This window comes from Oryctolagus cuniculus, chromosome 6 (genome assembly GCF_051225735.1).
Source record: "Oryctolagus cuniculus isolate XC-2025 breed Fujian yellow rabbit chromosome 6, ASM5122573v1, whole genome shotgun sequence".
NCBI lineage: Eukaryota > Metazoa > Chordata > Mammalia > Lagomorpha > Leporidae > Oryctolagus > Oryctolagus cuniculus.
In genome coordinates, this window is record NC_142872.1 from 29,980,880 (window position 1) to 30,123,645 (window position 142,766).

A 142,766-nucleotide genomic window follows, 5' to 3' on the forward strand; every position below is an offset into this window, starting at 1 on the left:
TGTGATTTCTACCGTAGTTTTGGCTTTTCTATATTTTTGAAGTTTCTTTTTTTTTAAATGTTGTCCATGATTGTTTGTTTTCTACAGGAAGGTCATGTGGATTGTCTATTCCATCATTTTCCAAAATAGATTCTCTGTCTAGTGCCTTCTCAGTTTGAAGATTCAGTTTTTCCATCATTTCAGTTATGTTTCTTCTTCATTGAATCCAGTTTTCCTTTCATTGTTGGGTAGTCTGCTCAGAAAAATCAATGATCTCTCTTCTTTACTACACAATAATGTCCTCATGGAGAAGAATTTTTATCTTAAAGACTTTGAAAAATATATATTGAAATGAATATAGGTGACTGAGCATTGAATTAATTTCCATTTTTGTCATCCCACTAAATAACTTCAAAACTATAACAAAATGTTTTATTCTTTATTTTCATAAAAAACTCACTTGTTGTTTATCCTATTTGCCTTATTCACTTAACATTATGCTATCTGGAATACGTGAGACAGTTTTCATCTTTTTTAAAATTTTTATTTATTTATTTATTTTTTGACAGAGTGGACAGTGAGAGAGAGAGAGAGAGAGAGACAGAGAGAAAGGTCTTCCTTTTCCGTTGGTTCACCCTCCAATGGCCGCCACTGCTGGCGTGCTGCGGCCGGTGCACCGCGCTGATCCGATGGCAGGAGCCAGGTGCTTCTTCTGGTCTCCCATGGGGTGCAGGGCCCAAGCACTTGGGCCATCCTCCACTGCACTGCCTGGCCACAGCAGAGAGCTGGCCTGGAAGAGGGGCAACCAGTACAGAATCTGGCGCCCCGACCGGGACTAGAACCCAGTGTGCCGGTGCCACAGGCGGAGGATTAACCTATTGAGCCACAGCGCTGGCCCAGTTTTCATCTTTTAAAATGTAGGATGTAGGGATGGGTGTTTTGGTACACAGAATGAAGCCACTGCTTGGGTCACTTGCATCTCATATCAGAGTGCTAGTTCAAGTCTTAGCTGCTCTGCTTCCAATCTAGCTTCCTGATAATGATTCCTGGCAAACAGCAGATGATGGCTTATGTGCTTGGCCCCTTTCCATCCATGTAGGATACCCAGATGGAGTTCTGGGCTCCTGGTTTGGGGCTGGCCCAGCCCTGAGTATTGCAGGCATTTGAGGTCTACTAAGGTCTCTGTTTTTCTATATGTCACTCTGCATTTTAAGTAGATGAAAATAAACATTTTTAAAAACTAAATGTAGGAGGTGATATTGAGCCCTTTCAATTTGTGTTTACAAAATGGAAATTTGACTTACTGTGTTACATGTTAAGGGAGAAAGAAAGAGACTATGATTCAGCTTCTGGCTATATTCTGATTTTTTTTAATACATACATGAAGAGCAGATAATACCCTAACAGTTAAGATGCCTGCACCCCACATCAGAGCATCTGAGTTTGATTTCTGGCTCTGATTATGACTGCAGCTTCACACCAATGTAGATTCTGGGAGAAGCCGTGATTGCTCAAACAATTGAGTTCCCACCATTCACATAGGAGACCTACAATGTGCCCCAGATCCTGGCTTTGGCCTGACCCAGTCCCAGCCATTGCCAATATTTGGAGAGTAAATCAGTAGATGAGAGTGCTCCCTGTCTCTCTCTCCCTCTGCCTCTAAATTAAATAATATCTATCATCTCTATCATCTATCTGTCTGTCTATTAATCTATCTATCATTGCTGGATTGGACGTGCACCTTTAATTTGTCTCCTCTATAACTTCACTACCAAAAAGCCTACATATTTTAAAAAAATAAATCTACAAAGATGAATTGAATAATATGGAAGACAACAGACAAGAACTTTAGAAGCTGGAAATCAGATAGATAATTTAGTAGACCTGAGAAACCAATTACCATTTTATTTTTTTTATTTTTATTTATTTATTTTTTTGACAGGCAGAGTGGACAGTGAGAGAGAGAGACAGAGAGAAAGGTCTTCCTTTTCCATTGGTTCACCCTCCAATGGCCACTGCGGCCGGTGCGCTGCAGCCGGCGCACCGCGCTGATCTGATGGCAGGAGCCAGGTACTTATCCTGGTCTCCCATGGTGTGCAGGGCCCAAGCACTTGGGCCATCCTCCACTGCATTCCCTGGCCACAGCAGAGAGCTGGCCTGGAAGAGGGGCAACCAGGACAGAATCTGGCACCCCGACCGGGACTAGAACCCGGTGTGCCGGCACCGCAGGCGGAGGATTAGCCTAGTGAGCCACGGCGCCGGCCCCAATTACCATTACTAACATTGGAAAATCTGAGAACCAATCCTGTTTAGAGTAAAGAACTTTTAGAGGCATCAGACATTCTAGAAGTGATGATAGATTTTCAGGTAAGAAGCATTCTGTTAAAACTGCCTGAGAAGCAGATAAATTTCTAGCATTTAGATCATGTTTCTCTCATACCAGTCACTGCATAACCTACCACTCTGACCTTATCAGAAATATTGAGAATTTTTCTTTTTAAAAAAGTGATTAGTTAATTAATTAATTTGAAAGGCAGAGTGACACAAGGAGAGTGAAACAGGGAGAGATCTTCCATCCACTAGTTTACTCCCCAAATGGCCACAATGGCAGGTCATGGGCCAGGCTGAATGTGGGAACGAGGAACCCAGTTCAGATCTCCTGTGTGGATGATAGAGGCCCAAGTACCTGGGCCATAAACTACTATTTTCCCAAGCACATTAGCATGGAACTAGATCATAAACAGAAATATCTAGGACTCCAATCCTAATATGAGGTGTAGGTACTGCAAGAACCACTATACCACAACAGCAGCCCCTTCATTTTCTTACAAGTACAAAAGGAGGGGTCATTATATTCCAGGTTCTATTGGTAAAATTGAGGACAAGGGTAATATGAGTAGGGTAAAGTAAAAACCATTAACTACTGATGGTTGATTGTTGAAATGGATTGTCATTAGAACAAGTTACAAATATTTCAGTTCTTAGAAACATTGTAACATTTCATTCTAATTCTTTTTTCATTGTGTTTAACCATGCAATATCCTTTGGCCAATAAAATGTGAAAAGTGTTTGGGCTGAAGTTTTTGGAGGCTGTCAGTGTACGATTTAACACATTTACTCTTCTCTTCCCACTTTGTACTGTAAGAAATAAATCATTCACTGTGTCAAGTCTTTGAGATTTGGGAGAATTGTTTGGTATTAAAGCATAATCTACTCTCTCCTGATGCAAATCTCCACTCCTTTTCCTACTCTTCAACCTTTTACTTGTCTACAATCCATACCTTTTCCTTCTGCATAGGACATTTTAAAATCAGGTAAGACCAGTTCAAGTATAAAGACCTAATCACATGGAACCATCAGTGCTCCCAGTTCACTGATAATGGAGATGAAAATGGATAGGCACTACCAACCTGCTGAGACCTATCACTCAGCGCTTTGATCTACCAGACTGAATGAGAGTAACTTGGAGAAAACTGAATATTTGCAGAGAGAAGGATATTTGCAAAAAACCTGTTATTAATATCAGATGAAAAATAAGTTATTATATCTAAGAAATAAGTATAAAAAGAGAGCTTTTGGAATGGGCATTGTGGAGCTGTGGGTTAAGTCATCACTTGGGACACCCACAGTATCTGAAAATGAGAAAGAATCCAAGAGTGAAGCACAGAATGAACAGAAACAAAAAGCTCCAAAACAGAGCAGAAATGTGATGAGGCTCCAGATGGGGATTCCAGCAGGACAACTATGGGTCAAACATAGCCAACAGCCAATAGTTCACTTTGGATCTGAGTGACTCAAGACACAGGTATTTTGAAGGGTGTTATGAGCAAACCTGTGACACTGTATCACCTTTTCAGTCAGATGGATCTATTGGTGGATGTACTATACAAAAGAAACAGAGCAAATGGAAAGTGAAGATGGCATAAAATTCCATAAGTAGGAAATTCAATCAGAACAATAGGCAAAAAGAATTCCACGAATGGAAGCAAAGGAAAATTCCCGGGTGATTGCTGAACAGTAGATACAGAAATCAACCATCAAATTTAAAGAAAACTTGATGTCTCCAGAGGGATTGCAATGACAATGTGCATAATTGTACTAATAGGGTATTGGAATTGTGGAAAGAACATGTGATGGGATAAAGAAAACCAAGAAAATGAAAGGTCAAAGCAGTTATTAACTTTGAGGGGGAAAAGTGGGAAAATACAGTTGGTACACAATGGTGTTCCAAATAAACTACAATAAAAAGAAGATATGAAAGGGATGGAGCTTAATCCAACACATTAAGGAACCATTTCATATTGCCTCAGATGATTAATAAATATCAGAATACAGATTAGTGGTGTGGGAGACAAGAAGTTTGCAGAGGCTGTCTCTTGAGAGGGGGATTAGAAAAGGTGAGGATGGAAAGGACAAAAACCTTTGTATTTTCTTATAGGCTCCTTAGTGCCATTTTATTTTTAACCAAGCTCGTAAACTATTTTTAAAAAATGCATTTAAAAATACCAGTAATTGCTGCTGGTGTTGTGTAGCAGGTTAAGCTGCCACCTGTGACACTGGCATCTCTTATGGGCACCTGTTGGAGTCCCAGTGGTTCCACCTCCAATCCAGTTCCCTGACAATGAGTCTAGAAAAGTAACAGGAGATGGCCCAGATGCTTGTGCTCTAGTATCCACTTGGGAGACCTGGATGAAGCTCCTGGTTCCTGGCTTCTGGCTTTGGCTTGGCTCAGCCCTGACCATTGCAGCCATTTGGAGAAAGAACCAATGGATGGAAGACCTCTCTCTCTTCCTCTCTCCTTCCCTCTCCCTCTCCCTCTTTTCTGTAACTCTTTCAAATAAATTATCGTATTTTTAAAATGCCAGTAAAGTTTTTACAAATCTCACTAAAGTTAAAAGGAGATAAAATTTCTACACATTACTAATAAAGATATAAGTAAATGCAAAAAATATAATTAAAACATAACACCAAGAAATTCATAAGGGGAGGCATTTATCCCAGCAGCTAAGGTACTGCTTAAGCTGCTCACATTCCACATCAAATGCTCAATTCTTGGCTCCTGACTCCAGCTTCCTGCTAATGCAGACCCTGGGAGACCGGGTGATGCTTCAAGTGATTGCATTTCTGCCGCCCACATGGGAGACCTGGATTGAGTTTCTGGCTCAGAGCTTTCAGCTTTTTCTGGGTTGCAGGCATTTGGTAAAGAACCAGTGTACGCGGGGCCGGCACTGTGGTGTAGTGGGTAAAGCTGCCACCTGCAGTGCCTGCATCCCATATGGATGCCGATTTGAGTCCCAGCTGCTCCACTTCCCATCCAACTCTCTGCTATGGCCTGGGAAAGCAGTAGAAGATGGCCCAAGTCCTTGGGCCCCTGCACCCAAATGGGAGACCTGGAAGAATCTCCTGGCTCCTGGCTTTGGATTGGTGCAGCTCTGACCATTGTGGCCAATTGGGGAGTGAACCAGCGGATGGAAGACCCCCTGCCCCCCACCATCTCTACTTCTTTCTCTGTGTGAGTCTGCCTTTCAAATAAATAAAGAAATCTTTAAAAAAAAAGTGTACAGAGGGGCCAGCACTGTAGCATAGCTGGTAAAGACACCACCTGCAGCATCAGCATCCCATATGGATGCCAGTTCTAGTCCCAGTTGCTCCTCTTTTGAACCAGCTCTCTGCTGTGGCCTGGGAAAACTGTAGAAGATGGCCCAAGTGCTTGGGCCCCTACACCCACATGGGAGACTTGGAAGAAGCTCCTGGCTCCTGGCTTCAGATCAGTGCAGCTCTGGCCATTGCAGCCATTTGGGGATAGAACCATTGGATATAAGACATATCTCTCTCTCTCTCTCTCTCTCTCTCTCTCTCCCTCTCTCCCTCCCTCCCTCCCTCCCTCCCTCCCTCTCTCCCTCTCTCCTCTTTCCTTCCCTCCCTCCCTCTCTCTCTCTAACTCTGCCTTTCAAATAAATAAAAAATCCTTAAAAAATTACCAATGTACATGTTGTATGTATTTATACTTATAAACTTTCTCAAAAAGAAAATTTGTAAACTAGGTAAAAGACTTTTTAAATAGAATACAAATTACTTAAAAAGTAAACAGAACCTGAACAGATGAATAACCAAAGGGAAAATGGAAAAGTACCAGTGAAGACAACAAACCCAACCAGTTTAAAAAGCAAGTAGTAGTTAACATGTAGAAACAGACAATAATATGCCTATTAAAAAAACCTCTTATGTTGTATAAAGTAGATGGAAAGCTTATTAACACATTCTAGGAGGCCAGAATGATGGTTTAATACCAAAATCATAGGAGTTACACAAAAACCCACCCACACACAGAACATAACACAGGCCAGAAACGGAATAAAGACATTACTTTACCAACAGGAACATAATTATTTTTAAGTGGCTTGCAAGTAAAAGACTCTCAGCTAATACTGGTTAACCTTTTGATAGAAGTTTGGTTTTCTTTCACATTCTTCCCATCAATTTTTAAAATAGAAGGGTTTCCTCTTCGGCTTTTGGTGGGAAGGGTTTAATTTCATATCCCTGGATTGAAGAAAGCAGATTTGTTTTTCTATGATCTCGGATCATCAGAGTGGGTAGGGACATAAACTACTACTTACTAGCATTTCTGCGACCCTTGAGAGGAAAAATGGAACAAAATGCCAAAACCAGAAAACAGTCAGTCCTGCCGCAAATTCCATTAATCCGCCATCTTTTTCTTCTATTTTTGAGAACGGGAATAACACGCACAAAACGCAAGGTGGCGCTGCTGACTAAAAAGACAAAATACCGCACCACGGAGGTGACAGACTGCGGGGGTAAAGAGGCAGTCTGACCAAGGAGGAGGAACGGAAACCGCGGTAACAGGAGTGAGGGGAAGTCGGGGACTCTCTCCCCACAATCATAGCTACTATCCGGCTCCTTTCTAAGGATTCGGTGGCTGCCTTTTCCGAGAGCTGCCTGAGGCCAAGAGGGAGTGATTTTGAGACTGATGCAGCGAAGAATGGAGGCCAGAGGGGAGCGGGCCGTGCAGAAAAGGCAAGTCCTATTCCTTTGTGTGTTTCTGGGGGTGTCTCGCGCTGGCGCGGAACCGCTTCGGTATTCTGTGGCAGAGGAAACTGAGAGAGGCACCTCCCTGGCCAACCTGGCCACCGACCTGGGATTGGGGGTGGGGGAACTGTCAGCCCGGGGAGCTAGAATTGTTACAGACCAGCACCTGCGATTTTTACTGCTCAATCTGCTTACTGGGGATTTACTTCTAAATGAGAAATTGGACCGAGAGGAACTGTGCGGCCCCACGGAGCCCTGTGTGCTGCCTTTCCAGTTGTTACTGGAAAAGCCTTTTCAGATTTTCCGTGCTGAACTGCGGGTCACAGACATCAACGATCATTCTCCAGCATTTCTAAATAGAGAGATTCCCCTGAAAATATCAGAGATTACCACGCCAGGGGCGGCATTTCTGCTCGAAAGTGCCCAGGATCCAGACGTGGGAACCAACAGCCTGAGCAACTACACCATCAGCCCCAATGCCTATTTCCATCTCCGTGTCCTTGGTGATGGGGAGGGGAGTGTGCTTCCCGAACTGATACTGGAGCAGGTGCTGGACCGAGAGGAGATGCCTGAGCTCAGTTTAACCCTCACGGCCTTGGACGGCGGCTCTCCGCAGCGATCCGGAACCGCCCTGGTGTGCATCCGGGTCGTAGACATCAATGACAACGCTCCCGAATTTGTGCAGTCCCTATACAAGGTGCAAGTGCCCGAAGACAGCCCCACTGGTTCCCTGGTTGTCGCCGTGTCAGCTAGAGATCTAGACGCCGGGAGCTATGGGGAAATAACCTACGCATTCTTCTATGCCACGGAAAGAATTCTCAAAACGTTTCAGCTCAATTCAACCTCTGGCAATCTTCTTCTTAAAGGCCAATTGGACTATGAAGCAATTCAAACTTACACACTCACCATTCAGGCCCAAGACGGTGGAGGGCTCTCCGGAAAATGCACCGTAGTGGTTGAGGTAATAGATATAAATGACAATGAACCAGAACTGATCATGTCATCGCTAAGTAGTCCCGTTGCAGAAAATTCACCCGAGACCGTCGTCGCCGTTTTTAGGATCAGAGACAGAGATTCAGGCAACAATGGGAAAATGGTGTGTTCGGTTCAGGAAGATCTCCCCTTCCTCCTAAAGCCATCTGTAGAGAATTTCTACACCCTGGTAACCGATGGAGCGCTGGACAGGGAGGCCAGGGCCGAGTACAACATCACCATCACCGTGTCCGACCTGGGCACGCCCAGGCTGACCACCCGGCACCACGTCGCGGTGCAGGTGTCCGACGTGAACGACAACGCCCCGGCCTTCAGCCAGGCCGCCTACACCCTGCTGGTGCGCGAGAACAACAGCCCCGGGCTGCTCATCGGCTCCGTGAGCGCCAGCGACAGGGACGCGGGCGCCAACGCGCAGGTGACCTACTCCCTGCTGCCGCCCGCCGCGCCGCAGTCGCCGTCGCCGTCACAGCTGCAGCAGCAGCAGCCCGACGTGGCGGCGCTCGTGTCGGTGCACGCGGACAGCGGGCAGCTGTACGCGCTGCGCGCGCTCGACTACGAGGCCCTGCGCGCCTTCGAGTTCGGCGTGCGCGCCGCCGACCGCGGCTCCCCGGCGCTGAGCAGCGAGGCGCGCGTGCGCGTGCAGCTGCTGGACGCCAACGACCACGCGCCGGCCGTGCTGTACCCGCCGGCCAACGGCTCGGCCGCCTGCCCCGAGCTGGTGCCGCGCGCGGCCGACGCGGGCTACCTGGTGACCAAGGTGGTGGCGGTGGACGGCGACGCGGGCCAGAACGCCTGGCTGTCGTTCGAGCTGCTCAAGGCCACGGAGCCCGGGCTGTTCGGCGTGTGGGCGCACAGCGGCGAGGTGCGCACGGCGCGGCCGCTGAGCGAGCGCGACGCGCCCAGGCAGCGGCTGCTGGTGCTGGTGCGCGACCACGGCGAGCCGCCGCTGTCGGCCAGCGTCACGCTGCACGTGCTGCTGGTGGACGGCTTCTCGCAGCCCTACCTGGCGCTGCCCGAGGCGGCGGCGGCGGCCGAGGCGGCGCGGCCCGACTCGCTCACGGTGCAGCTGGTGGTGGCGCTGGCGGCGGTGTCGTCGCTCTTGGTGCTGAGTGTGCTGGCGCTGGTGGCGGCGCGGCTGTGCGGCGCGGGCGCGGGCGCGGGCGGGGGCGGGGGCGGTGTGGGGGCGGGGTGTGCGGTTGGCGGCGGCGGCGGCGGCGCGGGTGCGGAGGGCCGCTTCCCGGGGCCGCTGCTGGACGTGAGCGGCGGCGGGACGCTGTCGCACAGCTACCAGTACGAGGTGCGCCTGACGGGCGACGCTGGGACCGGGGAGTTCAAGTTCATGAAGCCGGTTATCCCTAGTTTCTTATCCCAGAGTACAGGGAGAGAAATTGAAGAAAACCCCTCCATTCAAAACAATTTGGGTTTCTGATAAGGAATTAATAATAAATACCGTGTCTTGGACTTTTTCTAATTAGAATCTTACCCTGAGATGTCTGTGAAGTTGTGTTCTCACATTATTTCAAGTTTCCAGTTGTCAATTTATCTTTTCGAAATTTATTTCATTTGAAAGAGTGTCGCCGGCGCCGCGGCTCACTAGGCTAATCCTCCGCCTTGCGGCACCGGCACACTGGGTTCTAGTCCCGGTCGGGGCGCCAGATTCTGTCCCGGTTGCCTCTCTTCCAGGCCAGCTCTCTGCTGTGGCCAGGGAGTGCAGTGGAGGATTGCCCAACTACTTGGGCCCTGCACCCCACGGGAGACCAGGATAAGTACCTGGCTCCTGCCATCGGATCAGCGCGGTGCGCTGGCCGCCATTGGAGGGTGAACCAACGGCAAAGGGAAGACCTTTCTCTCTGTCTCTCTCTCACTGTCCACTCTGCCTGTCAAAAAAAAAAAAAAAAAAGAGTGTCAGTGTTGTGCCCAGATCGTTAGATCCCCGCAGAGACGCCCCAGAGAGTCAATAACACAGAACTGCAAAAGCAAGGTTTATTTGGAAGTACAAGCCGCGACAGGAACCCCATCCAACCAACCATCCCAGTGCAGGAAGGAGTGAGGCCCTGGTCTTTGCTTGGGAGAGTTTTTAAAGGAAAAAAGGGCTACATCAGCAGGAAAAAAGAGTTACATACAGCACAGGAGCTTTGGGTACAGGGAGTTATTTTGTTTAGCAGTCTCTACTGTGCTGTCCTTGGTCTACCGAGCTAGCTGTCCCTGGTAAGCTTTGATATCTCCGGAATGCCTGAATGCCTGCTTTTACAAGGACTCGGGTCTGCTATGGGAAAAGGAGGCTGCTTTTTTTTTTATTGTTTTAAAATGGAGTCATTTTTGCTCTTCATCAGAAAGAGGGAAAGAGGGTGTGGTGAAAAGGGAAAGAGACAAGACACTTGTATTTGATGGTCCCAAAGAGTAGCAGCAGGCAGGGCAGAGCCAGGAGTCAGGAACTCCATTCGGGTGTCCTATCTATGCGCTAGGAACCCAAGTACTTGAGCCATTATCTGTTGCCTCCCAAGCACTATAGCAGGAAACTGGATTAGAAGTGGAGGTGGGACTGGATCCCAGGCTTTTGGATATGGGATGCAGGTGTTCCAAATGGCAGCTTAATCTGCTGGGCCACAATTGCTTTACACAGAAAATAACCCAGCTTTAGCCCTAAGAAACCTGCACAAAGCAAGGAATGTGTGCGCCATGTTTTATCTGTTCTTAATGTACAGTCCATTTAATGACAAGTGGTGAGATATTTTCAGTTGTTTTCCTTTGTCTTCATAGTTTATTGCTTTGATTTTCTGACTGACTAGAATGCTGCACGGGTAGACCTACAAAAAGTTTAGGAAGCATAGGTTGCAAAGTATCTTTAAAAATTTTTTGAGTGGCACAGTCTGAGCTCCCATTTGCTGGTTCACTCCTGCAAATTGTGTGCAGGAAGGGGTGGGGCTGAGTGGAGGCTGCAGCCAGGAGCCTGTCTAGGTTTCCCACAGGAGTGGCAGGAGCATTCGTCTGGACAAACCAGGTCTCCCACGTGGGTGGAAGGGGCCCAGTCACTTTAGCCATCACCTGTGGCCTGCCAACACCAGCAGGAAGCTGGGTCAGAATTTTTGCATGGAGGCCTTCTGAGTATATTATAAATTAGAGATGGTAACACAAAAATAGAGGTATTGCTATACCCACCAGTGGCATATAGGATAAAGGCAAAAAACTCATTAAATTGTTTTCATAGTCTCATGATAAAATTATCTAGTTTGGGCCGGCGCTGCGGCTCACTAGGCTAATCCTCCACCTGCGGTGCTGGCACCCCGGGTGCTAGTCCCAGTCAGGGCGCTGGTTCTGTCCTGGTTTCTCCTCTTCCAGTCCAGCTCTCTGCTGTGGCCTGGGAAGGCAGTGGAGGATGGCCCAAGTGCTTGGGCCCTGCATCCGCATGGGAGACCAGGAGAAGCACCTGGCTCCTGCCTTTGGATCATGCTGGCCACAGCGGCCATTGGGGGGTGAACCAATGGAAAAAGGAAGACCTCTCTCTCTCTCTCTCTCTCTCTCACTGTCCACTCTGCCTGTCAAAAAATACATAAAAAAATCTAGTTTTTCCAACTAATACATTACATGGAGATAGGGAAAAGATATTTACATAATTAAAGAACTTAGGAAGCTAGTCCCAAAGGGACAAATATCATATGTTCTCCCTGATCTGTGACAACTAACTGAGCACCTAAATGGAAACCTGTAGAAGTGAAATGGACACTATGAGAAACAATGATCTGATCAGCCCTTGTCCTGACTGACAATGAACAACTTACTATTTTATTCCTTTTAGTATTTTTTTTGTTCTACTTAATACCATTGGTTGAACTCTTTAATTAAAACACAATTATTCTTAGGTGTTTAAATGTAACTGAAAAGTGATCCCTGATAAATATAAGAGTGGGAATAAAAGAGGGAGATGTACAGTTGGGCACATGCTCACTCGGACTTACTCCTAATGGTAGAACTAGAAAGGTGCCAGGGGAGTCCAAATCAATCAAAGTGATCAGTTTAAGTTCATAATTGATCATGATGATAGAATTAAGTGTCAAAGGGATCACATAAACAAGACTAGTGTCCGCTAATAATAACTGATAGAATTCAAAAGGAGAGAATGATCCAACATGGGAAGCAGGATACACAGCAGACTCATAGAATGGCAGATGCCCTAGCCAGCACTCAGGCCTCAGAATCAGCCCTTGAGATATTCGGATCTGGCTAAGAAGCACAAGAGGCTTTCTCTGGTGTGGAAAGCCAAGACACTATGGCAAAAAAAAAAAAAAAAAAAAAAACTAAACGAAAGATCTCTGTGAGACAGATCCCAGCAGAAAGAACGGGCCATTAAAGAAGGAGGTACCTTTCTCTGAAGGGAGAAGAGAACTTCCACTTTGATTAATGGCTTTGTCTAAATAAGGTCGAAGTTTGTGAACTCAAGAGGCTTCCATAGTCTTGGCAGCTTATGACAAGAGCTTTGGGTGATTACTGACGTCATAAATAAAAGTGTCAATTTTAAATCAACAACGGGAATGTGCACTTACTCCCCATGTAGGATCTCTGTCCTTAATGTGTTGTACTATGCAAATTAATGGTAAATCTAGTGCTCAAACAGTACTTTATACTTTGTGTATCTGTGTGGGTGCAAACTGTTGAAATCTTTACTTAGTATATACTAAGTTGATCTTCTGTATATAAAGATAATTGAAAATGAATCTTGATGAAGAATGGGATGGGAGAGGGAGTGGGAGAAGGGATGGTTGTGGGTGGGAGGGAGGTCATGGGGAAAAAAGCCACTATAATCCAAAAATTGTACTTTCAAAATTTATATATATTAAATAAAATTTTTTAAAAAAAGAAATGGCCAGCTCCGCGGTTCACTAGGCTAATCCTCCACCTGCAGTGCCGGCACCCCAGGTTCCAGTCCCGGTTGAGGTGCCGGATTCTGTCCCAGTTGCTCCTCTTCCAGTCCAGCTCTCTGCTGTGGCCTGTGAGGGCAGTAGAGGATGGTCCAAGTGCTTGGGCCCTGCACCCACATGGGAGACCAGGAGGAAGCATCTGGCTCCTGGCTTCAGATTGGTGCAGCGCGCTGGCCATAGTGGCCATTTGGGGAGTGAACCAACAGAAGGAAGACCTTTCTGTCTGTCTCTCGCATGTCTAACTCTGCATGTCAAAAAAAAAAAAAAGAGAGAGAGAGAGAGAGAACTTAGGAGACCTGTTAACCAAATGGAGTGTGTGGTGGACATTGTATCTTGATTCAAAAGACAACAATAATAAGAGAGAAATCTGAACATGGATGGATATTAATATCAATTTAATTAATGTTTAAAGTTATTAAATTAGTAATGGAATATGAACTGTGGGTGAAAGTTTAAGTTTTCTGGAATGTGGAGATGCTAGACGAATACAGTTGAGAATTTATGGCGGAGTGATCATTTTTGCACCTGCTAATGAGAACATGGAGCTTATTCTCTATGGGATCTGAAATTTTCAAAACAGAATTTAAATTGATACTGTGAGAAGTGGAGGTAACAAAAAGGGACAGCTTTCTGAGACACAGAATCGTCACTGCTGTCATAGACTGTGCCTCTATATAGACAACCTCTCCAGCCTTTCCCTGTTCAGTCGCCATCACCTGACATAACTGCGTTCTGGAATAGTCTTCATCATGCATTCTTCTACAGTGTGAATTTGGAGGTGTTTTTCTAGTCATCCCCGTGGATTCATGCAGACTTAGCTACATGGTGGCAATGGCATTGCCATATATGATCTATAAGGTTAATTTCTTAATGTGCCAACTTCCCATCAGTAAAGTGGAGAATTCATAACAGCCCTTTGTGGTAGGTAAAATTACTATCTTCACCTTATGCATGAGAAAACTAAGGAGGAGGGAGGTTAAATAATTTGTGACTAATTTTTCCATGGTTTGTGGCAGTAAAAGGATTTAATTCTGAAACTTTGTTATTGTTATTCCAATTATATATTTTTTAAAATTTTCCTGTACATATAATTTACTTACAGTCAGACTATTACCTAAATGTTTTCCCTTTGCCCTAAATTCGATAGATATCATTGAAAGAGTCCCTACCAATATCATTTTTCTTGAGTGGCCAATAAGATCTGCCACGGCAAAGGTGGCGTTGTGATCTTATATCATAGCCCCGGGGTAACCACAGAGTTAAAAACTGCATCCGTTTTTCATCCCCTAAAATGCAAGATCCTATGAGGACGCGTGGTGGCGCTGCAGGATAAGCCGGTACAACCCGGAATGCCGCTGAGGCTCCCTTCCCAGACAAAACAGCCCGCAGAAGCTGGAAGCTCGCGGGTAGCCGGGATGCGGGAGAGAGAGAAAGGCCGGCTCCTCTAAAAAGGCCTGCTCCCCGAAGTCTTTCTGCCGCCTCGTGCAAGAGCCGCAGTAGCAGATACTGGAGGGCTCCACAGCTCAGCGGACCCGCCTTCGCAGGAGGCTCAACCATGGCGGCCAGGCGCAGGCTCCCTGGCAAACAAAGGCAAGTGCTTTTCTTCCTTGTCTTCTCGGGCTTATCTCTGGCGGGCGCGGCAAAACCGAGGCTCTATTCCGTGGTGGAGGAGACTGAGGGCAGCTCCACTGTAACCAATCTAGCAAAGGACCTGAGTCTGGGGCAGGGGGAGCTCTCCAGGCGGGCGGTTAGGGTTGTCTCCAAAGGGAACAGGCTCCGTTTGCAACTCGATCCGGAGACGGGGGATTTGCTGCTAACTGAGAAGCTGGACCGCGAGGAAATCTGCGGGCCTGCGGAGCCCTGCGTGCTGCGTTTCCAGGTGTTGCTGGAGAATCCCTTGGAATTTTTCCAAGCTGAGATACAAGTAATAGACATCAATGACCATTCTCCCGTGTTCCCGGACAAAGAAATGTTGCTGAAAATATCAGAGAGCAGTCCTCCCGGGACCACGTTTCCTCTGCAAAACGCGCAGGACGTGGACGTAGGCCCCAACGACGTCGACAGCTATATCATCAGTCCCAACTCCTACTTTCGGGTCCTCACACGCAAACGCAGCGATGGCAAGAAGTACCCCGAGCTGGTGCTGGACCAAGCGCTGGACCGCGAGGAGGAGCCCGAGCTCAGGCTGACGCTCACAGCCCAGGACGGCGGCTCTCCGCCCCGCTCTGGCTCCGCGCAGGTCCGCATAGAGGTGGTGGACGTCAACGATAACGCCCCTGAATTTGGGCAGCCTCTCTACCGGGTGCAGGTCCCCGAGGACAGTCCCACAGGCTTCTTGCTCCTCAGGGTCTCCGCTACGGATGCAGACACCGGGCTCCACGCCCAGACTTCCTACTCGCTCTTCCAGGCTTCAGACGAGATCAGCAAAACCTTCGAGCTCAATGCCCGGACAGGAGAAATTCGACTGAAAAAGCAACTTGATTTCGAGAATATCCAGTCGTATGAAGTCACCATCGAGGCGAGAGACGCCGGCAGCCTTTCTGGGAAATGCACCGTATTGATCCAAGTCTTGGATGTGAACGACCATGTTCCAGAAGTTACCATCTCTGCACTTACCAACCCCATTCCCGAGAACGCGCCTGAGACGGTGGTGGCAGTTTTCAGCGTATCAGATCTTGACTCAGAGGAAAATGGGAAGATAAGCTGCTCCATTCCGGACGATCTACCCTTCGCGCTAAAATCTTCTGTGGAGAACTTCTACACCCTGGTAACCGATGGAGCGCTGGACAGGGAGGCCAGGGCCGAGTACAACATCACCATCACCATGTCCGACCTGGGCACGCCCAGGCTGACCACCCGGCACCACGTCGCGGTGCAGGTGTCCGACGTGAACGACAACGCCCCGGCCTTCAGCCAGGCCGCCTACACCCTGCTGGTGCGCGAGAACAACAGCCCCGGGCTGCTCATCGGCTCCGTGAGCGCCAGCGACAGGGACGCGGGCGCCAACGCGCAGGTGACCTACTCGCTGCTGCCGCCGCCACAGCAGCCCGACGTGGCGGCGCTCGTGTCGGTGCACGCGGACAGCGGGCAGCTGTACGCGCTGCGCGCGCTCGACTACGAGGCCCTGCGCGCCTTCGAGTTCGGCGTGCGCGCCGCCGACCGCGGCTCCCCGGCGCTGAGCAGCGAGGCGCGCGTGCGCGTGCAGCTGCTGGACGCCAACGACCACGCGCCGGCCGTGCTGTACCCGCCGGCCAACGGCTCGGCCGCCTGCCCCGAGCTGGTGCCGCGCGCGGCCGACGCGGGCTACCTGGTGACCAAGGTGGTGGCGGTGGACGGCGACGCGGGCCAGAACGCCTGGCTGTCGTTCGAGCTGCTCAAGGCCACGGAGCCCGGGCTGTTCGGCGTGTGGGCGCACAGCGGCGAGGTGCGCACGGCGCGGCCGCTGAGCGAGCGCGACGCGCCCAGGCAGCGGCTGCTGGTGCTGGTGCGCGACCACGGCGAGCCGCCGCTGTCGGCCAGCGTCACGCTGCACGTGCTGCTGGTGGACGGCTTCTCGCAGCCCTACCTGGCGCTGCCCGAGGCGGCGGCGGCGGCCGAGGCGGCGCGGCCCGACTCGCTCACGGTGCAGCTGGTGGTGGCGCTGGCGGCGGTGTCGTCGCTCTTGGTGCTGAGTGTGCTGGCGCTGGTGGCGGCGCGGCTGTGCGGCGCGGGCGCGGGCGGGGGCGGGGGCGGTGTCGGTGTGGGGGCGGGGTGTGCGGTTGGCGGCGGCGGCGGCGGCGGCGCGGGTGCGGAGGGCCGCTTCCCGGGGCCGCTGCTGGACGTGAGCGGCGGCGGGACGCTGTCGCACAGCTACCAGTACGAGGTGCGCCTGACGGGCGACGCTGGGGCCGGGGAGTTCAAGTTCATGAAGCCCATTTTACCTAATTTCCAAGGCCACTCTCCTGAATCAGCAATGGAACCAAACTCAAACTTTAGGAATGACTTTGATTTCAGCATGCAGTTGAATTAATGGTTTTTCATATTCCATATTATAAATTTTTTGTGATAGTTCGCAAAGAATTGCCTACAGGGGTTCTTTCGTTGTGTAGTCGCTTTAACCTGTATCTCATCTTTTTTTCATGACAATGTCAGGATGAATGCTTCTAAAGATTCCATTTCAAACACTGATGAGGTCACTAGTTGTGCAAACTCTTGTTGTAGGTTACCTTAGAGAATGGTTAAGAAGGAAAACTGAATCTAAGGTCAGTTGTAGGTCCTTGTAAGTTTTCTTAGTGGTTGTTAAGCCGGGGCAGTTAATGCACTATCCCACTGAGTTCTATCCAGGAAGGGGAGGAAACTTGTGCAACTGGAATCTCTGGCTCTTGCTTTATTTTGCCCTTTATGCAGATGATGTTTTCTGTTAAAATGCTACAAAGCTGTGATTCCTTTCATTAACTATCAGTGGTTGCTTCAATGTAATTTCAAATCGTTTTCCAGATAGTTTCCTTGGTGTTCCAAGTGGGAAAATGCTGCTCCATATTTATCTAGTGAGACGAAGTAGAATGGTAATGAAACTGGCTTTTCGCCTTTGGGAGATACTGACCCTTGGTGATAGAAACTGCAGGGGCGATATCCATTTATTTTTTCCATCTTGAGTCTAAATTTCACTTGGGGCATTAATGTACTGAATCAAAAGATTCCATTTCTCCTCACCTCCTTAGCGGTTAAAATTGGACTTAAGACAGGTTGTAGTCAATGAGATGTATGTGGAAGTGCTGTAAAGGACTCCCAAGAAGACTTCGTAAATGGTTAGGATGCATCCAGGAAGAGGTCTCCCTTTTTCCTTCTTTAACTGCTCCTTGCTGCCTGGTATGCATGTGTTATGGCTAATGTACAGACAGCTATGTTGTACGTTAATTATGGAAACCATGAACTAAGACATTCTGTACATAAACTTAAGGATGAGGGTTCCTGGTAGCCTTGGGGTCAGTGTCATCCCTAGATGACCCGCTTTTGAATTTGTTTTTTACTTCAGAAAGAAATTGTTTTATTAAAGCCATCTTATTTACTTTAGCTACTTCCAGTGGAATCTAATCATAATTATTCAACAGTAAAAATTTTCTTAACATGATAAATATAGTGAAATGCCTAGATCATAAGCGTACAGTTTGACCTAATCTTTTTAAAGTTTTTATTTCTTGTTTAAAAGATTTACTTATTTATTGAAATGGCAGAGTTACAGAGAGAGGGAGAGAGCTATTGATTTTCCATCTGCTAGTTCATGCTCCAAAAAGCTGCAACAGTCAGGTCTGGGCCAGGCCATAGCCGGGAGCCAGGAGTTTCATTGGGGTCTCCCAGATGGGTGCATGAGCCTAAGTATTTGGGCCATCTTCTGCTGCCTTTCAAGGTGCATTAACAGGGAGCTGGATCAGAACTAGAGCAGCCAAGAGTTGAATTGGTGCCCTGTGGGATGTTGGCATCGCAGGCAAAACTCTGAGAAGACTGGTTTATTATCCCCTTTTTGTATATGAGAAAACTGAAGCTTAGAAATATTAAGTAACTTGGTCAAATTCTGCATAATAAAAGGAAACATTTTAAATATAAGTGTAACTGAATCAAATGCTCCAGATATTGATCAGTATGCTGTATCATTAACTGGTAGCATTGTTCCCATAACTAAGGAAGTGAAATCCATCTACTATTCCTACTCCTGTTCTATAACTTTTAGCCTCTAGTTCGCATTTGTTTCTTTTTTTTTTTTTTTTTTTTTTTTTGACAGGCAGAGTGGACAGTGAGAGAGAGAGACAGAGAGAGAAAGGTCTTCCTTTTTGCCGCTGGTTCACCCTCCAATGGCCGCCGCTGCAGCCGGCGCACCGCGCTGATCCTGGCAGGAGCCAGGAGCCAGGTGCTTTTCCTGGTCTCCCATGGGGTGCAGGGCCCAAGCACCTGGGCCATCCTCCACTGCACTCCCTGGCCATAGCAGAGAGCTGGCCTGGAAGAGGGGCAACCGGGACAGAATCCGGCGCCCCAACCGGGACTAGAACCCGGTGTGCCGGCGCCGCAAGGTGGAGGACGCATTTGTTTCTATACCAAGGGCCACACTGCTGTAGACCAGTAAGCCCAAAGTTCTTATAAAAGCAGTGGGTCAAACACTGCAACCAGTCTTCATGATGAGGAAATCAGTCTGATTATATTATATTCTTGTATGTTCTCAGCATAATACATTCATTATTGCCAAAATGGGTGCCCTGAGTACAGACCAGAGCCACCCTGTGGCTGCATTTGTTGAATTTCCTATGCTCTTTCTACACACACAGACACACACGCACACGCACACCTTCTCTTTGGGAAATTTTATAAATTAATTGATTTACTTGAAAGGGAGAGTTACAGAGCCAAGGAGAGACAGAAAGAGAGAGAAAGAGGGGGAGAGAGAGAGAGAGAGAGAGAAAGAGAGACTACCCTGCTATGCCCCAGCACCGGCCTCTCTTCTCAATTACATTTTCAGAAGTCCTTTATTCAATTAAACATACCAGATTACTTTTCATGTTTCTTATGGTTGAAAGCAGTTGCTATTGTAGTACTAGTTTTAAATGAAGTAACTAATTTCAGAAAAGTACAATGTTGTGGGGGAATTTTTATGACAACTTAGAGATTCTGGAAATTTGATAGGTTTCAGTTGTTTTCTATTAAAATTTAACTATATGACTATATGACTTTGGCAACTTATCTCAAAAATTATGCTGAAAAAAATGTGTAGGGATCATGTAGTTGCCTGAAACAATAAAAAGGTATTTACACTTCTGTAGATTAGCAGTCTCCCTGGGCTACACTCAAGGTGTCAGCAGGGAGGCATTCCATTCTGATGGCTCTAGAGAAGAATCTGGTTCATTGTCTTCCAACTTGCAAACATTACCCACTTTACTTGACCCATTGCCCCTTTATCCATCTCTAAAACCAGCAGTTTGGTTTCTCTAACCTTGGTTCAGTAGTCATCTCTCCCAACAATAGCCAGGAAAGGTTCAGTTCCACAGCACCAAATAATACAGGATAACCTGCTCTTCACAAGGTCTTTACTTTTAGTCACATTTTCAAATTTTTTTCCCACAAAAGGTAACATATTTACAGATATTGTTACATATGTTAGTAGTCATTATTCTATCACAGGTTTGGTGCTTAGAAAATTACCCAGTCTAGCAGTACCACCTGTGGTCAAAGAAGGACCTATAAAGCTTTTAAAGAAGTTTAGACATCATTGATTTGATGCTTGAACCTAAGTCTAGCTAGTTAACAAACTTCTAAAACTTCTTAACAGAAACACTGCATTGATAAAATGTGCCCTCGTATCAGCGTGGTGCGCCGGCCGCAGCGCGCGGGCCGTGGCGGCCATTGGAGGGTGAACCAACAGCAAAAGGAAGACCTTTCTCTCTGTGTGTCTCTCTCTCTCTCACTGTCCACTCTGCCTGTAAAAAAAAAAAAAAAAAAAAAAAAAAAAAAAAAAAAAAAAACAAAAAACAACTTGAATCCAAGTATGATGAAGTACTTACATGTAGAGTACATGAAGGACTCTTAGAAGTCAGTTATAAAAGGACAGATAATGCAGTTAAAATGGACAGGAGGGACAGGTGTTTGGTTCAGCAGTTAAGATGTCACTGGGGATGACCACATCCCGTGGGTTTGCATTCACTCCCGCTTCTGCCTCAACATCCTCTTGCGGCACAACCTGGGAGGCAGCAGGTGACTGCTCACTGACACGCACAGTAGATCCAACATTGAATTTTGAACTCCTGGCTTTAGTCTCACCCAGCACAGGCAGTTTTGGGTATTGGGGAATAAATCTGTGAATGTGAGACCTCTCCATCTCTTTCTGCCTTTCAAATAAATATAAAGAAATATTTTAAATGGGCAAAGGCCTGAACAGACATTGCTGTAAGGAAGATATACGAATGATGAGCAAACACATGATCAACATGATTAGTTATCAGAGAAATAGAAATCGAAATCACATGAGCTATGTCTTCATACCAGTTAGGATGATTAGAAGCAAAAATGATAATAATGAGTGTTGGGAAGATGTGGGAAAATTGGAACTCTGGTACATTGTTGCTGGGAATGTAAAATGCTGTGACCACTCTGGAAAAGTCTGGCAGCTCCTCAAACAACTGAACCTGAAGATACCACTTGGCCCAGCAGTTCTGCTGGTGCAATGAAAAGATATCCATACAAACGTATGCACATGAATATTCATGGAAGCATTACTGATAACAGCCAAAAGGTAGAAACAGCCCAGTATCTACAGAGGGAGTGATGGATAATCAAAATGTTTTACATCTACACAACAGAATGTTATTCAGCCATAAAAAGGAATGGAGTACTGATACATGTCACAACTTGAATGAACCTTGAAAGAGCATTATGCTAAGTGCAAGAAGTCAATCACAAAAGTCCACGTCCTATTATTGCATTCATATGGAAGTCCAGAACAGATATTTCTCCAGAAACAGAATGTAGGTTAGTGCTTTCTTGTAGTTCAGGGTAGGACTGGTAAGAGAGCAGGGTTCACATAGGATATGGGGTTTCTTTTGGATGTGATGATGGATGTATACCTCTGTAAATACATGAAAAGCCACGGAATTCTGTATTTTAAATGGAGAAACTATATGTTACTTGAACTGTCTCAATAAATATTTTTCCCCTAAAAGAGTAGAATGAATTTTTCTTGCCATTATTAAAAATAGGAAGACGGGCACTGTGGCATAGCAGGTTAAGCCACCACCTGTAGTGCCGGCATCCCATGTGGGCATCAGTTGGAGTCCCAGCTGCTCTACCTCCAATCCAGTCCCCTGTTAATGCACCTAGTAAAGCAGCAGAATATGGCCCAAGTACTTGGGCCTCTGTGCCCATGTGTGGGACCAGAAGCAGCTCCTGGTTCCTGGTTTGTTGTGGACAGGCTCTGGCCATTGTGGCCATTTGGGGAGTAAACCAGTGGTTGAAAGACCTCTCTCTGTCTTCCCCCTCCCTATCTGTAACTCTGTCTTTAAAATAAATAAAATAAATTTTTAAAAAAGAGGAAAACAAACCCAAAAGCATGGCATACCCAAACTTGAGACCTGCTTATTTTGGAAATAATTTTCAACAATTGGAAAGATGCAAAAGTTCTGATTTATTAGACTTAGCTGTAGAAAGGAAGAGGAAGTAACCAATTCTTTAATAAAGCATTGGTTAAATTAATTTTTTAGAACAGCCTGTGATTGCAATTTTCCAGTGTACACTATTTTATAAATTCTGTAACAGGTACTATAAAAAAGACCCACTTGTGAAAGCTATTCCCATGCTACTGTGGAAACATTTTCCTCTTCAGAGTATGTTCTTGGCATAAATGTTAATTAAATTATTTTATTTAATCATCAACAGTTTGACAGCATTCAATGGCAGGTAACATAAGGCATAGGTTTCTCTTCGTACTCCCGTGCAACACCACAGAACTCTGTGCACACACACTCCACAAGAAAATAAGACTTTTATATTACGGTACTTTGGAATTTTGTATCCAATGAAAGCCAGAAAACATGACTCAGTAAGAACGCATGGTGGCGCTGCAGGCTAAGAGGATGGAAAAACCAGCAATACCTCCCGGCTCCAGTATCTAGCCAGTTAAGGCACCGCCTGAAAGCAGAACAGCTTTCTCGGCCGGAGCAGAAGCCAGTGTGAAACCTCGTTAAAACTCGAGTGGCGGAGCTTGGTTCCTGAGTTCTGGACTGCAAGGCAGCGCTGTCAGAATCCTGAGCATATGGGAAACTCCTGAACAGAATTTTTGAGAAACAGCAATGGAGACTGGATGGATGCGCCATGGGAGATCAAGGCAAGCTGTGCTTTTCTTTGTTTTGCTGAGCATGCTTGGGGCGGGCGCGGATCTGGGGCCCTACGCAGTGGTGGAAGAAACGGAGAGAGGCTTCTTTGTGGCAAATCTAGGAAAAGATCTAGGACTGGGGCCGAAGGAGCTGTCCTCCCGTGGGGCCCGGATCATTTCCCAAGGAAACACAGAGCATTTGCAGCTCCGGGTTCAAACTGGGGATTTACTCATTAATGAGAGACTGGATCGAGAGGACCTATGCGGTCCCCTTGAGCCTTGCATACTGTATTTCCAAGTGCTGATGGAAAAACCCTTAGAGATAATTCAGGCTGAACTGAGGGTGGCAGACATAAACGACCATGCCCCTGTGTTCTCCGAAAGAGAAATGATTCTAAAAATACCAGAAAACAGCCCTCTAGGAAGCGCGTACCCCCTGAATAATGCTCTGGATTTGGACGTAGGAAGCAACAACGTTCAAAACTATAAAATCAGCTCCAATTCCCATTTTTGCGTTCTAACCCGCGAACGCAGCGATGGCAGGAAATACCCTGAGCTGGTGTTGGATAAAGAGCTGGACCGGGAGGAGGAGCCTGAACTGAGATTAACTCTGACGGCGCTGGATGGCGGCTCTCCGCCCCGCTCTGGCTCCGCAGAGGTGCTCATTGAAGTTGTGGACACGAATGATAACGCCCCCGAGTTTGCGCAACCGCTCTACAGGGTTCAGGTTCCGGAGGACAGCCCCGAGGGCTCCTTGGCTGTCACGGTATTCGCCACTGATTTAGACAGTGGGGACTATGGGAAAATATCGTACACGCTCGTTCAGCCTTCAGAAGGTATCAGCGACACTTTGGAGGTAAATCCTGTGACAGGAGCAGTTCGACTGAGAAAACAAATAGACTTTGAAAGAGTCCAGTCTTATGAAGTGGACATCAAGGCCACGGACGGGGGAGGTCTTTCAGGAAAATGCACTCTGCTCCTGCAGGTGGTGGACGTGAACGACAATCCGCCAGAGGTGACGATGTCTGCACTCAACAGCCCCATCCCGGAGAACGCGCCCGAGACTGTAGTTGCTGTTTTCAGCGTCTCGGATCCTGATTCCGGGGACAACGGGAGGACCATTTCCTCCATCCAGGAAGACCTCCCATTCATTCTGAAACCGTCAGTTAAGAACTTCTACACCCTGGTAACTGAGAGCCCGCTGGACAGGGAGACCAGGGCCGAGTACAACATCACCATCACCGTGTCCGACCTGGGCACGCCCAGGCTGACCACCCGGCACCACGTCGCGGTGCAGGTGTCTGACGTGAACGACAACGCCCCGGCCTTCAGCCAGGCCGCCTACACCCTGCTGGTGCGCGAGAACAACAGCCCCGGGCTGCTCATCGGCTCCGTGAGCGCCAGCGACAGGGACGCGGGCGCCAACGCTCAGGTGACCTACTCGCTGCTGCCGCCGCCACAGCAGCCCGACGTGGCGGCGCTCGTGTCGGTGCACGCGGACAGCGGGCAGCTGTACGCGCTGCGCGCGCTGGACTACGAGGCCCTGCGCGCCTTCGAGTTCGGCGTGCGCGCCGCCGACCGCGGCTCCCCGGCGCTGAGCAGCGAGGCGCGCGTGCGCGTGCAGCTGCTGGACGCCAACGACCACGCGCCGGCCGTGCTGTACCCGCCGGCCAACGGCTCGGCCGCCTGCCCCGAGCTGGTGCCGCGCGCGGCCGACGCGGGCTACCTGGTGACCAAGGTGGTGGCGGTGGACGGCGACGCGGGCCAGAACGCCTGGCTGTCGTTCGAGCTGCTCAAGGCCACGGAGCCCGGGCTGTTCGGCGTGTGGGCGCACAGCGGCGAGGTGCGCACGGCGCGGCCGCTGAGCGAGCGCGACGCGCCCAGGCAGCGGCTGCTGGTGCTGGTGCGCGACCACGGCGAGCCGCCGCTGTCGGCCAGCGTCACGCTGCACGTGCTGCTGGTGGACGGCTTCTCGCAGCCCTACCTGGCGCTGCCCGAGGCGGCGGCGGCGGCCGAGGCGGCGCGGCCCGACTCGCTCACGGTGCAGCTGGTGGTGGCGCTGGCGGCGGTGTCGTCGCTCTTGGTGCTGAGTGTGCTGGCGCTGGTGGCGGCGCGGCTGTGCGGCGCGAGCGCGGGCGGGGGCGGGGGCGGTGTCGGTGTTGGGGCGGGGTGTGCGGTTGGCGGCGGCGGCGGCGGCGGCGGCGGCGCGGGTGCGGAGGGCCGCTTCCCGGGGCCGCTGCTGGACGTGAGCGGCGGCGGGACGCTGTCGCACAGCTACCAGTACGAGGTGCGCCTGATGGGCGACGCTGGGACCGGGGAGTTCAAGTTCATGAAGCCCATTAGCCCCAACCTTCCTTCCCAGGGCACTGGGAAAGAAATAGAGGAAAACTGTACCTTTCAGAGTAGTTTTGGGTTTAATTACTGATAGGAACCCATTTAATAGACATTTCCTTCTTGACACTGCCTTTTTTTTTTTTTTTTTTTTTTGACAGGCAGAGTGGACAGTGAGAGAGAGAGAGGGAAAGGTCTTCCTTTTGCCGTTGGTTCACCCTCCAATGGCCACCACGGCTGGCACGCTGCAGCCGGCGCACCGCGCTGATCCAAAGGCAGGAGCCACATGCTTCTTCTGGTCTCCCTTGGGGTGCAGGGCCCAAGCACTTGGGCCATCCTCCACTGCCTTCCCGGGCCACAGCAGAGAGCTGGGCTGGAAGAGGGGCAACCGGGAAAGAATCTGGCGTCCCGACCAGGACTAGAACTCGGTGTGCTGGTGCCGCTAGGTGGAGGATTAGCCTAGTGAGCCGAGGCGTCGGCCGACACTGCCTTTTTATTCCATCACTTCCAGTTGGGTGCTACTTAATTTTGTTAGATGCGTCATCAGTTTCCTATTTTGCCTAACTGTGCAAGTTTTCATTTTCTCATGAGACATTTTCCTAGAATATCAGTGATTGAAATGGTGATTATATTCAAAATTCATATTATTTCCAAGACTTTCTTCTGCTTTATATATTTATTGATTATATATTCACTCTATCATTAACTAATGTTAGTTTCCCTTTTGTAGGACTTTTTCAATTATTAAAATATTCTGTTCCATGTATATTTACTATTTAATATTTCTTTTATTTTCATTCTAGGCTGACATTCTTGTTTGCTTTTCCACAAACTGTTACTCATTTTTAGAAATTCTGTCTTCCCTGAATTTATCTCTTTTTTAAGAAAAATTTATTAATTTGAAAGGCAGAGTTAACAGAGGCAGAAGCAGAGAGAGGGAGAGAGAAAGAGTTAGTTCTTCCATCTGCTAGTTCACTCTTCAAATGCTGCAACAGCCAGAGCTTTAAAAAAGCTGAGGTGCTTGTTAATATTTTAATGGCTAACAACCCAATTCCTTCAAATCTCATCAAGTAGGTTTATGTGGGGTGACTTTTACATTCAGCAGTGTTTGGGGCAGTGTCTAGCCCTTTGTCTATTCCACATCATTAGGTTTAATCTGAAACCTTGCTGTATATGGGGAAAATGGAGCTTCTTTCTGGATACCAGGCTTTTGAATAAAATTATGCATGAAGCAAGATGTTATCATGTTCTTCTTAGTTTCAATAATGTTAGGATAGGTGTTAAGTTTGGTTTATTCTTTACCTCCCTTTATTTAGTGCAGAGAAACTATTATATTTTAATTAAGAGAGACCATAAAATAATGGTCATTCTTTAATTCTGCACATTATTTTGAAGCTAATAAAAGGAAAAAAGACAAGTGGAAGTGAACAGAAATTGCGAAGTATGACTAAATGAAGAATACAAGTTTCAAACGTTAGGGACTGGGGAGCACTGACTATGGTTCCTTGTCTATTTGCTATCATTTATGTATGTCTTAATACAACAGGCATTTAGTGAGTGACTGATTTGCCAAATAAAGATGGCAAAGACACCATTCCTGTCCTCAAGAAACTCACAGATTAAAAAGTCAGACTGCACAAAACAAGAAAGAATATTTTCGGGCTAGTCATAGTCATATGTGCGTTTATGAGGGGCACTGAAGAGGAACAGCCTACGTATTTAGTTCTGATTACAAAGTAATGATTCTCTTCAGGCAATGTCTTTCAAAGGAGTTTGTTGACATTTGAAGTTGTGAGACAAACTGCTTTGGCCAATCTTTGTTATTCCCACACCCAGTGTTTCTGGAAAGGTAAAAATGTATTATTTTGGTGGTCACAAAAGGTGCTCCCACTTTTCGCTTTGGTCACATGGAGTTGTGTCACAGGTGAAAGGCCCAATACATGGATCAATCTAGAACAGTGAGGTGAAGAGCTACTGCTAAAATCCTGGTTTTTGTCAACTGTTGAATGTTAAACTTTGCCCATGAAGTAGTGAAGAATCCCAACAACATCCATGGTTGTGTATCTCAACACTTTTTCTTGAGAAATGAATGAAAGGAAAGGAAAATGAAAAAATTAAATAAGCCACTAAATGAAAACTTATAAATATATACACAAACACAAAAATTGGTTGCAACCTTTTGAGTTTGCTGAAAGCCACGCGGTGGCGCTGCAGGCTAAAGAGTTGAGGAAAAACTTGATCTGAGGTTGCTACCGAAGTCACTGACAACAAAGGCAGATGACGACAGACGGGCTGAGGAGAAAAGCTGCGGCAGCCTAGAGTAGGGGAAGAGGGAAAACATCCTGGATCCTTGCCACTACACGGCATAGGTCTGGGGCTCGAGACTGCTGTTTCTGCTGAGTGCTGTGATTGTGACCAACATCGACAAAAGAAGCAGTTATGGAGGCCAGAGAGTTGCACTTCCGGAGACAAAGGCAAGTCCTATTTTTCTTTCTGTTTTGGGAAGGAGCCTTGGCAGGTTCTGGGGTCCGGCGTTATTCAGTGACAGAGGAAACAGAAAGAGGATCGTTTGTGATCAATCTGGCAAAGGATCTGGGACTACGGGAGGGGGAAGTGGCTGAAAGGAGAACCAGGGTGATTTCGGATGATAGCAAACAACACTTGCTCCTGGATTCGCGCACTGGGGACTTGATCACAAATGAGAAGCTGGACCGGGAGGAACTGTGCGGCCCCACGGAGCCCTGTGTGCTGTATTTCCAAATCTTAATGGATGACCCCTTTCAGATTTACCGGGCTGAACTGAAAGTCAAGGACATAAACGATCATTCACCAGTGTTTCGAGACAAAGAAATGGTCTTAAAAGTACTAGAGAATACAGTTGAAGGGACAGCGTTTCGACTGGAAAGAGGACAGGATTCAGACGGAGGACGTAATGGCATCCAAAACTATACGATAAACTCCAACTCTTTTTTCCATATTAAAATTAGCGACGGTGAAGAAGGCATGATATATCCAGAGCTAGTGTTGGACAAAGCGCTGGACTGGGAGGAGCAGCAGGAGCTCAGTTTAACACTCACAGCTCTGGATGGTGGGTCTCCACCCAGGTCTGGAACCACCTCCATACGAATAGTGGTCCTGGATGTCAACGACAACCCCCCACGGTTTCCCTACGAGCTCTATGAGACCCAAGCTCCAGAAGACAGCCCGATAGGGTCACTGATTACTAAAGTATCTGCAGGAGATGCAGACTCAGGAGTTAATGGAGAGGTTTCCTATTCATTCTTTGATGTTTCCGAAGATATTCGAACAACCTTTCAAATCAATCCTTTTTCTGGGGAAATCATTCTTGGAGCATTGCTTGATTATGAGATAGTCAAGTCTTACAGAATAAATGTACAGGCAATGGATGGTGGAGGGCTTTCAGCAAGGTGCACGGTTTTGGTGGAGGTGTCAGACACCAATGACAACGCCCCTGAGCTGAGTATATCGTCACTTTCCAACCACATTGCTGAGAACTCTCCTGAGACAGTGCTGGCTGTTTTTAAAATTAAAGACAGGGACTCTGGAGAAAACGGGAAGATGGTATGTTATATTCAGGAAAACCTACCTTTCGTTCTGAAACCCACTGTAGACAACTTTTACATTCTAATGACAGAAGGACCGCTGGACAGAGAAAGTCGAGACGAGTACAACATCACCATCACCGTGTCCGACCTGGGCACGCCCAGGCTGACCACCCGGCACCACGTCGCAGTGCAGGTGTCTGACGTGAACGACAACGCCCCGGCCTTCAGCCAGGCCGCCTACACCCTGCTGGTGCGCGAGAACAACAGCCCCGGGCTGCTCATCGGCTCCGTGAGCGCCAGCGACAGGGACGCGGGCGCCAACGCGCAGGTGACCTACTCGCTGCTGCCGCTGCCACAGCAGCCCGACGTGGCGGCGCTCGTGTCGGTGCACGCGGACAGCGGGCAGCTGTACGCGCTGCGCGCGCTCGACTACGAGGCCCTGCGCGCCTTCGAGTTCGGCGTGCGCGCCGCCGACCGCGGCTCCCCGGCGCTGAGCAGCGAGGCGCGCGTGCGCGTGCAGCTGCTGGACGCCAACGACCACGCGCCGGCCGTGCTGTACCCGCCGGCCAACGGCTCGGCCGCCTGCCCCGAGCTGGTGCCGCGCGCGGCCGACGCGGGCTACCTGGTGACCAAGGTGGTGGCGGTGGACGGCGACGCGGGCCAGAACGCCTGGCTGTCGTTCGAGCTGCTCAAGGCCACGGAGCCCGGGCTGTTCGGCGTGTGGGCGCACAGCGGCGAGGTGCGCACGGCGCGGCCGCTGAGCGAGCGCGACGCGCCCAGGCAGCGGCTGCTGGTGCTGGTGCGCGACCACGGCGAGCCGCCGCTGTCGGCCAGCGTCACGCTGCACGTGCTGCTGGTGGACGGCTTCTCGCAGCCCTACCTGGCGCTGCCCGAGGCGGCGGCGGCGGCCGAGGCGGCGCGGCCCGACTCGCTCACGGTGCAGCTGGTGGTGGCGCTGGCGGCGGTGTCGTCGCTCTTGGTGCTGAGTGTGCTGGCGCTGGTGGCGGCGCGGCTGTGCGGCGCGGGCGCGGGCGCGGGCGGGGGCGGGGGCGGTGTGGGGGCGGGGTGTGCGGTTGGCGGCGGCGGCGGCGGCGCGGGTGCGGAGGGCCGCTTCCCGGGGCCGCTGCTGGACGTGAGCGGCGGCGGGACGCTGTCGCACAGCTACCAGTACGAGGTGCGCCTGACGGGCGACGCTGGGACCGGGGAGTTCAAGTTTCTGCAGCCTATCTTGCCTAAGGAACAGGGCCTTGGGAAGAATAGTGAAGAACATCCCACCTTTTAAAACAATTTTGCATGTAATTTTAAGTGAAATTTTCTTTGTTTTCTTGTTCTTTTGAAATGTTAAGTACTAATATTTAATTTTTTTACATTCAGTTAAAGTCTTATGGCATCCCACTAATTTTAAGTATTCACAATAACTCTGGTCTACATTTTACAATGGTTTTTCATAATTTTGCATTGTCTTAATTGATTTAGAATACATTTTATAAATTGTAGCTTTAAAGGCTGACCCCCTTCCAGCGTGCCAGGGCTTGTTTACTATTATTTTTCCTTCTAGAAAGCCGGGTTTTTTGCTTTTCTCCTAGTGAGGTTCAGAGCCTGCATCTCCTGATCCTAACACCCTGTCTGTTGTACTGCTTTTATGTAAGAAAATATATCTGTGCTTCCAACTTTATTCTTTCTCTTTATTCATGTTTTTAAAGCATGTCAGAAGTTCTAAATCATAGCATGTAAAATGAATGAAATATTACTCTATTACCGTGCCCATGGCAAATGAAGCAGGCCATTTGAAAATTCTGTGTTGGACTTCAATAATCTTTGTAAAATTGCTATTATTTTATTTCCTTTAAATACATTCTTGGCTCATATTTTCTTGCTGGTGTAGGAAATATATTAAGATTTATAATGGAAATACAGTGTAGTAACCTGCATGACACTACACATTTTTAAAACAATTTAAAAATTTGTGTGTGAGACTATTGTTGGCCTGTTGGAAAGATATTCACTTTACAATTTGTTTTTAAATTTAATTGTTAAATGTTAAAATGAAGATTAGCTAAAGCTTATAAAGAAAATGAATAGTTTCAAGTGTCTCTAGTGTCCTTCTACAGAGTGGGCATTTCTAGAATTAATATCAATATCTGTAAATAATATGTTTATTATTATATCTTGGTGATCAGTTTTATATTTTAATTGGTTCTTGCTAGGACAAGAAAAGTAACTCATTTTCCAACTAACAAATATACTACACACACTACAATTCCCACTTCCTATTCATCCTTTGGAATTGTCAATTTTTGAAAGTTAAATTATTAGTTAATGTCTGTATTTCTTAAATTTCATCAAATATACATTCGTATGATTATAATTCCTTTCTTTTTCTTTTTCATTTTTATGACAGGCAGAGTGGACAGTGAGAGAGAGACAGACAGAAAGGTCTTCCTTTTGCCATTGGTTCACCCTCCAATGGCTGCCGTGGCTGGCGCACCGCGCTGATCCAATGGCAGGAGCCAGGTACTTCTCCTGGTCTCCCATGGGGTGCAAGGCCCAAGCACGTGGGCCATCCTCCACTGCACTCCCTGGCCACAGCAGAGAGCTGGCCAGGAAGAGGGACAACCGGGAAAGAATCCGGTGCCCCGACCAGGACTAGAACCCGGTGTGCCGGTGTGCCGGCGCTGCAAGGCAGAGGATTAGCCTAGTGAGCCGTAGCACCGGCTATAATTCCTTTCTTGAAAAGCTTCTTTATTGGAGTTGGTAAATTTTTTTGCACTTACTAAGTTTTCTATTTATTGCTATTGGTTTTTCACATTCCCTTTCTTGAATATCAATCTTTCTCCTCAAAATACTCAAATATATCAGATATTGCTTAATCATGTTTATCTCCTGGAGATTTTTCACCCAAATATCTGCTTCATTTATCTGGTTGCTAAATAGGCTGTCATCATGGAACTTTTTTCTTTTGAAAAGTTCCCGTTTTGATCCTCTTTTACAAGATGCACTATGTTCTTCCTTATTCAGCTAACATACATCTCTCATTAACTTCATAAAAATGGATGCAGAGAAGGTAAAAAAAATTGAGACCTGGGATTATGAAGTTATCTTTCTTTTTCATTTGAATGATACTTTGTGCATAAAATTCTATACTGAAACTTTTCAGAAGAGTTCTAAAGCATGATTCCTTTTCCTGACTCATGTGGAGTTTATTAAGAGGAGGGACTCCAATTTCTTTTCGTGTGTTTTTTTTTTTTTTCATTCTGGCAACATTGAAAACCTTTAGTACTGGCTGCCCATTTATTCACTGTTATGGTCACCTGGATGCATGACATGTTTAGAGTGTCACTCTCTGTTCTGAAAAATGTTCTAGTCTTGTTCCTAACTTCTGCCTTGACTTTTCTATGGTCTTACTTTAATCAGAATCACACTTAAATGTTGGACCTCTAGGATTGATTGTGTAAGACTTCCATTTCTTTCAACATTTACCCTACTTGTTTGGACAGTGTATTAGATCATTCAGTCTTTTTTTGAGTTTTTTTTTTTTTTTGACAGGCAGAGTGGACAGTGAGAGAGAGACAGAGAGAAAGGTCTTGCTTTGCTGTTGGTTCACCCTCCAATGGCCGCCAGGGCTGGCGCACTGCGGTCGGTGCACCGCCCTGATCTGATGCCAGGAGCCAGGCGCTTATCCTGGTCTCCCATGGGGTGCAGGGCCCAAGTACTTGGGCCATCCTCCATTGCACTCCCTGGCCACAGCAGAGAGCTGGCCTGGAAGAGGGGCAACCAGGACAGAATCCGGCGCCCCGACCGGGACTAGAACCCGGTGTGCCAGCGCCGCTAGGTGGAGGATTAGCCTAGTGAGCCGTGGCGCCGGCCTTGAGCTTTTCTTTTGTAAGGACTCTTTTGGATTCTGGTTTTTATAGTATCCTGTTACAGATTTATAAATGTGATATCAGCTCACACTATAATTTATTATTTTAACTTTATTATGCAAAAATGCATCACATAGTGTTGTTATATTCATTTTTTATGTCTTTTTTTTTTTTTTTGACAGGCACAGTGGACAGTGAGAGAGAGAGACAGAAAGAAAGGTCTTCCTTTGCCGTTGGTTCACCCTCCAATGACCGCCGCGGCCAGTGCGCTGCGGCCGGCGCACCATGCTGATCCGATGGCAGGAGCCAGGTACTTATCCTGGTCTCCCATGGGGTGCAGGCCCAAGTACTTGGGCCATCCTCCACTGCACTTCCCTGGCCATAGCAGAGAGCTGGCCTGGAACAGGGGCAACCGGAACAGAATCCAGCGCCCCAACCAGGACTAGAACCTGGTGTGCCGGCGCTGCAAGGCGGAGGATTAGCCTAGTGAGCCATGGTGCCGGCTGTTATATTCATTTTTAAAATGAGAATGAGTCAAGGGAAGTTAAGAATTTGTCCAAAGTTATGTTGCTAGTAAGGGGTACTTAAGTTTTTTTTTTTTTTGATTTATTTATATTTGAAAGAGTTACAGAGAAGGGGAGAGGGCAGACAAATTTTCAATCCACTGGTTCATTCCCCACATGGCCAAAACAGCTGGAGCTGGGCCCATGCAAATCCAGGAGCTTCTTCCAAGTCCCTCTTGTTCGTGGCAGGGGTCTAAGCAGCTAGGCCATCTTCCACTGCTTTCCCAGGTGCATTAGGAGGGAGCTGGATCTGAAGTGGAGCAGCCAGGTCTCAAACCAGCACTCATTTTGGATACTGGCACTGCAGGCAGAGGCTTTACCCACTATGCCAACAGTGCTGGCTCCTTGGGGCATTACGTCTTAATCTATTCTTAATTTTAACAATAAGAACACATATTCATGTACTTACTATTAAAATTAGATGGATAAGGGCCAGCTCTGTGGTTTAAGTGGGTAAAGCTGCCACGTGCAGTGCTGGCATCCCATATGGGCACCAGTTCAAGTCCTGGCTGCTTCACTTCCAAAACAGCTCTCTGCTGTGGCCTGGGACAGCAGTGGAAGATGGCCCAAGTCCTTGGGTCCCTGCACCTGCATGGGAGACCTGGAAGAAGCTCCTGGCTCCTGGCTTTGGATTGGCACAGCTCCTGCTGTTGCAGCCATCTGAGGAGTAAACCAGTGGATGGAAGACCTCTCTCTCTGCCTCTCTTTCTCTCTCTGTGTAACTCTGCCTTTCAAATAAATAAATAAACTTTAAAAAATTAAATGGGTAAATGCATATAAAGCACTTAGAATAATGGGTGGCACAGAGTGAGTACTAAATAATTATTAATAGAGTTAATTTCTCAATTAAATTTTATTTATCTGAAGATATTAATCACACATCTTGAAAGGCTTTCTTCTACTCTCTATATTATATCTGGTTTCTCTTCTTCCTTTTTCCCTATGGTGGTATTGGTGGTTTTGGCGTTTGTTTCGTGGCATCTGCATTTCCCCAATGTCTTGTCATCCTTGCTTGTCTTCTGCTTTTTAAGAAGTATGATATGACAGCCAGTGCCATGGCTCACTAGGCTAATCCTCCGCCTAGCGGCGCCGGCACACCAGGTTCTAGTCCCGGTCGGGGCGCCGGATTCTGTCCTGGTTGCCCCTCTTCCAGGCCAGCTCTCTGCTGTAGCCTGGGAGTGCAGTGGAGGATGGCCCAAGTTCTTGGGCTCTGCACCCCATGGGAGACCAGGATAAGTGCCTGGCTCCTGCTTTCGGATCGGCACAGTGCGGCCATTGGAGGGTGAACTAACGGCAAAGGAAGACCTTTCTTTCTGTCTCTCTCTCTCACTGTCCACTCTGCCTGTAAAAAAAAAAAAATGATATGTCACAGTGCTGACATTTTACTCTCTGAGTGAATGGGGTGTGACGGTGGCAGGGATTCACTCTATTGTAACTCTGCTGCATGGGGCTCTTACTTTGGAAGACCCTGAAATATCTGTATATGTACATCTTTATTAGGTCCTTTTATCTTCTCTAGGGTAGGATTCTATGATACGCACCGTTTGGGGGTCAGGAAGGCTCAGATGAACACCTTGCATCCAATAATGACAGTATTGCATGGCAAAAGACTGCATGAAAAGATTTTGCTTAATTTACCTTCCTTATTTTTAGTTTCACACCTCACATTTGCACTCCATCTTACCAGGGTCTCCGAGACTAGGGAAAGTTCTGTTTAATTTCTTGAGAGAATCAGTTTTCTATTGCCTATCTTAGAATTACCTTCCTATTTTGGTATGATGGTGAGAGTAATAGAGAATTAAATTCTGCCATATACCTACTTTTTAAAAAATAGCTTTTTGTCAGTCCTTAACTAACTTCAGTCTTCTTATTATCTGGTCCCTCCAAATATATACCTATATGGGATTACTTGAGACAAACCCACTTGTTTCTCCAGTGCAGGAACATTAAACATTTCTTGGAACTGCTACATTGATTTGCTTTCTGTCATGAAAAAAATGTGTTTACTTGTGCATTCTTAGTCTTTGTTAGTTTGCCTTATTCCTTGTCATTTTAGTGGGTGTTTTAAAAGGAGGCGAAATGACTGTCTAGTCAGTTCATGTAATTTCCAATTTCTACCTATTTGTACTGATTGATTTTTCAATCATGTATCTAGTTTATATTTTTTGAACTGTAATATGAACCTAAAACTTTTACATTTTCAATATTTTATATCTGGCCATCACTGATGAGCTCCTTAGCATCTGTTCCAAACATCTTCTCTCCGTATGTAGTAATCAGGCACTTCGGCTAGGACTGAAACCACTTCAAGCTTAGAAGGTGGCCCCAGACACCATTAAATGAACTAGCGTTTCTTTATGAGAAGCTGGAACGACAGTATGGATTTATGTAGTGTGTTCCGCCACAACATTTCACTTCATTTTCTACCAATGCACATGATTCATTGCGATTAAGGAACTCTCTAGAGATGCTTTCTCGTGATATAGCAGTTCTCTGGTGTGTGCCATCTCATGGTTCACCCAGTTTCACCCTCTCTGAAAGAACTTCCTCAGTGAGGCAGGTGTACTCTTTCCTTCCCATGTGAGTCAGGGAGGTGGAGCCGAGACGGGATTTCACTCAGCTTGACAAACAGTTCCTAGTTTAGTCTTCTCAGAGAGATTACAAACTGCTGGAGACACTAGGCACAACTTGTATTTCTGTTTTCTTAACTAAGCACATTTGGTTGTGTGAAGAGCGGGGAGGAATACTTCATAAATGTTTTAAAATAAATACTAAGTTTATCACAAAACATAAAGAATATAGTATAGTTATTATGAAAGGTAATGTATCAAACAAAGTAACAGCATTTGTTTCCGGAGAACATTTATGTGAATAGAATTCAGGTAGCTTTCATCAAACTGTGAAAATCTGTGGCGTCGCATGGTGGCGCTGCAGGATAAGATCAGGGGAAAAAACTGCGCCGGATGACGCTGTGGATGCGCCTAAGGCACACAAAAAGACTGACGAGCCAGCCATCCAGGGGCGACCTGGAAGCCATTCAGTAAGGCTCAAGTGCTCAGGCGTCTGAGGATTTGGTGGACAAATTAGAGGTCCGCTGAAGCCATTCAGCAGAGAGCGTTCGTGACGGGAGCCATGGAGGACCGAGGGGCAGGCGCTCAGCGGACCAGGCAAGTCGTGCTTCTCTTTGTTGTGCTGGGAATGGCTCAAGCTGCCTCTGAGCCTGGGCGCTTTTCGGTGGCCGAGGAAGTGCACAGTGGGAGTTGTGTGGGCAATTTGGCAAAGGACCTGGGCCTGGAGGTGGGTGAGCTCTCCTTCCGGGAAGCTCGGGTGGTCTCTAACGATAACAAGCAGCCTTTGCGGCTGGACACAGACACCGGGGATTTGATCCTCCGCGAAACTCTCGACCGGGAGGAGCTCTGCGGCTCCACGGAGCCCTGTGTGCTGCACTTCCAGGTGATAATGAAAAATCCTTTGCAGTTTTTACGGATTGAGCTTCAGGTCATGGATATAAATGACCACTCTCCCGTCTTCTTAGAAGAAGAAATGCTCCTGGAAATCCCAGAAACTAGCCCTGTTGGTGCCGTGTTCTTACTAGAGAGGGCACAGGATTTAGATGTTGGAATCAACGCTGTGAACAGCTACACGATAAGCTCCAACTCTCATTTCCACCTTAAAATGAGAGTTCATCCAGACAGTGGGAAATACCCAGAGTTAGTCCTGGACAAGGCGCTGGATTACGAAGAGCAGCCCGAGCTCAGCTTCACCCTCACGGCTCTGGATGGCGGGTCTCCGCCCAGGTCCGGGACTGCCCTCGTTCGCGTGGTGGTCGTGGATACTAACGACAACTCCCCCGAGTTTGAGCAGCTATTCTACGAGGTGAAGATTCCGGAGAACAGCGTCCTTGGCTCCCCGGTTGTCACTGCCTCGGCTTGGGATTCCGACTCGGGAACAAATGGAGAAATATCCTATACCTTCTCCCATGCCTCAGAAGATATTCGCAAGACGTTTGCCATTAATCGAAAATCTGGAGAAGTTACTCTAACAGGACCATTAGATTATGAAACAACTCAATCATACTCAATCATCATTCAAGCCACAGATGGGGGTGGACTCTTTGGGAAATCCACAGTCAGAATTCAGGTAATGGATGTGAATGACAATGCTCCTGAGATCACCGTGTCCTCAATTAGCGGCCCAGTTCCAGAAAATGCGCCTGAGACTGTGGTTATGGTCTTTAGTATCCGAGACAGAGACGCTGGGGACAATGGGAAGATGGTTAGTTCCATCCCAGAGGACCTGCCATTCGTGTTAAAGTCTTCATTTGCGAATTACTACACCTTGGAGACGGATGCAGCCCTAGACAGGGAGGCCAGGGCCGAGTACAACATCACCATCACCGTGTCCGACCTGGGCACGCCCAGGCTGACCACCCGGCACCACGTGGCGGTGCAGGTGTCCGACGTGAACGACAACGCCCCGGCCTTCAGCCAGGCCGCCTACACCCTGCTGGTGCGCGAGAACAACAGCCCCGGGCTGCTCATCGGCTCCGTGAGCGCCAGCGACAGGGACGCGGGCGCCAACGCGCAGGTGACCTACTCGCTGCTGCCGCCGCCACAGCAGCCCGACGTGGCGGCGCTCGTGTCGGTGCACGCGGACAGCGGGCAGCTGTACGCGCTGCGCGCGCTCGACTACGAGGCCCTGCGCGCCTTCGAGTTCGGCGTGCGCGCCGCCGACCGCGGCTCCCCGGCGCTGAGCAGCGAGGCGCGCGTGCGCGTGCAGCTGCTGGACGCCAACGACCACGCGCCGGCCGTGCTGTACCCGCCGGCCAACGGCTCGGCCGCCTGCCCCGAGCTGGTGCCGCGCGCGGCCGACGCGGGCTACCTGGTGACCAAGGTGGTGGCGGTGGACGGCGACGCGGGCCAGAACGCCTGGCTGTCGTTCGAGCTGCTCAAGGCCACGGAGCCCGGGCTGTTCGGCGTGTGGGCGCACAGCGGCGAGGTGCGCACGGCGCGGCCGCTGAGCGAGCGCGACGCGCCCAGGCAGCGGCTGCTGGTGCTGGTGCGCGACCACGGCGAGCCGCCGCTGTCGGCCAGCGTCACGCTGCACGTGCTGCTGGTGGACGGCTTCTCGCAGCCCTACCTGGCGCTGCCCGAGGCGGCGGCGGCGGCCGAGGCGGCGCGGCCCGACTCGCTCACGGTGCAGCTGGTGGTGGCGCTGGCGGCGGTGTCGTCGCTCTTGGTGCTGAGTGTGCTGGCGCTGGTGGCGGCGCGGCTGTGCGGCGCGGGCGCGGGCGGGGGCGCGGGCGGTGTCGGTGTGGGGGCGGGGTGTGCGGTTGGCGGCGGCGGCGGCGGCGGCGGCGCGGGTGCGGAGGGCCGCTTCCCGGGGCCGCTGCTGGACGTGAGCGGCGGCGGGACGCTGTCGCACAGCTACCAGTACGAGGTGCGCCTGACGGGCGACGCTGGGACCGGGGAGTTCAAGTTCATGAAGCCCATTAGCCCCATCCTTACAACCCAATACCCCGGGAAAGAAATAGAGGAAGCTCCCACTTTCCACAATGCGTTTGGATTCGATATTCAGTGACAATCACTGATTTTATATTGCCTATGTGTGCTATTTTTGGTACTGTGTGTGCTTTAAATTGCCTTGATGTTGCGTTTATATTTTATTGGTATTGTGTTCTCAACTTTGTTTTTCAATAGGCATTTGTAGTTGTAATGAAGTGGTCAGTACCTTGGAGGTCTTAATTTATAATTATTTTGCCTTCTTTATTAACATCCATCAAATCATTCTCGTTAAATTTCACTCACAATTATGCTTATGGGAAAATAAAACTGCACTTTAAAAATATTTATATTCAAGCATTTGTTCATTTGAATCTTCTTTTTGCAGTTTTTTTTTCTTGTGGTTTAGTAATAGCAGCGATTCAGAAATATCTTTCTGAAATTCACTGAATTTTTAGATAACATTAAAAATATTTACCACTGTTAAAAATAAATTTGAAAAAAATATTCCATGGTCCAACCATTAACTGTGAAAACCTGGTTAGAAAAGGCCAAAAGGCAAGCGACTCTTTGGCTTTTCCTTATTCATTCTGGGGAGTGGAAAGACAGGTTCAGGCTATGGCCGCTCACAGACTCTTCCAACGTGAAGTTGTAATTTTCCATATGTATCACTAATGTTACAAAGCAAAAATGTGATTCAGTTGAATTCAGACATCTGAATTATAATTTTACAACAAAATTACAAAGAAATATTTTATAGACTTGGTCAACCTTTTTTGATACAATCTGAAATTGCAATATTATTCCTTATTTAATTTTCAGATGTGATTATGATCCATTAAATGACATCTTGTCCTAATGCGTAGTAACCCAAAGTTTGATAATTACTTTTTGGAGGTATAAAAGTGTGATATGTATGGAGCACTGAGAAATACCAAAAGGTAGTTCTTTGTGTTCTAATCCTTAATAAAAAGTTCAAACCATTGTATAAGGAAATTTGGCCTTCTGCTACATAGCCATCAACAACCATTCTGCCCATAGTACTCTGACAGTATGACCCAAAAGCCCTTCATGGTTTCCCATAAATTTCATCATAAAGTCTAAAGTCAGTGTATACCATGGAAGGCACATGTGGATGAACAAAATGAGTAAAGATAGTGAGGGAAGGCCGGTGGGGGGTGGGGACGGGCATGCAGGTTAGAGAGAAGGTAGGGATAGAGGAAATGAACAGGGAGAAATTAAATATTTGCTTCTAGTGCCAGAAACTTTCTCTTGAAGATACTTCAAAACTTTATCTTAAAATTATAGAGTGGTTAAATATTAGTGCATTGATAATGCCAGGAGGTACAAGCTCTTGCTCTACTATATCCAAGATAACCTGATGTTTACACTTCTTAAAGGCTAAGCCTTCCTTAACGGTTTGTTGAACTGTGCAGATACCTTGGAGTCTGCATCCAAGAGGAATGAGAACAGAGGTCAACCATGTTGTGTGCCCTGAACTGTAATGCTGAGGTGGAAAGAGGAGTTCACACAGCTCAGGCAGGAAGGTGAAACCAAAGCAATGGCAGAGCTGAGGACCAGGTGCAGTTTCAGGTCTGCCCAGCGATCTGGGCAGCAGGACTTCTCTTTTGCTGGAAAGAACCATATGTTTCCTCACTCTAATGGAGGTTAGCCGAGTCTGCAGGAGCTCATATGCCCAGATTCAAGTCACCAACTAAGTCTCCTAAAATGTATTAGAAAAACCAAAATTTTCTCTTATGCTTCACACATCTTATTTATAGCTAAATTTAAGCCCTCGCATACAATTCAAGCTGCACTGGTCAATTTTACCCTAAACAGCTGTAAATGGTAAGATATTAAGGAAGTGGTTATTACCTCCAGTGCAGGAAAGTCTACATGGAAAATGAGGACACAAGAACTGATGGGGCTTCCCAGAATGCATTTTCTTGAAAACCCTTACCAGTGAAAGCCACGTAACAGTTTAATTTGGAATTACTCAAGAGTATTGGGGGAAAAGGACCTGCGGACAGTCTGGCATACACACACTCTTCTCATCTTCCTGTCAACCAAAGTCCTGGATCCACTGATAATCTTAGAACATGACCTCTCAGTCCTTAGGACTTGACCTATATCACGATTACTGTCCTGGCCATCTCCTGTACTTTTCTATCACCACAGATGTTATTTCTATGATAGTCTCAGGAACCTCCCTCTGAGAGCACTCCTCTCTGCCTTAACCCTCTCCTCTCATCCTGCTCTCTTGTCTCTTGTCTCATCTTGTCTTTCTTTGATCCTATCAATACCTGCATTCCATGATGTGGCTACCAGTTATCAATCCCTCCTGCTTCCCTGGGTTAACACTCCCAGTCACTCTCACACTCATGTTCCGTTCCTGTGTTCAATCTTTCTTCATCAAATTCCTGATGAAACTCCACTCTAGATGAATCCTCTCTAGTGCCTGGGCTGCTGAACTCTATAAAACTTAGAAAAGTGTAAATCCATTGCAACTATGAATTTGTTATATCAAATTCAGTTGGGGTTTTGAGACCAAGAAATCCTTTTATAGGTTTCTTAATCAGATTTCTGTTCTCCACAACTATTTTAAAACCAACTTACCGGCCTGCGCTGTGGCTCACTAGGCTAATCCTCCACCTGCAGCACCGGTAACCCGGTTTCTAGTCCCAGCTGGGGCACTGGATTCTGTCCCGGTTGCTCCTCTTCAAGTCCAGCTCTCTGCTGTGGCTCGGGAAGGCAGTGGAGGATGGCCCAAGGGCTTGGCCCCTGCACCCCATGGGAGACCAGGATAAGCACCTGGCTCCTGGTTCGGATTGGCGCAGCATGCTGGCCGGCCATAGTGGCCATTTCAGGGGTGAACCAACGGAAGGAAGACCTTTCTCTCTGTCTCTCTCTCACTGTCTAACTCTGCCTGCCAAAAAGAAAAAAAAACTTACCTTAGTTTAAACTCCTTATCCTACCACTTACTCACATACCTCCTCCCCTTTATCAGGTGAATGTGTGATCAATACATAGAAAAGAGAATCAGTCATTCAGAAATTATTTCAATTTCCTGTCCTGCAGGAATCCACAACTTTGACAGCACCTGTACCTATGTATTCCTCCTGTTGAGATCCCTTCTGCCCACCTAAGTCTAATCCCTTCATGTACTGTCTCCATCCCATCCTTAACCACTTTTTGGTCCCTCACATTGATTACCTCGTCTGCATCTTACTTTTTTAAAAAGAATTCTTTTATTTCTTTGAAAGACAGAGTTACAGAGAGAGGTAGAGCCAGAAAGAGAAGTCTTCCATTCTGCTGGTTCACTCCCCAACTCGCCACAATGCCCGAAGCTGCGCTGATCCGAAGCCAGGAGCCAGGAGCTTCTTCCAGGTTTCCCATGTGGGTGTAGGGGTCCAAAGACTTGGGCCACCTTCCACTGATTTCCCAGGCCATAGCAGAGAGCTGGATCGGAAAAGGAGCTGAACCGGCGTCCATATGGGATGACGGCGCTGCAGGCTGGGGCCTTAACCTGCTGTGCCATAGGGCCGGCCCCTGTGCATTTTACTTTTCTCCCTTGCTACCGAGTATTACATGTTAGTACATTAAATGTGTTCAAGTTTCTCTAGTCTTCCCCCCGCCCCCAGTCCTAAAATAACCCCTTAAGTCTGAATTATCCTCAGATACCAATCTATTTCTTCTCTTTACAGCTTTTTCTTCTTTTATAAATTCCTTAAGTGTTGTCTATGTTCTTGTTCCCTCACCCTTCCCATTTGTCAACCAAGTACAATCTAACGTTCATCTCTACTAAAATTACCACTGTAAAGGTCATCAAACACTTAAAATATAAATTATGTAAAGGTTGCTGAAGCAAAGAAATGCAATTACACAATAGCTTGTCAAAATGTGTGTTTCCTACACGTGTCAGTTCAAGTGTAAATGATAAAATATTGTGTTTCTGGAATCGAATTTGGTTGTAACTGAACATTCCATTGGGTGATGTCATATCTGCATGGCTGTAGTGGTGTCACTACCACCTTTGTGTTCCTGTGGCTTCATGGGAAAAGGCATATTGAGATGTCTTCTCTTTTGCCTGGAAGTGGCAAACAAAATTTCTCACAATCCATCTATGAGAACTTAAGTCACTTGGCCACACCTAACCACAAGGCAGGCTGGGACAGGCCATGTTTCTGGGTGTAGTTCCATTACTGCAGAGGAAAAGAACAGTTTTTAGCAGACACCATGAGTCCCCTGTAATGGCCATCATCTTAAATCCAAGAGATAATTTTAATGCATATTTTTTCCTGACTGTTTGGAAGCATTTACTGCAGTTGCTCTTCCTCATCTCCTTGAAATATTATTTACTTTTAGTTTCATGATTTTGAACTCTGGGGCTTCCCTTCTTCAGCCAAGCCAAAGTACAGATGTGATCATTTTAATCAAATGTTTAAAATCCTACATTATATTTGTACTGCACTTATGATAAAATCCAAGAATATATAATACCTATGCAATCATCTTTGTTCTTAACCTACTTTTTTCTTTAATCTCTTTTAAAAATATTGCCTATCCATGGTTTAAAGTTTGAGGCATACTTACATTTCTATATTTTTCAAAATCCTTGTATGAAACATTTCTCCTTCTCTTAACTAGCTTCTTCAGATCACAAAGTATAGTTTTCTATCTTAGGAAAGCTTTAACTTGTGTCCCAAAATCTGGGTTATATTTTAATCATTTTTAACAGATACTTAATGAGCAGTTACTAACCAGTTTGTAAACAATATAACTCACTAGCTTCCTATGGTAATAATCTGGGAGGTAAATGCTATGTATCTGAGGAAAGAGGCACATGACTTGCTCAAACCTGTAGATAGAAAGTGGCAGCACCAGGATTCTAACGTTGACATTTTGGTCCCTGACCACATTTTCCTAACTACTATACTATACAGGTGAAATATGTCCCTTCAGCTATTCCATATTATTATTTAGCTATGCATGAATTGTGACCCACTTTAATTACTCATCTGCCAATTTTTCTAGTTCATGACATCCATAAAGACAAGAATTATCTCTAACTTCTTGTGCCACATCCTCACATATGTATTTTTTAAATATGAAAGTAATTATATTACTAAATGTACTCAACAAATATTTACAAAAGTGGAGGAGATAATATATTTGTTATTGTTCATGAAATAGCCTGAAAAATACTGTTTTTCAATACAGAATATTTTGATGGGTCTTTTTGTATCAAGAATTCAAAATAATAATATTAAATTCAATGTGTGGGTCTTATTTGGATTCCAATTCAAGCAAAACAATGGTAAAAGACATTTTGGAGACAACTGAGAAAAAGATAAATATAGGCTGAGTAAAAATTATATAACGGAATTATTACCACATTTTCTTTTTAAAAGATTTATTTATTTATTTGAGAGGCAGGGTTACAGAGAAAAGGAGAGACAGAGATAAAAGTCTTCCATTTGCTGGTTCACTCCCCAAATGGCCACAATGGCTGAGGCTGGGCAGACCTGAAGTCAGGAGTTTCTTCCAGGTCTCTCACGTGGATGTAGGGGCCCAAGCACTTGGGCCATCTTCTGCCTTCCCAGGCCACAGCAGAGAGCTGGGTCAGAAGTGGAGCAGCCCGGACTTGAACTGGTGCCATATGGGATGCCGGTGCCACAGGCGAAAGCTTACTCTACTATGCCACAGCACCGGCCCCACTAAATTTCCTTATTCTGACATTGGTATTACAGTTTGAGCCTTTATCCATTAGAGATATTAGTGGTGTATTTACGGGTAAAAATTATGATATCTGGGACTTGCTTTTGCACACTCCAGATGCATTCATGAATTTCCGAGTCAAAGGAAAAATTTTTTAATGAAAAAATCCATAGAGACACATGGTGGCGCTACAGGATAAGATTAAAAACAGTCTGCAGGCTTCATTATTATTCAGAGCAGAGAAGAGCCAACCCCCTGAAGAGGGAGGTATTAAGGATTGTCACCTGCAGAGCCGCTGGAGGGCTGCACCCTCTCCAGCAGTTTCCTATCAAGAAATCAGGCCTTAATTTACCAAAGTTAGAGCTGAGCCTGAAATTCTCCACAAAAGAAGCTGTCAGGAGGAACCATGGAGAGCAGAGGGGCGCTCCCTCCGCGAGGAAGGCAAGTCCTGATTTTCTTTGTTTGGCTGGGATTGTGTCAGGCGGGTTCTGAATCTGTGCGGTATTCCATGGCAGAGGAAACAGAAATTGGTTCTTTTGTGGCTAATCTGGCAAGGGACTTGGGGGTAGGGGTGGACGAGCTGTCCTCGCGGGAGGCCCGGGTAGTGTCTGATGATAATGAGAACCACTTGCGACTGGATCCGCTGACCGGCGATTTGCTCCTTAATGAGAAACTAGACCGGGAAGAGCTGTGCGGCACCTCTGAGCCCTGTGTGCTGCCTTTTCAGGTGTTATTAAAAAACCCTTTACAGTTTTTTCGGGCTGAGCTACACATCAAAGACATAAATGATCACTCTCCCACATTCCTGGACAAGGAAATACTTGTGAAAATATCAGAAAATACTGCTATTGGAACCACATTTCTAATGGAGAGTGCTCAAGATCTGGACATAGGAACCAATTGTCTGCAAAACTATACAATTAGTCCCAACTCTCATTTCTACATTAACATTCGAGACAGTGGTGATGGAAAGATATACCCAGAGCTGGTCCTACATAGAGCATTGGATCATGAGGAGGAACCCGAGCTAAAACTGACACTGACAGCAGTAGATGGTGGGGCCCCGCCCTTGTCTGGGACAACCTTGGTTCTCATTAAGGTCTTGGACATCAACGATAACTCCCCTGAGTTTGCTGAGAACCTCTATGAGGTACAGGTGCCTGAGGACACAGACGTTGGCTCCCGGATTATCACTCTCTCTGCTAAGGATATAGATGCAGGAAGTTTTGGGAAAATTTCTTACACACTTTTCCATGCATCAGAAGATGTTCGTAAAACCTTTGAAATCAACCCAGTAACTGGGGAAGTTGGTCTGAAATCACACCTGGATTTTGAAGTAATACAATCGTACACTATAACTACTCAGGCAACAGACGGTGGGGGTCTCTCAGGAAAATGCACTCTTGTGATTAAGGTACTGGATGTAAACGACAACCCACCAGAAGTGACCATTTCATCAATCACAAACAGCATTCCAGAAAACACGCCAGAGACTCTTGTCGCCATCTTCAGTGTCCGAGATCCAGACTCTGGAGACAACGGAAGGATGGTTTGCTCTATTCAGGATGACCTCCCCTTCCTTTTGAAGCCCACTTTCAAGAACTTCTACACCCTGGTAACCGATGGAGCGCTGGACAGGGAGGCCAGGGCCGAGTACAACATCACCATCACCGTGTCCGACCTGGGCACGCCCAGGCTGACCACCCGGCACCACGTCGCGGTGCAGGTGTCCGACGTGAACGACAACGCCCCGGCCTTCAGCCAGGCCGCCTACACCCTGCTGGTGCGCGAGAACAACAGCCCCGGGCTGCTCATCGGCTCCGTGAGCGCCAGCGACAGGGACGCGGGCGCCAACGCGCAGGTGACCTACTCGCTGCTGCCGCCGCCACAGCAGCCCGACGTGGCGGCGCTCGTGTCGGTGCACGCGGACAGCGGGCAGCTGTACGCGCTGCGCGCGCTGGACTACGAGGCCCTGCGCGCCTTCGAGTTCGGCGTGCGCGCCGCCGACCGCGGCTCCCCGGCGCTGAGCAGCGAGGCGCGCGTGCGCGTGCAGCTGCTGGACGCCAACGACCACGCGCCGGCCGTGCTGTACCCGCCGGCCAACGGCTCGGCCGCCTGCCCCGAGCTGGTGCCGCGCGCGGCCGACGCGGGCTACCTGGTGACCAAGGTGGTGGCGGTGGACGGCGACGCGGGCCAGAACGCCTGGCTGTCGTTCGAGCTGCTCAAGGCCACGGAGCCCGGGCTGTTCGGCGTGTGGGCGCACAGCGGCGAGGTGCGCACGGCGCGGCCGCTGAGCGAGCGCGACGCGCCCAGGCAGCGGCTGCTGGTGCTGGTGCGCGACCACGGCGAGCCGCCGCTGTCGGCCAGCGTCACGCTGCACGTGCTGCTGGTGGACGGCTTCTCGCAGCCCTACCTGGCGCTGCCCGAGGCGGCGGCGGCGGCCGAGGCGGCGCGGCCCGACTCGCTCACGGTGCAGCTGGTGGTGGCGCTGGCGGCGGTGTCGTCGCTCTTGGTGCTGAGTGTGCTGGCGCTGGTGGCGGCGCGGCTGTGCGGCGCGGGCGCGGGCGGGGGCGCGGGCGGTGTCGGTGTGGGGGCGGGGTGTGCGGTTGGCGGCGGCGGCGGCGGCGGCGGCGCGGGTGCGGAGGGCCGCTTCCCGGGGCCGCTGCTGGACGTGAGCGGCGGCGGGACGCTGTCGCACAGCTACCAGTACGAGGTGCGCCTGACGGGCGACGCTGGGACCGGGGAGTTCAAGTTCATGAAGCCCATTAGCCCCATCCTTACAACCCAATACCCCGGGAAAGAAATAGAGGAAGCTCCCACTTTCCACAATGCGTTTGGATTCGATATTCAGTGACAATCACTGATTTTATATTGCCTATGTGTGCTATTTTTGGTACTGTGTGTGCTTTAAATTGCCTTGATGTTGCGTTTATATTTTATTGGTATTGTGTTCTCAACTTTGTTTTTCAATAGGCATTTGTAGTTGTAATGAAGTGGTCAGTACCTTGGAGGTCTTAATTTATAATTATTTTGCCTTCTTTATTAACATCCATCAAATCATTCTCGTTAAATTTCACTCACAATTATGCTTATGGGAAAATAAAACTGCACTTTAAAAATATTTATATTCAAGCATTTGTTCATTTGAATCTTCTTTTTGCAGTTTTTTTTTCTTGTGGTTTAGTAATAGCAGCGATTCAGAAATATCTTTCTGAAATTCACTGAATTTTTAGATAACATTAAAAATATTTACCACTGTTAAAAATAAATTTGAAAAAAATATTCCATGGTCCAACCATTAACTGTGAAAACCTGGTTAGAAAAGGCCAAAAGGCAAGCGACTCTTTGGCTTTTCCTTATTCATTCTGGGGAGTGGAAAGACAGGTTCAGGCTATGGCCGCTCACAGACTCTTCCAACGTGAAGTTGTAATTTTCCATATGTATCACTAATGTTACAAAGCAAAAATGTGATTCAGTTGAATTCAGACATCTGAATTATAATTTTACAACAAAATTACAAAGAAATATTTTATAGACTTGGTCAACCTTTTTTGATACAATCTGAAATTGCAATATTATTCCTTATTTAATTTTCAGATGTGATTATGATCCATTAAATGACATCTTGTCCTAATGCGTAGTAACCCAAAGTTTGATAATTACTTTTTGGAGGTATAAAAGTGTGATATGTATGGAGCACTGAGAAATACCAAAAGGTAGTTCTTTGTGTTCTAATCCTTAATAAAAAGTTCAAACCATTGTATAAGGAAATTTGGCCTTCTGCTACATAGCCATCAACAACCATTCTGCCCATAGTACTCTGACAGTATGACCCAAAAGCCCTTCATGGTTTCCCATAAATTTCATCATAAAGTCTAAAGTCAGTGTATACCATGGAAGGCACATGTGGATGAACAAAATGAGTAAAGATAGTGAGGGAAGGCCGGTGGGGGGTGGGGACGGGCATGCAGGTTAGAGAGAAGGTAGGGATAGAGGAAATGAACAGGGAGAAATTAAATATTTGCTTCTAGTGCCAGAAACTTTCTCTTGAAGATACTTCAAAACTTTATCTTAAAATTATAGAGTGGTTAAATATTAGTGCATTGATAATGCCAGGAGGTACAAGCTCTTGCTCTACTATATCCAAGATAACCTGATGTTTACACTTCTTAAAGGCTAAGCCTTCCTTAACGGTTTGTTGAACTGTGCAGATACCTTGGAGTCTGCATCCAAGAGGAATGAGAACAGAGGTCAACCATGTTGTGTGCCCTGAACTGTAATGCTGAGGTGGAAAGAGGAGTTCACACAGCTCAGGCAGGAAGGTGAAACCAAAGCAATGGCAGAGCTGAGGACCAGGTGCAGTTTCAGGTCTGCCCAGCGATCTGGGCAGCAGGACTTCTCTTTTGCTGGAAAGAACCATATGTTTCCTCACTCTAATGGAGGTTAGCCGAGTCTGCAGGAGCTCATATGCCCAGATTCAAGTCACCAACTAAGTCTCCTAAAATGTATTAGAAAAACCAAAATTTTCTCTTATGCTTCACACATCTTATTTATAGCTAAATTTAAGCCCTCGCATACAATTCAAGCTGCACTGGTCAATTTTACCCTAAACAGCTGTAAATGGTAAGATATTAAGGAAGTGGTTATTACCTCCAGTGCAGGAAAGTCTACATGGAAAATGAGGACACAAGAACTGATGGGGCTTCCCAGAATGCATTTTCTTGAAAACCCTTACCAGTGAAAGCCACGTAACAGTTTAATTTGGAATTACTCAAGAGTATTGGGGGAAAAGGACCTGCGGACAGTCTGGCATACACACACTCTTCTCATCTTCCTGTCAACCAAAGTCCTGGATCCACTGATAATCTTAGAACATGACCTCTCAGTCCTTAGGACTTGACCTATATCACGATTACTGTCCTGGCCATCTCCTGTACTTTTCTATCACCACAGATGTTATTTCTATGATAGTCTCAGGAACCTCCCTCTGAGAGCACTCCTCTCTGCCTTAACCCTCTCCTCTCATCCTGCTCTCTTGTCTCTTGTCTCATCTTGTCTTTCTTTGATCCTATCAATACCTGCATTCCATGATGTGGCTACCAGTTATCAATCCCTCCTGCTTCCCTGGGTTAACACTCCCAGTCACTCTCACACTCATGTTCCGTTCCTGTGTTCAATCTTTCTTCATCAAATTCCTGATGAAACTCCACTCTAGATGAATCCTCTCTAGTGCCTGGGCTGCTGAACTCTATAAAACTTAGAAAAGTGTAAATCCATTGCAACTATGAATTTGTTATATCAAATTCAGTTGGGGTTTTGAGACCAAGAAATCCTTTTATAGGTTTCTTAATCAGATTTCTGTTCTCCACAACTATTTTAAAACCAACTTACCGGCCTGCGCTGTGGCTCACTAGGCTAATCCTCCACCTGCAGCACCGGTAACCCGGTTTCTAGTCCCAGCTGGGGCACTGGATTCTGTCCCGGTTGCTCCTCTTCAAGTCCAGCTCTCTGCTGTGGCTCGGGAAGGCAGTGGAGGATGGCCCAAGGGCTTGGCCCCTGCACCCCATGGGAGACCAGGATAAGCACCTGGCTCCTGGTTCGGATTGGCGCAGCATGCTGGCCGGCCATAGTGGCCATTTCAGGGGTGAACCAACGGAAGGAAGACCTTTCTCTCTGTCTCTCTCTCACTGTCTAACTCTGCCTGCCAAAAAGAAAAAAAAACTTACCTTAGTTTAAACTCCTTATCCTACCACTTACTCACATACCTCCTCCCCTTTATCAGGTGAATGTGTGATCAATACATAGAAAAGAGAATCAGTCATTCAGAAATTATTTCAATTTCCTGTCCTGCAGGAATCCACAACTTTGACAGCACCTGTACCTATGTATTCCTCCTGTTGAGATCCCTTCTGCCCACCTAAGTCTAATCCCTTCATGTACTGTCTCCATCCCATCCTTAACCACTTTTTGGTCCCTCACATTGATTACCTCGTCTGCATCTTACTTTTTTAAAAAGAATTCTTTTATTTCTTTGAAAGACAGAGTTACAGAGAGAGGTAGAGCCAGAAAGAGAAGTCTTCCATTCTGCTGGTTCACTCCCCAACTCGCCACAATGCCCGAAGCTGCGCTGATCCGAAGCCAGGAGCCAGGAGCTTCTTCCAGGTTTCCCATGTGGGTGTAGGGGTCCAAAGACTTGGGCCACCTTCCACTGATTTCCCAGGCCATAGCAGAGAGCTGGATCGGAAAAGGAGCTGAACCGGCGTCCATATGGGATGACGGCGCTGCAGGCTGGGGCCTTAACCTGCTGTGCCATAGGGCCGGCCCCTGTGCATTTTACTTTTCTCCCTTGCTACCGAGTATTACATGTTAGTACATTAAATGTGTTCAAGTTTCTCTAGTCTTCCCCCCGCCCCCAGTCCTAAAATAACCCCTTAAGTCTGAATTATCCTCAGATACCAATCTATTTCTTCTCTTTACAGCTTTTTCTTCTTTTATAAATTCCTTAAGTGTTGTCTATGTTCTTGTTCCCTCACCCTTCCCATTTGTCAACCAAGTACAATCTAACGTTCATCTCTACTAAAATTACCACTGTAAAGGTCATCAAACACTTAAAATATAAATTATGTAAAGGTTGCTGAAGCAAAGAAATGCAATTACACAATAGCTTGTCAAAATGTGTGTTTCCTACACGTGTCAGTTCAAGTGTAAATGATAAAATATTGTGTTTCTGGAATCGAATTTGGTTGTAACTGAACATTCCATTGGGTGATGTCATATCTGCATGGCTGTAGTGGTGTCACTACCACCTTTGTGTTCCTGTGGCTTCATGGGAAAAGGCATATTGAGATGTCTTCTCTTTTGCCTGGAAGTGGCAAACAAAATTTCTCACAATCCATCTATGAGAACTTAAGTCACTTGGCCACACCTAACCACAAGGCAGGCTGGGACAGGCCATGTTTCTGGGTGTAGTTCCATTACTGCAGAGGAAAAGAACAGTTTTTAGCAGACACCATGAGTCCCCTGTAATGGCCATCATCTTAAATCCAAGAGATAATTTTAATGCATATTTTTTCCTGACTGTTTGGAAGCATTTACTGCAGTTGCTCTTCCTCATCTCCTTGAAATATTATTTACTTTTAGTTTCATGATTTTGAACTCTGGGGCTTCCCTTCTTCAGCCAAGCCAAAGTACAGATGTGATCATTTTAATCAAATGTTTAAAATCCTACATTATATTTGTACTGCACTTATGATAAAATCCAAGAATATATAATACCTATGCAATCATCTTTGTTCTTAACCTACTTTTTTCTTTAATCTCTTTTAAAAATATTGCCTATCCATGGTTTAAAGTTTGAGGCATACTTACATTTCTATATTTTTCAAAATCCTTGTATGAAACATTTCTCCTTCTCTTAACTAGCTTCTTCAGATCACAAAGTATAGTTTTCTATCTTAGGAAAGCTTTAACTTGTGTCCCAAAATCTGGGTTATATTTTAATCATTTTTAACAGATACTTAATGAGCAGTTACTAACCAGTTTGTAAACAATATAACTCACTAGCTTCCTATGGTAATAATCTGGGAGGTAAATGCTATGTATCTGAGGAAAGAGGCACATGACTTGCTCAAACCTGTAGATAGAAAGTGGCAGCACCAGGATTCTAACGTTGACATTTTGGTCCCTGACCACATTTTCCTAACTACTATACTATACAGGTGAAATATGTCCCTTCAGCTATTCCATATTATTATTTAGCTATGCATGAATTGTGACCCACTTTAATTACTCATCTGCCAATTTTTCTAGTTCATGACATCCATAAAGACAAGAATTATCTCTAACTTCTTGTGCCACATCCTCACATATGTATTTTTTAAATATGAAAGTAATTATATTACTAAATGTACTCAACAAATATTTACAAAAGTGGAGGAGATAATATATTTGTTATTGTTCATGAAATAGCCTGAAAAATACTGTTTTTCAATACAGAATATTTTGATGGGTCTTTTTGTATCAAGAATTCAAAATAATAATATTAAATTCAATGTGTGGGTCTTATTTGGATTCCAATTCAAGCAAAACAATGGTAAAAGACATTTTGGAGACAACTGAGAAAAAGATAAATATAGGCTGAGTAAAAATTATATAACGGAATTATTACCACATTTTCTTTTTAAAAGATTTATTTATTTATTTGAGAGGCAGGGTTACAGAGAAAAGGAGAGACAGAGATAAAAGTCTTCCATTTGCTGGTTCACTCCCCAAATGGCCACAATGGCTGAGGCTGGGCAGACCTGAAGTCAGGAGTTTCTTCCAGGTCTCTCACGTGGATGTAGGGGCCCAAGCACTTGGGCCATCTTCTGCCTTCCCAGGCCACAGCAGAGAGCTGGGTCAGAAGTGGAGCAGCCCGGACTTGAACTGGTGCCATATGGGATGCCGGTGCCACAGGCGAAAGCTTACTCTACTATGCCACAGCACCGGCCCCACTAAATTTCCTTATTCTGACATTGGTATTACAGTTTGAGCCTTTATCCATTAGAGATATTAGTGGTGTATTTACGGGTAAAAATTATGATATCTGGGACTTGCTTTTGCACACTCCAGATGCATTCATGAATTTCCGAGTCAAAGGAAAAATTTTTTAATGAAAAAATCCATAGAGACACATGGTGGCGCTACAGGATAAGATTAAAAACAGTCTGCAGGCTTCATTATTATTCAGAGCAGAGAAGAGCCAACCCCCTGAAGAGGGAGGTATTAAGGATTGTCACCTGCAGAGCCGCTGGAGGGCTGCACCCTCTCCAGCAGTTTCCTATCAAGAAATCAGGCCTTAATTTACCAAAGTTAGAGCTGAGCCTGAAATTCTCCACAAAAGAAGCTGTCAGGAGGAACCATGGAGAGCAGAGGGGCGCTCCCTCCGCGAGGAAGGCAAGTCCTGATTTTCTTTGTTTGGCTGGGATTGTGTCAGGCGGGTTCTGAATCTGTGCGGTATTCCATGGCAGAGGAAACAGAAATTGGTTCTTTTGTGGCTAATCTGGCAAGGGACTTGGGGGTAGGGGTGGACGAGCTGTCCTCGCGGGAGGCCCGGGTAGTGTCTGATGATAATGAGAACCACTTGCGACTGGATCCGCTGACCGGCGATTTGCTCCTTAATGAGAAACTAGACCGGGAAGAGCTGTGCGGCACCTCTGAGCCCTGTGTGCTGCCTTTTCAGGTGTTATTAAAAAACCCTTTACAGTTTTTTCGGGCTGAGCTACACATCAAAGACATAAATGATCACTCTCCCACATTCCTGGACAAGGAAATACTTGTGAAAATATCAGAAAATACTGCTATTGGAACCACATTTCTAATGGAGAGTGCTCAAGATCTGGACATAGGAACCAATTGTCTGCAAAACTATACAATTAGTCCCAACTCTCATTTCTACATTAACATTCGAGACAGTGGTGATGGAAAGATATACCCAGAGCTGGTCCTACATAGAGCATTGGATCATGAGGAGGAACCCGAGCTAAAACTGACACTGACAGCAGTAGATGGTGGGGCCCCGCCCTTGTCTGGGACAACCTTGGTTCTCATTAAGGTCTTGGACATCAACGATAACTCCCCTGAGTTTGCTGAGAACCTCTATGAGGTACAGGTGCCTGAGGACACAGACGTTGGCTCCCGGATTATCACTCTCTCTGCTAAGGATATAGATGCAGGAAGTTTTGGGAAAATTTCTTACACACTTTTCCATGCATCAGAAGATGTTCGTAAAACCTTTGAAATCAACCCAGTAACTGGGGAAGTTGGTCTGAAATCACACCTGGATTTTGAAGTAATACAATCGTACACTATAACTACTCAGGCAACAGACGGTGGGGGTCTCTCAGGAAAATGCACTCTTGTGATTAAGGTACTGGATGTAAACGACAACCCACCAGAAGTGACCATTTCATCAATCACAAACAGCATTCCAGAAAACACGCCAGAGACTCTTGTCGCCATCTTCAGTGTCCGAGATCCAGACTCTGGAGACAACGGAAGGATGGTTTGCTCTATTCAGGATGACCTCCCCTTCCTTTTGAAGCCCACTTTCAAGAACTTCTACACCCTGGTAACCGATGGAGCGCTGGACAGGGAGGCCAGGGCCGAGTACAACATCACCATCACCGTGTCCGACCTGGGCACGCCCAGGCTGACCACCCGGCACCACGTCGCGGTGCAGGTGTCCGACGTGAACGACAACGCCCCGGCCTTCAGCCAGGCCGCCTACACCCTGCTGGTGCGCGAGAACAACAGCCCCGGGCTGCTCATCGGCTCCGTGAGCGCCAGCGACAGGGACGCGGGCGCCAACGCGCAGGTGACCTACTCGCTGCTGCCGCCGCCACAGCAGCCCGACGTGGCGGCGCTCGTGTCGGTGCACGCGGACAGCGGGCAGCTGTACGCGCTGCGCGCGCTGGACTACGAGGCCCTGCGCGCCTTCGAGTTCGGCGTGCGCGCCGCCGACCGCGGCTCCCCGGCGCTGAGCAGCGAGGCGCGCGTGCGCGTGCAGCTGCTGGACGCCAACGACCACGCGCCGGCCGTGCTGTACCCGCCGGCCAACGGCTCGGCCGCCTGCCCCGAGCTGGTGCCGCGCGCGGCCGACGCGGGCTACCTGGTGACCAAGGTGGTGGCGGTGGACGGCGACGCGGGCCAGAACGCCTGGCTGTCGTTCGAGCTGCTCAAGGCCACGGAGCCCGGGCTGTTCGGCGTGTGGGCGCACAGCGGCGAGGTGCGCACGGCGCGGCCGCTGAGCGAGCGCGACGCGCCCAGGCAGCGGCTGCTGGTGCTGGTGCGCGACCACGGCGAGCCGCCGCTGTCGGCCAGCGTCACGCTGCACGTGCTGCTGGTGGACGGCTTCTCGCAGCCCTACCTGGCGCTGCCCGAGGCGGCGGCGGCGGCCGAGGCGGCGCGGCCCGACTCGCTCACGGTGCAGCTGGTGGTGGCGCTGGCGGCGGTGTCGTCGCTCTTGGTGCTGAGTGTGCTGGCGCTGGTGGCGGCGCGGCTGTGCGGCGCGGGCGGGGGCGGGGGCGGGGTGGGGGCGGGGTGTGCGGTTGGCGGCGGCGGCGGCGGCGCGGGTGCGGAGGGCCGCTTCCCGGGGCCGCTGCTGGACGTGAGCGGCGGCGGGACGCTGTCGCACAGCTACCAGTACGAGGTGCGCCTGACGGGCGACGCTGGGACCGGGGAGTTCAAGTTCATGAAGCCCATTAGCCCCAATCTTCAAGTCTCTGACGTTGGTAGGAATATAGAAGAAAGTGAAAACTTCCGTAATAGCTTCGGATTCAACATTCAATAAGATAATATTTTTAAACTTCTAATCTTTTATTCTCGTAAAACTGCTGATTTTTTTTGTCTAAACTTTAATGCATTTTATATCATCTGGTAGTTGCATGCAGTATTTCTTATGCTGTCTTCAGAGTTTCTTTAGAACTCATTTAATAACTGTGCATCCGTGCTTTCTGGGTTTTTATTTAGTCAAAAGTGTATTAATCAAATTACTACTGCTTCTTGCTATGATAGTGATATTGTTGTGCAAGACAATATTTTTAATTATTTGGATATGGAACCTAAAGTATTAAGACTAAATGTCATTATTAATTTACTTATACACACCATCAAAACAGACAAATCAGAAATAAAAATGTTGAATGAGTACAAAGAATATTGGTTTTATTGCACTGTTTTCTAAAATTTTTCATCATAAATGTAACATACTATCGCCTCTTTTTGAGTTCTGGAGAAAGTTATTTTTCAAGAATTCATGTTGTAGGAAAATTAAAGTGATTACATTGTAAGTGATCGATTTCTTAAGTGGTTTTTTCTTTAAGTATTTTTGTTGTTTTTAATGCTTGTGAGGAGTATTACAATATTCTGTGCTTTGGTATTGCTATATTGTTTTCTTTAAATATTTCAGATTTACTCATTTTTAATAGATTTATGTTTTCACTTGAGAGGCAGTTACAGAGAGAGGGAGAGAAAGAATATTCACCACCAGCAAGGGCTGGGCCAGGCCCAAGCCAGGAACCTGGAACTCCATCCAGATCTGTGTGAGTGTAGGGGCCCAAGCACTTGGGCCATCTTCTGCTGCTTTCCCAGGAACATTCACAGGGAACTGGATCAGAAGTGGAGCAACCTGGACTTGAACCTGTAGCCATATGGGAGGCTGGCGCTGCAGGCAATGGCTTAACTATGCCAGAATGCCAGCCACCAGCCGTGTTTACTCATTTAAATTTGTATTTAGATTTTTCTTTACTAAAACAGATAATAGTTCATGGTCTCATCCTGAATAACTTCATGAAAGAATAAAGGGCAAAAGCTTCTTAAGAAATTAAAATGGGGGGGGGGGGCTGATGCTGTGGTGTAGTGGTCTAAGCCTCCACCTGCGGCGCCAGCATCCCATATAGGCACCAGTTCAAGTCCTGGCTGCTCCTCCTCCTATCTAGCTCTCTGCTGTGGACTGGGAAAGCAGAAGATGGGCCAAATGCTTGGGCCCCTGCACCTGTGTGGGAGACACAGAGGAAGCTGCTGGTTTCTGGCTCCAGATTGGCCTAACTCTAGCCATTGTGGCCATTTGAAGAGAGAATCAGGAGATGGTTCTGTCTCTTCATCTATATCTATAACTCTACCTCTCAAATAAATAAATAAAAAATCTTTAAAAATATGCTCAAATTAACATTTAAAAAAGAAATTAAAATGAAGGGGTCAGCACCGTGGCATAGTGGGCCAAGCCTCTGCCAGAGGTGACAGTATCCCGGCTGCTCTACTTCCCATCCAGCTCTCTGTCGTGGCCTGGGAAAGCAGTAGAAGATGGCCCAAGTGCTTGGGCCCCTGCACCTGCATGGGAGACCCAGAGGAAGCTCCCAGCTTCTGGTTTTGGATTGGCTCAGCTCCAGCCATTCTGGGCATTTGGGGAGTGAAGCAGCAGATGGAAGACTTTTCTCTCTGGCTCTTACCCTCTCTATCTGTAACTCTACCTCTCAAACAAATTTTTAAAAAGAAATTAAAATGAATATTTAAACTGTTAAAAAGAGTTAAGTTTACGTCATCATTAAGAGTAAATGTGAAACATCATTTATGATTTCAAAAACCTCTGAAGAATTGGTCCTCATTTATGATTTATAGGTACCTCACTAACAAATAATGTCTTAAATCTATAAGTGGTCAGTTAGATGGAGGGAAAGTAGAGATTTTCATAACTAGAATACAGTGCAGATATGGGGGCAAGTGTGCATATATATTTCTCTTTTCAAAAGTATTTATTTGAAAGAGTGACAGAGAAAGAGTGAGAGATAGAGAGGGAGAATCTTCTGTCTACTTGTTCCCTCCCCAAATGCCTGCAACAGCCAGGTCTAGGCCAGACTGAAGCCAGAAGCCAGGCACTCCATCCAGGTTTCCAACTTGGGTGGCAGGGACTCAAATACTTGAGTCATCATCTGCTGCCTTCCCAGGTCCATTAGCAGGAAGCTGGATTGGAAAAGGAGTAGCCAGAATTTGAAGCAGACCATCTGATAATGAATTGCGGGCATCCCAAGTAGCGACTTAACCTGCTGTGTCACTCTACCAGCCCCAGAATATAGATTTCTGTAATTGCTTTCATAAAATTAAATGCTATAGTATAGATGCTATAATAGAATTTGTTTTATTTTATTTTAAAGATTCATAAATTGTAAGGCAGAATGACAGGAGAGACAAATCTTCCATTGATTGGTTCACTCTCCAAATGTCCTCAATAACTGGGGCTGGACCATCCCAAAGCCAAGAGCTAGGAACTCCATCCAGGTCTCCCATGTGGGTGGCAAGAACCCAAGTACTAGGGCCATCATCCACTCCTCGCAGGTGCATTAGCATAAAACTGGTTTGGAAGCACACAAGAATAGCTCAGATTGAAATTGGCACCCCAGTATGGAATGGCTTAACCCCCTGTGCTGCAACATGTGCTTGGTAAAATGGACTTTTACTTGGCATTGTGAAATAGATAAAACAAATTCCAGTTTCCTTTTTCCTTAGGAATCTTTTCTCATTCTGCCTCTTACAATCTTTTGAAAGATTAATCTGTTTTTTTATGATTTATTTATTTATTTTGAAAGTTACAGAGAGAGAGGGATCTTCCATCCACTGGTTCCCCCCCCCCAGGTTGCCAAAACAGCCAGGGCCAGGAGCCAGGAGCCAGGAGCATCATCTGGGTCTCCCAAATGGGTGTCATGGCCCCAAACATTTGGACCACCTTCTACTGCTTTTCCCAGGCCATTAGCAGGAAGCTGGACTAGAAGTGGAGCAGCCTAGACTCAAACTGATGTCATCTCAGGCAATGGCTTTACCCCCTACACCACAATGCTGGCCCCACTTCATGTGATTTTAACTGGTACTGTTTTTTGTTTCAACAAATATTTATTAGTTATATGACTTAAATTGATATTTAAATCATAAAATCATGGAAAGAAGTTAAGCACTCATTATCCATCAGATTCCTAAGAAGTCAAAACAACCCATAAAAGCCACTGGTAGGTCCAGTAAGTAAACACTGAAGAAAGAAATATTGAAAAAATATAATTAAGAGATGGAAAAGATGTGAAATGGAAAGAATAAGAGAATATATATTTACTCACACATTTACCCAATTAGAAATGAAAAGTTAAAATAGTAATTGAAACTATTGTTTCTAGGAAATAACCTAACGACAAACGCAGAAAATCTTTGTGGAAAATGAATGATATCAATAAAGCAATATAATGAAATGTCCCAATAAATTAAAAAGATACTGGTCCCTTAACAGAACAAGTCAACATGATAAAGATGTCTATTCTTCCCAGAATAATCTATAAATTCAATGCATCTCCAAGGAAGTCTATGACAAGTAGGTGAGGATTTAGAAATGCTTCTTAATACTGACATGGAAGGAAAATTTGATGAAGAACTACGGTAGTCTTTTTTTATTAAAAATATTTTTTCTGTATGGATAATAGAACATATTTAAAAATCTGAAGTAAGGGGCCAGCGCTGGCACAGTGGGTTAACACCCTGGTCTGAAGCTCTGGCATCCCATATGGGCACTGGTTCTAGTCCCAGCTGCTCCTCTTCCAATCCAGCTCTCTGCTATGGCCTGGGATAGCAGTAGAAGATGGCCCAAGTCCTTGGGCCCCTGCACCCATGTAGGAGACCTGGAAGAAGCTCCTGGCTCCTGGCTTCAGATCGGCGCAGCTCCAGCTGTTGCAGCCATCTGGGGAGTGCACCATTGGATGGAGGACCTCTCTCTCTGCCTCTCCTCTCTCTGTGTGTAACTCTGACTTTCAAATAAATGAATACATCTTTTTAAAAATCTAAAGTAAAAAAATCAATTTGAGTGATATAGCAACAGACTCATCAGTTACCAGATAGAAGCAGATCTGTTTACTGTAGCATAAGAGTTGGTCTTGATAGAGGAGTGTCAGAATTACCGGGCAGGGTTTGGGTGAGGGCAAGAGAAGAGAGATTGATTACCTAGCCAATGTTTTTTGGAAAATTCGCTCAACATGGAAACAAAGTTCTTGTAATAAAATCCATATGTATTTAAACGGTGAATTTAAGTATTAAAATTGGAAAAATGAAGTAATCTTTGATAAAAATATGACTTTAGTATTGATTTGAATTTCTTAACAAGTCTTTAAAGTATGAACAATAAAAATACAAATGAGTACATATTACTTCCTCAAAACTGAAGGCTAGCACAAACTAGCAGATGATGGGGAAAAGTCACAATATTTTAACTAAGAATTAATATTTAAATTATTCAAATAACCTTTGAAAATCAGCAAAACGCCAAAAAGGAGAGGCAGTAAGATTTTTTTAAGGAAGAAAGAAGGGATTTTAAAAGGCAAACAGCAAGTCCAAAAAAGAGCTTGAAATTATATTCAGCCCCATGGTTGGTGAAATACACTAAAATCAACACCAATTTATAACCACAACATTAGCAAAGATGAAAAATTTAAATAATATCAAATGGATTAATAGGAAATCACAGTGCAACCTATTTAGAGAGTGATCTAGTAGTATTTAGTGAAATTTAATTTGTATATAACCTGTGGTACATCAATTTTACTTTGATTTAACAAGCCAGAAAACTCTTTTACAGCTTTACAAAATGGGGTATATGACTACATTCAACTTGGAAAAATAGGAATGAGAATCCACTTTCATATACAATAAAGATCCCCAAAATAAAATATAGAACGTGCTTGTGAAAGATTATTATGCAGTCATCAAAAGAAATAAGCTAGATATACACCCAGTTACATGGATAAATCCTAAATGTTTTATTTATGTATTTTAAAAATAAGCTTATCTTTTAATTTCATTTTTCCTCAAACTTATAAGAATGTTTTTTGAAAGAGTAACAGAGAAAGAGAGGGAGATCAAGAGAGGCAGAGAGATCTTTAATCCACTGGTTCACTCACCACATAACTACAAAGGCTGGGACTGGGCCAGGCAGAAGCCAAGAGCCCAGAACTCCCTCAGGGTCTTCCATGTGGGTGACAGGGGCCCAGGCACCTGGCCGTCATCTACTACTTTACCAGGCAGGAAGCTGGATCAAAAGCAGAGAAGGAGCTGGTGCTGTGACTTAGTGGGTAAAACTGTCTACAGTGCCGGAATCCCATATGGTTGCCGGTTCAAGTCCTGGCTGCTCTACTTCTGATCCAGCTCTCTGCTGTGGCCTGGGAAAACAGTAGACAATGGCCCAAGTCCTTTGGCTTCTGCACCCACATGGGAGACCTGGAAGGAGCTCCTGGCTTCAGATCGGCACAGCTCCGGCTATTGAAGCTATCTGGGGAGTAAACCAGGAGAGGGAAGCTCGCTCGCTCGCTCGCTCTCTCTCTGCCTCTCTGCCTCTCCTTCTCTCTGTGTAACCAATTTTCAAATAAATAAATAAATCTTTAAAAAAATACAGAGCAGCCAGATTTCAAACTGGCATGCCCATATAGGATGCCAGTGTCACAAGCAGTGGCTTAACCTACTGTGCTGCAACTCCAGCTCCCTAAAATATTAAAAACAAACAAACAAACAAACAAAAAAAACACAGGCCGGCGCTGCAGCTCACTTGGCTAATCCTCCACCTGCGGTGCCGGCACCCCGGGTTCTAGTCCCAGTTGCTCCTCTTCCAGTGCAGCTCTCTGCAGTGGCCCGGGAATGCAGTGGAGGATGGCCCAAGTGCTTGGGCCCTGCACCCCATGGGAGAGCATGAGGAAGCACCTGGCTCCTGGCTTCGGATTGGCGTGGCGCGCCAGCCACAGTGCGCCAGCCGTAGTGGCCTTTTGGGGGGTGAACCAATGGAAAAAGGAAGACCTTTCTGTCTCTCTTTCTCACTGTCTAACTCTGCCTGTCAAAAAAATAAATTCATAAAAATAAATAAAAAATAAAACCCCACAAACATATTTACAGACCATATCCTATTTTTGAGACCCATAATATATTTAAATATAAATATGGGAAAGAAGATAAAGATGTAGAAAAGAAGTTGCAGAAGACTTATAGGATAAGATATGCATGTGAGTATATAGGGCAGAAATGTTATAAATAGGAACCGGCACTGTGGTGTAGTGGGCTAAGATTTTGCCTGCGGCTCCAGAATCCCATATGGGAACTAGTTCAAGTCTCGGCCTCTCCTCTTCCGATCCAGCTCTCTGCTGTTGCTTGGGAAAGCAGTAGAAGGTGGTCCAAGTCCTTGGGCCCTGGAAGAAGCTCCTGGCTCCTGGCTTTGGATTGGCTCAGCTTTGGTTGTTGCGGCCTTCTGGAGAGTGAACCAGTGGATGGAAGACCTCTCTCTCTGTGTCTTCATATCTCTCTGTAACTCTACCTCTCAAATAAATAAATAAAATCTTTTTAAAAAGAAAATTTATAAAGAAAAATGGGTACAAATATCAATGTCAACAACAGAAGCTGTCTCTTGCAACAGATTGTGTAATTAATTGCATCATGGGGCAGGCACTGTGGCTTAGTAGGTTAAGCTACCACCTGCAGTGCCGGCATCCCATGTGGGCGCCAGTTCATGTCCCAGCTGCTCCACTTCGATCCAGCTCTCTGCTATGGCCTGGGAAAGCAGTAGAAGATGACCCAAGTCCTTGGGCCCCTGTACCCTCGAGGGAGACCCAGAAGAATCTCCTGGCTCCTGGCTTCAGATCGGTGCATCTCTGGCCATTGCAGCCAACTGGGGAGTGAACCAGTGTATGGAAAACCTCTCTCTCTCTTCTGCCTCTCCTTCTCTCTGTGTGTAACTCTGACTTCCAAATAAATAAATCTTAAAAATAAATTAATTGCATCATTATAGGGATGATTTAAGATTGATCAGTTGAAGGTTAAATAAACATTTCTCTAGCCTTTTTAAAGATTTATTTATTTACTTGAAAGTCAAAGTTACACAGAGAGAGAAGGAGAGACAGAGAGAGAGAGAGAGAGACAGAGAGAGGTCTTCCATCCACTGGTTCACTTCCCAGTTGGCTGCAAAGGCTGGAGCTCTGACAATCCGAAGCCAGGACCTAGGAGCTTCTTCCAGGTCACCCACGCAGGTGCAGGGGCCCAAGGACTTGGGCCATCTTCTACTGCTTTCCCAGGCCACAGCAGATAGCTGAATTGGAATTGGAGCAGCCAGGACTTGAACTGGCGCCCATATGGGATGCCAGCACTGCATCCGGCAGCGGCTTGATGTGCTACTCCACAGTGCCAGCCCCTCTCTAACCTTTCAAGATCAGTTGCCTGCACACCATGAAAGCTAAGTATTCATGTGTGATTTTGAGGTGTAACAATATATCTGAGACTTTATATCTTTAATAAGAATGGCATAATTCATGTATACCTATGCTTTCTCTGAAAATAATTAGCTGTTAGGACACTAATATATTGTTGGGTCAAAGTTAACATTAAAAGGAAACTCAAGAAGTAAGTGGGCAGAAAATCTACATTTCCCTTGAGAACATTTGGAGCTTGAGAATCGGAACCTCCATGTAGAGGAGAGAATCAAAGCCCAGCAACCTGAGCTTGCAGAAAGCCCTCCCATTAACAAGCATGGATCACCACACTCTCACAGTGAGCATGAACTAGAAGTTGGTGATTCCTTGGAATTTCAGCCTTGAACTTGATTTTTAACTTTAAACTTGTTTTAAGGTGATCATTCTCAGGTAGTGCTTCCAGGTCCTGTCAAAGTTAAATGAAGATCTTCTATGAAAGAAGTTTTATTCACTCTAAACCTCAAATTATTCACGTAACTAATTTTAATGTTATTAACTTCAATAAAGTAAAAGATAACTGCATATACACAAGAAAACATGACACTATGAATGACAGCCAGCAGAAGAAAAAGACCCACAAAAATAAACTTGGAAGCGCTTCAGATAGTGTTGTTATCACAGTCTCTTTATGCTAATCCTTTTAACGGAACTAAAACCAAACAATGTATAGAGAATAAAAAATTATGATCGATTAGAAAAGAACAAGATACAACTCCTAGAAATGGATGCAGAAGAGATGGTTAGGAACATAGAGTAAAAGGTTCTGGCACATACTTAACCAGAACTCCAGAAACAGAGATAAAAAAGATTGATCAGAAGCAAACCTTGAAGAAATAATTACTAGGAGTTTTCCAGAATTCATGAAAAAACATCAATGAACAGATTCATTGACAACCTAAATAAGCCTAACATGATAGATTCAAAAGATATGTGGGATTGGTACTGTTTCACAGCAGGTTAAGCCCACCCCACCCCCCCCCCCCCATGGTGCCAGCATCCCATATGGGTGCTGGTTCTAGTCCTGGTTGCTCCTCTTCCAATCCAGCTCTATGCTGTGGCCTGAGATAGCAGTGGAAGAAGGCCCAAGGTCTTGGGCCCTTGCACCCATGTGGGAGACCTGGAGGAGGCTCCTGGCTCCTGGCTTCGGATTGGTGCAGCTCCGGCCATTGCGGTCATCTGGAGAGTGAACTAGCAGATGGAAGACCTCTCTATCTCTGCCTCTCTCTGTAACTCTTTCTTTCAAATAAATAAATAAATAAATCTTTTTTTTTTATCTGTTTTTTTTTTTAAACAAACCCAAGCTTCTTTTAGTCTATAATTTATTATCTTTCTTAAAGGACTTCCATCACCAATTGTTCCAATGAATTCCCCAATTTATCTCTGCAACCAAATCATTTCCTTCATTTTTGTAATAGAAGATCATCTATGTGCTATTTATGTGTATGTCCTATGCACACCTCAAACTTAACATATTTTCAGTTAAAATTTTCCCTTTCAAAACTAAATATATCTTCTCCAGCTCCATATCTATTTCTCTCCCTTCTCTTCCTGTATTTACTCTATCAGCTAATAGCACCAACACTCAGTTCCCTAAGCCTGAAAATGAAGTACATTTACTTCATTTCCTTCCTACCTTACTCTCTCTATGTCTAATCTGCCACCACACTTCATGTTACTTTGTCATTCCAATAAAACCCCATGGCTGCAGTTCTAGTTGAAGCCACTCTCTTTAGCAGTTTTACTACAATAACTTCTAATCAGTCTCCACTCTTGACCTAAACTCTTCTTTAATGTTAACTTTGAAACAAGATGATCTTTTTTAAAAACAACAAAAAAAGCATGAACTTGTCACTTTACTCTTTAAAACCTTATGGGCCGGTGCCGAGACTCACTAGGTTAATCCTCCGCCTTATGGCGCCAACACAGCAGGTTCTAGTCCTGGTCGGGGTGCTGGATTCTGTCCCAGTTGCCCCTCTTCCAGGCCAGCTCTCTGCTGTGGCCAGGGAGTGCAGTGGAGGATGACCCAAGTACTTGGGCCCTGCACCCCATGGGAGACCAGAAGCATCTGGCTCCTGCCTTCGGATAGGCGTGGTGCGCCAGCCGCAGCGCGCCAGCTGCAGCAGCTATTCGAGGGTGAACCAAAGGCAAAGGAAGACCTTTCTCTCTGTCTCTCTCTCACTGTCCACTCTGCCTGTCCAGAAAAAAAAAAAAAACTATGATCATCTTCCATTCCTACTGGTGTAAGTCCAAATGCCATGGATGGGATGGCACACAAAATGTTTGTATATCTTTCCAATTTCAACTCCCACTAATTCTCTCCTTTTGCTGTGTGCCTCAGCCATATTGAACTTTTTCAATTACTCCAATTGAACTCCAATTGAATTGATAACTCCAATTCTCTCATTTTGGATTCATGCAATAATATTTTAGTTTGGAAAATATCCCATGCCCAGTCTTCATTTGAATTATTTTTACTTTTCATATATCAATATAAAGAACATTTCCTCTAGAAAAGTCTTTCCTATACTTCCAAATTCAGGTTAGATGTCCCTCACCTATAGTAGGTGAACTTATAGTTCATCTACTATAAGTAGTAGCATGAACTTTCCCTGCCACGGTATTCATTATGTACTATTTTTTCTCTAGCCCTCTTTCATGGAAGGAACTATATCCGTTTACTATTCTAACCCTAATACTTATCACCATGCCTAGCACAAAATATTTGCTTAATAAATTTTTGCTGAACAAATTAAAGAATCTCCTCTGGAAAGCCTGGGTCTGCAAAGTGATGAAATGCAGTTTCATAGTCAAACTGGGGTCTAGTCTGTTTGACTTGATTACATTGTCAGAAGCTTTACTCATAATTAGCACTATTTTCTGTTTCTGTCTGGTAAGTCTCCTACAGAGTATTTCTAAATTACTTTTACTCGTCTACCTAACCTGAAATATCCAACCTCCCCAAAACAACTATCTGCATATACCAGGTTCAATTTCAAGTACATGCCTCATTCTTACTGCCTTTTTCTAGGAGTTTTTGCTGATAGCTTTAAAACAATAAAGCTTCTGCTTCCCATCTCTGATTTCCCTGAAAATCTCTTGCTTATTAAGTCAACTACATGTAAGAGTTTTATTAATTATCTTTAGTTGTTTAGTACATTGTCTTCACAGAAAGATCATGACTTATTTGAGGCAGGGACCATATTTTAAACATGCTTTTTACATCCACCGCAACTGTAGTAGATCGTGGTTTTTGTGTTAAAGACTGAATCACACGCCAAAAAATGCAACTCAGAAAACAATATGAATATAGGAAAAAACATAATTTAAATTAATAAGCACACAAGATAAATTAGTATTTTGCCTCAAATTTATTAGTTTGTCTAAAACCTTAAAATCTGCAGAGTCGCATGGTGGCGCTGCAGGATAAGATGGTGAAATGTTTTTAACAGCAGAAGGTCTGGTTTCCCCTTAAAGCGTGGAGCTGAGAGCGTTGGAGAAGCAGAAGAGGGCCTTGGAAAGGAAATGTAGAGCACAAACCCTCGAAATCAGGATTACAAATCTGTAGGTTTCCAAAGGTCCTGGCTGATGATGAGAGGAGCAATTCCAAGAGCTGCTAGAGATTTGGTTTGAAAGGTTTCTGAAGAAAGACGTTTGGCTACGCAGCCATGGAGCTGGGAGAGGGAAGCTCCCCACCGATCAGGCAAGTGCTGCTTTTCTTTGTTTGCCTGGGAGGGTCTTTGGTGTGTTCTGAGACCTGGAGCTATTCAGTGGCAGAGGAAACAGAGATTGGCTCCTTTATAGCTAACGTGGTGAAAGACATGAGTCCCAGCACGGAGGACCTCGCTGCACGGAGGGCCAGAGTGATTTTTGACAGCTATAAACCTTATTTGCGTTTGGATCTGCAGACTGGCAACTTGCTGGTAAATGAGCGACTGGACAGGGAGGCACTCTGTGATATCATTGAGCCATGTGTATTGCATTTCCAGGTATTATTTGAAAACCCTTTGCAGTTTTTTTGGGCTGAGCTTTTGGTCAAAGACATCAATGATCATGCTCCCACCTTCCTAGACAAAAATATACTTCTAAAAATCTTAGAAGGTACTACTTCAGAAACCTCATTCCCAATGGATAGTGCTCAAGATTTAGATGTAGGAAAGAATGGTGTCCAAAATTATACAATAACCCCCAATCCTCATTTCCACCTTAAATTGCAAGACAATGATGATGGCAGTAAATACCCAGAGCTGATACTGGATCGACCTCTAGACCGTGAAAAGGAGCCAGAGCTTAGTTTGATGCTGACAGCCTTAGATGGTGGGTCACCGCCCAGGTCTGGGACTGCCCTGATTCGCGTGGTGGTCCTGGATATCAATGACAATGCCCCTGAGTTTGAGAAGCCGGTATATGAAGTTCAGGTGCCAGAGAACAGCCCTGTGGACTCCTTGATCATCAAGGTGTCCGCTTCAGACTTAGATGCAGGGATAAACGGAGAACTCTCCTATTCGTTTTCCCACGTCTCCAGAGATGCACGAAAAACATTTGAAATCCATCCGATTTCGGGTGAAGTTCATTTAAAAGCACTTCTAGATTTCGAGACAATTCAGTCTTACACAATTAACATTCAGGCCATTGACGGTGGAAGTCTTTCTGGAAAAGCAACCATTTTAGTTCGTGTTGTAGATGTGAATGACAACCCACCAGAAATAGCCATGACGTCCCTCATCAGCCCCATCCCAGAAAACTCTTCACCTGAGATGGTGGTCGCTGTTTTCAGTGTTCGAGATCCAGACTCTGGAGACAACGGAAGGATGGTTTGCTCCATCCAGAATGACCTCCCGTTTCTTTTGAAGCCAACTTTCAAGAACTTCTACACCCTGGTAACTGAGAGCCCGCTGGACAGGGAGACCAGGGCCGAGTACAACATCACCATCACCGTGTCCGACCTGGGCACGCCCAGGCTGACCACCCGGCACCACGTCGCGGTGCAGGTGTCCGACGTGAACGACAACGCCCCGGCCTTCAGCCAGGCCGCCTACACCCTGCTGGTGCGCGAGAACAACAGCCCCGGGCTGCTCATCGGCTCCGTGAGCGCCAGCGACAGGGACGCGGGCGCCAACGCGCAGGTGACCTACTCGCTGCTGCCGCTGCCACAGCAGCCCGACGTGGCGGCGCTCGTGTCGGTGCACGCGGACAGCGGGCAGCTGTACGCGCTGCGCGCGCTCGACTACGAGGCCCTGCGCGCCTTCGAGTTCGGCGTGCGCGCCGCCGACCGCGGCTCCCCGGCGCTGAGCAGCGAGGCGCGCGTGCGCGTGCAGCTGCTGGACGCCAACGACCACGCGCCGGCCGTGCTGTACCCGCCGGCCAACGGCTCGGCCGCCTGCCCGGAGCTGGTGCCGCGCGCGGCCGACGCGGGCTACCTGGTGACCAAGGTGGTGGCGGTGGACGGCGACGCGGGCCAGAACGCCTGGCTGTCGTTCGAGCTGCTCAAGGCCACGGAGCCCGGGCTGTTCGGCGTGTGGGCGCACAGCGGCGAGGTGCGCACGGCGCGGCCGCTGAGCGAGCGCGACGCGCCCAGGCAGCGGCTGCTGGTGCTGGTGCGCGACCACGGCGAGCCGCCGCTGTCGGCCAGCGTCACGCTGCACGTGCTGCTGGTGGACGGCTTCTCGCAGCCCTACCTGGCGCTGCCCGAGGCGGCGGCGGCGGCCGAGGCGGCGCGGCCCGACTCGCTCACGGTGCAGCTGGTGGTGGCGCTGGCGGCGGTGTCGTCGCTCTTGGTGCTGAGTGTGCTGGCGCTGGTGGCGGCGCGGCTGTGCGGCGCGGGCGCGGGCGGGGGCGCGGGCGGTGTTGGTGTGGGGGCGGGGTGTGCGGTTGGCGGCGGCGGAGGCGGCGCGGGTGCGGAGGGCCGCTTCCCGGGGCCGCTGCTGGACGTGAGCGGCGGCGGGACGCTGTCGCACAGCTACCAGTACGAGGTGCGCCTGACTGGCGACGCTGGGACCGGGGAGTTCAAGTTCATGAAGCCCATTAGCCCCAACTTCCTTTCGCAGGACAGTTACATGGAGAAAGCTGCTGCTTTCTGAAAGGATTATGTTCAATCAGGGAATTATTATTATGCTAAACGCTTAGAATTACTCCATTTCTTTTATATTTTGTTCACTATAGAGCTCTTCATTTTGGCAACTTCATTTTCCTAATGAGCTTTGAAACCTCAGTGAGTTTTCTATTTTTTGTGTTCCTTATGTGTGAAAAAAATGAGAGCTGTTTCATTTTTGTTCAAGATTGAACCTCAAATAATTTACCTTTCATTTCCCCTTCAATTTTAATTGCATACTAGGCCTAATCGTATTTTTCTGGGTGTTCTGGCTGTAGGTTCTTCCACCAAAACAGTTTTCATATAATTTATAGTGTTGCTATAGTGGAAAATGCATGATATGAATAAAGAACTAATTGCTTGTTACCTTGTTGGATTGGTTTTTAAGATATTATCTAAGTTTTTTTTTTAAGCTTAATGTTTCTATTCTACTTCCTTGCCATATATTGCAGAGAATTTTTGCTACACTTAGGCATTTTCCTTCATAAATATTTTGTGAGCTGTATATATTGCTGGTAGATATTGGTTTATTATTAAGATAAGTTCAGGCCGGCGCCGCGGCTCACTTGGCTAATCCTCCACCTGTGGCGCCAGCACCCCGGGTTCTAGTCCTGGTCGGCGCGCCGGATTCTGTCCCAGTTCCTCCTCTTCCAGTCCAGCTCTGTGCTGTGGCCCGGGAAGGCAGTAGAGGATGGCCCAAGTGCTTGGGCTCCTGCACCAGCATGGGAGACCAGGAGGAAGCACCTGGCTCTTGGCCTCGGATTGGCGCAGCGCGCCGGCCATAGTGGCCATTTGAGGGGTGAACCAACGGAAGGAGGACCTGTCTCTCTGTCTCTGTCTAACTCTGCCTGTCAAAAATGAATAAATAAATTCAAAACATTGTTTGGTTTAAGATATTTCTCCAAGCTGTTCCTTTCTTTTCTGAGATCATCCTTTTACTGCCTAATACAGGCAGTCATTATCAAGATGTTTATTTCATTTTACTTTGCCTCTCCTGTCCATTTTTTTTTATTGGTTGTGTGACAGACTCCTAAATAAAGCTGGATCAGTCACATTCTCCAAACTCTTAAGTTTATTGTCGATAGAGTTCATCTAGTTTTTCCTCTTGACTGCTTGTAACAAGGAAATAGATGCTAAGGACAGAGTTGAGATAGTCATGCTTATACTCCTGCAAGATGGAAACATAGAAGGGCTGAGAGAGGGAGGCAAGGAAAGGAGGGAAAGAGGAAAGGGAGTAAAAGGAGAAGGAATAAGGAGTGGAGGGGGCAGAAGTGTAGAAAACAACAGAGAGTAAGATAGCTGCCTGGTTCTAAACCCACTAGTTCCTGATTGTAGTTCCTCCTAAATGCCCAATGTCTAGTTGCCCTTGTGTTCTACAGGAAGTCTTCAGGTTCCCAATAGTACAATTACTTTAACCTGTATTGGAGGAGCTTTCTTGAGACCAAAATAGATATGAAAGACATATACAACCTTGGCTACTCATAGCTCATCAAATTATAATATTTTATTGTATGTTTCTAATATTAATGAATAGAATATAGGATCACAAGCTTAGTGATACCTCATTCTAGTAAAGGACTTTATAACAAAATTTAATTTTATGCATAACTGATGAGGTCTTCAGACAGATAAATGTTAACAAAGGGATTTGTAGAATGTCATGTTAACTTGGGGTTCCCTCATTATTTTACCTTCCCCAAGATTACTTTTAAAAAGTGGAACTGAAATTCTTCTGGTTGTAGCATTTACTTAGGATCATTGTACCCTCCTTTATCAGACTCTGTCTTTTAGAAATTATTTACTAAGCTCACTGTGAATGGTATTATCATTCAGTGAAAAATTTTCAGGCCTTATAAATAATCCTAATTTATATATAATATGGGTAGTTTCTGATTTGGGTTACAGAAACAAGTATTATTTGATTGACATATACTCTAGTACTAAAGATCTCATGAAAAATTTTCAGTCTTCTTCCAAGTCTAGGGTCTTACATCTTGGGAAAAAATATGTCTGAGAGATGAAAAGAAGGGACTAAAAAACCAACTTTGATCCACTGACTTGCTGAAACAGGTTCCAACTACTACCCCACTAATATGAAAAAAATGCATGGGTATTCAGGGCACATTTTCTTAACTCCATAATAAAGAACTTGGATCCATGACCAAGATTTTTCCATAAGAAAAACTGCCCATCAGATTTTAACTGTAACCATCATCTTCTCATATTTTGAAATATTAAATAAATTTGTTTCACTATGTGGAAGGAAATACTCTAAAGTACAATATTGATTTTAGTGATTTGTACCTTAATGGAATTAAACCAGTAAGAAACACAATGCTTATAATTGGGCCATGTTAAGTTTTTACAGGTAGTGAGATCATCAGTGTGCCATAATTCATGACAGTGTCTATTATTTAAGTGATATTATTAAAACACTAGCTGGGGACAGCATTGTGGTATCCTATGAGGATGCCAGTTCAAGTCTTGGCTGCTCCACTTCCGATCCAGCTCCCTACCAATGCATCTGGGAAGGCAGCAGAGGATGACCCAAGTACTTGGGCCCCTGCACCCACGTGAGGTGCCCTGGCTATTGCTGCCACTTATGGAGTGCACCTGCAAATGGAGGACCTCTCTGTCTCCTCCTTTCCCTGTAGCTCTGCCTTTCAAATAAATAATTAAACCCTTAAAAATATATTAGGTAAAGTTTGGAACCACTGGAAAGACCCCTGGTCTTCTCCCTCCCAAGATGTTTTCCCCTACCTTAGGAGTAAGGCAATTTCAGTTCTATGTGAAGATGCCAAGATCCCGAGCTGTCCACAAAAAGGCATGCGAGTTGTTTAGTAAAAGTGAGTTCAGAAACTTCCTAACTGGGAATAAGTTTAATCTTTAGATTGATCTTACTTTCTTCAGAACTTTCTTTTTCACTCCAGCTTCAAGTTTTATCTCTGTGACCCCTTTTCAGGATCTCAGTGAATTTCAGCTGAAATGCTGTGTATCTTAGCTTTAGTAACAGATATCTATGCTCTTGAGTAATTGTTTTTTGGATAATGGAATGAGTTAATGTAACAAGCTTACACAATATCTACATATAAGTTATCCACAGTTCTTTGAACTGTCTATTGAGTGCCCAACACACCAATTCTATTTGGTCTGTCAAATGAATTTGTACTCTGGAAATATTTTCATCCACTGTGTTAACAGTAACTTAAGAGTTCAATGGTGTGTATTCTTTCTTTAGGAACTGACTGATAACTGCACACTTTTTCTGTGCACTTTCCTTAAAGCACTTAGTATTCAACATTGCAGACATAAGTTTCATGAAGTCAGAAAAGAACCTTGTATTCACAGTAGTTGGTACAGTGCTAGATGCAAATAGGAAACCAGTATTTCTTGAACAAATAGGTAAGATACTTGAAAAGGTTCATGGAAACTTGAATTAAAAGAAGTTTATTTTGACGTTTTTTCCAAATATGCATCTTCTATGAAGTTTTTCAAGATTCCACATACTAACTTTGTACTTGCCTCATTTCCCAAAGTGTCTGGTCATAAACCACCCCATAAATATAACCCGTGGGTTTTTGCATAAATCTAAGTGAAATACTCCACGGTTTGTTGCAGTTAACAAGTTAGACTTACATACAACACATGGTGGCGCTATAGGCTAACATTAAAGAGAAACAGCACAGAGGAGGGTTACTATTCCGGCAGCCATTAAGTAGATTTGCGTGAGAGAAGAGGCTTTATTAACCCCAAACTGCATCGGGCAAGGACTGAGTCCGAGAGCAGAGTACAGACAGGCATCCGGATCCTAAAGTCTTTGGTGTTGGAGAAATGGGGGCTGAGATGGACCGCTTTCCTACTCTAAGGCAAGTTCTGTTTCTCTTTGTTTTGCTGGCTCAGACTGTCGCAGAGCAGAAGGTTTATATTATTGCAGAAGAAGCAGACAGCGGTTCTTTTGTAGCTAACCTAGCTAAGGACCTAGGGCTAGGGGTAGGAGAGCTGGCTTGGCGAAAGGCTAGGGTCATTTTTGACAATAACAAAAACCATTTTCAGCTGAACCTCCAGACTGGCGATTTGCAAGTAAATGAGAAACTGGATCGGGAAGAATTGTGTGGCTCTATTGATCCTTGTGAGCTGCAATTCCAGGTGTTACTGGAAGAACCCTTGGAGGTATATCGGCTTAAACTTTTGGTCAATGACATAAATGACAATTCCCCTGTTTTCCTAGAAGCAAAAATGATTTTGAAAATCATGGAAAGTACTCTTCCAGGAACTGTATTTCCCCTAAAAACTGCACAAGATTTAGATGTGGGCATCAATAACATTCAAAACTACACCATCAACCGCAACTCCCACTTCCGTGTTCTCACCCGCAATGGTGGTGAGGGCAGAAACTACCCGGAGCTGGTTCTGGACAAAGCCCTGGATCGTGAGGAGCAGACTGAGCTCAGGTTAACGCTGATGGCAGTAGATGGGGGAGCTCCTCCCAAAACTGGGACTGCACTGGTCCTCATTGATGTCTTGGACGTCAATGATAACGCCCCCGAGTTTGCACAGCAGCTGTATCAGGTGCAGGTTGCAGAGAACAGCCCCATCGGATCTGTCATTGCCACTGTTTCCGCTAGAGATCTGGACACAGGGATTAATGGTGAAATATTCTACTCATTTTTTTATGGTGATGAAGAGATTTCCAAGACATTCGCAGTTAATGAACTCACGGGAGAAATTAAAATAATTAGGATGTTAGATTTTGAAAACATTGTGTCATATGAAGTGGATATTAAAGCATCTGATGGCCTGGGCTTATTTGGAAAATGCACTGTCATAATACAGGTCCTGGATATCAACGACAATGCTCCAGAACTGAAGGTGGCTAAAGTTGTAAGCCCTGTCCCCGAAAATGCCCCTGTAACCACGGTAGCACTTTTCAGTATTCGAGACCGAGACTCTGGGGAAAATGGAAGGATGGTTTGCTCCATCCAGGACGATGTTCCATTTACGCTGAAATCTTCCGTGGAGAATTTCTACACTCTAGTAACAGAAGGACCCCTGGACAGGGAGACCAGGGCCGAGTACAACATCACCATCACCGTGTCCGACCTGGGCACGCCCAGGCTGACCACCCGGCACCACATCGCGGTGCAGGTGTCCGACGTGAACGACAACGCCCCGACCTTCAGCCAGGCCGCCTACACCCTGCTGGTGCGCGAGAACAACAGCCCCGGGCTGCTCATCGGCTCCGTGAGCGCCAGCGACAGGGACGCGGGCGCCAACGCGCAGGTGACCTACTCGCTGCTGCCGCCGCCACAGCAGCCCGACGTGGCGGCGCTCGTGTCGGTGCACGCGGACAGCGGGCAGCTGTACGCGCTGCGCGCGCTCGACTACGAGGCCCTGCGCGCCTTCGAGTTCGGCGTGCGCGCCGCCGACCGCGGCTCCCCGGCGCTGAGCAGCGAGGCGCGCGTGCGCGTGCAGCTGCTGGACGCCAACGACCACGCGCCGGCCGTGCTGTACCCGCCGGCCAACGGCTCGGCCGCCTGCCCCGAGCTGGTGCCGCGCGCGGCCGACGCGGGCTACCTGGTGACCAAGGTGGTGGCGGTGGACGGCGACGCGGGCCAGAACGCCTGGCTGTCGTTCGAGCTGCTCAAGGCCACGGAGCCCGGGCTGTTCGGCGTGTGGGCGCACAGCGGCGAGGTGCGCACGGCGCGGCCGCTGAGCGAGCGCGACGCGCCCAGGCAGCGGCTGCTGGTGCTGGTGCGCGACCACGGCGAGCCGCCGCTGTCGGCCAGCGTCACGCTGCACGTGCTGCTGGTGGACGGCTTCTCGCAGCCCTACCTGGCGCTGCCCGAGGCGGCGGCGGCGGCCGAGGCGGCGCGGCCCGACTCGCTCACTGTGCAGCTGGTGGTGGCGCTGGCGGCGGTGTCGTCGCTCTTGGTGCTGAGTGTGCTGGCGCTGGTGGCGGCGCGGCTGTGCGGCGCGGGCGCGGGCGGGGGCGGGGGCGGTGTTGGTGTTGGTGTGGGGGCGGGGTGTGCGGTTGGCGGCGGCGGCGGCGGCGCGGGTGCGGAGGGCCGCTTCCCGGGGCCGCTGCTGGACGTGAGCGGCGGCGGGACGCTGTCGCACAGCTACCAGTACGAGGTGCGCCTGACGGGCGACGCTGGGACTGGGGAGTTCAAGTTCATGAAGCCCATTAGCCCTAATTTTCAGGATGCTTTCAGTAACTTGGAGGAAAACTCCACATTTGTTAGTGGTCTTGGATACAATTAGCAAACTATTGATTTTTCAGAGCATTTTAGGTAAGGAATAGATGGGTTTTTTCCCTGTTAGTTTTCTATTAACCTTTTGTTTTTGTTGTTGTTCATATGGAAATCCTAGTGTTTGCATCAGTTTCCTAGTTAGGAGTTTATAGATCTTATTGGATTGTACCTCCACAGCCTCTTATCTTTTATTTTGAAGGAGACAAATGGATTTTCAACCTTATTTATTACTGAAAAGTCACCAATATTAGTTAAATTTATCAACTTTTCAACGTCCCGTTTGGAGATGTTCCTAGTGCCATTCTGTGATTGTCGTCTAGGAACTTCAGAATTCCGGATGCCTAAAATACAAGCATGATGTTTTGAATGACTATGACTTCTGTATAATCTGACATAATGCTTTCCTGCCTGGAATACTTGTATTTAAATGGAGAAATTTCTGCGAAATTTGCATGCTTTTGTCTACAGCGTTATTAAATGGGAAAGAGTATAATTTCTTCCAAACCTAAAATCTTTTTTGTTTTTTTATATCAACTTTCACTATAAATGAACTTCAAAAAGTTTATGGAATATGGAATTAATAGATAAGTTTCTTTTGATATAAAAGGTTGAAAACCATGCAGTTTTTTTCCATAATATCCATTTCTAGAAACTTTTTGGGAAACTGCATATTTTAGTATTATTGAAAGATCATTAGATTATCTCAAGATTTTAAAATCATAGATTCCTTTTTTGGCATCTCCCAGCTCACCCCTTCTTTTTCTGGAAACTCCTCTTTAGGTACCATTGCAACCATGTTAATTTGCCATGACACATCTCTTTCTGTGTTTTTAGCCAATCGATCAAGGTAGTACACATTATTGATCCAAATTGTGTCTAATCTGATTGTATTTTTAAAAATGGCTTTAAAAAACTAGATATAATATAGGCTCTCTGTTAGGAACTTAACAATAAAATTAAGTCATGTTTGGCTGAATATATTGAAAGACATACAGAAAGTCAGTTCACTGAGATACAAGAAGTGGAGAGCCCAAAGAGTAACCTCAGTGTAGATTTTCCAGTCTATCCCAAGGATAATTTCTCCTTTGGGTTTTTGGAAATCAGTAGTGCTCTTTTAATAAATTCTTTCTAATTAATACAGCTAAGTGAGGGAGGGTTTTCTTGTTAAAATCATGTTTAGATTTTATTGCATGGATTTGTAAGTTAGATCTTATTACCTTGAGATTTTTAAAATGTGTCTTTCATATTGTTTAACATTTGTGACTTTAAAAGATTGTAGAATATTAGCATGTCTGTAAAGGACATGCAAAGCTTTTGTTACAGTATACTGTTTTTAAAAATGATGGTTTCATTTACTTGCAAGGCAGAGCGGTGGAGAGAAAAGGAAAAACAGATAAAGGCTCAGTCAGACAGAAGCCAGGACTCCACTTGGGTCTCCTACGTGGGTGGCAGGGGCCCAAGTACTTTTGAGCCGTCTTCTGCTGCTTTCCCAGGAGCTGGTGCTGTGACATGAGCTGCTGGCATCTCAGGGAGAGGCTTATCTACTGTGCCACAGTGCCAGCCCCTAACATACACAATTTTGAGGATAACTGAAGAGGATTTTCAGTGATACAGTTTTTAGAATATTTAACAGAAATTCTTAGAAAATTCTCTATAAAGATTATCCCTTTCAATATCAGTTATGTCATAATAGCAGATGAAAGAACACTGACAATATAAAATGTGTCTAAAAGAGATGTAAACCGTTTTTGTAGAATACTTATAACCTTGTTATATTCTTTCATTTGTAATGTATCTCTCTGCTTAGTGAACATCTGGGTCTTTTTCCACTTAATGAAAAGATATTTTAAATCATTCTGAGTTATTTCAAATTACTACTCAAAGTGGCATAAAAATACCTATTTGGGAACATGCTGTCTTCTTCATCCAGCTTCTGTAATGAACTGGAGTCCCAGCTAAAGAAAATCAATCTGTCAGAGTTTTAAAATTGTAATTCATTCATTGATCCATTCGAAGAATACTTGTCGAGATGTATTATGCTCCAGGGATTATTTTAGATGTTCGGACTGCAGCAGGGTACAAAACAAGTTTTTAGTGCTCAGGAATGACACAGAGAAAAATATATAGATTTATGTTATGTCATATGGTGAGTGTTAGGAAGAAAAAGCGGGACAACATATACAGGAAATGTCTTCACATAAATTTTCCCATATTTCACGCAATTTATAAAACTATAACTCTCTGACCTTATGTAGAGAGAGTATCATAAGCTGGAGTGAATTTGCAGCCTTTCTCTCAATGTAATCCAACCAATGGGAACCATAATTCTGCTACATAGGCTGCCTAGAATAGGAAAGAAAATCTAGAGCAGTTAATACTTCTTGAGTAAGATAAATTTAAGAAATCACAGGCTGTATGTTATTGTTTTTACAAGGTGACTGGTCGCTATAGTGTCATCTTCTGCCTCAGTTTCCCCCAGAACACATCCACCCAGCCAACATGCTCCAGAAGGTAGGGACCAAATCTGGGTTGTTTATTGATGTGTTTCAGAACCTGGTACATAGATATCAATAACACTTCTTTGAATAAAGGAAAGAAGAATTTTAACGGCATGATTTAGCGATTACAGCGTTCACCCCAGTTTCCAAACACCTAATACCCCAATGTATCAGAACAATTGTTAGCAATTCTTTTGGAACCAAAAACAACGCATGGTGGCGCTGCAGGCTAAGAATTCATCAGAAAAAGAGCCGCGTAAATGCTGCAACCTCTACTTCAGATCTTCAGTAGCAGGGAAAAGCCTGGAAGCAGAGCTCGGACCAGTGAGTCTTCGGAGAATGTTTCTCACCCACGTTTCCGGACGGGTTATCCACTGACAAATCGGTCCCCGTCTCCATCCCGTCGCCCCCGGAGGCATTGCCGGCCCCTGGTCCTGGACAGGCGAATGCGGAAGACAAGATGGAGGCCGGAGGGGAACCCTTTCCTAAACAAAGGCAGGTCCTGATTCTCTTTCTTTTACTGGGAGCGGCTCAGGCGGGTCAGGAGCCCCGCCGCTATTCTGTGCTGGAGGAAACCGAGAGAGGCGCTTTGGTGACTAACCTGGCCCAGGACCTGGGGCTGGCAGCGCGGGAGCTAGCAGCGCGGGGAGCCCGGGTGGTCTCTGAGGATAATGGTCCACACTTGCAGCTTGATCTGCAAACCGGGCAGTTGCTATTAAATGAGAAACTGGACCGGGAGGAGCTGTGCGGGCTCACGGAGCCCTGTGTAATGCACTTCCAAGTGGTACTGAAAAAACCGGTGGAGGTATTTCCAGTTGAGCTACTGCTGAGAGACATAAACGATCATTCTCCTGAGTTTCCTGAAAGAGAAATGACCCTGAAAATCCAGGAGACCAGCCCTGCTGGGACCGTGTTTCCTCTGACGAAAGCGGAGGACATGGACGTGGGCAACAACAGCGTCCAAAACTACGCTATTGGCGCCAACCCCCACTTCCATGTCTCCACTCGCCACCGGGGGGATGGCAGGAAATACCCGGAGCTCGTGTTGGACAAGGAGCTGGATCGCGAGGAGCAGGCGGAGCTCAGCCTAACACTCGCCGCGCTGGATGGCGGCGTCCCGCCCCGCTCAGGCAACGCGCGGATCCGCGTCCTGGTGCTGGACGCCAACGACAACGCCCCCGCATTTGTGCAGCCGCTCTACGAGGCGCAGCTCCCGGAGAACAGCCCGGTGGGCTCGCTGGTTGTCAGGGTCTCCGCTCGGGACTTAGACGCCGGCACGAATGGGGAGATTTCCTACTCCCTTATTTATAGTTCTCAGGAAATAAGCAAAACGTTTGCGCTAAGCAGCCTTTCCGGAGAAGTTCGACTCATCAAAAAGCTGGATTTTGAGTCAGTGTCTTCCTACGAGCTAGATATAGAGGCTACTGATGGCGGGGGGCTTTCTGGAAAATGCTCTGTCTCCATTAAGGTGCTGGATGTTAACGATAATCCTCCAGAACTGACTATTTCATCACTTACCAGCCCCATTCCCGAAAATTCTCCCGACACGGAAGTAGCTCTGTTTAGGATTCGAGACCGAGACTCTGGGGAAAATGGAAGGATGGTTTGCTCCATCCAAGACGGTGTTCCATTTACGCTGAAACCTTCCGTGGAGAATTTGTACTGGCTGGTAACCGATGGGGCGCTGGACAGGGAGACCAGGGCCGAGTACAACATCACCATCACCGTGTCCGACCTGGGCACGCCCAGGCTGACCACCCGGCACCACATCGCGGTGCAGGTGTCCGACGTGAACGACAACGCCCCGACCTTCAGCCAGGCCGCCTACACCCTGCTGGTGCGCGAGAACAACAGCCCCGGGCTGCTCATCGGCTCCGTGAGCGCCAGCGACAGGGACGCGGGCGCCAACGCGCAGGTGACCTACTCGCTGCTGCCGCCGCCACAGCAGCCCGACGTGGCGGCGCTCGTGTCGGTGCACGCGGACAGCGGGCAGCTGTACGCGCTGCGCGCGCTCGACTACGAGGCCCTGCGCGCCTTCGAGTTCGGCGTGCGCGCCGCCGACCGCGGCTCCCCGGCGCTGAGCAGCGAGGCGCGCGTGCGCGTGCAGCTGCTGGACGCCAACGACCACGCGCCGGCCGTGCTGTACCCGCCGGCCAACGGCTCGGCCGCCTGCCCCGAGCTGGTGCCGCGCGCGGCCGACGCGGGCTACCTGGTGACCAAGGTGGTGGCGGTGGACGGCGACGCGGGCCAGAACGCCTGGCTGTCGTTCGAGCTGCTCAAGGCCACGGAGCCCGGGCTGTTCGGCGTGTGGGCGCACAGCGGCGAGGTGCGCACGGCGCGGCCGCTGAGCGAGCGCGACGCGCCCAGGCAGCGGCTGCTGGTGCTGGTGCGCGACCACGGCGAGCCGCCGCTGTCGGCCAGCGTCACGCTGCACGTGCTGCTGGTGGACGGCTTCTCGCAGCCCTACCTGGCGCTGCCCGAGGCGGCGGCGGCGGCCGAGGCGGCGCGGCCCGACTCGCTCACGGTGCAGCTGGTGGTGGCGCTGGCGGCGGTGTCGTCGCTCTTGGTGCTGAGTGTGCTGGCGCTGGTGGCGGCGCGGCTGTGCGGCGCGGGCGCGGGCGCGGGCGCGGGCGGTGTCGGTGTTGGGGCGGGGTGTGCGGTTGGCGGCGGCGGCGGCGGCGCGGGTGCTGAGGGCCGCTTCCCGGGGCCGCTGCTGGACGTGAGCGGCGGCGGGACGCTGTCGCACAGCTACCAGTACGAGGTGCGCCTGACGGGCGACGCTGGGACCGGGGAGTTCAAGTTCATGAAGCCCGTTAGCCCCAACTTCCCTCCGCAGCTCACTGGGAGCGACGTGGAAGAACGTCTCAGCATTCGGAACAGCTTCCCATTCAGTTAAGTATTTGATTAACCTACGAACTCCTGCTGATTAGGTTTGCAAGTCTCTTTGGACTTGAAGTTACATGGTATTGATGCATGTTGGCACTCTGTGTTACGTGTGTCTGATGGGGACTCTGAGATTAGTTTTGTTCAGATTTTCCAACCCTAGTTTCCCCCATATTCCAGGCCAGAACTCAAAAGAAGTCAGAGCATGTTGGAACGTTCTGGATCAATTTAAACCTCCGAATCTTCTGCTCTGGTCATGTTAGTTTGTCTCCTTAGCTTTTCACGTTTTCCTTTTTTTTTTTTTTTAACCGTATAATCTTCAACTGTGTTTCTTTTTATATTTTCTAATTTCCCTGGTAATGTTGTTGTTTTCTTGGTACCGTTGTCGTCATTGTAATCATTTTCCAATTATTGTATTACTAGTAACTAATTTATATAAAAAAATTCCATATTATTGAACTTTTGGTACTCATTCTTACAGGATGACAGTTAACACCCCGATATAATTGTAATTTTAAAAGTACATTTCACACTATATGAAACTATGTGAGAATATATGATTCCTTTTTATCATAGGTTATTTTTTAACTTTCGCAATTGTTTTAGTTTCTATTATTTACACTGTCCTGACTTCCCAGTATCCCCATTTCTGTGTGGTGTAGACCCAGAGTGTAATCACTTCCACTTTCCAAGCTACTCTTTTGGTTTTTGAATACGCAGCAGAATTGATAATTTCAAGGTATTTAATTCAAAATCACAAATCATTAAACTTTCACTCTTAACAAATATGTTATCGTGTGAAGATATAGCTGCATCATGTGTTCCCTCTCATCTAAATTAATGTAGAAAGATTTATGGGTTCTTCCCTATGTCTAACTCAAGTTAGGGTCCTAGTAAGGCACTAGACGTGTTTAATGATACCCACCGTGATTGTGTGGAAGGTGTTTCTTTTAGGCCAGTAGCCTTGGGGACCAAGTAATGCATTTCCTGCAACTGCCTCTTGCAGTGACAGAGAAATTCTCAAGTGTACTCCAAATTCTGGGCTTGGAGGAGCTTCTGGTGGTACAGCATGCCAGAGTCTACTGGCCTTTGAGTAATGCCACTGTTTTGGTTGGTAAGGAATTTTTAAAAATACATTTTAAAATTAATAATAGTTAACCAAATAAAAATGTATTGAAGGATATGTTGGTGAAGGAGATGAGTGATTTGGAGAAATAGTTTTATCTGTTGTCAGGAATCCTCTGTTTAGCTCCAGGAGCCTTTCAGCCTTGCAGATGGGATAGAATGGTGTAGTGAGCAAAATAATGTCCCTCTAAGGAAACTGTGAACATGTTATATTATATTGCAGGGGGGAATTAAGAATTAAGAATGGAGTGGAATTAAGATTGCTAATCACATGAATTTAAAATAGGAGAATTATTTTAGGCAATCGAATGGGCCTGATTCAGTGAGTCGAAAGGCCTGGAAAGAAGAATTGAGCCTTCCCTGAGAGGAAGAAGTCATTCTACATAGGACAGCAGCTGTAACTGTGCCTGGAGCCGCAGCTTGCCCTCCCTTCAAGCCCGCCACACAGATTTTAGTCCTGTCTTGCCAGTTCCCACAAATAAGTCACTTTTTGCAATAAATCTCTTCATATCTATCTTCTGTTGCCTTTGTTTCTCCATTTGAACCCTGGCTGATAAATTTTGGTACCTAGAAATGGGTGCTGCTGTAACAAATACATAAAAAATGTAGAGGTGGCTTTTGAATGGGGCAGTGGATAGACAGGAAGAATTTTGAGAAATATGATAGAAAAAATCCTAGATTGCTTTGGAAGACTGTTAGTATAAACACAAATATAGTATTGATATAAATATAGTGAGGGCCCAGAACGAGTGAGGAGCTTGGCGGACAAATACTCCATTAGAGAATACTTAAATCATTTTAAGCAGACTGTGGTAAAATTATAAATATTAAAGCTACTTGGAGGCTTAGCGAATACTTTTAAACAGCTGTTTAAAACTTAGCTGAACTGTGCAGCTATGTGGGAAGAACTTGTGAGCAATTTATTTGGATTTTTAGCCGAAAATATTTCTGGGCAAAGGACTGAAAGTGCTGTCTGTCTTCTGCTTGCTGCCTATGGTACAATGTGAGAGGGAAAATAGAGGAATTAGGTTGAAGGGAGAAATTTTAAGCACAAGGGAACTAAGATTTGATGATTGGGGTAATTGTCAGTCTATTCAGATTGCAAAAAGATGTTAAAATTAGGAGATCCACTGTCAGGAGAACATGTTCTGGAGAGAAAGCCAGGATTATAGCAGGACAACATTTTAGAGTAGTCGAACTTACAGAAAGCTTTTTGAAGAGTCTAGGCCTCTGACTCATGGACATCTTCAGCCACCTCAGCAGCATATACAGGGAATTATTCAGGAAAGAACTACTAATAAATTTCTTATCTAATGAACTTAATCCCTGCGACATACGCAGGAGATTCATAAGGTGTTCGTGAATGTTTTATCAGCAAAAATGCTAACAGCTTTGAAAGGGATAGAGGGGGAAAATTTAAAGAAGGATTTTGTGCATCCAGATTTTATAAGGAAGAAACAGACTTAGACAACGACTTCCTTGAAAACGTGTACGCCCTCTAATGAGAAGGGAAGAATAGTTTAAAGAATGGAGCCTGAAGCCCAGCCCACAGAGGATCAGTCTCAAGTCTTGAAAGTCTTGGGTTTTCCTAGATGGTTTACTACCTTTCTCAGACAGGTGATCACTTTTTACTTTTCATTTGTAGCCATTTTTGAGCTGGTGTCCAAAACTGTTGTCCCATGCTTGTCTTAACATTGTATGTTATGAGGGTGGTGGTGACAGGTGACTTACTTAGTTTCCCAGATCCAGAGATAGAGAGAAATTATGTGCAGGATGTCTAGAGTCTTACCCATACCTGATTTATACACTTTAGATGATGATTTTTGAACTGATGAGACTTAGATGACATTTTGGGCTTTGGTTGGTGCTGTAATGAGATATCTTTGGGAATATTGGAATGGGTGAATGGATTTTTACCTGGAATGAATGTGAATCTTTGAAAGCCAGATGATGTATTCTGAATTAGTGACCTCCCAAATATGTCCTTGTCCTAGTCCCCAGAACCTGTAAATATGTGTGTGTCAGAGGGGAATTAAAGTTGCTGTGCAGTCAAGATTAATAACCAGCTTTCCACAAAATAAGGAGAATATTGTAGATTATCCAGTTGGACCCAGTGTAATCCCAGGAACTCTTAATAAAGAAGGCAGAGAAAGGGTATCAGTATGGTGTGATGTGACAAAGGCTCCACTGTTCATTACTGACACTGAAGATGGGTGTGGGGCAGATACAGGCAGCCTCTAGAAGCTGGATAAGGCGAGTCAGTGGATTCCCCTGTGGAGCGACCTGCAAGGAGCGCCCATCCGTAACACATCTCAGACTGCTGACCTCTGGATCTGGATCTGTAGGATAGTACATTATTTTTTAACATTAATTTTGTAGTAATTTGTTACAGCAGCAATAGAAAAGTAAAACAAGTGGCTGCTAAAGCCATTTCTGTGCCCCATTTTTTCTTTAGCTTCTCCTACTCTAGGCAAAATATTCATATTTCCATTATCCCTTCAGGTAGGATTGTCATATGACTCCATTATTGTCAGTGATACAAAAATATAATTAGGGGACAGGACTTTTTCAGTTTTAAAGGTTTATTAATCATTTTACTCATACCAGATACTAAAGGGAATAAATAATATGGGTTTTAAAAAAATTTATATAAGGTGAACAAATTTCATGTAGTTCCTATGTACATAACATGGTGATACTTCCCACCCCAGCCTCCCTCCCACAGCACAGGGCTCAAGAAAGAGATTCTCCAAAGGCCTAGTGTGAGGTGGATGTTCTTCAGGCTCTTTGCCCTTCTTCCTTTTTCTTCACTGGCAAGATAATAGGAAGTAAAAGGAGATGAAGCAGCCAACTTATAACCATGAAATGAATATCACAAGACAAAGCCCTAACACCAAGTATGATAAAACGGAAAGCGCCTGAATTTCCGTTAGCATCATTGAGCTATTATAGCAATCTTATACTGCTTTCTCGCATGCTTTCTGTTGTGTGATGTAGATCAGCAGCTGTAGTTGTGTGTTCTGTTGAGTACGGACAAACACGTTCCACACTGACCAGATATCTCCTTCTCACAGGTGAGGTTTGTGTACACAGTTGCCTGGCTAGGTCTCAGGCTATTGTAGATGTGTGACATGCTTCTCAGAAAAGTAGCTTTGCTTTCCCTTAGACATTATCGAGGGAGAGTGACAAACATACAAAACTTACTGACCTTTCAAAGGAATATTCCTGACTGGTAGAATCCCCGAAAATTGAGTTTTGGACAATAAAATGAAGAAAGCGAACCAATAAATGCCAGGCATACTTTATTTTTTTTTTTGAGATTTATTTATTTATTTGAGAGGTAGAGTTATGAGAGGGAGAGACAGAGAGAAAGGTCTTCCTTCCGTTGGTTCACTCTCCAAATGGCTGCAACAGCTGGAGCTGCGCTGATCCGAAGCCAGGAGCTTCTTCCAGTTCTCCCATGTGGGTTCAGGGGCTCAAGCAGTTGGGCCATCCTCCACTGCCCTCCCGAGCCACAGCAGAGAGCTAGACTGGAAGAGGAGCAGCCGGAACTAGAACCCATGCCCATATGGGATGCCAGTGCTGCAGGTGAAGGATTAACTTACTGTACCACAGCGCTGGCCCCATCAGGCGTACTTTAAAACCTTTATTAATAGTGTCCCAAGAAAGAGGACTGTGATGTTTATGCAGTGATTCAGAATACCTGCTTTCCAGGCAGGGAGGTAGCAGGATCAAAAATTGTACTTAGTAAAATAAATCCTGAAAACCTTCCTAAGCAGCTAACTAACGTAAATATTTTGGTAAAATATAACTGGTGGAAGGATCAGAAACAAATTATATCCTGTGACACAGCAAGTCAAGACTATCTTGAGTAGTCTTGACTATAAGTGACAAGTCAGTGTTTATTTTTAAAAGATTTATTTATTTGTAAGGCAGAGTTTACAGAGAGAGGGATAGAGAGAGAGATTTTCCATCCACTGATCGGATCAGTCTGAAGCCAGGAGCAAAGGGCTTCTTCCAGGTCTCCCATGTAGGTGGCAGGGTTCCAAGCACTTGGACCACCCTCTGCTGCTTTCCCAAGCACATTAGCAGAGATCTGGATCAGAAGTGGAGCGGGTAGGCTGTAAACTCGTGCCCATAAGGCATGCCAACATTGCAGTTGGCAGCTTTACCTGCTATACTACAGCGCCAATCCCAAAGTCAATGTTTATTAATGAATGAGTTAAGAATAATAAATAAACTTTCTTGGAAGCTACCAGGGTACTCTTCCATTAGTACTAACACAACCATGCATTTTACCTCCTATTTTATTCTCCAAACCTTTTTGATTTCCTTTGAGATTTCTTTTAGTCCCAACTTATCTTTTATACCATAAACCTAAGGCACTGAACCTTTTTTCTTTATTTCTCTTGCTTGCCTGTATTCTCCCCAAACCAAGTTTGGGATATTTATGTATTTATGGTTGTGTAACGGGATTATTAAGGTGGACAGTGCCTTATTCCGGTAACTGTAAAGTGGAGAGAACCTGAATTCTTTCCACAAACATGTAAATAAGGGAAAAAATTGAGAATCTCCCTCTGCCCTGTTTTTCATATAATGAAAGTAGGCTGTAGTATCTCTTTTCTGTCTTCCAGACCACTGTTGCAAACATCATGATGCTACTTCTAGTCTAGTACTGCTAGCACAAACATGGAAATTATTCTTGACAGTTATATTGGTCAGCTTTTTGATACTTTAACTAAAATACCTAAGAGAACCTACATAGGAGGAAGGATGGTTTATTTCAGTTTAACAGTTTTAGGGATTCAGAGTCTAAGACTGAGCAACTCCATTGGTTCAAACATCTGAAGGGGCCAGAGAATGGCAGAAGAATGATCTCATGGTAGGCCAGAGAGAAAGAGGAGAGCATGGCCAGCTTATATATCCAACTGTCTCACAAGCACTCCCTTCTGAGGGTAGGCACTCAGGGACCTAAAGACCTCCTATTAGAACCACCTCCATAGGCCGGTGCCGCGGCTCACTAGGCTAATCCTCCGCCTTGCGGCGTTGGCACCCCGGGTTCTAGTCCCGGTTGGGGTGCCAGATTCTGTCCCGGTTGCCTCTCTTCCAGGCCAGCTCTCTGCTGTGGCCAGGGAGTGCAGTGGAGGATGGCCCAAGTGCTTGGGCCCTGCACCCCATGGGAGACCAGGATAAGCGCCTGGCTCCTGCCATCGGATCAGCGCGGTGTGCCGGCTGCAGCGCGCCAGCCATGGTGGCCATTGGAGGGTGAACCAATGGCAAAAGGAGGACCTTTCTCTCTGTCTCTCCCTCTGACTATCCACTCTGCCCTGTAAAAAAAAAATTAAAAAAAAGAAGCACCTCCATACACCAGAATTAGATGGTCTCCACTCTTGATCCATTAACCATTAACATTAATCCATTAACTATCAACATAAGACTTTGAGGTTTAAACATCTACATGAGTTTGTGGAGCCAAATCCTGTTCAAACCTAACAACAATGTAGCCAGTACTGCTCTATGAATATATGTGAAATAACCCCACTATGACTCATGGTTGTATTTCTGAAAAAATATCTTCTTAAAAGTTGTAAGTTTTGCCATGGTGGTATCTCCAGATGTTATGAAATCGTGATGGAGTGTTGTTGAGTTTTCATGGAATAATCCACTAATGGATCTCATAAATTCTAGATCAACTCCATGTTCTTCACAAAAAAAAGCAGACATGAAGATAATCCAGTGCCTACTCCTGTAAAGCCAGCAGAGTATAGGGACTAAAATAGGAAATAGCTTTCATGTGTATGTATTGCCAATCTATATAGGGAGAAACTTGTGTCTTTTTTTCCCAAACAAAGCAAAATAGCATTCACTGAGAGTTCAGTTTGGTGGCGTTTAATGGAAATTTAGCTGAGGGACTGCCTTGTTTGCAATACTTTATATCCAGAAATTTGAGGAAAAACTGATGGCCTTTATGCAGGGAAATGTAAAAAAATTAATCAGAATATTGTCTCCAGTACTGGGGCAATCGCCTGGAAATTCCACATGCGGGGGTAACCCTCTTGTGTCATGAATCACTGCAATGTGGGTGAACAGGTCAAAACCCAGGAATGCTTAGGGGCAGGCATTTGTCCTGGAAGTTAAAGTATCAGTTAGGATGACCATAATCCACGTCAGAGTACCTGGCTTTGAGCCCCAGCACCAGTTGGTAACTCCAGCCTTCCTTCTAAATGGGGAGGTGTTAGTTATGGTTCAATTAATTGTGCTCCCGTTATCCATGTGGGAGCCATGAATTGAGCTCCTGATTCCTGGCTTCAGCTCTCTTGTTGTAAGCATTTGGGGAGGGAATCAGTGCATGGAAGCTCACTCACTTTCTCTGTCCCTTTGTGTGTGTGTATTATGTATCTGCCTCTCAAAAAAATATCACTTCAACCAGTGATATTTAAATAATTGAAAATGCCCAAACGGGTAGTTCTATAAATACTCCAACATTGTTTGGACATTAAGTTTGACATGAAATAAAAAGACATATGACTTTTTAAAAAAGATTTATTTATTTGAAAGTCAGAGTTACACAGAGAGAAGGAGAGGCAGAGAGAGAGAGAAAGAGAGAGGGGTAGAGGTCTTCCATCCACTGGTTCACTCCCCAAGTGGCCACAATGGCCAGAACTGGACCAATCTGAAACCAGGAGCCAGGAGCTTCTTCCAGGTCTCTCATGTGGGTGCAGGAGCCCAATGACTTAGTTCATCTTCCACTGCTTTCCCAGGCTGGATCAGAAGTGGAGCAGCTAGGACTCAAACCAGCGCCCATATGGGATGCCGTCACTGCAGGCAGCAGTTTTACCCTCTACACCACAGTGCCAGCCCCAACATATGACTTTTTTTGGCCAAATTTTGTCTCTTTCTGGTTGGAAATTTCTGACGATTATTTTAAAATCTTGTCTGTCCCAGAAAGGCAGACATCCATAATTTTGGCAGACACAAATAATGAAGCTTAAATATATTCCTGAGCATGCTTCTTGAAGGAACTTTGTCCAGCTCTACTAATGTCTCCAAAGCTTTTTCCTCAAATTGTTTCAACTGCTTTCAACTTTGAAAACCCTCTTTGAAATCATATATCCTTTCACACATTTTCATGGACTGATTTAAACATCCCATTTGGAAATGCCTTTTATGGTAACAGAAAATGTAATGCAGACAACTTCTGTGTTAGTCCAAATTCTTTTGGTGCAAGCAACAGAAATCCAGTTATACTAGTTCAAGAAAAAGAAACAGAATTCATTGACAGGATATTGGGACTTAAAATGTAATGTTTTAAAAGATTTTTATTTCATTTGTTTGAGAGGTAGAGTTACAGACAGGGAGAAAGAGAAAAGAAAGATTTTCCATGTACTGGTTCACTCCCCACCTGGCCACAATGGCTGGAGCTGGGTGTGTCTGAAGCCAGGAATCAGGAGTTTCCAGGTCTCCCACGCAGGGGTAGGGGCCCAAACACTTGGTCCATCTTCTACTGTATTCCAAGGCTGTTATCAGAGAGCTGTATCAGAAGAGGAGCAGCTGAGACTAGAACTGGCACCCATATGGGATGCCGGTGCCATAGGCAGAGGCTTAGCCTACTAAACTACAGTGTCAACCCCTATAATGTAATTTAGGATATGTTTAGAAATAAAACTGATTGACGGGGAAGACTTTAAGACAAGCAATTACAAGGACTTTAAAAGCCATTTTATCTATCCTTTATGTGATTTACTTTCTTCTGCCTGCCACTTTCCTTCTTTCACTAAAAACCAGCTTCCTCTAAATAGGAAAACTCCCACACATATTTCAAGAACTAAAATTCCTTTTATTAATATAAACTAACTCATGCCGTTGCTAGTTATAATAAATTCTGGTGGCTTATATCAGCAATAAAATGGGGCCAGAAAGTAGGAGATGTTTGATTATGACTGCTAGCATTTGTTTTCTATGATTGCAAGGGGTATAGGAGATACATGCCTTCCCCAGGATAAAGGGAGGTAAGTAAATATTTGTATATATCAGTATTCACCAACACCAGTGATTTGAAGTTAAGGGAGTCACAGTTAACTTCCTTTTCATAATTCTTAGATGTTTATTTGTCCACAAAAATTAAAGAAGCTTTACTGCACAATCAGGGCAACAGATAGATGGTAGCTGAATTACTTTGAACAACCAGGCATTTGTCTCCAGTACATTTGTTAATGGACTAGAAAGCAGGAGATACTCCCTTCAGTCTATTTATACTAGTGTCTAATCCTCAAGGGTAGTCCCTGGCTCTTGAGGCATTGATTGTTATTTTCCAATTAATATTAATTTTAATGTCAAATGAGATAAGGATGCTCATTTCTAGTGCTTTTAGATTTAGTCATTCTCTTAACTTTTCCAAATGATATTTAGATTAATTCATATACAGAAATGTACACTCTGAAATAGGCCCAGAGACTACAATGTGTCAGTAGTACTCCTTTCTTATCTTGCTTTACAAATATTTTATTGATAAAGTATAGAAGCTAAAGGCATCCCTAAAGGGCTAATATTTTTTGTCTGTCTTAGATTGACCTGGAATTCCTTGAAAAGAATATTAATTCCAGTTATCACATAGTCTCAAAAAATAAAAAATATGTCATGATATGTGAATGTGATGCTTCAAACAATTTTAGAACTCCACAGCTATACCCGGAGAATGTGAATGTACGTGTATGTGTCTGTGTGTTGGGGGTGGCTTTGGAAGATGGTGGAGAAGCAGTGTATGCAGAGTATACACAGAATATCATTGCTTTTCCATAACTTTTCCACATTAGCATATTTTCCTTTATTGGTTGAATGTGTATAATTAGGTTATCATTAGCAAAATAGTATAGAAGATATCATATATGCAAACTAAAGGAATTTTTCTTTTTGTAAACTTAGTAACTCCAACATTATCATATATAGAATTTTCATGACCCTTTTGGCCTTGAAGGGGAATAGTCCAGAAAGGAATCTGTAAGGTAGTAGACTTGGTCATTTGTAAACTCCCCCTTGAATTGAATAAGGAAACAATAATACTGAAAATGGTATCTGACAGGGTTGGAATTAGTGTGAGGTTAACGAGGCCAATGTGTACAAATGTGAAGTGGTTCCTGTATTTATTTAAAATTTTTATATTTTTGTCTCATGAATTTTTATGTTAAATTTGATTTTGAAGAATATTATATTAAATAGTATTTATTTTTACTATGAAGATTTTGGGAGATCCCTTAAATTTTGCATCTGAGACACTTGCCTCATCTTTGTTCTGGTTTATGGTTGTTTCCAACTTGCAAGTTCAAGCGGCCATCACTGTGGTAGAGGTGGCATTCACAGGTGGAGTTTGAGCAGTGAAATCTGAAACAAATCACTTGCCATTCTGAATATGGGATAGCAAGAGTAATAGTGGAAAAATACAAAGATATCTGAACAGATCTGATGAGCTGGAGTCCACACTGGGAATGAAACAATGACCATGACTGACCAGGCAAATGGGTTACATGGTTTTCTTCCAGGTGACATACAGTGGTATGAAAAGTATTAGCTATTAGATTTAGAGTGCTAATTTTGTTGAAAGTTTTTGCAACTATGTTCAGGAAGGATATTGGTTGACAGTTATTTCTCTTTAATACCCTTATCAAATTTGAGTTTTAAGCATTATTCTGGTCTCATAAAATGAGTTAATTGTTTCTTCTTCTATGTTATGAATTTGTATAAGATAATTACGGTGTCTTCATTATTTGTTTGATCAAATTTACCACATAAGCTATCAGGTAACATTTTTTTTGTGTGTGTGGGAAGTGTTAAAATCGAAAACTCAATGTCTTAAATACATTGATTGTAATTCTGACTTTTCTGTTTCCTCTTGTATTAGTTGGCATCTTGAATTTTTTTTAAATTGTTCATTTTATCTGAGATGTTGAATTTATTAGCAGGAAGTTATTGATAATATTCCTTTCTCATCTTTACACTATATTTAAAAACTGTAATTATATCTCACTTTCATTCTGGATGTTGATCATTTGTTTTCACTCCTTTTATCTTTTTCAGTGTTGTTGTGAGTGCATCAATGTTATTAATCTTGTAGAACTAACCATTGGCTTTGCTATTTTTTCTATTAATTTATGTTTTCTGTTTCACTGATTTCTACTCTTCCATTTTGATATATGTTTATATATTACTTTGAATTTAGTTTTCTTTCTGTAGCTTCTCTGGAAGCTTAGATCATTGGTTCTAAGCCTTTCTCCTCTAGTGTAAATTAAAATATGTAAAAATATAAACTAAAGCTATATATATTTCTGTCTGTATACTTCACAAGTAGCATTTCATAAATTTTGATTTGCTGTGTTTTAAGTTACCACTCACTTTTAATTTATCTGTAATTTCCCAGTTGTATTCTCTTTGATCCATGGGTTAACTTTCAGAAGTATGTTGCTTAATCTCCTACTAAGAATATCATTTTTGTTATGCGAAATAGTTCTGTTTTGCTCTGAGAACATACTTTGTGTGATTTAAATCCTTTGTAATATATATTATGAGTCACTTTTTAAAAATTATACAACATGTGAGTTATCTTGGTGAATTTCCCATATGCACTTCAAAGAAATGTATATTCTACAGTTGTTGAGTGTAGTGTTCTGTAAATATCAATTAAACCAAATTTATTGATGATGTGTAGATCTTCTTTATTCTGAACTTCTCCCTACATGTTCTATAACTTATTAAGAGAAAAATGTTACATTATTCAACTTGTATTGTGTGTTTATATCTGCTTTTGGCTCTAGGTTTTTATAAACTCATATATTTTGAAGCTATGTTATTAGATGCACACATTAGTGGGATTTTTTTATCTTCTTCATGAATTGTCACTCATAATTATGAACTGTCCCCTTAATTCTCTAGTTTCTGTTTTTCTGAAATTAATATAATTACACTGTATTTCTAATGCTTAGGGTTTACATGATATATACTTTCCCATCCTTTTATTTCACCCTGTGTTTATATCTAATGCACATCTTTCATAAATCACATAGAGTTCAGTTTTGCTTTTTTATAAAATATTATTCCTGATTTAATAATGTATTCTATTTTATGTAATGTAATTATTTATATGCTTGTATATATTCCTTTTTTGTTCATGGACGCTGTTTTCCATTCCTTCATTTCTTATTGTCTCTTTTCTTTTGGTTAAATTGTGGTTTTTTTTGTATATCATTTTATATCCTTAGTTGACCTTTAGCTATAACATTTTTAGAGTTATTTCTTCTAAGAATACTGATACATGGCCTTTCCTTTTCACAGTTCACCTTAAACTACTTTACCTACCATGTAACAAAACTTCCAATGATGTATCCCTCATCCTTTTTGCACTAGCACAGAAAATCATTGCAAGACCCAATAAAAATGTTTGAGAATTCATATGGTAAAGAATCTCTATGAATATAATCAAATTGGAAAATCTCCCAAAAAGACTTGGGTATCTACTGTTTAGAAGACATTTCAAACAGAGAAATAAAATTAAGGCCCTTAAAATGAAAAAGCCTCCTGCCAGACTTCAAATATAAATGTACATTAGAGAACTCATACTGTAGAGAAATCATATGAATTCAGTGGATATGAGAAAGATTTCATTGACTATTCACTTGTTAAGGTAAGGGCTCATTCAAACTGGGTACAATCAATGGGAATTTAGGGAACCCTTCACATGTCCTTTTTATCTTAGGACTTGAAAAAATTACATTGAAAAGGAGTATTATAAATATAGAACAAATATAGGAAAGCCTTTATTCCTTCTTTATCCATCGATGTCCATGTAAGAACTCACAGTGGAGGTAACGAATGTGAAAAAGCTTTCCATTTTATTTGATCTGTTAGAAAATATGAAAATTCTTACTGTAGAAAGAGCCTGTGAATGTAAAACATAGTGGAAACCTTCATTACCCTTCATTTTTAGGGCACATGTGAGAACTCATATTGGAAGTACATCCATGAATATAAAATAATATGAGGAAGTCCTTATATATTTACCCTCCCTTACATTATGTGTACTATCTCAGATCGGAGAGAGGTCTTATGAATCTAAGGAATGTGAGAAAGCCTTCTCTTACTCTTCAAAGTTTAATCTACAAGAGAGGAAAAAAACAGAAAGCAGCCATTTGCTTGTGAGGAGTGTGTTAATACTTATAGTTTCTCTTATCCCTTTAATAATTAACTACTTGGGAATCTATGATTGTAAATGATGTAATAAATGCTCCATTTATTCATATTTTACTATACTTGTGATAATGCACTTCAGAGAGAAATGCCATGTTATGGTTAATTTTAGGTGTCAACTGGACTCAACACCTGCATAACTGGAAAAGCATTATTTCTGGATGTCTGTGAGGGTGTTTCAAGAGGAGACCGACATTTTAACAGCTGAGTAAGATCTGCCCTCGTACAATGTGCCTGGGTACCATCCAATAAGTTGAGGTCTCAGATATAACAAAAAGTCAGTGGAAGGACTGGCACTGTGGTTTAGCGGGTAGAGCCACTGCCCTTAGTGCCGGCATCCCATATGGGAGCCGGTTCGAGACCCAGCTGCTCCACTTCTGATCCAGCTCTCTGCTATGACCTGGGAAGGCAGTAGAAGATGACCCAAGTCCTTAGGCCCCTGCACCTGTGTGGGAGGCCCATAAAAAGCTCCTGGCTCCTGGCTTCAGATCGGCCCAGCTCTGGTGTTTGGGAAGTGAACCAGTAGATGGAAGACCTCTCTTTCTCTCTCTCCCTCTACCTCTCTGTAATTCTGCCTTTCAAATGAAATGAATAAATCTTAAAAAAAGAGAAGTCAATGGAAAGGCAAATTACCTCTCTGTTCTGGAACTGAGACGTCTATCTCTTGCCATTGAATGTTAGAACTCCAGGTTCTCTCACGTTTATACTCTGGGACCTGTACCAGCAGCTGTCTCCCAGGTTCTTAGGCCTTCAGATGTGGATTGACACATACTATTAGATATACCGGTTCTCCTGTTTTCAAATGGCGATTTGTAGAACTCGTCATATAATAACATGAGTCATCTCCTTAGTAAACACCCTGCTTTATTTTTCTCTCTCTTCATCATAATGACCGTTTCACTGGAGAACCCTAATACAAACAGTGAATATACAAAATGGAACAGTGCCTTCATTTGTTCCTCATTCCTTAGAAAATGCTTGAGAACTTAACACTCAGAAGAATGTCTATTGATAAAAAGAGTGTTGGAAAATTTTAACATCTAATAATTTCAAAGACATGAAAATTCACTTAAGAGAGAAACCATAAGTATAAGAAATGTGGGTAAGTATAATTCCTCACTTTTTGATGCACATGTGAGAACACATACTGAAGAGAAATAACCTAAGTTCAAAGAATGTGGGAAAACCTTCCAGTGTTCCTTCCTTACTCAGCAAGTGAGAATTCATACTAGGAGATAGGGCTATAAAGAGTATATAAAATCTGGGCTGGCGCCGTGGCTCACTTGGCTAATCCTCTGCCTGCGGCGCCAGAACCCCATATGGGCACCGGGTTCTAGTCCTGGCTGCTCCTCTTCCAGTCCAGCTCTCTGCTGTGGCCCGGGAGGGCAGTGGAGGATGGCCCAAGTGCTTGGGCCCTGTGCTCGAGTGGGAGACTGAGGAAGCACCTGGCTCCTGGCTTCGGATCAGCATAGCTCCAGCCATGGCGGCCATTTGGGGGGTGAACCAACGGAAGGAAGACCTTTCTCTCTGTCTCTCCCTCTCACTGTCTGTAACTCTATCTGTCAAATAAATAAATAATCTTTAAAAAAGTATATAAAATCCTTTCATTTTTTCCATAATACTTTAAAAATAAATGAAAGTTCAAATTGGAAAAAATCCCCAATGAATGTAAGCAATGTGGGAAAGTCTTCAGCTGCATCTCTTCTGTTACTACACATAAGGAAATTTATACTAGAAGATAATTCCTCTAAATGTTACAAATATGGAAGTGCTGTATCAGTGTCTCATCTTTTAAGTCAATCCCTAGCTCATAATTTATGGTTTTCTAATGAAAACCTATATGGTGATAATTGTTGTTCCCAGTACCCTTCCACCTGTATTACACCATTTTGATGTATATGATTTTTATTGTTTCAGTTATTAAGTGGATCTATGGCTGAAGTAAAGTATAGTTGGTATGCAAGTATGTATATTTGAAATTAGTTTTACTATTATTGCATATGGCCATTGTGATACTGTCTTTAGTACTTGTTGGAATCTTCTTTCTGACCTACTGTAGCAAACTTTGGGAATCGCCTACCTAGTATCCATTCCCCTCTTCTTCCTTACTAAGAGATCTAATCAATTTTCAGGTTATTGATTTTACCACAGAAATATGTATCTTAAGCAACTTTTGTGTATAGTATACAACTAATTGTCTTGGTCAATAAGTAGTTGATAGAAATTAAAAATGTATGGCCAGCGCTGTGGCTCACTAGGCTAATCCTCCGCCTTGTGGCGCCGGCACACCGGGTTCTAGTCCCCGTCGGGGCACTGGATTCTGTCCCGGTTGCCCCTCTTCCAGGCCAGCTCTCTGCTGTGGCCAGGGAGTGCAACGGAGGATGGCCCAAGTCCCTGGGCCCTGCACCCCATGGGAGACCAGGAAAAGCACCTGGCTCCTGCCTTCAGATCAGCGCAGTGCGCTGGCCACAGTGCACCGGCCATGGCAGCCATTGGAGGGTGAACCAACAGCAAAGGAAGACCTTTCTCTCTCTCTCTCTCTCTCTCTGTCCACTCTGCCTGTCAGAAAGAAAAAAAAATGTGCAAAGTTATTGCAAAGGGATAATTTCATCCTACTTGGTAATTGAACCTTTTGTACTTTGCTGCTGCTTTGAGTTGGAGACAACACTGCAAATTTGAAAGAGACCTTGCAGCCCTGAGGATGAAAAACAATGGTCGTGATGGTTGTGCTGGCTTTTGTGACATGAGGCTTAGAAATGCATTCTCCAGAGCACTTGCTGTATGACACATGCTAGAGCTGGACAAAGGGGAACAGGAATGAGAATTTGGGATGGAGAAATGAAGAAGAAGCAATTTCTGAAGGATTTGTCAGTAGCAAGCAGATTGATCTGTTTCTACAGACCCAGAAGTGTTCATCAGTTTGGAATCTTTGGCTTGTCTTCCTGACTACTGGCTGTACTGAAGAACATCAACACCGAGCCAATCACCAAGCACTTAACTTCAGTTCTCTCACAGGTTGTATCTTCCACAAATATCTCCATTAGCTCATTCTTCATGGTTCCGCTTTGGTGGCTAGACATGCACAGCTGCTTGAATTTCTTTACAGGTTTAAACTCACACATTTATACCACTGTTTTTCTCTAATATTCTATCTTCCATGTATTCACATTTGTAAAAGGTCTAATTTCTGTGTTGACATGAACTTCCCATAATCCTTCAATAACTTGTTTCTCTGAGTTGTACAGTGCTCCAGCAAAACATACAAAGAAAACTGTAAGCTTGTTCCCCTGTTGTGACTACACTATCCTTTACTGCCCATTTCTGGACTTTCCTTGGAAAGAAATAAGCTCCTTGTTGATTTTTATGGTGTGTTTTAGGAGGTTTCTGTTTCTCTAAACTGAATTTTAAAAACTCCAAATGATAAACATATAGTATTGCTAAATTAAAGCAAGGTAATTTGTCATATTAACAAAAGAGAAAATTTGTTATTTCAATAGATGCATGATAGTCTGAAAATTTCATAATGCAGTGTTGTGAAACCTCTCAGCATACCCAGAGGATGGAAATATCTTCATTATGTAAAAGAACATCTACCAAAATCCTACAACTAAGGTTATCCTTAAGGTTGAAATGTTGAATGCTTTTTTCTTAAGATTAAAGACAAGAATGTTTTCACTGCTTTCGTTTGTTATAATGGAGAATCTAGTCAATGCAAAAATTCAAGAAAAATAACTAAAAGGCACAAATATTTAAAAGGAAGAAGGTTGTCTTCATTTACAAGTGACATGTATGTTGAAAATCCTAAGGAATCTATAAAAAAAAACAATACTGGGACTAATGAGTGAGAATAACAAGGTTACAGCTACGAGGTTCATACACAATCATTTGGGTGGACATTGTGATATTCCACTGTTTGGAACACTTGCATCCCATATCAAAGTGCCTGGGATTGGAGCCTGCCTCCACTTCTAATCCAGATTCCTGCTAAAACAACTGGGAGGCAGCAGGTGATGGCTCACGTATTTGGGTTCCTATCACCCATGTGAAAGACTCAGTTGGAGTTCCTGGCTCATCATCAGCTGTTGCAAGCTTTTGTAAATCAGCAGATCAAAGTGTCCCCCCCCCCATCTTTGCCCCTCATTTTGCCTTTCAAATGGACAAAAAAACTCTAAAAAATAAATTGTATTTCTATATAAAGTCAACAATGGAAAACAAAAACTAAGAAATATCATTTACAGAGAACCTGAAAGATAAATAATTAAGAATAAATTTAATCAAAAATATGCAAGACTTTTACAATGTACTGCAAGGAGGAATTGAGAAAATTTAAATAAGAGAGCTATACCGTGTTCATGTATTAGAAGACTCCATTTTGTTAAGATGTCCATTTTTACTTAATCTATTGATAATGCAAGCTCAACTACAACCCAAACAGGCTATTTTGTAGAAATTAGCAAATGACAAACAGCACATGCATGTACTGTCATCATATACTGTAAATATATATCTGAAAGTCATTTTATAGTTAAATTAATCAAGATAAAGTATAGACATAAAATCAATAAATTAAAAATCAACATATGGCTGGCACCGTGGCTCACTAGGCTAATCCTCTGCCTGCGGTGCTGGCACCCCGGGTTCTAGTCCCGGTTGCTCCTCTTCCAGTCCAGCTCTCTGCTGTGGCACGGGAGTGCAGTGGATGATGGCCCAGGTCCTTGGGCCCTGCACCCGCATGGGAGACCAGGAAGAGGCATCTGGTTCCTGGCTTCGGATTGGTGCAGTGCGCCGGCCACAACACGCCGGCCATAGCGGCCACTTGGGGGGTGAACCAACAGAAAAAGGAAGACCTTTCTGTCTCTCTCTCTCTCACTGTCTAACTCTGCCTGTCCAAAAAAAAACAACATAAATTATTTGAAGGAAAATAATACATTTGTCATTTTTTTTTTTTTTTGACAGGCAGAGTGGACAGTGAGAGAGAGAGAGAAAGGTCTTCCTTTGCCGTTGGTTCACCCTCCAATGGCCGCCGCGGCCGGCGCGCTGCGGCCGGCGCACCGCGCTGATCCGATGGCAGGAGCCAGGAGCCAGGTGCTTTTCCTGGTCTCCCATGGGGTGCAGGGCCCAAGCACCTGGGCCATCCTCCACTGCACTCCCTGGCCACAGCAGAGGGCTGGCCTGGAAGAGGGGCAACCGGGACAGAATCCGGCGCCCCGACCGGGACTAGAACCCGGTGTGCCGGCGCCGCTAGGCGGAGGATTAGCCTAGTGAGCCGCGGCGCCGGCCTGTCATTTTAATATATGTAGTATTTATGAACTTTTTAAAAGCTTTTCAGTTTTAAAATTTAACAATTTTAAAAATTTTGCCACATTCGCTTCAAATGTAGACATTATACGTACACATATGTGCTATCTTTTCTTGAAACATTTATGAATTTTAGTCAAACATTTTGGTCCATTTTTTCTAATTAAATGTTTATAAATTGGCTACCAGGGGACCCATTAAGAGGTGAGGAATGTGGCACAGTGGGTTAAGCCATTGCTCGAGATGCCTGCATCCCATATTAGAGTGCCAGCTGTAGTCCCAGCTCCTCCACTTCAGATCCACCTTCCTGCTAATGTGCCTGGTAAAGCAGATGATGGCCCAAGTGCTGTGTCCCTGCCACACATGTGAGAGACGTGTATTGAGTTTCCAGCTCTTACTTTAAACCTGGCATCTCTCTCTGTCTCTATCTCTGTCTCTGTCTCTCTCCCCCTTTTCAAATCTTTTTTTTAGAAGTAGAGACCCCTTAAACTGGCTCCTGTAGGCTTTTGACTCATAATTTTAAAAGCATCCTTGATTTCTGGCAATAACAAGATACCACAAAATGACTGTATTTTTGGCTGATCCAGACGTATTATCCTTATAAAGTATTCTAGTTTATAGTCACTGAATAAAGATGTTGACTAAATCCTGGCACCAGATTGTATGTATATACCAGGATTTTTTATGGAGTAACAACTTTTAAAGTAATTTTAGTGAACAAATATAGTTAAGACTTATTTAAAGTTGCATATTTATACTAGTATCTCCCATCTGGTTCTGATATAATGCATATACTTAAAGAAGAAATACCTCTTTCAAGTTATAATTAACTCTCTTGTACAATTCTCTAAGCCATATAATTTTTTAAAATATATGTTTTCATCTATTTGAAAGGCAGAAACAGAGATCTTCCATCTACTAGCTTACTCCCCAAATCCCCACAGCAGCCAGGGCTGAGCCAGGCCAAAATACGGAACCTGGAACTCCATCTGAGCCTACCATGTGGATGTGCAAAAGCACTTGAACCTCCCAGGATGCGTTATCAGGAAGCTGGAACTGAAGGAGAGAAGTCAGGACTCAAACTGGACTCTGACATGGATGCAGGTGCCCCAGGCTGCAGCTTAACCTGCTGTGCCACAAGGCCTGCCCCTCAGTCAAACAATAACTTTTGTTTAAATATTTTATTTGCTTGAAAGACAGAGTTAACAGAGAGAAGGAGAGAGAGAGAAAGCTTCTATTTGTTGGTTTACTCTCCAAATGACTGCAACAGCTAGGTCTGGGCCAGGCCGAAGCCAGGAGCTTCATCCAGGTCTGCCACATGGTTGCAGGGTCTCAAGCACTGGCCATTTTCTGCTGCTTTCCCAAGCACAGTAGCAGGGAGCTGCATGGGAGGTAGAGCAGCTGGGACTTGAACTAGTACCCATATGGGATGCCAGGGTTGTAGGTGGTGTCTTAACCTACCACAGCACAACACCACTGCCTTCATGAAATATCTAGATTAAAACCAACACGATTATTTCATTAGTGTTTAGAAACATATGAAGACCATGGCAAAGCTAGTATAACATTAATTGTAAGTTTTCTGGACGAGTGGCAATGTTTAATAACATATTAATCCAACATGCCCATGAACTAGACCCATGTGTTACACTCCTTTGTCAGTAGTCATGGGATCCCCACAAGGCTATAGAGGTAAGCTGGAAGGAAAGAGGTCAGTGCAATGGAGAACAGTGACAAGGAAAGGTGGCCTAAGTAACTTGCACAGTCTGGACTTTCTTGGTTCTATCATCATAGTTTACTGGTCATTTTTAAAAGTTTATTTAGAAGGCAGAGCAATGGAGAGGGGGAGAGAGAGAGAAAGAGAGAGATCTTCCATGTGCTGGTCATTCCCCAGATGGCCACAGCAACCAGAGTTGGGTTAGGACAGGCCAAAGCCAAGATGCCAGAACTCCATCCATGTCTCCCACATGGGTGCAGGGGCCCAAGTACCCTGGCCATCTTTTGCTGCTTTCGCAGGCCTGATTACCAGTAAACTGGATCAGAAGCAGAGCAGTTGAGACTCAAGTCAGCATCCAGTTTGGGATGCTGGCATCACATGTGGCAGATCAGGCTTAACCCATTGTGCCACCAGGCTGGCCCTAGGAATAGTTTACTGTTACCTCCATAGCCCATTGTGTTGCTGTAAAGGTCATAAAAGTGAATTAAGAGAGGATATGGTGAGACCCACCGCTCTGCCCTTTTCTGAGTAGCAGTAATCTCTGCAAGTCTAGGTATAAGGGATGGGATTGTATGCTGATTTACTCCCAGGACTTGAGGAGAGACCAATTTCAGGGGATTTTCCCCTGTTTTTTATTCCATAGGTCAGGAAATTAATATACAAGCTCTAGCAGCCACCATACATCCAATTATACTCTCAGTGATTGGAAAAATGTGCTGCTTATACATTCAAATATTGGTTTTCAACACACCTATCTCTTCAGCTGTGTGGGATAAATGTCTTCTTAAATGTTTTCATGCAAGACCTGGGTTTTCACAGGGTTCCCTAATTGATATATCTAGAATATTCGTTCCCAAGCGTGATCCCCAGTTCCTGCTAGTACATATTATCCAGGTAAGTTTTCTACTGTGAGCTTTCATTCTGTTTATTCAGGGTTTAAGGTCATAAGGAAAGGAAAACCCAACTTTGCAATCTTAATTTGTTTCATGTGCTGAAGCTGTTGGGTAAGCCAATAGTTTCTTTTATGCCTGTTGCTCATTTCAGTCCTGCAAGTGCGATGTTATAGCATCACAACCCCGCTTCTCACCAGCAGTGGCTTGTTGCCATATGATTACCAGGTGTTTCAGGTCTAGAATCTATCCTGAGGATGTGATTTCTAAGGTCGCTGGCTTTGTGAGCTTCTCCTAAAATCAGACCCTGCAACAAGGACTTAGGTATAATTTTTTTCTAAAGTGGCCTCAGGAAGCATAGGGAAATTGAGAAAGGGAAGGGAGCAAAGTCAGTAAACTGTAGATGATTATTTTAATCAACAGTTTACCATTATGAGTACCTGGGCCTCAATCTTGCTAGGGCACCACATGCTTCCAAATCCCTCCCCACCAAGACATAAGGAATTTAGCATATCCATGTCCAACTCTCATCCTTCTCTGAGAGTTAACCCCTAAGAACATTAAATCTGGAAATTTTACATTGCCTTGTGCATGGACAGAGCAAGCTCCTATGGCATCAGAGAAAAGCCTCAGGCAGAGAAGCGGAAAGACAAAAGTGCTTGAGACGAGAAGCTGTCAGCTTGCTGAAAAGTTTTCATAGAACCGCACATGAGCTCTGAAATGGGCCAAGGTGATGGATGGCCAGCATCAAAAGTATCTGCTATACTATTACGTTTGGTTGTGTTTCTTGGCAAGCATGGTTGTAGAAATTTAAGTACTGAGAGGTGGCTGTGGCAATAAGATTCAGCTTTCCAGTGTCTGGGAGCAAAAGCCAGATTGAGCATTTGAGAATCTAGTCACCAATTGTTTTGATGTTGAGAATGTGATAGCAACATGGCAATATTGTTACTCAATACTTCTGAGTCCCACATAGCCACCCACTCCAATGATGCTGTAAAAATCTACCTATTTTAAATAGTTTTCTTTATATATCTAGAGTTGTTTCTGTGATGTGATCTGAACCTATTAAAAATTCCATTCTGTACCAGAAGATTTTGCAGGCAGTATATACTCAGGAATGAAATTTAGTATAAATTATCTGCTCTAACATTATCACTAACTATCCTATATTCAGGTTACCCCTGTGTTCACCTGGAATGAATTCCTTTTGAAGGTAATTCTCTGGCAAGCAAAGTGGCTGCTATGCTAAACCATTATGGTGGGAATGAGAAAGGTCTGTGAGGGTAGGAAGGCTATTTTTGACTGTGCTGGAGAATTTAGGGTTTTAATTCTCAGATCAAGGCATAATCTCAAGACTAAATATCTGTATGATTTCTATAAAGCAATATTTTTTCAAGCCTGAGGGTAATATAGATAAAAATTAGAAACACAGTCTAATTCTTTAAGTTAGTAAATAACTACCAATGGTGAATTTACAACCACTGCTGATTTTTTGAAAACACTAGAGCATTGACTGGGAAAGAGGTGTCTCATTAGAATCTAATGGAGACAACTGGGTGAATTCACATATAATCGTGTCTTAGATCCCCAAGTTAACTGAGCCTATTTTTTTTAGTAGAAGCACATTACCTGTCCTTTTTAAAATCCTACCTTATATGAATATTCTATAATGATCTCAACTGAGATAGTTATGTTGCAAGATTAAAATTTTCTTCATGCCCTCCATCTACCAACTCTCATTGTCTGCAGATAGAGCCGTTTCCTACACGTTCAAGGGAAGCGAGTACCAAGCTTGTCTCAACATTAGAAGGAACACATACAAAAAGATACATAAGATTTTGCTAATTACATCACCAAAACTGCCGGAGTGAGTGCGTTTGAGAACTGTTTCCTATTATACTAAATTAGAAGGAAGAATAGAGCTTCAAATATGCTGAATTTAGATGGATGCATTTGCCAATGATTTTTTTTTTTTTTGACAGGCAGAGTGGGCAGTGAGAGAGAGAGAGAAAGGTCTTCCTTTGCTGTTGGTTCACCCTCCAATGGCCACTGCGGCAGGCGCGCTGAGGCCAGCACACGGCGCTGATCCGATGGCAGGAGCCAGGTACTTATCCTGGTCTCCCATGGGGTGCAGGGCCCAGGGACTTGGGCCATCCTCCGCTGCACTCCCTGGCCACAGCAGAGAGCTGGCCTGGAAGAGGGGCAACTGGGACAGAATCCGGCGCCCCACCAGTGATTCTTGTTCACTTGACTGAAACTGACTCAATAGTAGCTGAACTTATGTGAATTTGAGATTCCATTAATTCCCAGGAATCATGTGAAAGAAAAAAAGACTCAAGAGAACTAAGTTTCCATTTTTATTCTTGCCCCAGGCACTACTTGCTCTTATGAGAGATACAGAAGATTCCCACTAAACTAATGAGATTATGATTTTATCTTTCAGTTGCAAGTAACATGTACCCTAGATGTCTTGGTAAGACACACATAATGCCAGAAGATAAGATAAGCTCCATAAAAATTTAAGGTGCTGTCCTCTCAGTGAAGTTTTGGGGATCTAAAAGCGTGGGTCTGCGTTACGACCTTAAGAAAGTGAAAAACCAGTTGCAGCTGCTGCCTTGTTTGACCTACTGTTAAGAAAAAAGACAGCTAGGTGAGCTTCATTTGATTTTAGAGACAACGTATGTTATCTTTTGGCATCCTTCTCAAACCTTCCAGATGATAAAATGTTAGGGCTGCCAGGTTTAAAGTGAACCCAGTTCTTAAGAAGGCTCTCCAGCTACTCTAGAACACATTAAGGACAGCAATACCACGTGGGACTCATGACTCAACAGGTAAAATATTATTTAAAGTGTCTGGCGTATTGGAATACTGTATGAAGCCTGAGGCATTCCCTTATTAGAGAATTGTAGCAAGGGCCCCTGGAGTTTGGAGCATAATCCTGCGTTTTCAGCAAATAACTATTATCCTATTAGGAAACAGATTATTCTCAAAGCATCTTCCCATAAGATATTTATTAATTACAAAGACACATTGTCATTATACTCATTACACAGAAGAAAACAATGACTTTACAAGGAAGAAAATCTTGATCAAAGTTAACATCACTAGTGATCAAATATATCATGTACCTTCGATACAATGCATTGAGCAACATTGCTTTGTTATTGATAAATTTTTATTGTACATTTTTATCAATATAAGATAAACCCAAATGTAGAGACATTTAACAATAAATAAGCAGCCAGTCCTCTTTAAGAGTATTTAGGTCACAGAAGATAAATATTAGAGAACTGTCTCAGAAGAAATTAAGACAGGACAACTAAAAGCAATGTGGGAATCCTGATTCTGGATTGACTCAAGACCAGAAAAAGGACCTAAGTGGAACAATTGGCAAAATTTGAGTAAAATCTATAGGTAATTTCTTACATTGTAGTTTTATAAGGTTTGAACATTTGGGGAAGCTGAATTGAGGGACAACTGTAAATTACTGGTACTATTCTAAATGTTTTGCATCTGAAATCATTTCAAAATTTAAAAGAAAAAATTTGATCTTTTTATAAACATGGAGATGCACTGCTCCTCCCCACTTCGACAATGGCCTTATTGCCTCCCTTGCGGGCATCATTGACTATAGACAGAGTTCAGCTGTCAGGATCCTCAGGGTGCCTCAGTTAAACACAACTCATGCATCTAAAGCCTTGGAGTTCCTGGGGAAACCTACATTTAATAGCAAGTCAAGATGGGGATGGAAGTCCCGGGCATGTTGGCCTAACATGCAACAACCCTAAAGGTTCATTTCAGCTTCTGATTCCCTGGTGAGGTTAGAAGGCTACTGGAAGCCCTGCACCACAGTTTGGTTTTTCCCTCTGTCTAGTTGTAGCCCCTTTACTTTCACAGGTGGTAATCATCAACCTCCCTAACAAACTCAGAGCTAGGCAGCTTCTCAGGGACTCACATGGCTGTTGATGCTGGGAGTAGTCTTAGGGAGGTGATAGAATGTTCTGGAGCACGCATCACCTCATGGGAAAACCGGGGCCAAATAACAGCTGGTAAGTAGATCACAGCTCCTGACACAAAGCAGTAGTCCAGTTGTTAAAACTTTCACCATGTTAATTGGGATTATGAGTTCTGGTGGTAGGAAAAAATATATTAACTGCTTCAATATATTGGGCATTTGAGAAATACTAAGTAAAAAAGTAAACACGAGACAATGGGAACAGATATGTAAGGCCCAACCACCCAGAATAAAATAAGGAAAGACTGAGGGTAATTAACAGAAACTGAAAGCCAGGCATAAAAGCTAGCGGATTCCTTCACAGCACACAAAAAGGCTCAGATCCTCTATCGCAGGAGGGCTGAGAAAGCTGAGGATGAGCCCAGGATGTTAGTAGGTCAGCTGTGCTCTAAGGAGATTAGCTTCCAGCCAAGACAAGTCTCTTATGCCCGGCTCAGGGCCCCAGTTGAGAAGAGGTGGAATTCAGACTTAGGAGACTATGTATATTGATGCCCTAAATCTTGAATTTCAGTAATTTCCATGACCCTTGAACCTGCAGAAGTGGCCCACTGCTCCTTATACAGAGATAGCCCATTCCTTACAGAAAATGTAGCCTTCTTCCCTGTTAGGCAATGTGTGTTGCCCTCTAAAAATGGCCCTACCTCCCCTTCTGCTAAGGCACATAATTAGAGTTAGCTCACAGCATAACCCAGGAAGGGACATGCTGGGTCTGACACTCCAAAGGCTCCACAAGTCCTAGGCAGCATATGCAGTAGAAGCCAGGGGGATGTACCTAGGGCTGGATTCTTTGTTTTTTAAATAAGATTTATTTTTTATTTATTGGAAAGGCAGATTTACAGAGGGAGAAAGAGAGGGAGAGAGAGAGAGCTCTTCCATCTGCTGGTTTATGCCCCAAATGGCAACAACAGCTGGGGCTGGGCTAGGCCAAAGCCAGGAGTCTGGAGCTTCTTCCAGGTCTCCCGCACGGGTGCAGGGGCTCTAGCATGTGGGCCGCTTCCCCTGATTTCTCAGGCACATTGGCATGGAGCTGGATTGCAAATGGAGCAGCCGGTTCTTGAATCCATGCCCATATGGGATACTGATGTCTCAGGCAGAGGCTTAACAACTGCTGTGCCACAGATCCAGGCCCAGGAGTAAATTCTTAATCAAGGAGGCAGGAGTTGGGCAAAGAAGAGTTTAATTTGAGAGAACTAGGATTTAAAACTGACAAGAACTTAAATAGGATAAACTTGCTGCTAAAATGTCTCCTAAAAGCATGGAAAAATGATGACTCAAAGTGAAATCAAAATAGAATTTTCATAGCGGACAGTAAAGAAAGGGATTAAAAAGCTCAGAGAAATGTGTATTCTTAAATGGATATGTTATTGTATCAGGGTTCTCCAGAGAAACAGAACCAATGAGATATGTTTAGGAAGATACACACACACATACACGAGGGTACTTGTAAAAGTTCTTAGAAAATGCAATTAAAAGATAAGTTTATTTGGGACAAAAAATTTTTAAATAATCCATTCATAGTTTTTTTCTTTTTTTCTTATTTATTTATTTGAAACAGTTAGAGAGAGGTCTTCCATCCGATGATTTACTCCCCAGTTGGCTGAAATGGCTGGAGTTGTGTTGTTCCAAAGCCAGGAGCCAGGAGCTTCTTCCAGGTCTCCCACATGGGTGCAGGGGCCCAAGGACTTGGACTATCTTCTACTGCTTTCCCAGGCCATAGCAGAGAGCTGTATCGGAAGTGGAGGAGCCGGGTCTCGAACCAGCATCCACATGGGATGCAAGCACTTCAGGCCAGGGCTTTAACCTGCTGAGCCACAATGCTGGCCCCCATAGTTTTTTCTTAATGCTCATTTTCCACAAACTTTACACACACACACACACACACACACACCCCACAAGGGGTCTCCAAGCGCCTTGTTAAGAAAATTGGCTCATGCTTACTGAGTCCAAGAAGTCCTACCACCTGCTGTCTGGGAGATGGAAAACCAGGAAAGTTGGTGATTTAAGTCCAGAAGTCCTAAGGCTTGAGAACTAGGAACTCCATGTCTGAGGACAGGAGAGAATGGCTGTCCCAGCTGAACGCACACACACACACACAGAGAAAGAGAGGGAGGGAGAGGGAGAGAGAGGGAGGGAATGTGAGTTAACCCATCCACCACCTCTCTGTTCTTTGAGGGCCCTCAACAGGTTGGATGACATTTGCCCACATTGGTAAGAGCAGATCCTTACTCAGTCTTCTTATTCAAATACTGATCCCTACCAGAAACACCATCATAGACGAGCCCACAAGTAACATTTCACCCGTTATCTGGGCATGCCTTGGCCTAACCAAGTCGATACATAAAATTATTTATCACAACTGCATAAAGACAGTGTTGAGGAACTTGGGAAAGATAGTGTTTATCAAGTTCCCACGCCTTCCACCCATGCCCCCTTATCTCTGTGCTCCCGTATCTCTGTCTCTTTATGGGAACTGATGGGTCCACCAGCTTGGCTAGCTACCTAAAACTCTGTTCTGTAAAGTTTGGCTCTGGGCCACTTTTGTCTGTATAAGCAACTCAGGGTTGTTGGGGGGCTGGCAGCATGGCTAGGCACGACTGCCCGTGGATGGATGTGGACATGCATATGTGGCTACGAGTGAATGTATGTAGATGTCTGGGTGTGTGTGTGTGTCCAGCTGCCACCACAGACACAAAGGCTGGTGTCCCTTGTGGTCCCCACTGCCATTGGGGGGCTATTCCTTGTGCATTTCTCACTGCCACTGTGAGTACAGGAGATACAAACCTACAATCAACTCCAAGCTGTTCTCTGATCTGTTGGAATCTGGATTTGCTTATCCTGGGCCCTCAGCCCCAAGCACACACTTGGGGATTCTTTTCAGGCCTGTATGGAGTTGGAAGGTGGAATTCCGGGGCAGATAGTCACAAGTGTGTGGTGCTTGGTGGCTGTGGCCTTGTGGGCTGGGCAAAGAAATGGAAACCTGACAGCTTTTTAAGAAAGGTATAATAATAGACTAATCTATAATTCTGTTGTAAAAATTCAAACATCAGAATGTGTCTGAAAATGCATTGTCCTCAAATAATGTTATCTAAGAACAGTCTTTTAAGGTTTTACTAATTTGAACTGAGAAATCACTTTCCTTAAATGATGTTAGCTTGCTATAATGATCTCAGAACATGACTGGTTTATATTAATATTGTATTATTGTAGAGGCATTTTACCTTTTGATTCTTTCTCCAAAATCTAAATGCACTAATGATAGTTTTAAGTGTATAAAATGCTTTTTTTTTCCATTGGTGATAAAAGTCTGAAAAGTACATTTGTCATCCCAACCCATCAGTCCCTGACCATATAAATCTTTTCTATTTTTAAAAAGAACAGGCCGACACCACGGCTTAATAGGCTAGCACACCAGGTTCTTGTGGGGAGCAACTGGGAGCAACTCGGACTAGACTAAGTTACTGGAATTAAGACTTATTCTTTGCATCTGCTTTCCCACAATATGGCGCTGAGAAGGGAAACAGCTTCTACACAGCTGCCTCCAGTTCAACCAATAAACTGTGGGACCTGCTCCTGACTGGAGGAGAGCAGCGTACTCGGCATGTGGGTAGCAGAGTTGGGATTGGTGGAAGAGGACTATAAAGGAGGAGAGAGACGGCATGCACCAGGAACATCTAAGGGGAACATCTAAGGGAACACCTGTGCAGCCCCCGAGAGAGCCGGCCGGCGGTGTGCCGCTCCCCCGCGGAAGTGGGGAATGTGGCAGGGGGAACCGCCCTTCCACGGAGGTGGAAGGGATGGTAGCCAACCCGGGAAGGACCAGCAGCCAACCCGGGAAGGGTCAGTAGCCAACCCGGGAAGGGTCAGTAGCCAACCCGGGGAGGGCCGAGCAGACGAAAGAACGGCGCAGGGTCCTGTGTCGTTCCTCCACGAAGACGGGGAGCGACATAATGGTGCCGTGACTCGGATATGAAGCCTAGGCAGGGTTTAGTGTCATTCCTCCACGAAGAGGGGGAGCGACATAATGGTGCCGTGACTCGGATATGAAGCCTAGGCAGGGTTTAGTGTCGTTCCTCCATGAAGAGGGGGAGCAACAGTTCTGGTCCCGGTCGGGGCACCGGATTCTTTCCCGGTTGCCCCTCTTCCAGGCCAGCTCTCTGCTGTGGCCCGGGAAGGCGGTGGAGGATGGCCCAAGTGCTTGGGCCCTGCACCCCATGGGAGACCAGGAGAGGCACCTGGCTCCTTCCTTTGGATCAGCGCCGTGCGCCGGCCACAGCGTGGCAGCCGTGGCAGCCATTGGAGGGTGAACCAACAGCAAAAAGGAAGACCTTTCTCTCTGTCTCTCTCTTTCACTATCCACTCTGCCTGTCAAAAAAAAAAAAAGTTATCCCAGGACATTATCTTATGACCTGTAACCTGTACAAATGACTCTTTTTTGATGAATTATTTTAATTATGAAATGTGATACATTCAGAAATCCTAACTTTATACCTTAAGGAAGCTCATTAATAAGATAAAATAAAGGTAGTGAATTGCCCCCAAAGAATTCTTAGACCGTGGCATTTCACCATGCATCCATTTTCCTGTGTGCATTTGGTGGCCTTAGTACCTAGTTAAACCAGGGTGTTCTACATCTACGGGGCTGAGTCAGCTCTACTTTACAGACTGGCTGTGTTGATTCTTCTAATCCCATGATACCAGATCTTGATTATAATTTTATGTCAGCTCTTGTACTTTTCAATATATTTTAAGTTGTTGTCACTAAGACCGTTCAGCAACTCTGAGGGAATAGAAAACGTGAGTTTTGTGTTAAATTTGGATCATGTTATAATAAAAATGCAAGCTGAAACAAAGTTCTAAGTCTGAAAGCTTAGAAAAAACTTTAAATGCTTATAAAAGATGGTGTCTTTGTGCCAAGTATTTTAATTTCTTAGGAGTTCACTTGTTCACTGTATAGTTTTAGAAATGGTTTATGAAAAAATGCAAACATGCAAAAAAAGGTAGAACTGTATAATTAACCCCATGCAGCTTCAAAACCTAACTACTCATGGCCACTGGTTGGCCTTTTTAATTTCTCCTTGGGCGATGAGAAGAGCATGGACTTGGGCCTGTCCCATGTGCTGCTCCTATCCAAGGTTTGTGACATTTATTCTGAGCCACACTGGGCACCGTGAGAGCCTCACAGAGGGTGGTGCTGACATGCCGTGCAGCTCTCCACCGCCCTCATCAAGACAGGGCTGAGTCTCCAAGTCTCACTAGCCCTTTCAACAACTTTGTTTTAGTATTGACCTTCTAAGGAGCATTCTGAGAATTTTTTGTCTAACTGTATCCTCCTATATAATACCACAGGTACACTGGTGTATCTGTCTTTGTATATCTGTGCTTTGTACATAAGATAAAATTTTCAGCCCCCCCCCCCCAAAAAAAAGAGTGGCTGGAGTAGATGACTCGCTCAGTAGTGTAGAGAAGGCATTATATGGGCTCAGAAAGCTGTCTGAGTACAGAGACACCCACATAGCAGCAGGGTCTGTGTGTGTGTTGGGCAGGGGGTCTTCCTAATTGCCTCGTGGGCAAGAAGCAATGGCAAGTTACCACAGGCTGAGAGCTGACAACAGAGCTTGCTGATTGCCTTCAAGGAGACAAAGAAGAATCAGAGGGACATCCTGACAAAGGATGATGCCGTGGGGTGGGTCCTTCTCATGGCCTTGTAGGCAGGAAATAATGTTGAGCTACAGACAAAAAATTGGAGCAAAGCAGAGTTTTCAGCACATCTCCGGGGGAAAAAAATGGGAAAAGCAACTTTGAGAGCAGCTGTGGTGATAAGCTGCAGCCCAAGGCCATGCACTCTACCTCCCCTTCTGGGAAAGGGGTGGGAGAAATGGAGTGATGGTTACAGCAGCTATGGGAGGAGAGACCTTGACTCAGACAGCCCTAATGAAGCAACAAGTCAGGAAACTCCAACTCCCAGGAAACAAGCCAAAGACCAAGATAGGGTTAAAAATGACTCTATTACAGGAAAAGCTGCTGCTGGCTTGTGAGGGCTTGTGATGTGGCTCTGAGCCAGGGTACCTGCCTGAGGCTGATCCCACCACCCTTGGTTCTAACTTGCAGAGCTTTGGGAGTGTTTGTGAGCAGCAAGGAGGGACATCCCATCCTCCACAGCCCCAACTGGCCCTGGCCCTGTGATGAAACCCATGGCATAGCCCCTTTAAGATTCCTGGGGTTAAGCACCCAGGCTCACATCATGTTTTATTCCCAGAGGGGAGACCTATTCTGTTATGCAAGTGCCCTGGGCACAGGGCTGGATATGCCTGCAGGGGCCTGCCAGATGGGAGCCTGGGGTTAGGAAAAGGTGAGCATCAGCCAGCACCCTACTCTCTCCCTGTGGTGGGTAGTAGGCTGTGGCCACGATGGCAACATGGCCAGATCCAGGCAAAAGCCTACAGCCACAGAGAAGGTGAGCATTCTGAAAAAAGCAGCAGGGCACACAACCAGAGCATGGAAGGAGAGGAGTGCCCAAGCCTTCAGTTCTTTGTGAGGCAATGTGCTGGGACCTCTTGAGAGAAGAAATCCAAAGCTTGGGTGGTGTGTAGCTGGGCGATGCTGCAGTTACTGGAGCCTGAGAATGGCCTGTGAGAAGCAGAAGACAGAACAGCTGGCGGGAGGTAGAGAGAGGACAGTGCAGCTTGGAGGAGGCAGAGAGAGGAAAACACCCACGCCCTAGAAGGAGGGCTCACCACCCTTTGGGCTTCATCCACTGTCGCTCCCCCTCTTCGCGGAGGAACAACACAGGACCCTGCGCTGTTCTTTTGTCTGCTCGGCCCTCCCCGGGTTTGCTGCTGGTTCTTCCCGGGTTGGCTACCGTCCCTTCCACCTCCGTGGAAGGGCGGTTCCCCCTGCCACTTTCCCCACTTCCGTGGGGGAGCGGCACACCACCGGCTGGCTCTCTCGGGGCTGCACAGGTGTTCCTCTTAGATGTTCCTCGTGCATGTTGTCTCTCTCCTCCTTTATAGTCCTCTTCCGCCAATCCCAACTCTGCTACCCACACGCCGAGTACGCTGCTCTCCTCCAATCAGGAGCAGGTCCTACAGTTTATTGGTTGAACTGGAGGCAGCTGTGTAGAAGCTGTTTCCTCCTCTCCCAGCGCCATATTGTGGGAGAGCAGATGCATAGAATAAGTCTTAATTCCAGTAACTTAGTCTAGTCTGAGTTGTTCCCAGTTGCTCCCCACAATCCACTGCCACAGAGCACCCAGCAGTTGTAATGACTGGGTCCTCTGGTGGAAAGGACAGTGCCGAGCCTCCTCCCCCACTTATGGGGTGTACAGTTGGGTGGGGCCCTACTCTTACAGCTAAACCCAAAACAATGTCTTTGGTCACTCAGTGCTGTGTCCATGGCATACTGCTACCTTATGCACAGTTAATATGATGCGATACTAACCTGTGGCTCTCTTACAGATTTAATTTGAGTCATCCCTTGATAGATGTCAGATAGACTTTATTGGACTTTTGCCCCAATTAGATGGATGCAGCCTAATGACTACAAACAGCCTGGTGGGCTGAACACCTTTGCAACAGTGACTATCAGCTTTGTAGCTGGGCTGTCCTAGAAGACAGCCACTACCCCTGACCACACTGGACTTGGTTATAGAACTACACCTGGACTCATAGATACTTTAGTCTGGGGGCGATACAGTGAAACCTGATCAGGGTTGGAGTATTCTGTGTTATGTCTTCGAGTTTGCTGCTGTAATCTGTGTTGTTGTTATGGTCTTTGGTTGTATTGTTCCACGCCCTAGGTATACTGCTGGCAGGGACCTTTGAGTAAGGTAATGTACATGTAGGCTGTGAGGTGAGAAAACTTGAAGGGGTGGAGTGCTGAGAAACTTGGGAAAGATGGTGTTTATCAAGTTCCCACGTCTTTTGCCCAGGGCCCCTTATCTCTCTGCGCCCATAGCTCTGTCTCTTAGTGGTAACTGGTATGATGAGAGCCGACAGATCCACTAGCTTGTCTAGCTGCCCATGAGTCTGTCATGTAAATCTGGCTCTGGGCCACTTTTGTCTGTAAGACCACAAAAACAGCTGGGGTGAGGAGCATGACTAGGCATGACTGCCTTTGGATGGATGTGGACATGCATGAAGTTACTTGTGGATGGGTGTGGACATGTGCATGTAGTTATGTGTGTACGTATGTAGACGTTTCTCTGTATGTCTGACTGCTACCACGGACACAAAGGTAAATATTTTCTATGGCCCCATCACCTTCAGGGCAAGTGGTATTCCTTGTGCTTTTCTCAACGCTACTGTGAGTAACGGAGATAGAAATCCAAAAATGACTCCAAGTTGTTTTCTGGCCTGTTGGAATCTGGAACTACTTTTCCTGAGCCCTAATCCCTAATCCCTGGGCATATAGCCAGAAAACCTATTGGCTAATGAGAAGGCCCAGAGGTTACATCATTTACAAAGGCAATAAGTAAGGCAATAATGCGAAGAGTACAAACATCATTAAGAAATTCAGTGATGGCTGTTCTCTGGATCCCGGATGTAGGAGAGATCATGTAGAACGAGGCTCAAAGAGCTAGCAGTGGGCATGGAAATACTGGGAAACAGTGAAAGTCGGGTGGCAGTATTTGACTATCAAAATTGAGTGGGATGCAGCTGTCCTGAGTAGCAAGTGGGGTGTAACTAAAAGTTCTTGATCCACAGAGAGTTGTGGACATGGTTAACAGAACATAGTTTTCCCAGGAACATGATAAATGGGCAGTTCACAAGGATATTAAACAACTGAACTATCAGGAAGGATAAAGGATGAGGATTCGTAGTCTAGCAACTGTTCTAATAAAATCCATAATGCCTTGCCTAGTGTCCTGACCTCTGCCAGTTTTCATACCAGAACCTATTGATTGAAAAGAAGATTGGACTCCAAAGAAAAGAATACTGTAACACTTGAGCAGTGTGCACAGTCATGATTCCCCTAGTCCCTCTTAAAGGGGCCCTACAGCCAAGCTGTGCACAGGCAGAAAGTGGAATATCCAAATATCTCAGTGACTGTTAGACACAGGGACAAACTGACACGGGATAAAGGCCAGTGCAGAAGATCAAGCTTCTACTTGGTGGCATTGACGCCCCAGATTGCAGTGCTAGTTCTGTCACTTCTGCTCCACTTCTGATCCAGCTTCATGTGAATGTGCCTAGGAAGGCAGCAGAAGATGGCCCAAGTACTTGGGACCCTAGCACCCATGTGGAAAACCAGGATGGAGTTTCTGGCTTCTGGCTTTGGCCTGGCCCAGCCCTGGCTGTTGAGGGCATTTGGAGAGTGAACAAGTGGATGGAAGATATTTCACACTCTCTGTCTTTCTTTGAGATGTTCTGCCTTTCAAATAAATAAACATTTTTTAAAAACTGACATAGGATGAGGATCCAGTATGTTATGGACCCCTTTAGAATGGAGCCACCTGAAGATGAAAGTTCAGATCATCCATTGGATGTACAGCTCCACATGGTATTAATTTCCCTATCTTTAAATATAAAATTAGGGCAGACATTCTTTTTAAATTTTTTTATTTATTTGAGAGGGAGGGACATTATACACACACATACACACAGAAAGAGAGAGAGAGAGAGTCCCCATCTGTTGTTCACTCCCCAGTTGCCCACAACAACCAGTGCTGGGCAAGGGCTGGAGCCAGGAGCTAGAAATGTCATCAGTCTCCTATTTGGATGGCAAGAACCCAATTACCTGTGCTATGAACAGGGTCTGTATTAGGAGCCAGAGTTGGGAACATAACCCAGGCACTCTGATGTGGGATATGGGTGTTTTAACTGCTGGACTAAATGTTTTCTCCCATGGGTAGAGCCTCTTAATAAAAACCACCCCTCCTTGGCCTCTTGGTCTAGAATAAGAATAAGAGCTATCATAATGGGGAGGGGAAAATAGAAACCTTTAAACTCCCCCTCAATCCTGGAAAGATAATAAAACTGACTTCATATCCTGAGGCATGGAAAAAACTAATACCACACTTAGGGTACACCTACACGTGATTCACTAGTCTGACTGCCACAGCAACAAGATGAATCCTATAGGAAGAAAATAGACTACCACACACTTATCTAAATGGTGTCCCCGAGAGAGACTTCATGGCAGATGCAATATCATTGCTAAGTATACAGTACACAGGCATTGATTCAGCAAGTGAATTCTTTCCTTTTCCTCTCAGAAAAGAGAATAAAGACAATTCACATTCTCATTAAATGGACAACAGCACACAATCACCATGTTGCCCTGGGCCCATACTGTATCTTCCACCCTCTACCAATAAGGTAATAGATCTGGATTTTCTGGATATTGCAAAGATTATCAAATTGGTCCAACTAACAATGACATGCCAAGTGGGCTTGGTTAGCAAAAATAGCATATTGGAAATGTTGACAAGATACATGAACTCTAGACTAGTAGGTAAATCATGTGAATATTCACATAGATAAAGTAAAGTGTTTAGGGTCCAGTGGTCAAGAGTATTTCAAAGTAATGTATAAATTATTTTGTTTTGCAAGAAGGAGGTACCTTTCTCTGAAGGGAGGAGAGAACTTCCACTTTGACTACGACCTTGTCTAATATGATCAGAGTTGGTGAACTCAAAAGGCTTCCATAGCCTTGGCGACTCATGACAAGAGCCTAGGGTGATTACTGATGCCATAAACAAGAGTGTCAATTTGTTAAGTCAACAACAGGAGTCACTGTGCACTTACTCCTCATGTAGGATCTCTGTCCTTAATGTGCTGTACATTGTGATTTAATGCTATAACTAGTACTCAAACAGTATTTTTCACTTTGTGTTTCTATGTGGGTGCAAACTGTTGAAATCTTTACTTAATGTATGCTAAACTGATCTTCTGTATATAAAGAGAATTGAAAATGAATCTTGATGTGAATGGAAGGGGGAGGGAGAGGGAAAGGGGAGGGTGCGGGTGGGAGGGAAGTTATGGGGGGGGGGAAGCCACTGTAATCCATAAGCTGTACTTTGGAAATTTATATTCATTAAATAAAAAAAATTATTTTGTTTTGCACCATCTGCCACAGGAAGGTAATCCAACGCCTTGAAGGACTGTTCCACATCTGGGAGCATGTTTTGGCTCGTATACTGAGGGATTTAAGAGGCTGCCTCCTTTGAGTGGATCCCAGGGAGAAAAGGGCTCTGAAGCATGCCATGGCCGGGCTGAAGTGCAAGTGCCCTTTCTCTCTGGAGTCCAGCAGAATCATCACTAGTAGAGTTCAGAGTGGTAAGAGAAGATGCCTCGTGGAGTTTATGGCACATCCTAGAGGAAGACTTCAAAGTCAGGTCCTGATGTGCTGGAACAAGGTCATGCCAAATGCAGTGGAGTCTTACTTTAAAACAAAACCATGGGGCTGGTGTTGTGTAGCAGGTGAGGCTGCCGCCTGCAATACCAGCGTCCCATATGGGCAAAAGTTGGAGTCCCGGTTGCTCCATTTCTGATCCAGCTCCCTGCTAATAGCCTGGGAACAGCAGCGGAAGTTGGCCCAAGCACTTGGACCCCTTCCACCCACAGGAGAGACCCAGATGAAGCTTCTGGCTCCTGGTTTTGGCCTAACCCAGTCCCAGTCAATGTGGCCATCTGGGGAATGAATCAGCAGATGGAAAATCTATGTTTTGGGGCCAGAGCTGTGGTACAGCAAGTTAAAGCCCCAGCCCGCAGTGCCAGCATCCCATATGGGCACTGGTTCAAGTCCCGGCTGCTCCTCTTCAGATCCAGCTCTCTGCAATGGCCTGGGAAAGCAGAAGATGGTCCAAGCCCATGGACCCTAGCACCCTCATGGGAGACCCGGAAGAAGCTCCTGGCTCCTGGCTTTGGATCAGCGCAGCTCCGGTCGTTGCTGCCATTTGGGGAGTGAAAGAATCTCTCCCTCCCTCCCTCCCTTTCTCTCTCTCTCTGCCTCTGTCTCTCTGTAACTCTGCCTTTCAAATAAATAACATAATTCTTTAAAAACAAAAAAAGAAATTCTGTATGTGTGTGTCTCCCTCTGTCTCTCTGTGGCTCTTTCAAATAAAAAATGTTTAAACTCACAAAAAACTCGTGTGCTATTTAACCTGGTAAAGAGAGAATATTCAATTAAGAGACACCAAATTAACATGCAACAACTACCTGTCATGACCCGAATTCTTTTTTTTTTTTTAAGTTGTAAGCTTTTTATTCAGTGAGAGAAATACGTGGGGGAATGAGGGCTCTATCTTAAAGAGAGAGGGAAATCTGGATTCATAGCAAGCACCAGGAGCCAGCCATGTGGAGAAGTATGCAGGCCAGAAAGCCTGGAGCCGGTTGCCCAAAGATCACGTGCCTCAAAGACATAATGCCCCGAATTCTATCAGACTAACCAAGCCATAAATTTGGATGGATCTAGCAATCATCCCATGTGAAGACGGAGATACAAATGGGACTTAGTACAGGAAGGACCAGAGGCAGAAGCAAGTTCTAATGTGGCAGAGGCCTTTGTGTTTCAATTAAACTTGTTTCTAATGAATATGATTAAAGCTGTGGTAGAAGGTTTCCCAAGGTCAGAGAAGACAAAGGGAGGCATCTGTCCTGGGAATGAAATGTTCTTATCTGCCTGCTTCAACTGCACTCGCTATCTGCTTATATGTAACCATTTCAGGTTCTGCTTGTTAGCACAGAGCAAATGATATTAACCCTTTCCAGACACCAGATGGCTCAGTATGTGTCAAAAATATATATCTTCAGTTAACTGCATTCCCATGGGCAGTATTCTATCAATCCTGTGGCTGTGTGTAACATTAGAATATCCAATCAGATGTATGCAGGTAACTGTACAAGGGAGACAAAGAAGCTAAAACCATAAATAAGGAAACACCCTTCTTTGTTTGGGGTTCAGGATTTTAGATAAGAAATTCCACCTGGGCCTAAGGCCGGCATAATAAAAGACGACTTCCTGTTAAGAAGCCTTGGTGTCTTGTCTTGGTACACGGGTCCTGCTACAATAAAGGCAGCTGGGATAGACATCCATGTCAGCCACCGCGGCTGCACAGACCCCTCCCTCAGCTCCCATCTATGGGAAGCGTTTACAGACCACTGGGAGGCAACGGAGACGAACCGAGCTTAGTTATGGGTGGGTGTAGGGAAGACTCCTAACACTGCATTTCCCCAAGAGAAAGAGCATTCTATGCCCTGGGGGTGGCTCTGGGATAGCTGCTCCACCCTCTAAGATAATCATCTTAAGAAGAATCCGGTGCAGAGGGCGAAGGTAAACTGACTTCAGCTGTGGCTTATGTCCTTGAGTGGGCAGCTGGGGAAGAGGCCTAGCTACTTTGACCATAAACCAGTTATGCTTGTTTATTTCTTACTATTTAATGCTGTGCTATCTGACATAGCAGTGCGAATTACTGAACTACTGGCTGGCTGCCTTCCGTCACTCCCATGAGTAAAATAAACCCATGTCTCTCCCAGTTGGATCTCCAGATATTTTTTGGGAATAAGTGAACATTATGTGTGAGCCTTCTTGGGTTCCTGTGGGTCATTTCAGTGAAAATTAATGTCAGCTGCACTACAGCCTCATCTATGGGCAACTCAGTGATAGGAGAAAATCATTCTAGAGGCTGGGTAAGGTTTCAGAACTTGGTCATTCACTTCGTATAGACAAAAAAGTGGACTAAAGTTGTGGGAAACTGGTGAGGAGAGTCCGGGTTGGTGTCCTGGTATTGATGACAGTTTATGAGACTGGACACAGTGGTGAGAAGGGAAGAGGCAAAGTTTTATTTGAGTAGGAGACAGAGAAGCTGAGGGGGTGGGGTGGAGAGAAACCAAGCCCTGCGGGCTCACAGTCTAGGGGTATTTGTATGTCTTTAAGATGTCATCTCCAAAGAGCAAGTGTAATGGTTGTACATTAGTTATTCTGAAGGTAGGGGCAGTCTTAATGGATTTTCTGTCCTTTATTTTTTTAAGATCTATTTATTTGAAAGGCAGAGTTACAGAGAAGCAGAGGTGGGGCAGGAGGGATCTTCCTCCGCTGGTTCACTCCCCAAATGGCCGCAATGGCTGGAGTTGTGTTGTTCCAAAGCCAGGAGCCAGGAGCTTCTTCCAGGTCTCCCACGCAGGTGCAGGGGCCCAAGGTCTTGGGCCACCTTCTGCTTTCCCAGGCCATAGCAGACAGCTGGATTGGAAATGGAGCAGCCAGGACTCAAACTGGTACCCATATGGGATGCCAGCACTGTAGGCAGCAGCTTTACCCACTAAGCCATAGCGCTGGCCCCAGTGGAACCTTTTCTAACTTGTTTCTGTCCAAACCTAAATCTCATTGTCTGTTGGCAAATATTTGTTACAATGGGCTTCCATCCGATTTTGTTTAGTGTGTACATGCTGGCAAGGAGATGCAGCTTGTGCGTGGGCTGTACAAGCTGCAGCTGTGGGTGGAGTTAGTCTGGCCTGCTCCTAATCTCACACTCCCTCACTAAGACTGAAATCTAAATAGGCTTATATTTAGTGGAAATGACCTGGTTGCCCAGGAAGCATTCTGGGAGTTTAGAAGCTTGAACATGAAGCATTTTGGATTAGAAGCAGGTTGATTGACACATGGGAGTGAATTTGAAGTGTGACCACATTCGGGCAATCAGGTAATGGCCTTCAGAATGTATCCCACCACAGGAGAGGTACTGTACTAAATGCTGAAACAGACAAGGTGACTTGCCAGATGACACTGGACAGCCTTTCTTGTCAGCCAGGCGAGTGCTGGCATGACAAGCACGTGAACATAGAGGCCATGCTGGCAATGATGCAAGCTACGTAGATGCTTCACTTCAAGTGCTGTGTGTGTTATAAGTGAGGGATGAAGTCCCCATTCTGAATCTTGAATGATCACTTCTACACAACTAGGAAACGTAGAGTGGGAGAAGCACATAAACTTAAAGGAGTTACTACTCTCACAGGCCCTAGAGAGGGAACCACCCAACAAGCAGGTGGAGAGTCCAGACAGTGAGGACCTGTGGGCCAGTGCCTTTATTGGTGTCAGGGTGGGGTTCCCATGCACATGTGTGAGGGGATTTCACTGGTGTGCCTGAATGTACTAGGTCACAGTTAGGGGAGGGCAAGAAGGGGACCTGGTGGCAGTGACCAGCCTTGAGCTGCTGTACCTGGTCATCTGGGCAAGGTACAAACAGCCTATCTGTGGGGATTTTGGGGCATCATGAAAACAGGAAGTTTTTAAAATTTGCAGTGCACTTCCACAGCCAGATGTCTGAACTGTCAGTAGGAGAGACCAGCGTAAACTTCTTGATGTGGCGGGAGTGGCTCCAGTTCTCCTTGCTCCCAGTGCCTCACTCAGGGAATTGGCGTTACCATTTCTGTAACCCTAACTCTGCAGGCCTGGAGTCCTGGCCCATAAAGGGAAACATCTCCACGTGGTAATATTCCCAATATACAATCAGCTAAAGCAGTGGCCTCGATTCTTGGGGTTCTGTGTGACCAGGTTCTGCAAGTGAGAAAAGGAGTTACCATCTTGGCAGAGGTAACTGATCATCAGGAGGACGTAGACAACAGAAACAAGGAAAAATAGGTTTGGCACCCAGCTGACCCACTTGCCTGATTATTTTAGTAAGAGGGTAAGTGCAGCAATCACAGATTGAGAAAGACAGGATGACCAGGGCTCGGAGATGCAGATCTAGTTGACACCATCAGATAAGCACTCTGAACAGAAGACCTGCTAGTAGAGGGAGCAGGAAACGGACTGTGGGGAAGGGAGGCAGTGATCACTGAGACCAGCTGCAGCAGTGGAAGACTACAGGCCATCCCATGTAACTTCCTGAGTTTCACCCAGGAAGACAGGCCACCAGAACGGGGAACATCGTATAGGAGGAGGATCTGAGCAGCACGGGGGGTAGACTGTGAGGACATGAGATGGACCACTCAGATCCCCCAGCAATGAAGCACACTCTGAGAGTGCTGCGGGAGGGCCAGGTGTGCAGTCAGCCAGCACCCTTCAGCTGCGAGCCCCCAGTGGAAGCCCCCAGGTTCTATGCCTCCTAGGACTGATCAAGGCGGGAATACAGGGACCTGGCCTTTTCAGCCTAACACAGCCTAAATCTTCTAGGCCATTTGGCTCCTCAGCTCCCCTCAGCTTTCTGTGTGGAATCCTGCTTCCAGCACCTGATCTCACAGATGTGACTCCCAAAGGCATTCCATAAGAAACACTCTGCACCCTAGCTTTATCTCAGAGCCTGCTTCCCAGACATCCCAACCCCATAACACAGCTCCGAGCTTACTGTTGGACCAGAGTGGAGCTGGAACATCTGACTGTGGAACACCACACAAACTTGTGACCGGAGCTGCCTGTAATGTACTAAATGTTAGCTGATTCATCAAAAGCTGGGCATGCGCAGCAGCACTTAAGTGGCTGTACAAAATCACACAACAGCGAGTCTCAAAAGCCCATGTGATGAATGATTGGATGGTTAATCCTAGCAAGTGTGCCTACTGCTGCTGCATCACTACCTCTTTTTCAACTTAGATCTATGTCCTCGTTGACAGTTCTTTACAGTCACACAACTAAAGAAGGAAAATTTGAACCTGATTTAGAAATACTGAACAAAAATATCTGCACAAGCCACGAAGGAATGCCCAGTGCATTGCATCCCGCAGGACTGACACAGAACAGACAGGAAGGGAACTTCTGATCCTGAGCACATCTGATAGTTCATGTTACCTGGAAGCAAGGTGGCCAGAGGCTAGGTTTGCATTTGTGATAGTCTGCTAAGGTCGCCGTAACAAAGTACCACCAGCCGGGTGACTAAACAGCAATTTATTGTCTCAGTCTGAAGATGAGACGTCCAAAACCAAGGTACTGGCGTGTTTGGTTCCTTCCGAGAGCAGAGACGAAGAATCTGCTCCATGCCTCTCTCCTTTGATCATAGATGATTAATCTTCCTTCTACACTTACCTCTCTGTGACCAAATTTTTGTTTAATAGTATCAATCAGATTTCATTTTAACTAGACTGCTTCTGTTAAGCCCCTATCACTAAATAACAATACATTCTGAGGTACTAGGGGTCAGAATACCAACGTTTCCCCTCTGGGGATGATACAACTCAACAGAATTAACTCATGAGCAGTGGCTGATGGTTTGTCCTGTTAGTCATGGAATTAAAAGGAATAAGAGTGGACAACTGGTAACAAGAAATTCTGTGTGCAAGATAATTTATAGAACTCTCAGGGTAGAACACAGAGTACAACTGTCTCATGTGAATGCTTACTTGAAATTTAACATTGCAGTTGTGGATTTTAAAACTGAGGTAGAGGGCAGTAGAGGGCTGTGATCCAGTAGATTAATCCTCTGCCTGCGGCACCAGCATCCCATGTGGGCTCCGGTTCTAGACCCGGCTGCTCCTCTTCCAATCTAGCTCTCTGCTGTGGCCTAGGAAAGCAGTAGAAGTTGGCCCAGGTCCTTGGGCCCCTGCACCCCCGTGGGAGACCCAGAGGAGCTCCTGGCTCCTGGCTTCAGATCGGCACAGCTCCGGACATTGCAGCCATCTGGGGAATCAACCAACAGAAGGAAGACCTTTCTCTCTGTCTCTCCCTCTCACTCTGTCTCTCCCTCTCACTCTCTGTAACTCTACCTCTCAAATAAATAAATAAAATCTAAAAAAAAATATTGAGGTAGAAAAAGTCCATTATGTGGATTTTTTATTTAACAAACACATAATGCTGTAATGTGCCAGACATAGTTCTTAGTACTTTATAAAAATTAATAATTAAATTTATAAAAGATAACATTTTTCCCTGCCATGCCAATATTTTCTCCATGGCCATGTACAAAGTGGCTATAGTATAAGGAAGAACATTATGCACAGGTTCAGCAAAACAAACTTTTCTCCATTAAGGCTCATACGATTACCACTACTGCGTGCTAATCTGCCATCATGAGAGGCCAGTGCCAAAGTGCACACCTCTAGAGATACAGCCAGCCGCTGCATGTCAGGTTGATTACACTTAATTCGTGGACAAGGCAGTGATGCAACCTTACTGGCATAGACATTTTCCTGGGTGTGGATCTGCCTGCCTTTTGCCTCCTATCCCCAGTGCTGCTGCCAGCACTATTTTCATGAAATTACAGAACAAACTGTTGAGTAAAACACAGCTTAACTCAGAACAGCATCTTAGCTTTAATGTTTAAGAGAGTTCCCTTTAAATAGATAAAAGTGTTGCATTTTAGTTTATCATGAAAAACATTTATATGTTTTCACTTTCTTCTAAGTAGTTTTAAAATTAAGTTGTGCTAGTGTCTTATCAACCAAGGATTTCTTTGCAAGGCATTTATTTAACTGCTTGGAGTGTATCTTTTCCAAATATACATTATTTGAGACCTTGAGTAAAGTTCATCTTAAACTTCATTTAGCTGATAATTTACATAAATTACTGAACTCAAACATCATAGTTCTTTTAGGAGATTCGAATCATTGTCTTTAAATACCAATGTATACATATTGAAACATTATAAGGGTGGGAGTGGTGGTGCACAGAGTTAGGCCACTACTTGGGACGCCTGCATCTCATATCAGAGAGGAAGGGGTATCCTGTTAATCTTTGTTTTCCGAAACTGTTCCTGAAAGCTTTCTCCCCTTCTTGAAGGCAAACTCCCCACGCTGCCTCTGCAAGCAGCTGCGAATGCTCTGACTTCAGACTGCTGAGCCTGCGCTCACGCATGACCGTAAGTGCTGACTTGAGACAGCAGAGCAGTGCTCCCAGATACCACCCACACGGGACGGATGGACTGGGAGCATGGACGATCAAAAACGCTGGAAGCAAACGCCTCCGACAGTGTCACTGAACCCAAGGGCTGAATGAACTGAGACCCCTGCAATGGAACACTCCATGGGAGGAGGCCACACAGGCAGCCCTCAGCCTCACTGCCTGACTAATGTATGTCCTGCTTGAATTCCCATAACAATTGTGAACTCTTTGTTTCTAAGGGGACCATATGTGCTCTCTGGGAGCCAAATTTCTCGTGTGGGTGCCCTGAGTATCTGATACTATCTCAGCTGTACTGGGTACTCATTAGCTCCAACTTCCTGGCTAGGGTTGTGCCATGCCTCAGGCCATGTTACAAATGAGTTAAATATAAAAACTTAAAGGGTAAGACACTTGGCTTTGTAGACTTTTGGAGACCTTTACAGATTTTCTTTAACTGTGCAGCTCTAGAACCCATGGAAAACCTAACTGAGACCAATACTGCAGGTAGCTCTTACCTTGCTTCTGTGCCCAGAAGTGCCATCAGTTCATGGAATAAGCACAGACCCTAGTTCAACCCAGGCTGTTAGCAAGACTGAGCAGCCAGTGCTCGTTGTGCTAGGGGCAGTTTCCAGGACTCCTATTGTTTCCAAGAGAAGGGGTAGGAGGGACTGCATGGAGAAGGTGGTGTTCCTCTGGACCTTGGAGGGTGTGGGGAGAGCAGGCAGAAATGAGATGCAGTTCCAGGTTGGGACCAAGGGTGGATAGAAGGGAAGGGCTTCAGTGGGTGGCCAGGATGCCCAGGCATTAGCCAAAGCCATGCTGGGCAGTGACCCAATTGCAAGTGACACAGCTGGGGGTCTGAACTGGTTAGACAGTAGGTAGTGACTGGGGGATACCATGTTGGAGGTCTCTATGGGCCATTGGGTAGAGGCCAGTAGACAAGTGGCTGGTATTCGAGAGAGCAAATTATTGTCTCACTCAGCTCTGTTATTCCCAAGAAAGACACAAGACGAAGGATGAAATGTTTAGATTTTTTAAAGGCAATGTAGTAACCACCTCTTTATCAAAGTTGATTTTGCTGTTGTTACTACCTAAGCAGCTTAGGTTTTGATCTTAGAGGTGGGAAAATAAAACATGACTGTAGACGGAAGTCCTGGAATGGGAGTGGAGTTATCTGAGCCTTCATTGCGACTTTGTACCACATGCAGAAGGTCTTGAGAAGCTAAAATTTATGAGACAAATACAATTTCCTTTTTAGCTCCACTCATAAATCCTTCTTATATGTGCCTAAAAGAATGCTTTGTATAAATCCTAATTTAGGTAACACAAGTTGCTCCTACCTACTTACTCGAATAGAGAATTACATTTATTTAAAGATTTATTTATTTGAAAGGCAGAGTTACAGAGAAGCAGAGGCTGAGAGAGGGGTCTTTAATCCACTGGTTCCCTCCCCAAATGGCCACAACAGATGGAGCTGGGCCGATCCGAAGCCAGGAGCCTGGAGTTTCTTCTGGGTCTCCCACGCGGGTACAGGGGCCTGAGGACTTGGGCCATCTTCCATTGCTTTCCCAGGCCATAGCAGAGAGCTGGATTGGAAGTGGAGCTGCTGAGACTCGAACTGGCATCCATAAGGGATGCCAGTACTGCAGGCGGCTTTACCTGCTATGCCACAGCACCAGCCCCAATAATTAAGTTTAAAAATAGTAATATTACACCTTTAAAAAACAAAAAAGACAAGCAGGCACATAAAGGGGCTACTGTGATGATGGTAATGGACACAGATTACTGCGAGGAGACTGGATTGCTGTGATAGATAATCGCTACAATGAGGAATATACCTGGAACTCGGGAATTCTCTAATGTACCCTGGGTGATTTCCTCCATCGGTGTGAATGGTAATTGAACATAGCACTCATGGTCTGACAGGAATTGGGCAACTGGAGGCTTAAATCCCTCAAGGACAAATGTCTTGTCTCCATCAAGCATTAACACCACACAAAAGGAAAAACTTTACAAATTCAGAATGGATGGTGAATTAGGGTGGATGATGAATGTATTGATTATGGTCTCAGGTCCAGTTGATGTATCAGTAACTGTGGTTTGGTTCACTAACCCTGTTTCTTTTTTCTTTTCTTTTCTTTTTTTAAGATTCATTTATTTATTTGAAAGTCAGAGTTACACAAAGAGAGAAGGAGAGGCAGAGAGAGAGAGAGGTCTTCCATCCACTGGTTCACTCCCCAGTTGGCTGCAATGGCTGGAACTGTGCAGATCTGAAGCCAGGAGCCAGGAGCTTCTTCTGGGTCTCCCATGTGGGTGCAGGGGCCCAAGGACTTGGGCCATCTTCTACTGCTTTCCCCAGGCCATAGCAGAGAGCGGATTGGAAGTAGAGCAGCCAGGACTTAAACTGGCAGCCATATGGGATGCGGGCACTGCAGGCAGCAGCTTTAGCTGCAATGCCAGCTACGCCACAGTGTGGCCCCTAACCCTCTTTAAGTCTTTTCAGAATTTGTACTTAAGCTATACCTTAACGGAAAATCTGCTACAGATAGAATTTACTCTTTGAAACAAGCGAGAGTACTTTTGCATACACACACACAAATGGTGGAAACCCCACATTGTAGTGTAAAAGCTGGATACAACTGAGAACGTTGTACATCAGGTGACTACATCAGATGCTTTGTGCTCTCTGTTTCAGATCTCCACCCTTGCCTATTTTGTGTTCCATGTGTTGCTTGTGGTGGCCATGCAGATGCAGCCGGACCGGACTTTTTGCCTCATAACTACGTTACGTGTCTTTTGGCTCCCACACAATGGCTCTAATAGGATGCCATGTGACCAAACACACATGCACAATTCACATGTTAATGCCTGTGCACTGAAATTTTCACAAATGACAGATGGGGATGAAAAATAAATTTTCTTCCATCATCTCCCCTAATTCTCCTCAGATGCAGTATCTCTGGCTTATTGGACAATCTGCACTAAGAAATCAGATGTAGTTGATACCAGGCAATTGAATATGCACGCTTCCTCTCTTCCTGCTGCTCTCTCCCGATCTGTAACCTGTTTCTAGGATTGTACTCCCTAGTAAATTATTAGCATACAAACCCTTTGCCTTATACTCTGCTTCTGGGGGAACTCAGGCTTAAACTTCTTCCATTTTCAGTAATAAAAGGAGACACAAAACATATTCATAATTGCATATACATGCATAAAATACTATCATGATAAATGACTATTTAAAAGTAGTTATCCGTGAGAGATGGAGTGTGAAGGGATGATGTTAGTGGGTGGGAGTATGACTTCTCAGGGTAAATGTTTTATATAATTCTTTGAACCCTGTAAGTCAAATAAAAACCATTATGCTAAGTGAAACCAAATGCAAAAGAATAGCTATTGTTTGAGTCCCCACATAGGAATTATTTAGAATAGGCAAATTTATAGGGACAAAAATAAATTAGAGATTGCCAAGAACTGTTCATACGGTACAGTGTTTCTGTTTGGGTGGTAAAAACATTTTGGAAATAGCTAGTGGTGATGGCTGTTCAATAATTAATGTCACCAGGGGCATTAATTCCACGGTGGCTCAACGGGTTAAAGCCCCAGCCTGCAGCACCGGCATCCCATATGGGCACCAGTTCAAGTCCCGGCTGCTCCACTTCCAATCCAGCTCTCTGCTATGGCCTGGGAAAGCAGTAGAAGATGGCCCAAGTCCTTGGGCCTCTGCACCAACATGGGAGACACGGAGGGAGCTCCTGGCTTTGGATCAGCACAGCTCTGGTCATTGCAGCAAGTTGGGGAGTGAACCAGCGGATGGAAGACCTCTGTCTCTCTCTCTCTGCCTCTCTGTAACTCTTTCAAATAAATGAAAAAAATCTTAAAAAAATTAATGCCACCAAACTATACACTTAAAAGTGGATGACACGAAAAATTTTATGTACATATTTTACCACAAGAGAAAAAAATGAACTCATTTTCTGTTTGTCTTTCTGTCTTTCTCTTTCTTTCTGTCTTTCTGATTTTATTTATTTATTTGAGAGGTAGAACCACAGACAGTGAGAGGGAGAGACAGAGAGGTCCTCCCTCTGCTGGTTCACTCCCCAGATGGCCACAACGTCTGGGGCTGTGCTGATCTGAAGCCAGGATCTCTTCCTGGTCTCCCATGCGGGTGCAGGGGCCCGAGCACTCAGGCCATTCTCTACTGCTTTCCCAGGCCATAGCAGAAGAGGGGCAGCCAAGATTTGAACTGGTGCCCACATGGGATGCCAGTGCTGCAGGCGGAGGATTAACCCACTGCACCATGGCGCCAGCCCCAAAATGAACTCATTTTAAACAGTATACACAGCTGAACAACACTCTGAAAAATAGTTGTGATACTAGTAACAAAGAAAATGCAAAACCAGAAAAGACTACATTAAACAGAATGAAAATGAAATAAAGAGCTTTTGTCACTAGCAGATCCACATTAACAGGAATTCTACAGAATTTACTTGAGGTAAATGGCCACTGATGAGAAATCTGAGATGACAATAAACGCCAACACACATGGTTTACTAAGTACTAGGCACTGCACCAAGTACAGTACATGCATTCATCTTTCATTGCTTACAAAACACCATGAGGTGGGGCCAGGGCTGTGGCACTGCAGGTAAAGCTGTGGCCTGCAGTGCTGGCATCCCAGATGGGCATTGGTTCACATCCTGGCTGCCCCACTTCTGATCCAGCTCTCCTATGGCCTGGGAAAAAGTAGAAGGTGGCCAAAGTCCTTGGGCCCCTGCACCTGTGTGGGGGACCCTGAGGAAGCTCCTGGCTCTTAGCTTTGGATTGGCCCAGCTCCCATCATTGCAGCCATTTGGGGAGTGTGGGGAGCAACTCAGACTAGACTAAGTTACTGGAATTAAGACTTATTCTATGCATCTGCTCTCCCACAATATGGCGCTGAGAAGGGAGAAACAGCTTCTACGCAGCTGCCTCCAGTTCAACCAATAAACTGTAGGACCTGCTCCTGATTGGAGGAGAGCAGCGTACTCGGCGTGTGGGTAGCCGAGTTGGGATTGGCGGAAGAGGACTATAAGGGAGGAGAGAGACAGCATGCACCAGGAACATCTAAGGGGAACATCTGAGGGAACACCTGTGCAGCCCCCGAGAGAGCCGGTCGGCGGTGTGCCGCTCCCCTGCGGAAGTGGGGAAAGTGGCAGGGGGAACCGCCCTTCCACGGAGGTGGAAGGGACAGTAGCCAACCCGGGAAGAACCAGCAGCAAACCTGGGAAGGGCCGAGCAGACAAAAGAACAGCACAGGGTCCTGTGTCGTTCCTCCATGAAGAGGGGGAGCGACAGGGAGTGAATCAGCAGATGGAAGACCTCTCTCTCTCTCTTTGGCTTTGCCTTTCAAATAAATTAATAAATCTTTTAAAAAAAGACTCTGAGGTAATAATTCTCATTTTAGTTCAATATAGGGTTTAAAAACAGAGCCTATATGTAAGAAATGACATGAAATAAAATGGTCTAAGATTGTACTGGAGGTTTTGGCCAACATGGTTAAGTGAAGAAATCCAAGTTACATGGGTTGGAAAGGAAGAAATAAAGTTGTCATTACTGAGAGATGATATTAGAGAGTGTATAGAAAATCCAAAAATACTTACAGATAAAATAATCAAAAAACATAGTGATGTTTCTGATTTGAAAAACAACATAAAATCAATATATTTTTATATGTCAGCAACAAACAGAAATTAGCATTTTAAATAAAGATGCAGTTTATAACTGTATAAAGAATCAAATAGCTAGGAACAATTCGAACCATTAAAGCACAAGCCCTCCTTGGGGAAATTATGTGACTTTATAAAAAGACACTAAAATGACAAATAAAGAAATATATGATGTTCATGAGTTGAAACATTCAATATTTTAAGGTTATCAATTCTTTTCTCTACAAGGATAACATTAAACTTCGAAACATTACTGTACCATTATTTTAAAATTTATTTGAAAAAAATAAAATGTCAACAATAGCTATGAAGCTTACCCTACTAGTTAGACTTTCTATAAAGCTCTATTAATCAAGAAGGTATGATTTCCTGTGCAGAGACCATAAATTTGACCCATATAATAGATTATAAAGCTTTAATATAGACATATCTATATGGAAAACATTTAGATATTGGACATGGCAGATTGTCTCATTCTGCTCAGGCTACTATAACCAAATACAATTGACTAGGAGACTCGAACAAAAGACATTTTGTTTTTCACAGTTCTGAACACTGGAGAGTTCAAGGTCAAGGCACCAGCAGATTGAGTTCTTGATGAGACCTTATTCCAAGATTATAGAGAGTGCCACCTTCTTGCTGTACCTCACACAGCAGAAATGTGGGAAGTTCTGGCATTTCTTCCTCTTTTTGTAAGGGCACTAGTCATTCTATGACTCAGCTAAATTTAAACACTATCCAAAGGCCTCACCTCTGGATATCTTCACATTGGAATTTAGAGCTTCAACATAAGAATCAAAGGGGGGGACACATATAGAAATGTTCAATTAAACATGGCTTTCTGTACAAATAAAGATTCAGCTGGATCACCACCTCACACCATAGTTTAAAAGTCAACTCTTAATGGCTCTAAGGCTTAAATATCCCAAAACTTTAAAGTTATTAGTGAAAAATAAAAAACTTATTTTAGACTGTGAGGTAGAAACAGATTCTTTAAAAAGACACTGAGACTGTAGAATAAAGGATTGAGAAGTTTGTATTATAATCAAGGAATCTGGCTCATCAGTAGGCATCTTAAAAATATAAAAAGATAAAGTACAAACTAGAAGAAAATACAATACACACTGATAATATCAAGAATACAAGCAAAAATAGCAAGAGAAAAATGCAAAAAGATGGACAGACATTTCACATAAGAAATGCACATGACCAACCATCACATGAAGGGGTGTTCAACATCTTTTACTGTAATCAAGAAATACAGGATAAATACCAAGATAAAGCACACAATGGTTTGGCAAAAATGAAAAGCCTAACAGTATAAAATGTTGGAAGGGATGTAGACCCTAGAATTTCAAGGCTTCTATATTACAAGTGACAGTGAAAGTCAATGGAGGGGCCAGTGCTGTGGTGTAGTGGGTAAAGCCGCCACCTGCAGTGCCGGTATCCCATATGGGTGCCACTTCAAATCTCGGCTGCTCCACCTCTGATACAGCTCTCTGCTGTGGCCTGGGAAAGCAGTAGAAGATGGCCCAAGTCCTTGGGCCCCTGCACCCACATGGGAGACCAGGAAGAAGCTCCTGGCTCCTGCCTTTGGATTTGCACAGCTCGGATCTGGCTAACTGGGGAGTGAACCAGGAGATGGAAGCTCACTCTCTCTCTCTCTCTCTCTGCCTCTCTTTCTCTCTATGTGTAACTCTGGCTTTCAAATAAATAAATCTTTTAAAAAAGAAAAGAAAATCAATGGACACACTTAGGAATAGAGTTGGACATTATATACTAAATTTAGATAATTTAGTCCTAGGTAAATACTTGAGAGTTTCAGTTTCTTAGTTATATATCCAAAAGCCCTGACATATTTACATCAGAATATATATGAATATTTATAAGGTATTACATGAATATTTATACTGATAGTGTACATGAGACCAAAAATCAGAAAACAATCCCAAATGCCCATCAAATGAATAAACTGTGGCATTTCATTCACAAAATGGAATGCTACAGCAGCCAAAATAAATGAAATATAGTGACATCACAAGATTATTGGATTTTAACAATAAAACAATAAGTGAAAAAAAAAGTGCCAAAGAATTGCATAAAGATTATAATTACTATGAAAAAATTTTTAATACTTATTTATGTATATGAAATAGTTACACAGAGAGAAAACAGAGACAGAGAGAGATCTTCCATCTCCAGTTCACTCCCCTGAGGGCCTCATCCACTAAGCCTGGGCTAGGCTGAAGCTAGGAGCCAGGAGCTTCATCTGGCTCTCCCACTTGAGGTGGGAGCACTCGGGCCATCTTCCACTGCTTTCCCAGGTGCGTTAGCAGGGAGCTGGATCGGAAATGGAGCAGCCGGGATCTCCCTATGGGCTGCCAGTGCTGCAGGCAGGGATTCAATCTGCAAAATGCCTGCCCCTATTACTATGAAATTTAAAACAACTGGATGAACACAGATGCTTCAAAAAGTTTGTGGAAAATGAAATCAAAAGATAAGTTTATTTTGACACCCCTATCTTTTTTATTTTTATTTTTTTGATAGGCAGAGTTAGAGAGAGAGACAAAGGTCTTCCTTCGCACTTGGGCCATCCTCCACTGCCTTCCCAGGCCACAGCAGAGAGCTGGACTGGAAGAAGAGCAACCGGGACAGAACAGGCTCCCCGACCGGGACTAGAACCCAGGGTTCTGGCGCTACAGGCGTAGGATTAGCCTAGTGAGCCAGGGCGCCGGCCGACACCCCTAACTTAAAATCCATGCAGTTTTTTCATAATGTACACTTCCAAGAAACTTTTTTAAATATTTATTTATTTGAAAGGCAGAGTTACAGAGAGCAGAGACAGAGAGGTCTTCTGTCTGCTGGTTCACTCCCTAGATGGCCACAATGGCCAGAGCTGCACCTATCCAAAGCCAGGAGTTTCTTCCAGGTCTTCCCACATGGGTTCAGGGGCCCAAGGACTTGGACCATCTTCCACTGCTTTTCTAGGCCATAGCAGAGAGCTGGATTGGAAGTGGAGCAGCAGGCACTTGAACCGACGCCCATATGGGATGCCCCCACTGTAGGCCGCAGCTTTACCTAGGCAACAACACCGCCCTTTCCCCAGAAACTTTTTGAATATGCTAATGCATGTGTGTGTGTGTGTGTGCGCGCACACACACACGCGGGCACACGCATGTATGTGTGTATACCCAGAAAGCAAGAGATAGAAATAGGTAGAATAAAAGGATATTCAACAGGGCCAAGAAGGCTGCATATTGAATTGAGGGTGATGATTGCATTTCGTGGAGGTGGGGGAGAGCAGCTGTGTTGGGATTTTTATCACTGCTCAGGTAGAAGACTAAACAGATACAAAGGTAGATGATAGTGGACAGGTAGGTAAATGAAGCATGTCCCATATGGACTAACAATGAGAGTTGATGATAATCCAGTTCAGGACCATAGGGTCCAACAAGGCTTAAAACAAAAGAGTAGGTGCGACAGAACACAACGCACACGGAATCCCAAGGATGATCCTTGCCACAAGTGTGCGACCCCCACCAAGCCTTCAGGCCTCCCTGTCAAGGATGCAAGGCCCAGAACCCTAGAGCTTCCTGGCCTCGCTTGGCGGCTGCAACGGAAGAGGAACAACTACTGGACGCGGATCAGGGGTCTCAGCGGTGCCGGGTCAGCTTTGACGCCACGAAAGAAGCCAAGAGCGGGGTGGGGGGACCGTGGGGGCAGAAAGGAGAAAAACGTAGCCCTGCGCATGCTCAGATCCGGGCAGCGCTCACCGGAAGATAGTGATGGCGCCAACTCGGGCTCCGGAATCGGAGGCCAACCCGGATGCGCAGCCTCTTCGCCACCAAACCGGCCCCTGAAGCCGACCGGATCCCCATGGCCGGTGTGGAGGAGAGGGGGAAGGCACTTTAGAGCACAGTAAAGTGGAGGACCCAGACCGGTAGCCTGAGCGCTGGCGAGAGATAAGTCCGCCATTTCCCCGAAGGCAGCAGGGCGCTTTTCACCCAAGGCAAAAAAGAGCCTTTTGTAGGTCAAGATAAAGCCAGACAGCCTCCTTCATGTTTGCTTAAGAGTGTGGCTGGTTAACAAGAGCTCAGTGAAACCCTTTTAGGCTGCAGTAGGAAGACTCGCCATATAGGGTTATCAGGCATCCCCAGGAAGGAAACAGACTCCTCTTGGGGACATTATTTTCACACGAGCGAGTAGGAGTGTTGAGCAACATCAGTGTTCTACAAAACTACTCGTCCGTAGTGAACATGTTTGTCTCGTGCAGAATGAAGCCAATGTTGTCAGATTAACTTGTTTTGAAAAGACTATTAAGCTTTGTGCAGTGACAGCATCAGTAACGATGACCAAAGGTTGTGGTCCACCTTTAAACACCATCACTGACTAGGAGCCCATTCTTAAGAGCTGTCATCAGGAGGTAGCTGAGAACACAAGGCAGGACAGAGACCTGGGTGAGGGTCCCAACAATGACATTTACTTTCTAAAAAGGCTCTCAAGAGATTTCTGAGCCATTCCACATAAATGGAGAGATCAGAGAGACCAACAAGTTACAGGCTTTAAACGGGTTTCGAAGCCTAGGAGTTGCCCAAGTTGGAAATGAAGGCCCTGTGCAGAGGAATACTTCCTAGCTGTAAGTACAAATCTCCAGGTGCTGTTATGTGTCCAGTTAATTTCCTAGAGTAACTATCACCCCTAATTAGAGGTCTGGGCCAGAAGAAAACAAATTACCTCTCTTGCCAATTGGGCAACAAGACCATGAAGCAAATGAGCAAGTTTGATACTCCATGACCTCTTAACGATCCTTCTGAGAGATCCCATGTACTTTAGTGCAGCTTGGGATCCTGTGGAAGCTAGGAAGAGAATGATTTTCCAGCTACATTGTGAAATGCAGACAATTTGGCCCTGGCAGTAGCCCAAAGGGAGTCATAAATAACAGAAAAGGTTTTTCAGTTGAGGGGTAAATTTAGTAAAATTTAAAACAAAGCTAGGCATCAGAAAGAGCTGACCAATTTCAATATTGAAAACATACTGCAGCAATAAAGGAATACAAAAAATCACAATACAAAAACAGAAGGAAGAGTTCCTTAAATTCAGAGGTTCTATCACTGATTTCACACACACACACACACACACACACACACACAGGTTGGAGTCTGCCTTTTTTCTTTTAAATTTTATTCTAGACTATTACTCTTCTAACTGTAGAACAATTACACCATAAGATCGTTGAGAAAAAACAGATACCATTAGTGTTTTAACAACCAGAGCACTATATGAATATTATAAATGGTATGAGTTGAGTAAGAAAATCTTTTAAGATTTATTTGTAAGGCAGAGCTATAGAGAGAAGAGACAATGATTATCCATTACTGGTTTACTCCCCAAATGGTGACAGTGGCCAAGGCTGGTTGAAGCCAGAAGCCAGAGCTTCATCCTGGTCTCTCATATGGATGCAGGGGCCCAAGCTCTTGGGCCATCTTCTGCTGCTTTCCCAGACACATTAGCAGGGAGCTGGACCGGAAGTACAGCAGTTGAGAACTGAAACAGTACTACATAGAATGCAGGCCTTATAGGTGGTGGCCCTACCCACTATGCTACAACACTGGCCCCTAAATAAATATTTTTATGCAGATAAATAACTTAATGATTTAACACTCAGATTTTTTAAAACAACAGTATTTCAGGGTAGTTGTTTGGTATGGTTTTTCAGATCTGCTCGAGATGTTCACATCCCATATCAGAGTACCTGGTTCGAGTCTCAGCTATACTTCCAATTCCAGCTTCCTGCTGATGAGCACCTTGGGAGTCAGCAGGTGATGGCCCAAATACTTAGGTCACTGCAAGCTGTGTGGGAAAACAGGATCAAGTTACAGGCCCCTGGCTTTGGCCTGGCCCGCACCTTGCTATTTATAGGCATTTGGGGAGTGTACCTGCAGATAAGAAATCTGTTTCTCTGCCTTTCAAGCAATAAATAAATTTTTTAAAAAACAGTATTTCAAGTATTTTTGTTTGGAGTACATACCTGGAATGATACAAATTGTACCCAAATATTAAATGACAAATTAAGCAAATAGAATGGGGGGAAAAGTACTCCTGACTTAATTTCCATTCCTCAATTCCACTCACTTTTACTTGCTTCATACTGTTCTATTGTAGAGGTTTAGTTAATCCTTTAAAAGATGGCATGCGTGAAGGTCTGCTGACATCAGAACTAACTTAGCTTTGTTCACAGGTGCCAGGCAAACGAAAACAACCCACTTCTGGATGAAAGCCAGATCTGTTTTCAATTCTACTTTAATGTATACCTACTCAGATAAAGCACCACTCAATAGCTACTGACCATGTAAGTATGGAATATATAACTTAAGTATATTAAAAGCTCAAAAGTGAAGTAGAAAACAATGGTTTTCTTTGAAAGTACAAGCAAATGTAATGGAAGAGCAGTCATAGCTGCCAAGCACTCCAGGCTCAGCATTACCCATCCCCTTCCTGAGTCCCAGTAGCCTTTGTCAGCGTCTGGTTTCCCTGCTCCTGTTGCTTCTGGCACTAGGGTTAGAGTTAACAGGAAAGTTTGGAGAATGACAAGCTTAGGGAACGAAGTTTTCATTCAGGATTGAAATTCTGGCGCAGTGATAGACATCCATGGCATGGACTACTATTAAGACTGCTGGTCTTGGAGCAGCATGGAATGATGAAGCTTATTTTAGTGGTGACAGGAATGACTCTCTCATGCCAATATAGACAAAGACTAGCTACTTACCTCCAAGTCTGTGGAGAAAAGGTAAACTAGGATTTGGGGGGAATGGGTTTTTGCTTTGTTTTGATGTGTGTGGGATTTTGCTATTTGCTTTTTTTTTTCTACCAGTGACTATAGACATACATATGGTATAGTTTAATAAAATTACTTTCCTTAGACTTATTTGCTTTATAAAGTCATACCCTATATACAGTCTCATTAAAATTCATGGATGGCCCATACCAAATTTAGAAGGCTGTATCTAGCACTGTAAAAGCACAAGGGCTTGTAGACCCGAAAGGTACAGTTTCAAGAATGGGTCACCCCTGACATTACTTATTGGAAAATAAAAGCACTAAGTACTTTCTAGTTTCACCTGAGAGAACATGATATCACCCAGTAGTGCTATCACTCTGTCACCAAGAAAGGAGCAAAAGTTCCCCTTGGCTTTGGCACTTTCTGTGCCCTGGAAGAGTTTTTGACTGGTGGAAGCAGATAGAACAGTGAGTAAACCCAGATGAATCAAAAACTCCTAAATGCACCAACAGAACACCCTGGAGTCCTATGCAAGCCCAGACTCAGGGACTAGAAGAACTGTTTTCAGTCATATGGGTCTTCATCAAAGCATAGCAGCACATCCCCATGCCCCCGCCCCTCCCTCAGTCTAAAGCCTGGTTCTCTGGGAAAAGAGAAGAGGGGAAGCTGGTGCAGATGATGGCCGTTCTGCTTTCCAATGACCTGATCCTCTAGGCCCAATAATATAGTTACAATGCAGATTATAGTCCCACTTAGAATGAATGCCACTATTTTTTTAAAAAAATTTATTTTATTTATTTGAAAGACAGAGTTACAGCGAGAGGTAGAGACAGAGAGAGGTGACAGACAGAAGGGGGGAGGGGATCTTCCATTAGCTGGTTCACTCCCCCAATGACCACAACAGCCAGAATTGAGCCAATCCAAAGCCAGGAGCCAGGAGCTTCTCCTGGGTCTCCCATGTGGGTGAAGGGCCCCAAGGACTTGGGCCATCCTCTGCTGCTTTCCCAGGCACATTAACAAGGAGCTGTTTTGGAAGTGGAGCATCTGGAACTCGAACTGGTGCCCATATGAGATGCCAGTGCTGCAGGCCGGGGCTTTAACCCACTGTGTCACAGCACTGGTCCCACCACCATTATAAGAAAATCTTGGGAAAATTCAGCACGTCTACTCAGAGACTACTTCGCATCAGCATGCAGCTACATTTTCTTCTTAAAAATCTATGTGAGGGGAATGAGCATTTGGCCTTGTGGTTAGGCTGATGGTTAAGATGCCTGTGTCCCACATTGGAGTGCCAGGGTTCAAGTCTGGGGTCCAGTCTCCATCCTAGCTTCTTCTTAATGTGTGCCCTGGGAGGTGGCAGGTGATGGCTCAACTACTTCAGTCCCTGACTCTCGAGTGGGAGACTGAGTTCCTGGCTCCTGGCTTCAGCCTGGCTCAGCCTTAGCTACTGTGGGCTTTTAGAAAGTGAGCCAGCAGATGGGATAAGACTCTGTCTCTGTCACTCTGCCTTTCAAATAAAATAATAAAATTATTAGAAGTTAGAAGTTAAAAAATCTACATGGGTAGTTTGGTTCTCAAGCACCACACAAAAACTTTTTAAAAGCATTAACAACCTAATAGACTGGTTGTCTTAAGCAAACTTGAGAAAAGAGCCTGAATTTTAAATGAATTAAGCAATCATGTGTGACTGTCTTCATGGAACATGGTCAAGGTTGGCTTTTTTGGGCAATATTAAGATTAAACATGAAACCACATTGTGTTTCACCCTGAAAGAACTGTATTTAGCCTTTCAGATTAGGTACCTGGGGTCTCTGGCTCATGCTGTGTACCCCACCAAAGGCATGCACAGCTACATTTCTATTGCAATACAATTGCAGGCAGAAATTTTATGATGTAGAAGCCCTTCCAAATGTTTAAGATTGAGGAGAGAGTATGTGAAGACAAAAATCAAAATTCCCATGAGGAGGAAAATAATTACACATATCTAGTACTCCAAGAACACTCAATGGAACCTCAGTCTTCAGACTCCTGTGGTTGGATCCAGTTTCACCAAGACACTTCAGCAGGGTTCCAACTGGCTCATCATCATCTTCCTACTGTACTCATAGGCCAAAAATAGTGCCCCATTGGCAGGGACTGCTCGAACCATGGTAGGTTTCAGTCCAGAGTATAAGGCTGCTATTCCTTCATATTTCACAATGCCCAAAAGAGTTCCAAAAAATCCTGCCTGTTTTCCATACATGGAAAGAACTTGAATTCTGGACTTAATACAATCCACTGGGAATATGACAAGCCAGAGGCAGATTCCAGCAACTCCACCGCTTAACATCAATGGAACTGGACCTAGTTCATCTTTTGATCTGCCTGAGGCAAAAAACGATCGGCTCAGTTCGTAGCCCCCGAAGAAGAAGAAATAGCCCGGTACTTCTTGCAGCAGAGTGCTCGAGAGTCCGTAGTAGAAGCCTAAGGGGCCGTCCTTTCTGAGGATGCTCTTCACCACAGACCAAATTGTATTATGGCTCTTTGCTATCTTCCCTAATAGCTGCAACTCGTACATGGTCTGCAGCCGGCACTTGACCAGCTCAGTGGGGCAGAGGGCCAGCGCGGCGAACGCCGAGGCCAGGGAGCCCGCGGCCGCAGACTGCAGGTCGTTCAGCTTCGCCTTCTTGTCCAGTCCGGCCACGCTCCTGACAAACTTCTGGCAGAAACCGTAGCACATGAAGAGGACAGAGTTCTGGGCCACATAGGCCATCAGTGCGGGGCCTGTGCCCCTGTAGAGGCCCCGCAACCCCACGTGGGAGTAGGTCTTCAGGAAGCAGTCGGTGAGGCCCGAGTACAGGCTGGGGAACGCCTGCATCTTGACTTTCATCGTGTCGAAGGGCTGCCCGGTGAGTACGCACGCCGTGCCCCCCACCGCACCCGCCGTGAGGTCGATGGCGGCCTGGAGGCCGGGGCTGTTCTTCATGTTCGCCGCTGGCTTTAAGCTGTCCGGGAAGGCAGCTTTCTGGAGCGTAGGCCAGGCTCAGCCGCCTGCTGTGGGCTCCCACTCCTCGGCCAGGGAGGCGGCTTAACTCCACGCTGGGCCTCGGGCCGCCCCGCCCTGCCCGCGCACCGGAATAACCCTCGGCCGGCCGGAGGCCTCGAGCCTGCCCACGAGCCCCAGGCCGGGCTGCTGCCGCGCCGGCGGCCAGGCCGTGTCCGCAGGAAGTGGGCTGCTGAGTACTTTCTGTAAATTGTAATGCAGCCCTCAGAAGCCTTTAGATCAGTTCTTGCGATTATGGGCGCCTGTCTGCTGCTCTGCCCCTGCGGGTGCCGGAGTGGGGAGTGCTTTTCTCTTACTGTGGAGTTTGCCTTTTCTCACCACACTAAACAGGGCATGCTGGCTTCACAGCGGGTAATCTACAGAAACAGCTTTAAAACGGAAACCACGGGCTCACTACTTGGGGCTTGCTACATGAGACTTGGTGGCTGCTTCCTTTTTCAAGTTTGTTTTTTGTTTTTTGCTTTTAATTTGACAGGCAGAGTTAGACAGTGAGAGAGAGAGAGAGAGAGAGAGAGAGAGAGAAAGGTCTTCCTTCCATTGGTTCACCCCCCAAATGGCCGCTACGGCCGGTGCTGTGCCAATCCGAAGCCAAGAGCCAGGTGCTTCCTCCTGGTCTCCCATGTGGGTGCAGGGCCCAAGCACTTGGGCCATCCTCCACAGCAGAGATGGACTGGAAGAGGAGCAACCAGGACTAGAACTGGCACCCATATGGGATGCTGGCACCCCAGGCGAAGGATTAACCAAGTGAGCCACGGCACCGGCCCTCAAGTTTTTAAAAATGTGATAATTACACATATTTATGGAGTACAGTGTGATAGTCATTACCTGATACAGCATGTACTGATCCAATCGGGGCAATTCGCATTTCCAGTTCCTTATCACTACTTTGTGTTTGGAGTCTGAGCTCTCTACTAGTTCATAAAATATGCTGTCAGGATGTGCTGTGCTGTATGCAGCATGTTAAAAGACTGTTTGGGGGGCCTGCATCCCCTATCCTCTTCCCACCTGGCTTCCTGAGGAGGGAGCAGGCTATGGCTCAAGTGCGTGGGGCCCTGTTACCCACGTGGGGGACCCTGATGGAATTCTAGGTCCTTGTCTTCCACCTGACTCAGCCCCCATTCTCTTCATCTGGGTAGTGAACCAGCAAATGGAAGACTTCTGTCACACTACTTTTCAAACTGATGAAAAATAATCAGCATAACTATGTAGTATGTTTATGTTTTTATGTTTACTTTTACTATTTTTTCAAGGATCTGGGCTGCAGCTCTGGTGAAACCTGGAATTCTCATCTTTCTAGAGGTAAGACACAGTGGTTCATAAGTGACTTAGAAGGTAGGTATTTATAAAGTGCTAAGAAATTTGATAGAAAAGAGCTGTGTGATCCTAGTGCTGTTTGCCTGCTAAATTCAGAGGTTCTTGTTGAGAACTCACACAGCTTTATGCAGGAGAATAGATGTTAGGATACAAATATGTTTAATTTCCAAGACAAGATGTAGTTTTGGACATCAGTAAGGTTATTACTGTCAGGACATAACGTTTTTCCTATCAGATGTTCATAATCCCAACATTGGAATAAATTCTTTGAAGGCTTATGTTCTAAATCTTAGTCACTATTTTATTTTGGAGGTCAAAACAAAATCTGGAAGTTGGAAAATATGCTGAAATGATTATTTTATTCAAAGTGCACCTTGTCTGATTATACTTTGGTGTCAAATAATATTTAAAAATGAGGCACTAAAAAGCATGGATAGTTTGTCTTCATTTGTAGTAAGTAGTGACCTGGCTTTTTCTTTGGAGATGCATAAGTGTCAGTAACTAGAATTCCTTTCTCTGGGACCACATGATTCCTTTAGAGATAATCTTCCCAGTGTTTATTGAGGTGGTAGGGGGAGGAGTTGTATGTCCAGATGCTGATTTAATGAGGCTAAGATGGAAGAGGGGTGACAGTCCTTCCACATAATATATACCCAGCTTTCATGTGTATCTGCTTTTTCTGAATTTGGGCATGCCTTGGTGTAATTTATCCAGAAAATGAGATTTCTGTCTTCTTTGGGATGCAAAAGAATTAGTTAGCTTCATAGGGTGGAAAAGGGATCCTGGATATCCAACTCTAACAAAACATTCGCCCTCAGGTTCTCTATCAGGACGATAGTCTCTTTGGCATTACCCTTTGCAGACATTTACCATATACAATCTTCTGATTTCTGAATTCCCTTTTAATTTCTCCTTCATTGATTCTCTGATCAGTGCTCCCAGTTGTATTGACCTTCTGAAAATGAGTTGACATTTCTCGTTCACTATTGTCTCACCTTGTAGTCACTTTGTCTTTGGTCAGGAACATCTTTGAAAGGTTCTGTTATTTTAGCAGGTTTTTTGATAGGGAAAAGAAATATGTGA

The 142,766-nt window shown here is 45.2% G+C and overlaps 11 protein-coding genes across 11 annotated transcripts; 10 read left to right on the forward strand and 1 right to left on the reverse strand.

Annotated features, from left to right (window-relative positions):
- Window positions 1–6,105: 6,105 nt before the first annotated feature.
- LOC108176549 (protocadherin beta-7-like) lies at window positions 6,106–12,349 on the forward strand. Its single transcript, XM_051844355.3, has one exon. The coding sequence runs from the start codon at window positions 6,968–6,970 to the stop codon at window positions 9,446–9,448; it is 2,481 nt and encodes an 826-aa protein (XP_051700315.2). The 5' UTR covers window positions 6,106–6,967; the 3' UTR covers window positions 9,449–12,349.
- Window positions 12,350–12,817: 468 nt separating this feature from the next.
- LOC108176550 (protocadherin beta-8) lies at window positions 12,818–21,617 on the forward strand. The gene has a single exon (XM_070076215.2). It carries the CDS (start codon window positions 14,491–14,493, stop codon window positions 16,942–16,944), a length of 2,454 nt encoding a protein of 817 aa, XP_069932316.1. The 5' UTR covers window positions 12,818–14,490; the 3' UTR covers window positions 16,945–21,617.
- Window positions 21,618–22,532: 915 nt separating this feature from the next.
- On the forward strand, window positions 22,533–26,330 carry LOC103347896 (protocadherin beta-16). Its single transcript, XM_070076216.2, has one exon. It carries the CDS (start codon window positions 22,742–22,744, stop codon window positions 25,187–25,189), a length of 2,448 nt encoding a protein of 815 aa, XP_069932317.1. The 5' UTR covers window positions 22,533–22,741; the 3' UTR covers window positions 25,190–26,330.
- Window positions 26,331–27,253: 923 nt separating this feature from the next.
- LOC100350727 (protocadherin beta-9) lies at window positions 27,254–30,744 on the forward strand. The gene is given in 1 exon segment (XM_017341114.3): window positions 27,254–30,744. A coding segment is annotated over 1 exon segment (2,436 nt). The 5' UTR covers window positions 27,254–27,534; the 3' UTR covers window positions 29,971–30,744.
- Window positions 30,745–34,455: 3,711 nt separating this feature from the next.
- LOC138850160 (protocadherin beta-12) lies at window positions 34,456–38,931 on the forward strand. The gene has a single exon (XM_070076217.2). It carries the CDS (start codon window positions 36,220–36,222, stop codon window positions 38,665–38,667), a length of 2,448 nt encoding a protein of 815 aa, XP_069932318.1. The 5' UTR covers window positions 34,456–36,219; the 3' UTR covers window positions 38,668–38,931.
- A 1,500-nt stretch (window positions 38,932–40,431) lies between these two features.
- Window positions 40,432–47,424, forward strand: LOC138850161 (protocadherin beta-14-like). The gene has a single exon (XM_070076218.2). It carries the CDS (start codon window positions 44,713–44,715, stop codon window positions 47,158–47,160), a length of 2,448 nt encoding a protein of 815 aa, XP_069932319.1. The 5' UTR covers window positions 40,432–44,712; the 3' UTR covers window positions 47,161–47,424.
- A 1,500-nt stretch (window positions 47,425–48,924) lies between these two features.
- Window positions 48,925–60,141, forward strand: LOC100353156 (protocadherin beta-14). The gene has a single exon (XM_070076224.2). The coding sequence runs from the start codon at window positions 53,206–53,208 to the stop codon at window positions 55,633–55,635; it is 2,430 nt and encodes an 809-aa protein (XP_069932325.2). The 5' UTR covers window positions 48,925–53,205; the 3' UTR covers window positions 55,636–60,141.
- A 4,012-nt stretch (window positions 60,142–64,153) lies between these two features.
- LOC100350982 (protocadherin beta-18) lies at window positions 64,154–69,549 on the forward strand. The gene has a single exon (XM_070076225.2). It carries the CDS (start codon window positions 66,760–66,762, stop codon window positions 69,169–69,171), a length of 2,412 nt encoding a protein of 803 aa, XP_069932326.1. The 5' UTR covers window positions 64,154–66,759; the 3' UTR covers window positions 69,172–69,549.
- Window positions 69,550–70,395: 846 nt separating this feature from the next.
- Window positions 70,396–75,800, forward strand: LOC138850162 (protocadherin beta-15-like). Its single transcript, XM_089335981.1, has one exon. It carries the CDS (start codon window positions 73,014–73,016, stop codon window positions 75,441–75,443), a length of 2,430 nt encoding a protein of 809 aa, XP_089192107.1. The 5' UTR covers window positions 70,396–73,013; the 3' UTR covers window positions 75,444–75,800.
- Window positions 75,801–76,094: 294 nt separating this feature from the next.
- Window positions 76,095–92,631, forward strand: LOC108176477 (protocadherin beta-15). Its single transcript, XM_070076222.2, has one exon. It carries the CDS (start codon window positions 78,392–78,394, stop codon window positions 80,825–80,827), a length of 2,436 nt encoding a protein of 811 aa, XP_069932323.1. The 5' UTR covers window positions 76,095–78,391; the 3' UTR covers window positions 80,828–92,631.
- A 45,290-nt stretch (window positions 92,632–137,921) lies between these two features.
- LOC100351232 (mitochondrial ornithine transporter 2) lies at window positions 137,922–140,779 on the reverse strand. Its single transcript, XM_089334641.1, has one exon. It carries the CDS (start codon window positions 140,289–140,291, stop codon window positions 139,386–139,388), a length of 906 nt encoding a protein of 301 aa, XP_089190767.1. The 5' UTR covers window positions 140,292–140,779; the 3' UTR covers window positions 137,922–139,385.
- Window positions 140,780–142,766: the final 1,987 nt, after the last annotated feature.

Bases quoted from the DNA above. Each gene is read 5' to 3' on its own strand.
- LOC108176549 (XM_051844355.3), top strand. From the start codon at position 6,968: ATGCAGCGAAGAATGGAGGCCAGAGGGGAGCGGGCCGTGCAGAAAAGG.
- LOC108176550 (XM_070076215.2), top strand. From the start codon at position 14,491: ATGGCGGCCAGGCGCAGGCTCCCTGGCAAACAAAGGCAAGTGCTTTTC.
- LOC103347896 (XM_070076216.2), top strand. From the start codon at position 22,742: ATGGAGACTGGATGGATGCGCCATGGGAGATCAAGGCAAGCTGTGCTT.
- LOC138850160 (XM_070076217.2), top strand. From the start codon at position 36,220: ATGGAGGACCGAGGGGCAGGCGCTCAGCGGACCAGGCAAGTCGTGCTT.
- LOC138850161 (XM_070076218.2), top strand. From the start codon at position 44,713: ATGGAGAGCAGAGGGGCGCTCCCTCCGCGAGGAAGGCAAGTCCTGATT.
- LOC100353156 (XM_070076224.2), top strand. From the start codon at position 53,206: ATGGAGAGCAGAGGGGCGCTCCCTCCGCGAGGAAGGCAAGTCCTGATT.
- LOC100350982 (XM_070076225.2), top strand. From the start codon at position 66,760: ATGGAGCTGGGAGAGGGAAGCTCCCCACCGATCAGGCAAGTGCTGCTT.
- LOC138850162 (XM_089335981.1), top strand. From the start codon at position 73,014: ATGGGGGCTGAGATGGACCGCTTTCCTACTCTAAGGCAAGTTCTGTTT.
- LOC108176477 (XM_070076222.2), top strand. From the start codon at position 78,392: ATGGAGGCCGGAGGGGAACCCTTTCCTAAACAAAGGCAGGTCCTGATT.
- LOC100351232 (XM_089334641.1), bottom strand. From the start codon at position 140,291: ATGAAGAACAGCCCCGGCCTCCAGGCCGCCATCGACCTCACGGCGGGT.